Source organism: Salvelinus fontinalis, chromosome 28 (assembly GCF_029448725.1).
Source record: "Salvelinus fontinalis isolate EN_2023a chromosome 28, ASM2944872v1, whole genome shotgun sequence".
Classification (NCBI taxonomy): domain Eukaryota; kingdom Metazoa; phylum Chordata; class Actinopteri; order Salmoniformes; family Salmonidae; genus Salvelinus; species Salvelinus fontinalis.
Window position 1 is genome coordinate 37,381,479 of NC_074692.1, and position 144,179 is coordinate 37,525,657.

A 144,179-nucleotide genomic window follows, 5' to 3' on the forward strand; every position below is an offset into this window, starting at 1 on the left:
AACAATAATAACCATGATAACAATAATGACCATAATGATCACATTGACCATAATAACCATAATAACCATAATGACCACAATAACCATAATGACCACAATGACCATAATGATCACATTGACCATAATAACCATAATGACCACAATGACCTTGATAACCATAAAAACAAGAATGACCACAATGACCATGATAACCATAATGACCATAATAACTATAATGACCATAAAAACAATATTAACCATACTGACCATAATAACTATAATGACCATACTGACCATAATAACTATAATGACCATAATAACCATAATGCAACAGGTTCACAAAAGACACAGAGGAGTTATTAACATCACATTCTCTTGAACTGTTTCAGACTACACTGTTATGCTCTTGTTTTTTCCTTGTGTAATGTGTTCTTAAAATTGTTATTTATCCCTCCCTAATCTTGTCAGGCTTGAGTCAAGCTCAGGAAAATAGATGTTATTTCCCCAAGCATTTTGCTGATAATCTTTGTCTGACACGTACAGTAGATGACATGTAACACCTTGAATGGGAATCCATATCTAACCTGAACAACCTCATCCTTATCATCATAGAAGATCAGACGTGGATTCTTCTCCTCTCCTGAATCATATTCCAGGTTGTGACTTCATTAGAAAGGAGGATCAAGGAAAGAACATGTACAGTAGGGCCGATACCCCGAAGACAGATTAAACCCAGTCCTGGACTAAACATCTATTTCAATGAAGATTCTCCATAACGCATTCTCTGATGTTCATTCTATGATTCTCCAGTTTAAGTCCAGGACTAGGCTCAATCTCTGTCTGTAGAATACAAGAACAATCAACTTCTGGATATATTTCCAGTGAGATCAAACATCATTAAACATACTTAAACAATGACACGTGATGGTTTCAAATAACTATGTTTCCCGAAGGCCTGGTTAGACACACTTGTGGTTTGGGGCCAATTCATGCTGGTATAAAACTGGGCTGTCGCTAACAAAAATGGTTTTGTTTATCTGGGAGGTTGTGAGAAAATACAAAAAGGCTTTGTAACCATATGAGGTAATGACAACTCAGTACAGTTCAATGCAGACTTGATCTGACAAGAAGCGATCAGCCTGTTACAAATCTACATAGTAACCACAATAAAATGCTACTGCAATGCCCATAACTCTATTTGAAATCTCCACAGAAACCACAATAGAAGGATACTACAATGCCCATCGCTCCATAAGGAATGTATAGAGCTCAGGCATCTTCTTGATGGCTCATCCAACCACACTTGGAGCCTGAGGGAAAGAGGAACAGACAATGAGCATTCGTCATTTACCACGACCACCATGTCAAATCTGCTTCTCTGCAGTTAGATTAAAGATAGTGTAGCCTTCATGTGTTAACAATAAATACGTGTCCTGCTCCGAAGTATGACGTTTAACCAAGGTAAGTACAGTAATTTCACTAATTGAATCACCACATCGGTTCACATGTAAGACCTACCTTTAGTATGCCCTTGGCTATTACAGGTCTCTCTTCAATAGCTGGGTCTATGACATTGTCTTCCGTCATTCCTGTGGCAGAAAAGGCCAGCGTGAGCAACAAAAAGGTCCACATGTTCAAGCCTAAACCTTGCCTCTTGAGTATTCAGTGGAGTTCTTTCGACAAATGACACAGAAAATTACCTTGGGGTGACACTAGACCCCTATGCTCAGGTTGGACTGAACCAGGATGCAGGGCTGAGGGGGGAGAGGGACGCTTGAATTTTTTCCCCCTATTTTTTGGGGGGGGGATTATACTCAATGACAGACATTATGAGGAATTGTCACAAGATGGGAATAGTACTTGTTCCAATTGCAATGGTTTGGATATAAATAAAGATGTTAATGAACACCATAATCAGGATTGAAACCCCCTGACTAACTCCGCAAAAGGTCCTCTGTCTCTGTAGTGGTCCACGTAACCCTCCAGCACACCTGTGTCCTTATCACCTTTTCCCAGAGCAGGAAAGTGGTGTAAACGCACCTCATGGCACACTGCAGTGCATTTACTACAACTTGTTATACCTATATGTACGACGGTAAAATACATGCTAAACCGTGTACTACAGAGAATAGGGAAGCATAGTTAAACAAAATAGATCGAGAGAACTTTCTCCATTTCCCCACAAATAAATAACATATTAAATGGAATAACAGTAGAACAACAGTATAGCGACACTATGTCAGGTTAAAGTAAATGGTTACATTAAATCAGCATGCCTTTAATCCTAGAAGTTTTCTTAAGATGCAGTCAAATCCCATGACACAACAAAAAAAGACAAGTGTCTTTTCATAGTAAAACCTTTGCTTTGACTCTGTCTAGTATTCAGCAGAATGTACACTAGGTCACCCCTAGGGGGCACTAACAACTGCTTCTTATTTCCTGGCAGAATTTGCGGGTAAAATGTACTTCCAATTCCTAGCCACAGACAATTATGTTTCCAACAAAAATAAACCATGCCGGATTGGAATGCTGAAGCAAAACCATGTATCTTCCTATATTTTCCAGGCTTGGTCCTTAGAACTTGAGGTTCAGTCCCTACACTTGAACCTCAACGTGTGAAAGCGATGATGTGTCAGATGACAGAGCAGTCCCCAATTTAGAAGAGTTTAACAGAGTTTCATCCCCTTGGCTGTGGTTGTATATCCACAGCCCAAACCAAACAGAACAGAACAGGCCCCTTCCAGCACGGCCTCCATTTGGAAAAGAGTTTACAGCTTTGTCTTATAAACCCAGACGTTTCTCCCCATGTACATTTTCCAGACAAAATTGAGCAGCAGAACAATCAAATTACAATTCATTTCATAAAAGAGAAAGAAGGGGAGAGAAAGAGAGAGAGAGAAAGAGAGAGAGAGGAGAAGAAAACAGAGAGAGTAAGGGAATAAGAGAGAGAGAATGAGAGAGCGAAAGAGAGAGCGAAAGAAAGAGAGAGAGAAAGAGAGAAAAAGAGAGAGAGAAAGAGAGAGAGCAAAAGAGAGAGAGAGAGAGGAAAGGTGAGAGAAAAAAAGAGAGAAGATGGGGTGGGGTATCCTTGGCATGCCTCTGTGAGACTAGTACTGTTTATGTGTAGATGCATACCATATGTACTCTCCCTGTGTGTGTGTGTGTGTGTGTGTGTGTGTGTGTGTGTGTGTGTGTGTGTGTGTGTGTGTGTGTGTGTGTGTGTGTGTGTGTGTGTGTGTGTGTGTGTGTGTGTGTGTGTGTGTGTGTGTGTGTGTGTGTGTGTGTGTGTGTGTGTGGTGTGTGTGGTGTGTGTGTAGTGTAAGGCTGCAGTGAGATACAGTAGGTCACATGGTGATTATTAATTCATGTGAAAAGACAGGGAAAGAAATGCAGTTAAGAGTCATACCCAACATACACACACCTCCATTCATATCCTATCATACACAAACCTTTCATATCATGTCATATCCTGTTCCCCATTCAACATACACACACCTCCATTCATATCCTATCATACACAAACCTTTCATATCATGTCATATCCTGTTCCCCGTTCAACATACACACACCTCCATTCATATGATATCATACACAAACATTTCATATCATGTCATATCCTGTTCCCCATTCAACATACACACACCTCCATTCATATCATATCATACACACACCTCCATTCATATCATATCATTCATATCATACCTTATCACCTTTTCCCAGAGCAGGATGCTGGTGAAAATGCAAAACACACACAACGTATGCACACACACACATACCTCCATCTAATATTATATCCTGTTCCCGATTCAACATACACACACCTACAATCATGTCATATAATACACACATCTCCATTTATATCATATCATACACACACCTCCATTCATCTCATATCCTGTTCTCCATTCAACATACACACACCTATATATAATCATGTCATATCCTGTTCCCCATAAAACATACACACACCTCCATTCATATCATATCCTGTTCTCCATTCAACATAACATTTTGCCCAGTGTCAAGCCTAAACAACTTCAGACTAGAGGTCGACCGATTATGATTTTTCAACGCTGATACCGATAGATTATTGGAGGACCAAAAAAAGCCGTTACCGATTAATCCGGCGATTTTTTAAATGTATTTGTAATAATGACAATTACAACAATACTGAATGAACACTTATTTTAACTTAATATAATACATCAATAAAATCTATTTAGCCTCAAATAAAAAATGAAACATGTTCAATTTGGTTTAAATAATGCAAAAACAAAGTGTTGGTGTCACGCCCTGACCGTAGATTGCTTTGTATGTTTCTATTTTTAGTTTGGTCAGGGTGTGATGTGGGTGGGTGTTCTATGTTGTAGGTCTAGGTTTTCTATTTATATGTGTTTGGCCTGGTATGGTTCTCAATCAGAGGCAGCTGTCTATCGTTGTCTCTGATTGAGAGCCATACTTGGGTAGCCTGTTTTCCCACTTTTGTTTGTGGGTGGTTATTTTCTGGTTAGTGTTTGTTGCACCTGTCAGAACTGTTTGTTTCGTTGGTCGTTTTGTTGTTTTTGTTCAAGTATTCATATTGATTAAAATTATTATGGATACGTACCACGCTGCACTTTGGTCCTCCTCTCCTTCAGCCCGCGACGATCGTTACAGAACCACCACTCAACAAAGGACCAAGCAGCGTGGGAACATGGACTCCTGGACATGGGAGGAAATTTTGGACGGCAAAGGACCATGGGCACAGCCGGGAGAGTATCGCCGTCCGAAAAAGGAGCTGGAGGCAGCTAAGGCGGAGCGGCGACGCTATGAGGAGTTGGCTCGAGGAGAAGTGCACGAGAGGCAGCCCCAGAATTTTTTTGGGGGTGGCACACGGGGAGATTGGCAGAGTCAGGTAGGACACCTGAGCTAACTCCCCGTGGAGTTTACCGTGGCGAGCGTCGTACTGATCAGGCACCGTGTTATGCGGTGGAGCGCACGGTGTCTCCAGTACGTGTGCTTAGCCCGGTACGTTACATCGCAGCTCCTCGCATCTGCCGGGCTAGAGCGGGCATCGAGCCAGGAGGGATGATGCCGGCTCAGCGCATCTGGTCTCCAGTGCGTCTCTTCAGTCCGGGTTATCCTTCGCCAGCTTTGCGCACTGTGTTTCCAGTGCGTCTGCACAGCCCAGTGCGTCCTGTGCCTGCGCCCCGCAGGTGCAGGGCCAAAGTCACCATACAGCCAGGACGGGTTGTGCAGGCTTTTTTCTCGAGACCACCAGTGCGCCTCCATGGCCCAGTGTATCCGGTGCCTGTGCTAAGCTCTAACCCTCCTGCATGTCTCCCCAGCCTGGTGAGTCCTGTGCCTTCTCCCAGAGCCAAGCCTCCAGTGATTATCCATGGCAAGAAGCTTCCAGTGATGATCCATGGCACGAAGCCTCCAGTGATGATCCATGGCACGAAGCCTCCAGTGATGATCCATGGCAAGAAGCCTCCAGTGATGATCCATGGCACGAAGCCTCCAGTGATGATCCATGGCAAGAAGCTTCCAGTGATGATCCATGGCAAGAAGCCTCCAGTGGTGATCCATGGCACGAAGCCTCCAGTGGTGATCCATGGCACGAAGCCTCCAGTGATGATCCATGGCACGAGGCCTCCAGTGATGATCCATGGCAAGAAACCTCCAGTGATGATACATGGCAAGAAGCCTCCAGTGATGATCCATGGCAAGAAGCCTCCAGTGATGATCCATGACAAGAAGCCTCCAGTGATGATACATGGCAAGAAGCCTCCAGTGATGATCCATGGCACGAAGCCTCCTGAAATGATCCATGGCACGAAGCTTCCAGTGAGGATCCATGGCACGAAGCCGCCAGTGAGGATCCATGGCACGAAACCTCCAGTGAGGAGTTATGGCACGAGGCCTCCAATGAAGGACGCTAGTCCGGAGCCTCCAGCGTCACCCTCTAGTCCGGAGCCTCCAGCGTCGCCCTCTAGTCCAGAGCCTCCAGCATCGCCCTCTAGTCCGGAGCCTCCAGCGACACCCTCTAGTCCGGAGCCTCCAGCGACGCCCTCTAGTCCGGAGCCTCCAGCGAAGGGCTTCAGTCAGGAGCAGCCAGAGTCTCCTCCTGTCTGGAGCAGCCAGAGTCTCCCTCCTGTCCGGAGCAACCAGAGTCTCCCTCCTGTCCGGGGCCCGCTGCGAGGGTCCCCGGTCCGGGGTCGGCGGTAAGGGTCCGCGCTCCAGAGGCGCCACCTAAGTGGGCCAAGACTAAGGTGGGGCGGGGTCCACGTCCCGCACCAGAGCCGTTGATTTTGTTCGTGTATTCATATTGATTAAAAGTATTATGGATACGTACCACGCTGCACTTTGGTCCTCCTCTCCTTCAGCCCGCGACAATCGTTACAGTTGGAGAAGAAAGTAAAAGTGCAATATGTGCCATGTAAGAAAGCTAACGTTTAAGTTCCTTGCTCAGAACATGAGAACATATAAAAGCTGGTGGTTCCTTCCTCTTGAAGCTAGGGGCAGACTTTTTATGTTTGGAAAAACGTTCCCATTGTAAGCTGCCTATTTCTCAGGTCCAGATGCTAGAATATGCATATAATTGACAGAGTGGGATAGAAAACACTCTAACGTTTCCAAAACTGTCAAAATATTGTCTGTGAGTATAACAGAAGTGATTTTGCAGGCCAAAACCTGAGAAACTCCAACCTGGAAGTGACTTCTATTTTGAAAAATCCCTGTTCCATTGCCTGCCTATCCTCCATTTTTAAAGGGATATCAACCAGATTCCTTTTCCTGTTGCTTCCTCAGGGTGTTGACAGAATTTTTAAGACATAGTTTCAAGCTTTTATTTTGAAAAATCAGCGAGATTTATTAAAACAATATCCCTACATTAGTTGATGCGTTCGACACTGTTTGCTCGATATTTTGTTTCTCTCCAGTATTGAATAGTTTACAGTCCGGTTGAAATATTATCGTTTATTGATGTTAAAAACAACCTGAGGATTGATTATTAAAAACATTTGACATGTTTCTAAGAACTTTACGGATACTCTTTGGAATTTTCGTCAAGCCTTGATGACCTGTCTAAGGCTGCGGAATACTGAACATATCGCGCCAAACAAATGGAGGTTTTTGAATATAAAAATAATCTTTATCGAACAAAAGGAACATTTATTGTGTAACTGGGATTCTCATGAGTGCAAACATCCAAAGATCATCAAAGGTAAGCGATTAATTTTATTGCTTTTCTGGCTTTCGTGACCAATCTACACTGCTGCTAGGTGTTCTTAATGTTTTGCCAAGTGATCGATAATCTCACAAATGCTTGGATTGCTTTCGCTGTAAAGCATATTTTCAAAATCTGACACGAAAGGTGGATTAACAACAAGCTAAAAATGTGTTTTGTTATATTGCACTTGTGATTTCATGAATATATATATTTTTTGCAATTTTCTTTTTCATTTGGCGCTCTGCAATTTAGCAGTTGTTGATGAAAATGATCCCGCTAAAGGGATACGTGCGTCAAGAAGTTTTAACATGAGTCTTCCATATTCCCAGGTAAGAAGTTGTAGTTTGTAGTTATTATAGGAATTATAGGACTATTTCTCTCTATACGATTTGTATTTCATATACCTTTGACTATTGGATGTTCTTATAGGCACTTTAGTATTGCCAGTGTAACAGTATAGCTTCCATTCCTCTCCTCGCCGCTACCTGGCCTCGAACCAGGAACACATCAACAACAGCCACCCTCGAAGCAGCGTTACCCATGCAGAGCAAGGGGAACAACTACTCCAAGTCTCAGAGCGAGTGATGTTTGAAACGCTATTAGCGCTCACCCCGCTAACTAGCTAGCCATTTCACATCGGTTACACCAGCCTAATCTCGGGAGTTGATAGGCTTGAAGTCATAAACAGAGCAATGCTTGAAGCATTGCGAAGAGTTGCTGTCAAAATGCACGAAAGTGCTGTTTGAATGAATGCTTACGAGCCTGCTGGTGTCTACCATCGCTCAGTCAGACTGCTCTATCAAATCATAGACTTAATTACAACATAATAACACACAGAAATACGAGCCTTAGGTCATTAATATGGTCGAATCCGGAAACTATCATCTCGAAAACAAAACGTTTATTCTTTCAGTGAAATACGGAACCGTTCCGTATTTTATCTAACGGGTGGCATCCATAAGTCTAAATATTCCTGTTACATTGCACAATCTTCAATGTTATGTCATATGTTATGTTCGCAATGAGCCAGGTGTCCCAAACTGTTGCATATACTCTGACTCTGTGTGCAATGAACGCAAGAGAAGTGACACAATTTCACCTGGTTAATATTGCCTGCTAACCTGGATTTCTTTTCGCTAAATATGAAGGTTTAAAAATATATACTTCTGTGTATTGATATTAAGAAAGGCATTGATGTTTAAATAAAGGTGTAAAAAATAAAGAACTAAAAATATTTAAAAAATCGGCAGAATCTGCGTTCAAAATTACCGATTTCCGATTGTTACAAAAACTTGAAATCGGCCCTAATTAATCGGCCATTCCGATTAATCGGTCGACCTCTACTTCAGACTGTATGCCCCTATATGCGGCAAATCACCATCAGTTTTGTCAAATCATCTCAGAGTATCGCACCGTAAACAAATATAGTATACTTATTTAGGACCACAGGTATGTCCTTAGTACCAGGGACAACCCATGGGCCCTAGTGCTGGATTTAACAAGTATATTAAAGCAAAAGAACATAAAGCAGAATCAAACATCCACCTCAATAAGACTCTTCCCTACCTCCTTCCTATGATGTCAGTGTGAGTATAATAACCTCCCAGCACGCCGTCCTGTACACCGTGCATAATGTTGGAAACCAAACTGAAGGCCCTGTCTCTCTCTCTGTGTGTGTGTGTACTGTATATGTTTGTGTGGGTCCATCCTGTCTCCTGCCTTAGATTCCTCACACTCAGCAGTCATCGGGGCTTGTTATGCAGACACTAATGTGGCACTGTGGCGGTTGGGAAGCTTTCCCTACAGTAACAGGGGTTGTGTGTTTGATCCTGTCTGGACCCTCAGGGCTGCAGGGGGAACTAAGGCATCCCGCCCTCCATGTCTCTGTCTGTCTGGACCCTCAGGGCTGCAGGGGGAACTAAGGCATCCATCCCTCCCTCCATGTCTCTGTCTGTCTGGACCCTCAGGGCTGCAGGGGGAACTAAGGCCTCCCTCCCTCCATGTCTCTGTCTGTCTGGACCCTCAGGGCTGCAGGGGGAACTGAGGCATCCCTCCCTCCATGTCTCTGTATGTCTGAACCCTCAGGGCTGCAGGGGGAACTAAGGCCTCCCTCCCTCCGTGTCTCTGTCTGTCTGGACCCTCAGGGCTGCAGGGGGAACTAAGGCATCCCGCCCTCCATGTCTCTGTCTGTCTGGACCCTCAGGGCTGAAGGGGGAACTAAGGCCTCCCTCCCTCCATGTCTCTGTCTGTCTGGACCCTCAGGGCTGAAGGGGGAACTAAGGCCTCCCTCCCTCCATGTCTCTGTCTGTCTGGACCCTCAGGGCTGCAGGGGGAACTAAGGCCTCCCTCCCTCCATGTCTCTGTCTGTCTGGACCCTCAGGGCTGCAGGGGGAACTAAGGCCTCCCTCCCTCCATGTCTCTGTCTGTCTGGACCCTCAGGGCTGCAGGGGGAACTGAGGCATCCCTCCCTCCATGTCTCTGTATGTCTGAACCCTCAGGGCTGCAGGGGGAACTAAGGCCTCCCTCCCTCCGTGTCTCTGTCTGTCTGGACCCTCAGGGCTGCAGGGGGAACTAAGGCATCCCGCCCTCCATGTCTCTGTCTGTCTGGACCCTCAGGGCTGAAGGGGGAACTAAGGCCTCCCTCCCTCCATGTCTCTGTCTGTCTGGACCCTCAGGGCTGAAGGGGGAACTAAGGCCTCCCTCCCTCCATGTCTCTGTCTGTCTGGACCCTCAGGGCTGCAGGGGGAACTAAGGCCTCCCTCCCTCCATGTCTCTGTCTGTCTGGACCCTCAGGGCTGCAGGGGGAACTAAGACATCCCGCCCTCCATGTCTCTGTCTGTCTGGACCCTCAGGGCTGCAGGGGGAACTAAGGCCTCCCTCCCTCCATGTCTCTGTCTGTCTGGACCCTCAGGGCTGCAGGGGGAACTAAGACATCCCGCCCTCCATGTCTCTGTCTGTCTGGACCCTCAGGGCTGCAGGGGGAACTAAGGCATCCCTCCCTCCATGTCTCTGTCTGTCTGCCTGTAAACCGGTAAAACATTGTAGTGGTAGGCTGGTAAGGGTAGGTCATGAAACAGGGTTTCACACCGGGGGGGGGGGAGGAACTAGTTATTAGTCTCCACAGCTACACAAAAGGTCGCGAGTACACTGGGGAGACTATGGGGGGATTGACATCATGGCGGATGCGGAAGCTTTGTGATGATCGATGTCCTGTCCAGCCACTGACCATGTCAGAGAGGCTATGGGACAGATTTCCACTGCCCCTCTCTGATATCAGGCTGCTAACGGAAAACATGTGGCTGTGTGTGTGTGCTAAATACATGGTTGGGACACACACACACACACGCACCAGCCAGGTCGCTCAAGATCCACAACGACATTCAATGTCGGTCCAGGAAAGCAGCACATTGGGAGATGACTTCCACCAGGTACAACAGTGAGTGCTATTTACTACCAAGTAGTCTTGGGTTTAGCCGCAAACTCATGATCAATCCTAATGCTAGGGACACATTTTTTATGTTTTGGTTTTAACCCTATCCTAAACCTTAACCCTTAACTTAACCATTCGGAATTAATGCCTAAACACACACACACATATACAAAGCAGTGACTCACGGTGTTCCAGCCATGAGAGTCAGACTGCCATTATGAAACCCTGGAGTCTCCAAAGCAGTGACTCACCCTCCTTGTGTTCCAATCAGAGAGTCAGACGGCCATTATTAAACCCTGGAGTCTCAGGCAGAACACTGGGAGGGCAGACAGAGAGCTGTTTCGTCTCAGGCAGAACACTGGGAGGGCAGACAGAGAGCTGTTTCGTCTCAGGCAGAACACTGGGAGGGCAGACAGAGAGCTGTTTCGTCTCAGGCAGAACACTGGGAGGGCAGACAGAGAGCTGTTTCGTCTCAGGCAGAACACTGGGAGGGCAGACAGAGAGCTGTTTCGTCTCAGGCAGAACACTGGGAGGGCAGACAGAGAGCTGTTTCGTCTCAGGCAGAACACTGGGAGGGCAGACAGAGAGCTGTTTCGTCTCAGGCAGAACACTGGGAGGGCAGATGGAGAGCTGTATCGCCTCAGCAAATTAAGCCTGGATATAGAGGGTATGAATAACCATGACTTGGCTGGAAAGGGAGAGAGGGAGAGAATGATAAGGCAAGATGGATCTAGTTAGAGAAGGGGACAGCTTGAGAGGGGAAACCCTGACATACGTTTTAGTAACAATTCCTAGCACAGAAAAGAGTTCAAAGAATGGTTGCATCTCGTACATGTACAATGTACACAAGGTGTTCAACCGCTTCAGGCTTAAGTGTAAGTATTAGAATGCTTTGATTAGATTTACTCTAGGACCATTGTTTCAGTGAATAAAAATATACACTGATGCTCTGAATCGTTTCCCTTCTCCCGGTTTTGGACAGAAGAGAGCTGAATCTTGTGATCCTTTTGGAGCATAGTGAGGCTTTTTACTCAAAAGCTCTAGGCCTAACTCTGGAATATGTGAAAACTGAAACATGGCTAGAGACACACTGTTCAGCCTCCTCTACATACAGTAGATAGTGGATGAGGGTGTGGGAAGAGATGGAATGAGGGAAAGAGAGGGAAAGAGGGTGTGAGGATAAAGAGAGAGAGATAAAGAAAGAGAGAGAGAGAAAGGTAAGGAAGGAACAGAGTAAGAAAGAGGGAAGGGGGAGAGAGAAAGGGAGGGAGAGAGAGAGATGGAAAAAGGAAGAAACTGACGTGTTTTCTACTAGACCCAGATCTCCTTAATACTCTCAGCAGAAGTATGCTGACAAAGGGGGAAAAAAACATTTAAGCAATTTAATGTCCCAGACAACTGTTTTCACACCCCTCTCTTTCCACCAGAAAACATTCTGGATGGAGAGGGACTGTAGATAGAATTATTTTATCCTCAATTATTCACATTCATCTGTAATGCCATGTTTACTTCAAGATGAGATGATAAACTAACGAATCATACAAGCATAATTGCCAGCTAAGTGTCTGTGTTACAGAAGCGGTGTCGTTGAATGTTAATAGTGTGCTGAGTTTACTGTCTCTTTGCATGTCACAACTTTGTTCGCCTACGCTACAAATGCCTTGTAGTTTCAGAAGAGCTAGCCTACACTACAAATGCCTTGTAGTTTCAGAAGAGCTAGCCTACGCTACAAATGCCTTGTAGTTTCAGAAGAGCTAGCCTACGCTACAAATGCCTTGTAGTTTCAGAAGAGCTAGCCTACGCTACAAATGCCTTGTAGTTTCAGAAGAGCTAGCCTACGCTACAAATGCCTTGTAGTTTCAGAAGAGCTAGCCTACGCTATAAATGCCTTGTAGTTTCAGAAGAGCTAGCCTACGCTACAAATGCCTTGTAGTTTCAGAAGAGCTAGCCTACGCTATAAATGCCTTGTAGTTTCAGAAGAGCTAGCCTACGCTATAAATGCCTTGTAGTTTAAGTAGAGCTTGCCTACGCTATAAATGCCTTGTAGTTTAAGTAGAGCAGATCTAATTTAGTTATCATTTGCAGAAAAGGAACAATACTGATGATTCAGAAAAAGAGGTATTCCTCATCAGTTGTCCAACTGAATGTATTCAACTGAAATGTGTCTTCCGCATTTAACCCGACTCCTCTGATTCAGAGAGGTACTGCCTTTTTTGACATCCACAGCACCCAGGGAACAGTGGGTTAACTGCCTTTCTCAGGAGTAGAATGACAGATTCTTACTTCGTCAGCTCGTGGATTCGATCCAGCAACCTTCCGGTTACTGGCCCAACGCTCTAACCACTAAGCTACCTGCCACACCTTTCAACATCTGCTGACACTTCAAACCCCACATGTAGCCTAATTACGTTATTGCAGACTTATTTTAAACACTAATTATTCACTCCTAATCCCTTTATGTCTTTATATGATGCATAGCTACGTCATAATGCACATAAGTGATTTAGAAAACGAAAGTAAAGTGTTGCCGAATGTCTATCTGGGAGGTAATGCCATCTGGTTGTAGTCAACAAACAGGGGCTACAGAATGTCAGAATGTTCTATTTAGGTGTGGTGCCATTGTATGGGAGTTTTGGGCTATATTATACTATTATACGTCACGAAGCGAGTAGATGGCACTGGAAATATATAAACACACATGGGATCCCAGTGCTACTTCCTTATGGTGATACACTGACCTCAGCATCGGGTGGTTAGTGTGTGAGTGTGTTTGTGTCTGTGTTTATGTGTTTGTGTGTGGTTTAGAGTGAGGGAAAACGTCAGTTCCATTTCCAGTAAAAGTAATCTCATAAACTCTACAAAAAAAGAAACACCCTCTCACTGTCAACTGCGTTTATTTTCAGAAAACTTAACATGTGTAAATATTTCTATGAACATAACAAGATTCAACAACTGAGACATAAAATGAACAAGTTCCACAGAAATAAAAAAATGTGTCCCTGAACAAAAGGGGAGGGGGGGTCAAAATCAAAAGTAACAGTCACAATCTTGTGTGGCCACCAGCTGCATTAAGTACTGCAATGCATCTCTTCCTCATGGACTGCACCAGATTTGCCAGTTATTGCTGTGAGATGTTACCCCACTCTTCCACCAACGCACCTGCAAGTTCCCAGGCATTTCTGCGGGGAATGGCCCTAGCCCTCACCCTCCGATCCAACAGGTCCCAGACGTGCTCAATGGGATTGAGATCCGGGCTCTTCGCTGGCCATGGCAGAACACTGACATTCCTGTCTTGCAGGAAATCACGCACAGAACGAGCAGTATGGCTGATGGCATTGTCATGCTGGAGGGTCATGTCAGGATGAGCCTGCAGGAAGGGTACCACGAGGGAGGAGGATGTCTTCCCTGTAACGCACAGCGTTGAGATTGCCTGCAATGACAACAAGCTCAGTCCGATGATGCTGTGACACACCGCCCCAGACCATGACGGACCCTCCACCTCCAAATTGATTCCTGCTCCAAAGTACAATCCTCGGTATAACGCTCATTCCTTCGACAATAAATGTGAATCCAGGCATCACCCCTGGTGAGACTAAACCGCAACTCGTCAGTGAAGAGCCCTTTTTGCCAGTCCTGTCTGATCCAGCGACGGTGGGTTTGTACCCATAGGCAACGTTGTTGCCGGTGATGTCTGGTGAGGACCTGCCTTACAACAGGCCTACAAGTCCTCAGTCCAGCCTCTCTCAGCCTATTGCGGACAGTCTGAGCACTGATGGAGGGATTGTGCGTACCTGGTGTAACTCGGGCAGTTGTTGTTGCCATCCTGTACCTGTCCCTCAAGTGCGATTTTAGGATTTACCGATCCTGTGCAGTTGTTGTTACACGTGGTCTGCCACTGCAAGGATGATCAGCTGTCCATCCTGTCTCTCTGTAGCACTGTTTTAGGCGTCTCAGAGTACGGACATTGCAATTTATTGCCCTGGCCACATCTGCAGTCCTCTTGCCTCCTGTTCACGCAGATAATCAGGGACCCTGGGCACCTGATCAGTAGAAAGGCCTCTTTAGTGTCCTAAGTTTTCATAACTGTGACCTTAATTGCCTATCGTCTGTAAGCTGTTAGTGTCTTAATGACCGTTCCACAGGTGCATGTTCATTAATTGTTTATGGTTCATTGAACAAGTATGGGAAACAGTGTTTAAACCCTTTACAATGAAGATCTGTGAAGTTATTTGGATTTGTACGAATTATCTTTGAAAGACAGGGTCCTGAAAAAGGGACGTTTCTTTTTTTGCTGAGTTTAGTTACTGCAGCTCCACATGTTGAAATGTATAATAATTGACATTGCAGGTGTATAAAGCACTGTATTGGTCATGTTCGAGAGCATCAAGAATGGGATGTATCATGTGACTGACTGAATTATCTATAAATGATATTGAGTAGTTATTCATGATGCAAGGTGATTTGTAGATTAGTCAGTCTCGCCTCGCCTTTAAAGTCAGCTGCAATGTTGAAAACGCCCAATGTCTCTCGCTGTAAGACATGTTGACATGAACATCAGACAGTAACAACCTTTTCAAAGCAGTGCTTAATAATGTTGAAGTAAATTATACTGAAACAACTTACCAGACAATTACTTGGGACAATACAGTATCTGATCATAAACGAACAAAAAGGACCACATGTGGAGCAGTCTAACATCCATCATACTGCATATGAAGTATGATTCAGCATCAAAGACTGTTTCCATTGCTTCCAACAAATGCTTCTTATGATTTAGCTGTTCTTAAGATACACTATTACAAAAGAAGGTTCCACCTGGACCCGGAAAGAGTTCTTCAATTGTCCCCATAGCAGAAACCTCTGAAAATAAAGAGAACCCTTTCACTAATACAATGTTCTGAGTAGAACCTTTTTCAACACCAAAGGTTTCTACCGGGAACCAAAAAGGGTTCTCCTATGGGGACAAACCCTTTTTTTCTAGAAGTGTGACTTTCTTTGTATCCCCTTAGGTGAGAGGCCTTGTGTATATCTTAACCTGTACTGTAGGTTGGGTTGGCGCCCCCCTTTGGGTTGTGCCGTGGCGGAGATCTTTGTGGGCTATACTCGGCCTTGTCTCAGGATGGTAAGTTGGTGGTTGAAGATATCCCTCTAGTGCTGTGGGGGCTGTGCTTTGGCAAAGTGGGTGGGGTTATATCCTGCCTGTTTGGCCCTGTCCAGGGGTATTATCGGATGGGGCCACAGCCATTTTTATTTGACCATGCTGGTCATTTATGAACATTTGAACATCTTGGCCATGTTCTGTTATAATCTCCACCCGGCACAGCCAGAAGAGGACTGGTCACCCCTCATAGCCTGGTTTCTCTCTAGGTTTCTTCCTAGGTTTTGGCCTTTCTAGGGAGTTTTTCCTAGACATCGTGCTTCTACACCTGCATTGCTTGCTGTCTGGGGTTTTAGGCTGGGTTTCTGTACAGCACTTTGATATATCAGCTGATGTAAGAAGGGCTCTATAAATACATTTGATTTGATTTTGATTTACTGCCCCCTCAATGTTGAAATACTCTGCTTCGTCCAATATGTCAGCCTACAAGTAGTACATGTCAAACAGTGGAGTTCACTCTAATACCGATAACTTATGGGGAGATATAAAACATGTTCTACATGCATTCTAACCGCCAGAAACATTTATATTTTCAACTCCTTTCAAGTGTAACCTTACCCCAGTTTCATTTTTCCTTTGCATTGCAGAAAATATTTGTATTTTTTTCCCTCACCCATAAATGTATTTCTTCCACTTATTTTGCACCAAAGGCTGAAATGGCTACCAGATGTGGATGCAATCTGTTCCTGTTACCATGGTAATGCAGGCTTCTGAATAAGACATCCAGGTTCTAGGGCTGTTAGCTTGGCTGACTCACTGCAGCTCTAGTTTTTAAGGCCTAGTTGCTGTTTCTATAGACCTGGTACAATAAACACCACAGGGTGCTATCTAGAACCTAAAACAGTTATTCGGCTGTCCCCATAGGATAACCCTTTTTGGTTCCAGGTAGAAATCTTTTGGTTCCATGTTTAACCCTTTTGGGTCCAGTTAGAACCATTTCCACAGAATATTCTACACGGAATCAAAAAGGGCTCTAACCGGAACCAAAAAGTGTCATCCTATGAGGACAGCTGAAGAACCCTTTTGGAATTCTTTTTTCTAAGAGTAATATGGGCCAAGGTCCAAGTTCTGTTTAGACGGGCAGTCAACGTGTCGTTGTAGTTCCCACGTATTTTATTCGCCCCCAAGCGTTAAACTGCCATACCTAGAAGATTTTCTGCATGATTCTTTTGTTTTTCTTAATGCTGTAGCTTACAATTTGCACAAGAAGCTTTGATCATCTGAATAAAGAGAGGACAAATATTTTCATATTTCTCTAAACGATGTTTCACTTTGGATGGAATCACAACTAAGTCCAAAACCACAACAATTTAAACAGGAATGTTTCAGTACGTAGAAAAAAAGGCATTGTCTAATTTTTACTAAAGAATGGTATTTTAACTGGCTGAGTTACAAGAAAAGACTTAAAACACTATACGCACACTTACTAGTACAAAAACAATGTGGTTGAAAGTTTGATTGCGCATGTCATTCTCAAAGCCACTGACAACATGCCAATATGCCTTCTCATTCCTTTCTGTCTCATAGGGCATGTTGAGGGGGAGCAACTGCGCGACAGATGTTGCAATGCTAGGCTGAGAACCTCCACCATCTGCAAGATACACGACAGTAAGTTCTACTCAGGGCCATGTATTTACATGTAACTACATAATAGTAAGATAGTTACATAGTAACTTACATAGTAAGTTTTATAACATTCTAACATTCAGTACGTTCTATAACATTCTAACATTCAGTAAGTTTTATAACATTCTAACATTCAGTAAGTTTTATAACATTCTAACATTCAGTAAGTTCTATAACATTCTAACATTCAGTAAGTTCTATAACAGTTTAACGTTCATTAAGTTCTATAACATTCTAACATTCAGTAAGTTCTATAACATTCTAACATTCAGTAAGTTCTATAACAGTTTAACATTCATTAAGTTCTATAACAATCTAACATTCATTAAGTTCTATAACATTCTAATATTCAGTACGTTTTATAACATTCTAACATTCAGTAAGTTCTATAACATTTTAACATTCAGTAAGTACTATAACATTTTAACATTCAGTAAGTTCTATAACATTTTAACATTCAGTAAGTTCTATAACATTTTAACATTCAGTAAGTTCTATAACATTTTAACATTCAGTACATTCTATAACATTTTAACATTCATTAGGTTCTGTAACATTCTAACATTCAGTAAATTCTATAACATTTTAACATTCATTAAGTTCTATAACATTCTAACATTCAGTAAGTTCTATAACATTTTAACATTCAGTAAGTTCTATAACATTTTAACATTCATTAAGTTCTATAACATTCTGACATTCAGTAAGTTCTATAACATTTTAACGTTCAGTAAGTTCTAGATAACATTTTATTCTGTCAATTCTATAAACATTCCAACGTTCTGTACGTTCTATAACATTCTAACATTCAGTAAGTTCTATAACATTCTAATATTCAGTAAGTTTTATAACATTCTAACATTCAGTAAGTTTTATAACATTCTAACATTCAATAAGTTCTATAACATTCTAATATTCAGTAAGTTCTATAACATTCTAACATTCAGTAAGTTCTATAACATTCTAACATTCAGTAAGTTCTATAACATTCTAATATTCAGTAAGTTCTATAACATTCTAACATTCAGTAAGTTCTATAACTTTCTAATATTCAGTAAATTCTATAACATTCTAACATTCAGTACGTTTTATAACATTTTAACATTCAGTAAGTTCTATAACATTCTAACATTCAGTAAGTTCTATAACATTCTAACATTCAGTAAGTTCTATAACATTCTCACATTCAGTAAGTTTTATAACATTCTAACATTCAGTAAGTTCTATAACATTCTAACATTCAGTAAGTTTTATAACATTCAGTAATTTTTATAACATTCTAACATTCAGTAAGTTTTATAACATTCTAACATTCAGTACGTTCTATAACTTTCTAACATTCAGTAAGTTTTATAACATTCTAACATTCAGTAAGTTCTATAACATTCTAACATTCAGTAAGTTTTATAACATTCTAACATTCAGTAAGTTTTATAACATTCTAACATTCAGTAAGTTTTATAACATTCTAACATTCAGTACGTTCTATAACATTCTAACATTCAGTAAGTTTTATAACATTCTAACATTCAGTAAGTTCTATAACATTCTAACATTCAGTAAGTTTTATAACATTCAGTAATTTTTATAACATTCTAACATTCAGTAAGTTTTATAACGTTCTAACATTCAGTAAGTTCTATAACATTCTAACATTCAGTAAGTTTTATAACATTCTAACATTCAGTAAGTTTTATAACATTCTAACATTCAGTAAGTTTTATAACATTCTAACATTCAGTAAGTTTTATAACATTCTAATATTCAATAAGTTTTATAACATTCTAACATTCAGTAAGTTCTATAACGTTCTAACATGCTGACCAGACCGGACACGTCGCGTGTGCGAGCGTCGCAAAATAAATGAAGAAATCTATGTTATTCAATTATTACACCCACACTGCTCGCGCACGCCAACGAGCGTCTGCGATGCCAAGGGCTAAAATAGAACTCCTTTCTATTTCTGACGCAGATCGCGCTGAAAGTCCTGCCTCTCCCATCTCCTCATTGGTTTATAAAAGCCATCTCCTCATTGGTTAAACCCATGTGGGTGATTGAAAGATGAACTGTTTTGCCGGTCGTTGTGGTAATACTATGAAAGTTTAGATGCCGATTACCGTATAAGTTCAAAGATGAAAAAGCCTGGAAGGAGGAGTGATGACTAGAAACGATTCGGTTGGCCGTTTTATGTGTGGATTAATTGTCGGAGTAGATGACCTTGTGCATTTCAGGTAAAATAACAACTCAATGTTTATATCCCAGGACAAATTAGCTAGCAACAGCAAGCTAGCTAAATAGTACAAATTAGCTAGCAAGTGCAAGCTAACTAGCTAAATTGCCATACATGTTTAATGCTTTTCGACCTGTCCCCAAATTAATGTAATTGGTTCAGAGTTTTTGTGATATTTTAACATGCGTGTTCTGATCCCTTTTGGTGTAGGGGAACAAACTTAATTTATGCACGATAGCGCATGATGGCGCACACACGCAGCCGGTTTGGGTTTCGTGTTACTGTCACACCCTGATCTGTTTCACCTGTCTTGTGCTTGTCTCCACCCCCCACCCGGTGTCTCCCAATTGTTCCCATTATCCCCTGTGTATTTATACCGGTGGTTTCTGTTTGTCTGTTGCCAGTTCGTCTTGTCAGGCTTACGAGCATGTTTTTCCATAGTCCTGTTTGTCTAGTCCTCCGACCTTTTCTGCCTGCCCAGACCCTGAGCCCGCCTGCCATACCATTCTGCCTGCCCTGACCTCGAGCCTGCCTGCTGTCCTGCACCCATCTGACTCTGACCTGGTTTACGAACTTCTGCCTGTCCTCGACTTGCCTTTACCTGCCCCTTGTCTATTAATAAATATCAGAGACTCTAACCATCTGCCTCCTGTGTCTGCATTTGGGTCTCGTCCTGTGTTGTTCTACTAATGTTCAGTAAGTTCTATAACATTCTAACACTAAGTAAGTTCTAGATAACATTCTACTCGGTCAGTTCTGTAACCTTCTAACATTCAGTAAGTTATATAACCTAACATTCAGTAAATTGTATAACATTTCAACATTCAGTAAGTTTTCCAACATTCAGTAAGTTTTCCAACATTCAGTAAGTTTTCCAACATTCAGTAAGTTTTCCAACATTCAGTAAGTTTTCCAACATTCAGTAAGTTTTCCAACATTCAGTAAGTTTTCCAACATTCAGTAAGTTTTCCAACATTCAGTAAGTTTTCCAACATTCAGTAAGTTTTCCAACATTCAGTAAGTTTTCCAACGTTCAGTAAGTTTTCTAACGTTCAGTAAGTTATATAACATTCTACTCAGTCAGTTCTATAACATTCTACTCGGTCAGTTCTATAACATTCTACTCGGTCAGTTCTATAACATTCTACTCGGTCAGTTCTATAACATTCTACTCGGTCAGTTCTATAACATTCTACTCGGGCAGATCTATAACATTCTACTCGGTCAGTTCTATAACATTCTACTCGGTCAGTTCTATAACATTCTACTCGGTCAGTTCTATAACATTCTACTCGGTCAGTTCTATAACATTCTACTCGGGCAGATCTATAACATTCTACTCAGTAAGTTCTATGACAGTTTAGTCTCAGTTCTATATAATTCTACTCAGTAAGTTCTATAACATTCTACTCAGTAAGTTCTACAACAGTTTAGTCTCAGTTCTATAACATTCTACTTTGCCCGTTCTATAACGTTCTACTCCTTCAGTTCCATGGCCAGACAGTAAAAACTGTAGTTTAGAGTTTTCTTGCCACATGGACAGGTACAGTGAAATGCCTTTCTTATAAGCTCTTTTCCCAACAATGCAGTAATCAATGTCAACATGTAGTACTCTAAAATAAAGTAGAACAAAAACACACATCGAAATAAGAAAAACATGCCAAAGTATGGCATCAATATACAGGGTCAATTCCAATAACATATTTACAATGTGCAGGGATACTGGAGTTGTAGGGGTAGATATGTATAGAGTTAACGTGACTAGGCATCAGGAGTAGCAGCGGGAGTAGTAGTATATACACTACAAGTATGTGGACACATGCTCGATCATTCCAAAATCATGGGCATTAACATAGAGTTGGTCCCCCCTTTGCTGCTTTAACAGCCTCCAATCTTCTGCGAAGGCATTCAACTAGATGTTGGAACATTGCTGCAGGGACATGCTTCCATTCAGCTATAAGATAATTAGTGAGGTCGGGCACTGATTTTGGGCAATTAGGCCTGGCTCGCAGTCAGTGTTCCAATTCATCCCAAAGGTGTTCGATGGGGTTAAAGTCAGGGCTCTGTGCAGGTCAGTCAAGTTCTTCCACACTGATCTCGACAAACCATTTCTGTGTGGACCTCGCTTTGTGTGTGAGCCATTGTTATGCTGAAAAAGGAAAGGGCTTCCCCAAACTGTTGCAACAAAGTTGGAAGCACAGAATTGTCTAGAATGTCCTTGTATGCTGTAGTGTTAAGATGTTCCTTCACTGGATCTAAGGAGGTAAGCCCGATCCATGAACAACAGCCCCAGACCATTATTCCTCCTCCACCAAACTTTACAGTTGGCACTTTGCATTTGCGCAGGTAGCATTCTCCTAGCATCCGCCAAACTCAGATTTGTCCGTCGGACTGCCAGATGGTGAAACGTGAATCATCCCTCCAGAAAACGCTTTTCCACTGCTCCAGAGTCCAATGGTGGTGAGCTTTACACCATTCTAGCCAACGCTTGGCATTGCACATGGTGATCTTAGGCTTGAGTGTGGCTGCTCAGCCATGGAAACGTGGCATCCTATGAGAGTGCCACGTTGAAAGTCACTCCGCTCTTCAGTAAGGCCATTTTACCGCCAATGTTTGTGTATGGAGATTGCATGGCTGTGTGCTCAATTTTATATAGCTGTCAGCAACGGGTGTGGCTGAAATAGCCGAATCCACTAAGTTCAAGGGGTGTTCAAATACTGCTGTATACAGTGGCTTGTGAAAGTATTCACCCCCCTTGGCATTTTTCCTATTTTGTTACAACCTGGAATTTACATAGATTTTTTGGGGGATTGTATCCTTTGATTTACACAACATGCCTACCACTTTGAAGATGCAAATTTTTTTAAATTGTGAAACAAACAAGAAATAAGACAGAAAAACAGAAAACTTGAGCGTGCATAACTATTCCACCCCCCCAAAGTCAATACTTCGTAGAGCCACCTTTTTTTCAGCAATTACAGCTGCAAGTCTCTTGGGGTATGTCTCTATAAGCTTGGCACATCTAGCCACTGGAATTTTTGCCAGTTCTTCAAGGCAAAACTGCTCCAGCTCCTTCAAGTTGGTTGGGTTCCGCTGCTGTACAGCAATCTTTAAGTCATACCACAGATTCTCAATTGAATTGAGGTCTGAGCTTTGACTAGACCTTTCCAAGACATTTAAATGTTTCCCCTTAAACCACGTGAGTGTTGCTTTAGTAGTATGCTTAGGGTCCTTGTCCTGCTGGAAGGTGAAGCTCCATCCAGTCTCAAATCTCTGGAAGACTGAAACAGGTTTCCCTCAAGAATTTCCCTGTATTTAGTGCTATCCATCATTCCTTCAATTCTGACCAGTTTCCCAAACATCCCCACAGCGTGATGCTGCCACCACCGTGCTTCACTGTGGGGATGGTGTACTCGGGGTAATGGGAGGTGTTGGGTTTGTGCCAGACATAGAGTTTTCCTTGATGGCCAAAAAGCTCAATTTTAGTCTCATCTGACCAGAGTACCTTCTTCCATATGTTTGGGGAGTCTCCCACATGCCTTTTGGCGAACGTGTTTGCTTATTTTTTTCTTTAAGCAATGGCTTTTTTTCTGGCCACTCTTCCGTAAAGCCCAGCTCTGTGGAGTGTAGGGCTTAAAGTAGTCCTATGGAAAGATACTCCAATCTCCGCTGTGGAGCTTTGCAGCTCCTTCAGGGTTATCTTTGGTCTCTTTGTTGCTTCTCTGATTAATGCCCTTTATGCCCTCCTTGCTTGGTCCGTGAGTTTTGGTGGGCGGCCCTCTATTGGCAGGTTTGTTGTGGTGCCATATTCTTTCCATTTTTTAATAATGGATTTAATGGTGCTCCGTGGGATGTTCAGAGTTCCTGATATTGTTTTATAACTTAACCCTGATCGTTACTTCTCCACAACTTTGTCCCTGACCTTGGTCTTCATGGTGCCGCTTGCTTGGTGGTGCCCCTTGCTTAGAGGTGTTGCAGACTCTGGGGCCTTTCAGAACAGGTGTATATATACTGAGATCATGTGACACTTAGATTGCACACAAGTGGACTTTATTTAATTGACTTCTGAAGGTAATTGGTTGCACCAGATCTTATTTATGGGGTTCATAGCAAATGGGGTGAAAACATACGCACACACCACTTTTCAGTTTTGATTTTTTTTTTTTAAACAAGTCATTTTTTTCATTTCACTTCACCAATTTGGAACATTTTGTGTATGTCCATTACATGAAATCCAAATAAAAATCATTTTAAATTAAAGGTTGTAATGCAACAAAAATATTTAAAATGCAAAGGTTGATGAATACTTTTGTAAGGCACTACACCAAAATCCTTAATATACAGTTGAAGTCGGAAGTTAACATACACTTAGTCATTAAAACTCGTTTTTCAACCACTCCACAACTTTCTTGTTAACAAACTATCGTTTTGAAAAGTTGGTTAGAACATCAACAAAATAGGAAAAACACCAAGGGGGATGAATACTTTAGCAAGGCACTGTACATAACGTATATGATGATTATATGTGAGTGTGTGTGTGTAGTCAGTATGACTGTGTGTGGCGTCTATGTGTGTGTGTGAGCAAATTAAGTGTTTGTGTGTGTGTGTGTTTGAGATTCTTTGTGAGTGACTGAGTGTGCATAAAGTAAGTTCCAAAAATATGGGTGGCTGGGCCTTCCTTTCACACCACCTGACATACTGTAGAGGTCTTGGATGGCAGGGAGCTCGGCCCTGATGTACTGGACTGTCCGCATCACCCTCTGTAGCACCATTCGATTGAGGGCGATGAAGTTGCCATACCAAGCAGTAATGCAGCCAGTCAAGATGCTGTCAATGGTGAAGCTGTAGAACTATTTGAGGAAAATCTTTTCAACTCCTGAGAGGGAAGATACACTGTCGTGCCTTCTTCATGACTGTGTGCTTGTGAGTGGAGGGACAGTTAACTCTTTGGGATGTGGTGAGTTAGTATGACAGACTTTAGCCCTGTTTATACCTGGTTCTAACATGCAGCGTTTGTCCTGATCTTGTCCACATTCTTATTGTGCCACATATTTAGAGGATTAAAAGACACATTGTGATCAGATCTTATAAGGGTAAACAGACAAGATCAGATTAGGTTAAGATTAGGATAAGATCAGGATGAAGGACGCATGTTAGTGGCAGTTATAAACAGGGTTTGTATGTGGTAGGTAGTGGAGGGAGGGCCTATTCTAGAAAGGTCCTTACATTAAAAAAACAGTGTAGAAAATCCATGTGTCAGTCAAGACAAATTAAACTGCTGTTTTTTCGGTTCTGTCTGGATATGATTGGCTCAGACTCTCTCTATGTAGTCACAGTGTGGTCTGAAGCTGCGGTTGACCTCTGTGTCATGTCTTGACCGTGCCCTAGTTCGCAGTCTAGCTTAGCTTGGGGGGGGGGGGGGGGGGGCTTTGTTTAGTCTGTTACTCTCACACACACACACAAGTTAAAAAACAGGTAAGTGGAGCAACATGTCAGGCCCAAGCAAACGACCCGGTCTTCTGGATTCAATTACACGACCGCATGATCCATCCATACACTCCTCTCCACAGCCTTCAGCCTCGCTCCTAGCAAAATCCCTCTCGCCTCCAAAAGAATACAAATATGCAATGTGTGATTCATTAACACTAGGCCCTAAACACAGTTCCCACTGTTATCCCCATGAAAGAGGCTCTTGTCCCCCCCTCAGAAGGAGCGCAGCAGTGGGTCCCCTGGCTATTTTGGCTCTTTAATGATCCAGTGTGAAAAAGCCTCTGGATCCTCTTCGTCTCCAGGAGAGAGGTGGCCAGGAGTCACCGGAAACGGTAAACGATCCTTTATTGCTGCAGGGATGGATGGTTTCTAGGCTACAGATGGGGGAAGGGAGCTATATGGCTGGTTCTGAAATCAATACATCAAGGCCGCTGTGAGATGTTTGTGTCATGGGAATGAAAAGTGATACTCTTTTCACACACAAAAGGTTGACTGAGGTATATTTTCACAGATTGTGAGAGAGGTGAGAACTTCCACATAGCCACTACATGTATCGCTTTTATTTCAAAGTAAAAAAAAAAAAAAAAAAAAAAAAAAGATTTCACAGACAAACACCTGAAAATCTAATCAGACAAACAGAATGACGAGTTACAACCGTATTGGTGATGTTTCTGCAGCGTTTTGAGGCCCTGCTTACAAATATGTACTGTAGCCTGTGAAAGCAGGCAGAGGCCAGTCAGTCAGATATAAAAATATGTGTTTTCTGCTTGCTGAAATTGGCACTTTATAATCACACAACTTGTATGGTTTCAGTTGCATGTACTTAATAACAGCGGTGACACAATAATACATGTCCTGTACAATACTTTGAAGTTTTGATATTTTATATTTCCTATGGACAAAAGGATTAAGAAAAGTTGATAAGATAAAGAGAGAAGGCTATAGGTTTCCATATAATTTAACTCTGCTTCATTAAGTTATGTGTTAAACTAACAACATCCACAGAGAAAAGGGAAATAACAAGCCAAGTAAGTACTCATACCGTGGCTGCAGAGAACACGACACAAAGAAATCAAACGTAACATGAAAGCCAGTTCATTGACACATCCAGAGTAGAGTAGCAAAACAATTTATATAAGCACAGCTTACAAACTTATACAATTATACTTTCACATGTAGAAAAAAATAACTGGTAAAGAGGAGACTGGCTGTATCGTTGAAATCCAAATGTAAAAAAAATGAAAAACAGCAATAACAAATGTGTAGGAATCATAAGCTCTCAAATAGCTTTTCAAACTGTGAAAGTGAAATGTAAGTTTGATTCCACAGCATAAACCACTGTCACTTATGTACTATAATATGCACATTTTATATGAATATGTTGTATTCATATCCCATACGCTCTAGTTCTGTGAGCTTCCTCTTGCAATGTAGTTACTATCATATGCATAAAAACACACAACTATATTACTGTTGCTATGCCCCTAGAGTCTATTGACGCACCAGTGCATCAATCAAATTAACATAAATCCCCATCAAAATCCATCAGTTTAAGCTAGAGATATCTGTTCTTGCATGGGCTGCGTCTCAGCCCACCACATCCGCCTATGATAGCCTTCCTCATCTGTGGTGGAAGGTGGCTGAGCTACAGTGCTGTTTGTCAGACCGTGAAACATCCCGGAAATCGGACTTATCATACACTGCTGTAGAGTCCACTCTATGGATAGATGCGACTCCCACGAACACGATGGGGGTCTCCGTTTTGCTCTACGACCCACACAAGCCCCACGGGACTCATCTGAATGTAACCGGTACCATTTTCCTTTTTTTAGGAATGGAAGTGTGGAGGTAGTTGTGTGCCTACCCAAAAAAAGGGGTTAAATATGTGTAAAAAATATATATTTTGTATATTTCCTGAGCTTTCTTATATCTCAAAGATATAGGACAGACACTATAAAACCTTATTCCCTTTATGAATATGTTATTCTATGCGGTTCTATGGGATTTGGTACTAAATGCCAAATTCTATATTTTATCAAATACAAATACCTAAAATTCTAAATCAAATAGCTAAATGAGCCATGGTATGACCATTAAAACAATTCCATGTCAACTCATCCTATTGCAGATGGTTGCCTTACAATTGTACATTCTACTCGTGAGCTGAATTTGAACAAGCTTGTTGAGTAAATTTACAAATATACGTTTGCTCAAAACCACACCCATCATCATATTCCCCATGTCTTAGACTGATTACAGTAATAGACACAATACATTCCTTTGGGTCTAGGATAGGGTGATAATTAGATAATTAGCTTCAATTAAATATTTTTTTAACCTTTATTTAACTAGGCAAGTCAGTAGGTTAACTGCCTTGTTCAGGGGCAGAACAGATTTTTCCCTTGTCAGCTCTGGGATATGATCCAGCAACCTTTCGGTTACTGGCCCCATGCTCTAACTACTAGGCTACCTGCCACCACAATTAGCTGGCTTTGATAAACTAATTTACCACACTTCGTAATTCAAGTTGGGACAAAGTAAACTTGGCATCAAACCAATCTAACATGTCTAGACTAAGTCATGCAATAATGAATTAAACCACAGGAAGTTAATTACTGAAGTATCAAACAGTTTGTGTTGTATTTCTTCTGCTACGTAATATTTCCCAGTAACAATGAATGGTACCATCAGACATTAGTGGTGTAATCTCTTGGCAAAACAGCAGAAAAGTCATGCACAGCAACCTTGCATGTGAAATTATAAAAATGGTAATTTTTCTGAAAGTATTAAATTATCTTGAGGTGTAAGACAAGGATGTCCTTTATTGCTTTTCTATTTATTATCGCAATTGAAATACTTGCTATAGCGAGTGTTACACTATACCATGCCTTTATAAATCAGAGAAGATGTAGCTACTTAGGGCCTTCCACAGAATAATAATGCACTAATGTATCTGAGCAGCAGAAAGGGGAGGTATCAGTTCACAACCAAAAGTTGTTTGTCTGACCAGACTGACTCCATCCATTAGGACAATGATCAATGCCTTTTTATAGGGCAACTTCCACAATGCCTTCAGCCTTAATAGACAACATTGTGATAACACCAGATGACTAATCCATCATGACATTTTTTAAATGTTTTATTTAACTAGGCAAGTCAGTTAAGAACAAATTGTTATTTACAATGACGGCCTACACCGGACAAACCCGGACGAAGCTGGGCCAATTGTGCACCGCCCTATGGGACTCCCAATCCCGGCCGGTGGTGATCCAGCCTGTAGTCACGCCTCTAGCACTGTAGCCATTGTTTCATGCCCTTTATGAAACATTATGCAAGGATGTTCTTTATTACTTCTTGATACGGGGCGTTGCTTACCCGTACGTGGGTGAGATTGAAGGAAGGATTTGGAAAGAACCTAAAAGTATGGCATTTACACAAGCTAGCTATTCGATAAGCACAAGGAAAAGATAGCTTAGCATTTTGTTTGCTGCTATTACTTGTAAAAAGAGAGCATATCCAAAAGTTACTCATATTTTATGTGGAAAATGTATTACACTGCTCTGAAAACTTACCAAACTATTCCTGAGATATTTACTTATTAGAAACGATTTGAATATCAAACTCACAAAAATGATTATAACACAATAAAATGTGTTAATTATGATGGAAATTGTAATAGAGCCATTTTGAACCAGATTTGTTTTTTTATGAAGATGACACCCCCACACATGTGATATCATTGAAAATCCCAGAATGTCCTCTAAAAAGGGACAACAGGACCTAACACAGTGTATGGCCTTAGAGATACGGACCAAAAACGATTAACAATTAGAGAGGACAAAAATGAATTGCCGAGTCTCATGAGGCCATAGCTCTGTTAGGAGCAGAATGACAACGTAATGCTTCCTTAACAGTTTGCTTGAGTTCAACAAGTGAATTTGTTTGCCAACAAACCATGACTGACAAAATTGTGAAAGAATGTACTCTCTAAAGACAATAAAATGCCAAAGGAGAGAATCTTTTTGAAGAACAGGGCAATTCAGGACGAGCTAGATACTGTACTTTCTGTATTACGCAACATATTAACAACAAAAAAGGACAAAAAAAAAAGAGGTCAACAATCTCCTTTATGGAGTGTAACTGGCTAATTTAAATCAAACTGAAAAATATTGAACTTGTATTCTCAGTACCATGGTTCAACTTAGCCTTACTTCACCTCACTTACATTGCATAGATTTGATTGCATCACACAGAATATTGAGGGAAAAAGTTTTTAAATTATAATGATACAACGATGAGATTCTTACATGAATACTTAGTTGTGAGCATTGGAGAAATATGGAGGAAATTAAATACGATTGCTTGCCACTGTCAGCACTCTCCCCCAGTTATGTTTAGCGTTGTAGTGGAAAACGGATACATCGCAGGTTTATGAAAAGAGTCCATGAAATTACTTTCAATTTCAGTCCATGTAATACTAGTATGGTATACAGTTCAATATATTACAAACCCACTCCCACACCAATGAGAAGAACCACAGTTTAAAAACAAGTTCCACTTACTTTCCACTGGTTCTGGACACACAGCACACACATGCGCAAAAATAATAAATTCCTTTGATGAACAACCACCAAGTAAGTCCTTTTGCATGTCTCCTTTGGAAGAAAAGTAATTAATTCACCATTGTCCTGTCAGTGAGAAACAATTTTTAAAAACTGTCTATTTGACTATCTGCGGTGGCATAATCGCTGTCTTTGTCGGTGTTTCCAGAGTAGTATCCAAAGTCCCGTCCTTGCCTTTCTTTCGGGGAGGCTTTTTGATGGGGGTCTTCCTTAGCATGGGGTCCCCCGCACCACCACAACCCTTTCCCACTCTAGAGCCGTTCAAGTCCTGCTTCTCCGGGCTCTTGGGGGCGACCTCGGGGGTAGCTGGGTCCGTTTTGGGGACCCCCACACCCACCATCTTCTGGAGGCTTGTGGTGGTAGGCAGCAGAGGCTTGTTGGAGCCCTGGTGGCCTGGTGTGGGAGCGGTGGTCCGTTTGACCTTCTGCGGAGGGGTGGGCTTTTCCCGGTCTCCTCGGCCCCGGAGGATCGGGGTGGACAGGCCGTTGGTCTTTACCAGGCCTGTGCCCTCGTTCCGGGTGATGCTCTGCGTCTTCTCCTTGAGCTGGGCGGCCAGGAGTGTGGCGGCCTCTGAGTTCATGTGTGGGTGGATCACTTTGGGGCTCTTGGGTGCTTCCTTGGGGATCTCCACAGCGGCTGCCTTCTTATCGGAGTTGTGGAAGTTGCCAATCTTCTTGAGAGCGTTTTGCACCACCCCGTTGATGTGCTCCATGTGGTTCATGTTCTCTCCGGACCTCCCCACCCAGTGGGCCTTGTGTTTGCTAGGGGAGCCGTTGACCACCGTCCCCTTTTCCTCTTGGTTGCTCTTCTCCTTGGAATTCTCCTTCAGCCTCTGCCTCTCTTCGCTCTTGGCTGAGCTGTTGCTAGAGCTCCTGGCTGTCTTCACCTTGGGAAATGTTAGCCCCTTGCCCCCCTGGTTTGGCTTCTCCACTTGGAGAGTGGTACCACCGTTATTCCCATGGATCCACGACACCTTGGGTTTGGTGGAGGGGTCCGGCGGGCGTGGTTTGGTCCTGGTCTTTCCCCCCGGGGACGGTGGTTTCCTGTTACCCTTGACCTCGATGGAGACCATGCTGTCGCCCCCATCCTCTTCCTCCTTGGAATTCTTTGAGAGGTGTGCAATGCGGGCATAAAGGGCCCCAATGGCTGACTCAGAACTGCTGGTGGAGCCCTCGCTGTCTAAGGACTTGAGGGGCGCTTCACTCCCATCCTGGGGTTTGTAGGTGGTGGCACTGGTGTCTTTTAGGGAGGTATACCCACCTGTATCATCCTCACTGTGGAAGGCTGCTGCTGGCATCTCAGCCACAGGGGAACTGCACTTCACCTTATTCTCATTCAGCGATTCTATAGGACAGGAAGAGAGAACATGGATGAGAGTCAGGTTTAGATTGGATTGTAATCATACATAGGTGGTCAGGAAATACAGTATGACTGCATCATCAGGGATAAAGGATGTAGATGTGAGGCATGTTTACAGTATTTAGAATGTGTGTTCATTATAAATACAGAATTAGAACATACTGTATCATACAGTATCTCTACTTACTGTCATTTGAAAATAATATCAAGCAATATTGAGACCTCCAAGAATTATTAAAGATATTCTAAGGTACTTTGGTGCTCCCGAAAACATCACATATGTGCAGATATGTGCACCACGCCAATGCTCTCTCTCTCTCTCTCTCGCTGCTGTGTCCACTGAGCCATTGGGCCCAACCTGCAACCTCATTGGAAAACGCTGAGCAGGTTTCTTGCTGGCTGTTACTCAAATGGCAAGGGGATGGAACCTCATTGGCTGGAACTCAAATTGCTACGGGTCAAAGCTTGCAGTACTCAAAATGGCAAGCACAGCTTCCAGAAAACAGTCACTTTCAAACTAGGGTTTCGTGGCTAATTGAGGTAAGACAGTAATTCTGCTCATAGATTATGCATGTATGAATTACACGTTGACACATCCAGCCCAAAACGGGAGGTTTAAAAAGTACTTATTTGAATGCCAAAGTACCGGAGCATGTCTTTAACTACAATTGTTTCTGGGAAATCTAACTTCCCAAACAATAGAAAAAAACTGGTGGGCATGGATATTTTCCAACAAACTGCAAGGAGTGAGTCATGAATTGGACATGTGTCATTTTCTAAATTTACCATTACATTTCCTGTTCATGCTTTTGCAGCCACACTGTAAAAAGCAAATGTAACTAATTGCTTAATGCGCATTATTCTGCCAGGAAAAGAAATTGAGCTAATGTATGAACGTTTGTTCAGTCAACAAATTTGCTCACATGTATAAATGTATAAGAACTATAAGAATAAAAAATAAAAGTATGTTTCCCTTTGGAAGGTTACACTGTACTTTGGTTCAGCTATGCTCAAATGTTGAGCAAACTCACAATCCTATTGCAGCTGGTTGCCTTACAATTGTACATTAAACCAACACATACTACTCGAGGTGAGCTGAATTTGAACAAGCTTGTTGTGTAAATTTACAAATGTATGTTTGCTCAAAACCACTCAAAACCACGGCCATCATATTTTCCAGCATTCTCTATTGCCGTTAATAATTTGAACTTTATGTTTTATTATAAAAAATTACACATGGGGGAAGGAACTGGGCTCAATGGCACACGATAAGGAGAACTTACAATCCTATTCATCTAATTAGCTTTCCAGAGGTGTGTGACTCACAGTGCCCTTGTGACAAACAAATCCCAGTCCAAGAGTGTGAGTACGTGTGAGTGTGCATGCATCCGTGCGTGCCTACATCTGTTTATTTGTGAAGTTGCTGTGTCAAATCAAATCACAGTGTTTGTTTTTCTTTCCTGACGACTTCATGGGGTTTCACATAGTTTAGACGGGGCCACCTTCATTGTGTGTGTGTGCATGTGTCCGTGCTTGTGAGAGTGTGTTTGCTTGTGCGTGCGTAATTACTCACCTTCATGGGGAACACAGTACACAGGGCCATCATCACTGGGTTCCTCTTCGAAGGAATCGAAGGACTCCTGGGAGGACCAGGAGGAGGGGCTGGGCAGCTCGGCTACAGAGGGGGGCTCGATGAAGCTGCAGTTGAATGTGTTCTCCGGGTGGTGGGCTACTGGAGGGGTTAGGACACAGAGAAGCAGGGTCAGAGAATGAGGGGGAAGGGAATGGGACTACCTAACAATAACAACAGATGGAGATGTTGTGGGGTGTGTTGGGATTGTAATGAAAGATAAAGGGTGGCTTGAGACAAAGTTATGTTTGAAAAGATATAAAACTGTTCTGTGATGACGTGTATGATCAAGTCCTTGATTTGTGGGTGTGCATTGGACATTTTAATATCTGGTCTATCTATTCTTTGAACAAAAGTATTTACTGAGAAATTAGCTAGCAAATGCTATTTTTCCTAAAATTAGGTCCTCCCGTCCGTCCGTCCGTCCGTCCGTCCCTCCCTCCCTCCCTCCCTCCCTCCCTCCCTCCCTCCCTCCCTCCCTCCCTCCCTCAATGTTGGTGTATTCTGCTGACCCTTCAGTCTGAGGACAGCTGTGTTCTGTTTGGGACGCCTGTGTTTGCTCTTCTCCTTTCCCCACCTGGCAGTGGACTAACTGACTGTGTGTGACTGGGCGTTAACTGGACACTGACCACATCAGATTCGTCTACATACATCCCCCCTCCACCCGATGACACGAGCCCATCCGTTTGTTCTCCGCTGACGCCAAGCTAACCCTAAACCGTGTTTCGGCTGAAAGATCCTCTCTAACTACCCTGAGTCTCTATGCATTGAATTTGATTTATTTGACAGTTTGGAACACACTTCCGCCACACAAGCAGATTTACTGCATGTAAAATCATCGAGGAAGAACCAATAAAGCTTTACAACATATTTCCATTTTGGTCCTTATTGTGGTATAAGATATGGTTGTGGCATGGACGTCATCTTCCAAACTGTAAAACAACTGACTTCTAGTAACAACAACATCGCCAGGTGTAGTACAGCTACAACTAAATGACTACCAGGAGATGTGTCAACACAAGGGCAGCAGAATTCTACTACTCTCACAACGCTAGTGAAATCAGGGGACTTTGTTGGTGGGAATTTCCACTGACAGCTGAGCTTATTGTAAGGATATCCAGCAGACTGCACAGTCTCAGAATAAACACTTCAGATATTGTTCCTGGAAAAATTGCAATACTACTGTACAATGGTGACTGGATGATTATATTAATGGAACTTGACTTGATGTAGATTACATTTGTTGGATTGTAGCAATGGCAGTAGGTTAGAAACAATATACTGTAAACAATACCCACCCAGATATTTATCCAGGGAAATAACTTCATAGCTGCTTTTCTTCAACACAAAAAAATATTTTGCTCAAATTCAATGAAGGTGATAAATACATACATACATGTATATGTCTGACTGTCTTTATGAGTGGTTTGCACTTTCTCTATTGTAGCAGCCCTTATGTGATAGACTAAAGAGAACAGACAATACCCATGCAATGTGGGTAGCAGAGTGGCCCTAAGCTCATTGACTAACTAACCACATGCTGTACTAGACTATAGCAGACAGACCATACTGGTGCAGTGGCCAATTGGTATAGCATAGGGCGGGGGTAGGCAACTAGGTGGTCGGGGGCCGGGACATAATTAGAATAATTCATACACTGCAAATTGACCACAACTAAGCCCAAAAATGTCCTACCCTGGTTACATTGAGACACGATCACATGTCTCTTTTTTATTTTTTATTATCAGGAATACTTTTCTAAATTAAACACATTTCTATCTGAGTTCCTGGTGATTTTACAGTCTTCTTCTTTTTTTTTTAACCAAAAACTAAAATCATAGTTTTACTAAAAACTTTGGGGGGCCCGCGGGCCGCCTGTTGCCGACCCCTGGTATACACTCAGAAAAAAGGGTTCCAAAAGGGTTTTTCGGCTGTCCCCATAGGATAACCTATGAACCGATAAGTAGGACCCTTTTTGGTTCCGAGTAGAACCCTCTGTAGAAATAATACAAGGTTCTTCAAAGAGTTCTCCTATGGGGACACCAGAAGAACCGTTTTAGGCTATATTTAACTTTTTCCGCCGTACGAGTCTAGGGTCTATTGTAAAGTAACTAAGCCTCCGTTATCTTAACGCAACAGTAAACTAACAACTGCTGTCCTTGGATGTTCACACTAGACTAAATGTCCGGAGCCATTCTTAAGAGAGAGACAGGACGCCACTGAAAGCCCAAAGCCCTGCCTACACAGAGGCCAACGTTGGACAACCGTGCCCCAGGTTCACAGTCCTATAATAGCTGCCTGTGAGGCCAACAACACTGGAGCAGGTGGTCCCACTCTACATCACTTTTCAAAGGGAAGCATTCGGACATGTAATTGCATCCCAAATGGCACCCTATCCCCTATATAGTACACTACTTTTGACCAGAGCCCACGCAGACACACAGAGTGCCACGGAATGGGAATGGGGGAAGCCAGCCAGCCGAGCGTCAGATAGCTAACTATAGTATAGGGCATGGAATGACAAAGTCTAAGCAGTTTGGAGGTTTAATAGGTAGAGGAGGGGGATGGGGCAACGTTTACGTATTGAGAAGCAGAGGAGCGGAGAAGCTATGAGCTATGCAAAAGACAGAGCAAACGTTTTCTTCCTCGTCCTCCTCCCTCTGTTTCTCTTTCCTTTTATCTTGGGATGGGTGAGAGTTTGTGTATGAAGGAGCTAAATGACCTATGCAAAAACAGCACACATGATTTCTTCCTATTTCTCCCCTATTCCTCTTTCATTTTGCTTTGCCACGTCTGTTGTAGTGTGTTGACCCCAGTGTGGATAAATCATAGGTCTGACACAGGTTGGGGTAAATTTGGCCACTTCCTGTTTTGAGTCCAGTGGGCCTCCTGCGGAATGTTGCAGGGACTGAAGGAGCCCCAGGAAGGGTAGAGTTTCAAAACGCTGGCAGGCAGGCCACGCTTCTGTAGGCAGGCAACGAGGAAAGCAGAACAGAGTGGCCTGGCTCTGGGGAGGGAGGGAGAGAGAGAGGCTGACCAGTTCATCCCCCTTATGAACAAGAGGAGGATCTATAAGCTTCAGTGGGAGAATGACTGTAAAATGAATTGGGTTGTCGTTTTATAGCTGTGTGTTGTCATGTATTCTTGAATGTGAGGGAGGAAAACTTAAGAGAGAATTGGTTTTGGCTTGGACCAAAAACTCTATTCTACTCTCTGAAATTCCCAAAGTGGTAGTTTGTTCTAGTTGATTGCAACCCAGGCATGGCATATGCTTTGTGTATACAAGAATGAAAGGGCTTGTTTGTTTGAAAGGAGGTCGGACGCTCTGACTTAACAAAATGCAATTTCTAAAGCCTCTGGCCGATTGTTTATAAGTTACAGTAAACTTTGAGGGTGTTTTAAAAAATGCTGTTAATGTGCCATGACACAAGACAAGTCTCTGACAAAGACAATACTGTTCCAGTGTGTGTTTCTATGCAGGCGTGATGAAGACAGCTGTTAGCTGAACTAGTCAGCTGAAGAAGAGAAGAAGCACATGCTACTCATTGTGAAAGAGAGAAGTGAAACGAGGTCACCACTGTTTAACTCCTTCATCGCCACTGGTTTTTTAACGACCGCTTTAAAAGGTGTACTATTACTCTGTAGAGTGACTACAATGATGTCCACGAATAGGGCACTTCTCCGGCCCTTCAAAATATACTATACTCAGACCATCCATGCATTCAGAAGCAGATGTCCATGATTCAATTGATCTCCTACATAGCAGAGCCAATGCATCCTGGCCAACGCCGATTCAGAACATGGCTGTGTCTGGACTGTCTAAAGATTCCAGAAGGCATCTGGGTAGAAAGGGAAAAGTTTTTCAGTATGTACGCAATGTGTAATGTCCTTAAAGCTGACCTGAGATGGGTCCCGACAGACAGACAATCCAAACCTCCCTCTCTCCACACACACAGACACACAGGAGCTACTCTCCACATTACTAATAACATAGCAGCCTTTGATAAGGTATCACTTAACACCAATCAGACGTACCTGAGCACCACACCACTACACTGACCCTTTCTGTCTCTCTTAATAACACAGCCTTCATCCCACTAGAAGAGGAGCTCAGGAGAGAGGAAGTGAGGGGTTGTAATAATATGAACACATGGTATTTAAGAGGTGCCAAGAATAATAAGGCCCGCAACCATTGCATTCCTCTCAGATGAAACCCCAAACCCATTTGGCAGCTGCAGTACACTTTTCAACCCTATTCATTGCCTGAAAACCACTCAACATAGTCACAACATAGTCACAGAGACAGGTCACAGAGCAAAGGGAAAATGAAAATGCTCTCTCTCTTTTGCTGAAGAGTTAGAGGTTTGTAATGACTAGAAACACAGAAACTATTAGGTCATCAAGCGACATGAACAAAGGAGGTTTGAGGACAGCAACAGTGGCTCTGTTAGTGTCCAAAATGGCACTTCTTTTCATCAGAGCCCTTAAGAAATAGGGTGCCATTTGGGACACAAAAGCAGTCTCTGTCTTGGCATGGTGAAGGCAGTAGCCTATCAGGGAGGAGGGATTAGGGCTTACCGACTACTTTAGGCAGCTTCTGCCGTCTCAGTGGGATCCGGGGGAGTTTGGTGCTGATTCGGCTGAATCGTCCACACAGGATCCGCTTGGCTTTTTTACTGTTGGTAGAGTTGTCTTGGTCAGGACTGAGGGAAAGAGGGAGGGGTGACGCCATGGAAAACATACTAAATTACTAAACCATACAAAACGATTCAAATGTGGGTGAGGTTCATCTACATTGACACGCTTGCAGTACGAGCTACATGCCATGGACCACTTGAAGAAAAAGACCACACACACTATCATACTGACTCCATTTGTGCCTATTTATTTTTTTCCGACACTGACGATACAAGATAAAAGGGTAAAAACTCTTTAAAGGATGTAGCCCTCTGCTATTTTAACAAGGAATGGCATAATCTTCTCTAACCCTCCATCCCATCACGCGGCCTCTCCCTACACCAGGCCTGTGTCTGTCACTCACTTGTGGTGGTGTTTATTTCTGCAGAGGCAGCAGCAGCAGAGGAGTGAGAGGAGGACAATGAGCAGAAAGAAGACCAGGGTTCCCGCCGCGATCACACCCATCCGCTGGTTAGGCTCTGAAACAGCAGACAGACAGACACAAGCAGGGGTTTATGAGTGTGCCACACTGGTACAGATTGCCACTACCAACCAGAGCCATCTGTATATATCTGGTGCCAACTGACATTCTCTGTGAGAACTCCCTGAACCAAGACTCTGGAGCTGAAACTCAAGACTTTCTGCACTATGTAAATACTGTCGACATATCGTCTGTACCGTGAAGGGGGCATTGAAGAGATATCCAATAGAGATAAGTAATAGCCCTCCGCTCTAAAAATCACCCGTCTCTTTATCTATCTCCTGTTGTGGATCCACTTAACTGATTTCTAGAAGCATCCACTGAACCCTATCCTTCACTCACTCTATTACCCCTCTGCTACGATTCCCTTTACCCCCATAATTCCTTCATGATTTAGAAGCACCCTGCCTTTCTACCCTGGTTACACATAAAACTCAGTGTCTCCCCACCCCTCCAGTCTCAGCCTCCAGTATTTATGCTGCAGTAGTTTATGTGTCAGGGGGCTAGGGTCAGTCTGTTATGTCTGGAGTATTTCTCCTGTCTTATCAGGTGTCCTGTGTGAATTTAAGTATGCTCTCTCTAATTCTTTCTTTCTTTCTTTCTTTCTTTCTTTCTTTCTTTCTTTCTTTCTTTCTTTCTTTCTTTCTTTCTTTCTTTCTTTCTTGGAGGACCTGAGCCCTAGGACCATGCCTCAGGACTACCTGGCCTGATGACTCCTTGCTGTCCTCAGTCCACCTGGCCGTGCTGCTGCTCCAGTTTCAACTTTCTGCCTGCGACTATGGAACCCTGACCTGTTCACCGGACGTGCTACCTGTCCCAGACCTGCTGTTTTCAACTCTCTAGAGAGAGTAGGAGCGGTAGAGATACTCTGAATGATCGGCTATGAAAAGCCAACTGACATCTACTCCTGAGGTGCTGACCTGTTGCACCCTCGACAACCACAGTGATTATTATTATTTGACTCTGCTGGTCATCTATGAACATTTGAACATCTTGGCCATGTTCTGTTATAATCTCCACCCGGCACAGCCAGAAGAGGACTGGCCACCCCTCATAGCCTGGTTCCTCTATAGGTTTCTTCCTAGGTTCTGGCCTTTCAAGGGAGTTTTTCCTAGCCACCATGCTTCTACACCTGCATTGCTTGTTGTTTGGGGTTTTGTGCTGGGTTTCTGTACGGCACTTTGTGACATCAGCTGATGTAAGAAGAGCTTTATAAATACATTTGATTGATAAGCATTTCTAGGCCTATGAGTCCTGATCAAAAGTGGTGCACTGTAAAAGGAGAGCAATTTCAGATGCAGCCTTAATCACCACAGACACACTGCAGCCAGATGGCACTGTCACTAACCTAGCAGTTAGATAAATACTGGTGGCCCCTGGCCCTCTATGTCCCTCTGCTGTCATAGAGGCTGTGGGAGAATAGTTGTGTGTCCTTGGTGTTGCGTGTAGGGCCTCTATGTTCACAGCTGGATAAAGGAAGGGACTGGCCTGGCACAGCTGAATGGCCTGACCCAGTGACATCATCGCCGCTTCCCAACATGCCCATTTGCCGAAACCTCTGGTGACCTCGTTTCCTCTACTCCCGCTATCCCATCTCTTTTCCTCCTCCAGTTCTCTCTCTCTCTCTTACTCTATTCATTCTTTATCACTCTCTACCATCCTCCCTCACTCTCTCTCCATTTTTCTCTCCCTCTAACATCCTCCCAATCTCTACCATCCTCCCTCACCCGCTCTACCATCATCCCTCACGCTCTCTCGCTCTTTCTCTCCCTCACTCTACCATCCTCTCTCCCTCTTTCTCTCTCCACCATCCTCCCTCACTCTCCCTCTTTCTCTCTCTCTCTGTACCATCCTCCCTAACATCCTCCCTCTTTCTCTCTCCACCATCCTCTCTCACTCTCCCTCTTTCTCTCTTCACCATCCTCCCTCACTCTCCCTCTCTTCACCATCTTCCCTCACTCTACCATCCTCCCTCACTCTCTCTACCATCCTCCCTCACTCTCCCTCTTTCTCTCTCCACCATCCTTCCTCACTCTCCCTCTTTCTCTCTTCACCATCCTCCCTCACTCTCCCTCTTTCTCTCTTCACCATGCTCCCTCACTCTATGTATCTTTTTTATCTCTCTCTCTCTCTCTCTCCCTCTTTCTTTTCCTCTTACTTTCCTTCTCTCTCTCAACTTCCTTCCTCCGTCTCTCCCTCTCTCCCTCCTACCACCCCCCCACCCCCTGTGTCTCTCTCTCCGGCTGGATAGGAACAAGGCCAACAAACACAGTCGTAAAATAGGACACCAGGCATTCTGGAAAGGCCATCAGGCCTCCTTCATGTTAACTCTGCTACAGTAACCTGAATAAACGTGTGTTAGTACTTGCTGTCTCCGTCCAACTCACAGACAGACATGCCATACATGTGCTGCGTCATTGTTAGCAACTGCCTATTTAGACATTTGGCACCTTCATGTAGAGACACACATTTGATATGATCTCTATGGTCACGTGTAGGCAGGGGTGAGTTTTCTTTACATCCCGCATTCCTTAAAATGGAATATACGTTTTTTAACACTAGAAGCACCAGGGTTTTTTAACACTAGAAGCACCAGGGTTTTTTAACACTAGAAGCACTAGGGTTTTTTAACACTAGAAGCACCAGGGTTTTTTAACACTAGAAGCACCAGGGTTTTTTAACACGAGAAGCACCAGGGTTTTTTAACACTAGAAGCACCAGGGTTTTTTAACACTAGAAGCACCAGGGTTTTTTAACACTAAAAGCACCAGGGTTTTTTAACACTAAAAGCACCAGGGTTTTTTAACACTAGAAGCACCAGGGTTTTTTAACACTAGAAGCACCAGGGTTTTTTAACACTAGAAGCACCAGGGTTTTTTAACACTAGAAGCACCAGGGTTTGACGCCCTTAGTACTCCGCTAAGAACACATTTTTACATCTTAATATTCAGTCTTGCGGCATGGCTGCCTTCAAAAACAACGACCTAACGTTCTCCCAGATCTGGAAAAGTGAATGAGGAAATACAGAGAGCGGTTTCCTTACGTAGGTTGCAGGCCCCAGACACTGGGTTACAGTTGTTGTCGTGACAGGTGCAGGTCTGGGCACAGTTCACTCCATACTGACCCATCTGACACGTCATGTTGCAGCTAGAAGACAGACACATACAACATCTTAGTGACTGAGACAGGTGCATTGAAATAAACAGAGAATAAACTAGTAATGTACTACAATGACTATATGAAGCTCCCTCTGCACTGACTGACCTCTTCTACTGGCGCTGATTGAATAATACTTTCATGTATAGGATCTTAATTTGATCACTCTTTTGATTTTCTTTTACTTTTTGCCAAATAATAGCCTAACCACCGATCAAGCAACATTATGGACAAAACGTTCAAATCCTGTGCTGCAGGATTATTTTGCTGTGACAAAAGGGGTCAAATTAAGATCCTACATCTGTACGTACAACCAGGAGTTTTTCCAACCACTAGTGACCCGAGCACTAGAAATATGCTAGGGTCTAAAGGGTTTCCTGGTTTGGCCATGTAATCAGGAAACTCTAGGCGTGAAGCATGAGTGCGTACAAAAAAAATAAAAAATTGAACATTCTGTCTGAGTATTGTAGACATGAGGGGAGGCGTAACCAGGATGCTTTGATGCGAGTTTCATTCTCGTGACTTACTATGTCCCGTAAAATCCTGGGTCACACAGGCACTCTCCGGTGGCAACGTGACAGACGCCGTTAGAACAGTGTCTGCAGTCATTCTCACAGTTATCCCCATAAGTCCCGTTGGGACAACGCACCTCACACCTAGAGGACAGGACAGGAGGGGACACAACATGAAGCAATATTAATTATAGTCATTGTAATGATAAAAAATAACAAGGAAAATACTGAGTCATGTCTCAGAGCCATTAGCAATCCATGCAAGCACAAGTTAAATCCTCTGATGTAGTGACTATAAGACAGAATCTACGTAAATCACATACTGAAAAGTACTGTAAAAATGTGTACACACTCAGAACATTAGCACAGCACGGGCGCATTGGTTAGTACAAGTTCAAATCTTTGAAATTATTCTTTCAAGTGCTTGAAATGGAAATACAAAAAGTCTGAATTATATGTTGTCATGAGAACAAGTGGACAACATGACTGCACTAAACAATAAAGATAATGTGTTTTTCCACATCATCTGTCGACATGGAATGTTATGTTGAAATTCTACAAAGTTAAATACCCATTAGGGCAATAAATATTTACTCTCCTACTAAACAACTACAATGAACCCTAATGGAATGTGAACATGTGTGTGTGTGTGTGTGTGTGTGTGTGTGTGTCTGTGTGTCTGTGTGTCTGTGTGTCTGTCTGTCTGTCTGTCTGTCTGTCTCTCTGTCTGTCTGTCTGTGGTTCCAGGTGTATGCGTGAGGCCTCTCTCACCTGTCCCCGATCCAGCCGGGGTTGCAGTGGGAGCACTTTCCGTCGATGCGGTTGCAGAAGTGGCCGTCTTTGCACGGAGGACACACATCCAGGCAGTTCTCTCCGAAGAAGCCTGACAGGCACATCTGATCACACTTGGTCCCGTTCCAGCCCCTCTCACAGGTTATACACCTGCCCTCGGTTATCTTACAGGGCTGCTGCCCCTTACAATGCCCACACCTGGGGGGGGGGAGAGGGAGACATTAGAACACCTGGGGGAAGAGAGGCCGAAAGAGGGGGAGACATGCCAACACCTGGGGGGAGAGAGGCTGAAAGAGGGGGAGATATGCCAACACCTGGGGGGAGAGAGGCTGAAAGAGGGGGAGATATGCCAACACCTGGGGGGAGAGAGGCTGAAAGAGGGGGAGACATGCCAACACCTGGGGGGAGAGAGGCTGAAAGAGGGGGAGACATGCCAACACCTGGGGGGAGAGAGGCTGAAAGAGGGGGAGATATGCCAACACCTGGGGGGAGAGAGGCTGAAAGAGGGGGAGACATTTGAATGGAAGTGGAAACATTGGTTGTGTGAAAAATGGCACCATATTCCTTATGTAGTGCAGAGAGAAAGTATTGCACTATATGGAAATAGGGAGCTGTTTGGACGAAGCCGAGTCTGTCATCACAATTTGGGAGCAGCATGACTATTTGATGACATTTTGGTCAGTTTTGGTAATATCTCATAGTTTTAGTGCTGTCAAAACAATGCCTTATGTGTAAGATAACACTTGATGATTTGCTACATTTGGGACCTGTATACATTTTCAATGTGTGTAGTACAGATGTAGGATCTTAATTTGATCACCCTGTTGCAGAACTTATAATGTATTTGAGGTTTTAAAAAGGCTTCTGAAGTTTGTAATTTCCACTTTAACATTTTAGACTTGATTTTCCCTTAAGAAAAATGTATCAACTCCTCCAAAATTGTCCATTTATTAAAATCCACATAATAATTCACATGTCCTGTTGCAGCAAACTGGCTCAAATTAAGATTATACACCTGTACCTATCCTTAGAATATCTATAACACTGAGGTTAGAGAAGTGTGGGAAAGTTGCTACATTGCAGTTGTACAGTCGTGGCCAAAAATATTGGCACCTTTGTACTTTAGTAAAATAATGCACCATTTCTTCCAGAAAACCGTTGATATTAAAACATATTTTGGTATCCACATACTGTATGTATGTGTTTGGTGTGCAGTTGAACAAAACAAAAAAAATTGAATAATTTAGTAAGCTTGTTCCACAAAGAAATCCTAAAACATCCCAGACAATATTATTTGAACCTTCTAGAAGTAGTTAGAAATAATTATATTTCAAGCATGTGATTCTCCTTTACTTTGGAAATGAGCTCACCTGTGGTGAGTTGCACGTGCCTGCAATATAAAAATCATTAAAAGAGGAGGTCAGACACAAGATTGTAGTCAAGCATGAACAATCTAAAGGCCACAAGTCCACCTCCAGAGACCTTGAAGCACTTTTCCACTGTATGTAATGTTATCTAGAAGTTTAAGGCTCATGCCACTGTAGCCAACCTCCCTGGACGTGGCCGCAAGAGAAAACTTGATGGATTGTTCGAATGGTGGAGAAAGCACCTCGGTGAACTGTCCCACAGATTCAAGCTGACGCTCAGACACAAGGTAGGACAGTTTCAACGCACACCATCGTTGCCAACTCAATGAAAGGGGGTTATATGGTAGGAGACCCAGGAGGACCCCGCTGCTGTGAGAAAGACATAAGAAAGCCTGAATTCACTTTTCCAAAACACACCTGAACATGCCAAAATCATTCTGGAAGAATGTCCTGTGGACAGATGAGACCAAATTAGAGCGTTTTGGTAAAGTACATCTTCTCTATGTTTACAGAAAACAAAACGAAGCATTACAAAAAAAGAACACCTTCCCTACAGTCAAACATGGAGGAGGTTCAGTGATGATATGGAGTTGCTTTGCTGACTCTGGCACTGGGTGTCGTGAACATGTTCATGGCATCATGAAATCAGGAAAATACCAAGGCATTTTGGAGCGCAATGTCGGACCCTGTGTCAGATAGCTGGGTCTCCGTTGAAGGTCATGGTCCTTAAAGCAGGACAAGACCCCAAAGACACTTAAAAAAAGCACTCAGGACTGTTTCAAGACAAGCGCTGGACTGTTCTGAAGTGACCAGCAATGAGCCCAGATCTAAATCCCATTGAAAACTTGTGGAGGGATCTGAAAACAGCAGTTGGGAGAAGGCACCCTTCAAGTTTGCACAAGAATAGAGGGCCAAACTGCCAGTACAGAGGTGCAGGAAGCTCATCAATGGCTGTAGGAAGCACTTGATTGCAGTTATTTTTACCAAAGGCTGTGCTACCAGATATTAAGTCTAGGGGGTCAGAAATGTGCCATTGACACAATACCCACTAAACCCGGAAGCCAGCTGCACCAATGTGTCGGAGGAATACCGGTCGCGGCCGGGTGCAACAGAGCCTGGACTCGAACCCAGAATCTCCAGTGGCACAGCTAGCACTGCAATGCAGTGCAATTTCAACTTATTTTTAGGGAAAATTGTGAGTTACTTGAAAAAAGTGCAAGGGTGCCAATATTTTTGGCCACGACTGTTTAACACCAGTTCTGCAGACCCTGAACAAGGTTATCAACTGAATGGCTTCAGCATATTGGATGATTATTATGATATAATGTGAACACCAATTCCCCAGTATCTCCCTATTAAACTGTTGCTCCATGACCTAACATGTTGAAGATATGTTAGGAGTTATCAGCTGGAGCTTATGTCAATTCATATTTTCAAAAAACACTGTATAATATAGATAGAATATAATATGGATTTGAACGTTAAGATCCTTAGCAAAAATAAAGAGAAAAACTTGTGCTTTAGGATTATTGGCTTTTTATGTTTCACATCTCTTACATTTTCATGAAAAATGTATGTTTCCTATTCTGTTAGAATAATACTCCCTCTGCAGTGAACTAAAATGTTTCCCTCCAGTGTTTTGGTTCCTCACCTGTTCCTGCAGTTCTGTCCATAGAATCCAGCGGGACATGGTTCCCTGCAGAACTTCCCTCGGTACCCCGGCGTACAGGTACATGAGCCGTCCACCTGGTTGCACTTCCCATGGATACACTGACAATACCTCTCGCACCGCGGGCCCCAATGTCTCTCCTGGCACTGGCACCGACCCGTAAACTGCTCGCATGGTGAGTTATTGCAGTTACACTGGATGGCACAGTTCCTCCCCGACCAACCTAGACTACAGTTACACCTTCCTGTGTTCTGGTCACAAACAGAGTTGAGACTGCAGTAGCAGTTGTTAGCACACTGAGGGCCCCAGAAGCCATGGTGGCATGTGCACGAGCCCGTGTCCTGGTCACACTTGCCCTTCTGGCAGAGGCAGGGCTTCTCGCAGTTGGGCCCCCAGCGGTTGGGGTTGCACGTGCACTTGCCCGTCATGTCGTCACAGTGGCCGTTGGGGAAGCACTGGCACTTGCCCTTGCAGTCGGGGCCCCAGAATTGGGTTGGGCACTCTGGGGAAGAAGGATAGAGACCTTTTCAGATGATCACTGGAACTTCACAAGTCAAGGAATATAATGTAGAATAGCTTCAACATTTCCCTTCTGTTGGTTTAGGACAGCATATTCAACACCATTCATTCAGAGCTGACAGCTCAGTTTAATTTCAACTATTAACTGTAACATAATGGTTCCCTTGACAATGAAAGTACAAGTCATGGCCATGAAAGTGATTTGAATATATACGTTTGAAACATAGTATCACAAAAGCAAGTCGCTTACTTGTATCACAACTGGCTCCGAAATATCCATGGCGACAGCGACATTCATTGGGCCTGACGCACACCTCATTCTCCTTACAGGTAAAGTTCCCTACACAAAGAGCTGGTGGGAGGAGGTGAATTTTGAATTATTATTAGCAATATCCACAACATGAAAACCTACCATGTTGTAATACTTTGTTGTGATGTTACTAATACATCACAAATGTGAATATGAAGAGGTATGGAAATACTGTGTTTTGATGTTGATATGTATACATACGTGTCAAACATTCATTGCCTAGCTGCCCCCACCCGCTGCAGCATACCAAGCCTGGTGATCTGAAACAGAGGGGAAGAAAAAGGAGCGTGTCAGAGAGGAAGAAGAAAAGACAGGAAACACTCAGTGTAGCACAACAACACGCCACAGCCCTGAACCACCACCATCACCACTACCAAAACCATCTCCAACACCATCACCACCAGCACCACAACTACTACTACCACCACAACCATCACTACCACCACTGATCCCACCACCGATACCAACACCACCACTAAAATCTCCACCACCACCCCCACCACAATTACCCACACCAGCGTCAACTACCATCACTACCACCACCACCCCCCCTACCAATACTACCACCACTGATACCATCACCAACACTATCACTACCACCACCGTCACTACCACCACCAACACTATCACCACCACCTCAAAATAGTATTTGTTTTCTTTTAAACTTTCAGTGTTTCATTGAGCCTGGAGTGTCAGATGGACAGGGTTTTGCACTTTTGGGACTCATCTATTGGTTCCATTGCGCCAGGCAAGCTACAGCTAAAATATCTTAACGAAAACAAATACTGTTTTATGATGACCCCACGCCTAGCCAGAAAGTAGTGGGGAGTGTGCGATTAGAGAGGCATGGCGGTCTAGTTGCTGGCACTGATCTGATCTCTCCTTTTGCTTCCACACCACTGACCTCCCAGAGGACCCATCCACACTTTTCCTTCCTCTGAAGCGTTGGGGATGGCATTCTGCCTTTAGTCAGACACAGGGAGTGCACGCATACACACACTCACCGATAGAGACACACACACTTTTTTACTCTAAAACTACACTAGCTTATGTCCTCTGTTATGTCTCAAAGCTACTCCTGTGACATGGAGGTAACCTGAGTTTACATTTACATTTAAGTCATTTAGCAGACGCTCTTATCCAGAGCGACGTACAAGTACATACATTCATACTTTTTTTTTGTACTGGCCCCCCGTGGGAATCGAACCCACAATCCTGGCGTTGCAAGCGCCATACTCTACCAACTGAGCTACACGGGACCCACGAGTTTGATTGATTGATTCTTTACAATTCTGGATTAAAGGTATGCAAACATGGATCAAAAGCTGTACAGTTTACTTACTAATGCCATGAACCTTTGTAAACTATGAACCAGATCCACACTCAGTGAGGTGTTTCCAAGGTGGTCAATGGTATCTGTGTAATGTAGATAAATCACATTGTTCATGTACAAGGTTGAACCCATCTGACCTTTGACACACAGTTCAATTCATCACAGCTCTGGAGAAGACCGTTTTTCTTAGTGTGAAAGATGTGGTTTTGAAATAAAGCAGGACCCACATTTGTATTTCGTAACTCCTATATTTGTGATTTGCCACTTCGAAGGGCGTCTAGTACTGAACTCCTCATTCAACATTATATTTGTTTCTTGAGACTGACAAAATCTGATAGCAGCTTTCCCACTTTTTGTATGGGTTTGTTTTGCATTTCTCACTTTCCCATGGTACTTTATGATGCACTGAATACTGACAAACAATATTGTGTGAACCGGCATTGTTGATGTTGTCAATGGCCCATTTACAGTCAGCGAGCTGATTTAGTAACATCCAGCTACAGTAGAGCTCATTTAAAAAAAAACACTTAGCTACAGTAGAGTTGATTTAGTAACACCCAGCTACAGTAGATCTGATTTAGTCACACCCAGCTACAGTAGAGCTGATTTAGTCACACCCATCTACAGTAGAGTTGATTTAGTAACACCCAGCTACAGTAGATCTGATTTAGTCACACCCAGCTACAGTAGAGTTGATTTAGTCACACCCAGCTACAGTAGATCTGATTTAGTCACACCCAGCTACAGTAGAGTTGATTTAGTAACACCCAGCTACAGTAGATCTGATTTAGTCACACCCAGCTACAGTAGAGTTGATTTAGTCACACCCATCTACAGTAGAGTTGATTTAGTAACACCCAGCTACAGTAGAGCTCATTTAAAAAAACACTTAGCTACAGTAGAGTTGATTTAGTAACATCCAGCTACAGTAGAGTTGATTTAGTAACACCCAGCTACAGTAGATCTGATTTAGTCACACCCATCTACAGTAGATCTGATTTAGTCACACCCAGCTACAGTAGAGTTGATTTAGTAACACCCAGCTACAGTAGAGTTGATTTAGTAAAATCCAGCTACAGTAGAGTTGATTTAGTAACACCCAGCTACAGTAGATCTGATTTAGTCACACCCATCTACAGTAGATCTGATTTAGTAACACCCAGCTACAGTAGATCTGATTTAGTCACACCCATCTACAGTAGATCTGATTTAGTCACACCCAGCTACAGTAGAGTTGATTTAGTCACACCCAGCTACAGTAGAGTTGATTTAGTAACATCCAGCTACAGTAGAGCTCATTTAAAAAACACTTAGCTACAGTAGAGTTGATTTAGTCACACCCATCTACAGTAGAGCTGATTTAGTCACATCCAGCTACAGTAGAGCTCATTTAAAAAAACATTTAGCTACAGTAGAGTTGATTTAGTATCATCCAGCTACAGTAGAGCTCATTTAAAAAAACACTTAGCTACAGTACAGTTGATTTAGTAACACCCAGCTACAGTAGAGCTCATTTAAAAAAACACTTAGCTACAGTAGAGTTGATTTAGTAACATCCAGCTACAGTAGAGTTGATTTAGTCACACCCATCTACAGTAGAGTTGATTTAGTCAAATCCAGCTACAGTAGAGTTGATTTAGTCACATCCAGGTACAGTAGAGCTCATTTAAAAAAACATTTAGCTACAGTAGAGTTGATTTAGTAACATCCAGCTACAGTAGAGTTGATTTAGTCACACCCAGCTACAGTAGAGCTGATTTAGTCACACCCATCTACAGTACAGTTGATTTAGTAACACCCAGCTACAGTAGAGCTCATTTAAAAAAACACTTAGCTACAGTAGAGTTGATTTAGTAACATCCAGCTACAGTAGAGTTGATTTAGTCACACCCATCTACAGTAGAGTTGATTTAGTCACATCCAGCTACAGTAGAGTTGATTTAGTCACATCCAGGTACAGTAGAGCTCATTTAAAAAAACACTTAGCTACAGTAGAGTTGATTTAGTCACACCCAGCTACAGTAGAGCTGATTTAGTCACACCCAGCTACAGTAGAGCTGATTTAGTCACACCCATCTACAGTAGAGTTGATTTAGTAACATCCAGCTACAGTAGAGCTCATTTAAAAAACACTTAGCTACAGTAGAGTTGATTTAGTCACATCCAGCTACAGTAGAGCTCATTTAAAAAAACACCCAGCTACAGTAGAGTTGATTTAGTCACACCCAGCTACAGTAGAGCTGATTTAGTCACACCCATCTACAGTAGAGTTGGTTTAGAAACACCCAGCTACAGTAGAGCTCATTTAGTAACACAACAGCTACAGTAGAGCTAATTTAGTAACACAACAGCTACAGTAGAGCTCATTTAGTAACACAACAGCTACAGTAGAGCTCATTTAGTAACATGAGGACACATAAGAAATGCTGGGCAGCAATGATAAATTAAAAACAACTTCCCTCAATTCATCCTGTGACTGAACCCAGTAAAAATATAAAACGCACACACACACACACACACACACACACACACACACACACACACACACACACACACACACACACACACACACACACACACACACACACTTCATGGTGTTCAGAATCGACTGAAAACATTGGGACTCTGAGCTGTTTACGTTCAGTCTATAAGGTTCCTATGTGTCTGGCAGCTGAAGCCATAACATTTTGTGTGGTTATTTTCAGTCATTTAGCGCAATGTTTTCCAGCTCCAGTGCTTCAGTACCTCCAACAAGATAATATTTTTGTTGTAGCCACGGACAAACTCCCCTGATTCAACTCATTCAGGGCTTGATGATCAGTTGACAAGTTGAATCAGATGTGCTTGTCCGGGCTACAACAACCAAAATCTGTGCTTTTGGGGTACCCAAGGACTGGAGATGGGAAACACCGAACTATCTATCTGATGCCACGACTTCAGGCCAGTGTCACTCAATATATAGCGCCCCCTATAAGAAAATATGGAACATTATCGACGGTTCCAGATGCATATCGCATCTGGATGGGATGGCTGTTCAGATGGACTCCTTGTGTAAGGAGATGTTGTACATATGAAAAGAAATACGACCAACTAGTACGCAATATCAAAGATGTAAAATGTTAGTGGAGGGAAAGACAACGTCAAAAAAAGTTTTTTGCAATGTGAGCAATCAATAAATAAAAGCACAACGCATCAAGAAGTAAGTTAGCTGCACGATATGGAGAGCGATAGCGGCAGGCAACTCCTTTTTTAATCGACAGAACCGTTATTCTACTTACCCTGGTAGTTTGCATACATTTCTGCCTTTGGGATTGAGTTCTTGGCTGAAACTCGAAAAAAATGAACAAACCACCACAATAACTGCAAAAAAAATATTCAATTCCATTTTACAAGAAACAGCATCCTTCTAGACGCCTCTTACACTCCGCTTTCCTCCTCTCCAGAAAACCACACTTTATCCTACTATTGTGTTATCCAGGATTTCTTTATGTTTAATCCACGGCGGTAAAATGTGTTTATTTGTTATTGTGGGAACTTCAGAAACTTTATCCAAGTATGGTATAATACAGGTTCCAGTTGAGGAGAAAAGGTTTACCACTGCGCTATCTACGCCACCGACGTACCCAAGAGTTGAAAGAAAGTGTAGCGACACCAAACCACACAGAGTACTGTTCCAAATAAGTTATAAAACCCAAAGATGAGCACGCAATTCGATCTCCTCGAATGATGACTTTCGTTCATTGCAGATTTGTAACAGAACTATTCGTTATTCCAAACATTTTCAAAAGAATAAACAAGCAGGAAAGAGGCATCAAGAAAGTAGCGGAAGCCAACAACAGGCATCCTCCTTCGACAATATAAACAGGCGTTTATTGCCACCAACCATAATTTGGCCACAAATCTTGTTTTCTGCACAGCGGAATAACTAAAGTAACAGCAAACGAGTATAAAACGAAATATTTCAACAGGCCGAGTCAAAATTTCAAATTTTCTTTAAATCAAAGATTAATAAAGTTGTATTCCGTTATTGTCTTCTCTTTCTTGGGCTCTCACGTGTGTCAGAGGAAAATTCCCGATTTAGCCTAGTCTATCCTTCTCTGTCGTTACACAGAGTCAAGTGGATTTACTTTTCCTGCGCCACAGTTGATTTCTTGTTCTGAGAAAAGAAGCCATAAGCAACTAAAAAAAGTGAGTGTGCCACAAGCGAACAAATAGACAATATTATGATATAGGCCTATGTCTGGTTCTTCAATGTCCACATTTCCTCAAAATATAAGAGAATACTTTAATAATAATAATACATTTGTTAAAAAAAAGTGGTTTTATTTGTAGTAAAATAATAGGAGCAATACAATTTAGACAATGAAGTACCCAAACTTCATTTATTTATTCAAATGTTTGTAACATTAATGTTAGTCCCAATCAATCATTATTCAAGGCCAACTTCATTGGATCAAAATTTAAAAGAAAGAAAAAGCTCTTGGCAGCACCCTTCCTACAGTGAACTTTCGCAAGGCAATGGCTCCCCCGTCTGTTTCATTGAATGAACTGACAAAATAACCGCATGATATGACCATGGATTATTACCATTTCACCATAGTTTTCAATACTTTACTGTGCGATTAATACAATAGTTATTTTCATCAACTTGTTACATTAATTTGGAAAATAAAAACGACGATTTCCTGTTTGATGGGATATTTATTGGGACAGGTGTTTTCGGTTTTCGAGCTGGAATCCACCTGAAAGTCTTTACAAAGGAGGAATACACACGTGTTTTACGTCAAAACTGTATCAGCCCTTGCACGGGCAGGCGCGGATATAAACTTCAGAAAACAATGTCCTTTTTAAGCGGAGTAGGACGCGGGCACACAGTTGGACTCCACCGAAAAGCAGAAATGTCTTCCCCCTCTCCAAAGATCTCTATTGACTTTGAGCATACACAGGAAGCATACAAGAGTAAAGACAATTTCGAACTGCTCAGAAGTTTGGTGGTTTTCACACTATGCTCTTATGACCTTTTGATTGATAAGGAGGTTTGGTAGGCCTATACTAATCAAGCTCTTTTTTTATTTTTTTCCGTTCCTTCCTCCCCCTGTTGTAAAGCTCTAGCTGGCAAGTACATATCAAGCAAAATTAGAGGGGCGACAGGTAGCCTAGTGGTTAGAGTGTTAGTAACCGAAAAGTTGCCAGATCGAATCCCTGAGCCGACAAGGTAAAAATATGTAGTTCTGCCCCTGAACAAGGCAGCTACCCCACTGTTCCTAGGTTGTCATTGAAAATAAGAATTTGTGCTTAACTGACTTGCCTAGTTCAATAAAGGTTAAATAATATAAAGAAGAGGCACATCATGCTATCTTCTCTGTTTACATCAAAGGTTTCCTTCTGTGGTTTCACTTTCTGATCTGTCTGTCCTGTGATGCTGACTTTAATTATACTGAACAAAAATATAAACTAAACATGCAACACTTTTAAAGATTTTACTAAGTTACCGTTCATGTAAGGAAATCAGTCAGTTGAAATAAATTCATTAGGCCCTAATCTATGGATTTCACATGACTGGGCAGAGGTGCAGCCATGGGTGCGACTCGAAGGGCATAGGCCCACCCACTTGGCAGCGACGCCTACCCACTGGGGAGCCAGGCTCACCACAAAAGGGCTTTATTACAGACAGAAATACTCCTCACATGGTCTGCGGTTGTGAGGCCGGTTGGACGTATTGCCAAATTCTCTAAAACAACGTTGGATGCAGCTTATGGTAGAGAAATAAACATTCAATGATATGGCAACAGCTCTGGTGAACATTCCTGCAGTCAGCATGCCAATTGCATGCTCCCTCAAAACTTGAGACATCTGTGACATTGTGTTGTGTGACAAAACTGCACATTTTAAAGTGGCCTTTTATTGTTCCCAGCATAAGGTGCACCTGTGTAATGATCGTGCCGTTTAATCTGTTTCTTGACATGCCACACCTGTCAGGTGGATGGATTATCTTGGGAAATGAGAAATGCTCACTAACAGGGATGTAAACAACTCTTTTCACAAAATTTGAGAGAAATACGTTTTTGTGTGTATGGACAATTTCTGGTATTTTTTTATTTCAGCTCATGAAACATGGGACCAACACTTATATATATGTTGCATTTATATATATTTTTTCTTCATTGAGGGAACTTCTTGTTTGGAGTGGTTAAAAAAAACCTAACCACAGCTTTCAACATTCAGTTAACCAAAAGATGCAGCAGAGCAGGGAATCTATTATGTCCCACTTCCAGTTATCCTGTCCAATTTTTTACAGCTACATGGTGTTCATGGCTAATGCTATAACAGTGTTATGTAATGATTTATAATCTCACTTAGAAATTTCACTCCATGACAAGAGTCACTAGAGACTCAAAGCCACAAGAGGGTAAAACACAATGTTACGTAGTAATACTTGAAATGTAAATGCATTTACCTCATTTTCCTAGTTGATGGATATCAGTAAGGCTGCTGGGGAAGAAGGCCTCTGAGCAGTTTATGAAGATGACATTCTATGGTCAGTCTGGTGGGAGAGGATCAAAAGTCCATCAAGACTCTGATTCAGAAGAACAGGGATTTTGGAGTGGGCTCCATCCTGGACTACAGTGTAAAGGAGGATCTCAAACAGGAGGCAGTGACTAGAGATTTGCTTATTACTCTAAATACTCTTCCTAACCTATTTCATAGACCAAAAAACAGAATGTTGCTAGAACTTCAGGTTTTACTGTATGTTCTGGTGGGGTCCCAGCAGCAGGACAACAACATCACATGTTAATGTTGGCTTATATGAAAACAGAGGTGTGTGTGCGTGTCCCTTTATCAGAATGAAAATAGGTGATTGTTTTGTGTATGACTTCGAGGTACTATATACTTCTGAGAGCACACAGACATCTTGTTAAGCAAACCAGTTTTTATTTTTCACACATCAAAAATGTTTCCGCAAACAAATGTTATTTCCTTATTCTGAATGAAAGGCATCCAGATCTAACCAGGGTGAACGACCACAGTATGATTTTCCCCTCGTTTGAAGCCAGGGACAGGCTATAATTTGATATCCCTCTCAGGATGTAAACACTAGTCTGTCCAGACCCTATTGGTCGGTTGGGTCAAGGCCCTCCTCGTCTGATTGGCTGTACTCTCGGAACTCTCACTCTTCAGGAATTCTGTCACATGAGGCAAGCTGCAGCAGCACAAGACAGAAAGTCAGTAGAGACAGTCTTATCCCTGCTCTGATATAAACCTGTATGACAGGCCAGGAAAAACTTACACAACCGTTCTCTCTGAGGAGAGCTAGGCTACATATGGGTTAGATCATGCCGCTATGTAGTCACACTGTGAGTTATGCTAAGATTTTCTTCTGAACTCACCTTCATTAGCCCCTCTTTGGAGGACTACTTTAACTTTGAGATTACACGCCTAAAAAATAAGTAAATTGGTCTGAATTGCATCCAGTGCGAGAGAGAGAGTGAGAAAGAGAGAAAGAGAGAGAGAAAGAAATAAAGAGAGGGAGAGTGTGTGTGTGAGAGAGAGAGAGATAGGTACATAATGCCAAAGGACTGAGTGTTTCTCTGTGTCTGTCTCTCTCTGAAAGAGGTCACTCTGGTCAGGCCTTTTCAGAATCAGCAGGCGATCAGCTCTGTTGACTCAGATCAATGGCTGCCTGAGATCTTGTTTAATATGCAAAAACAGATGTAAGACAGTGTGGCCTTTACTCACTCACCCTTCCCTGTTTGAAAAATCTCCTAACTCTACCATGAAAATAATGTTAGGACAGGAAACCCAGTCACTTCTGCTATGTTTAGTTTTCAGCTTAGTCTGGACTTTGTCTGCCATCAGAAGACAGTCAGACCTTTGTGTTGGTAAAAAACAGACTTGCAAGGCATAGGCCAGGAAGAGTTAGCTAGTCCACTTTGATGCAAGACCACTTTCTGATACAATTGTGCTTGACCTGTACTCATGCAACTTATCAAAGACACTTGCACCAGGCAGCATCTCAGCAGCATGTGAGTGAGACACAGTATGAACAAGAGGGGATGCTTGTTCTTCCATAGAATGGAATATAAAATAATAGAATAGAATCGTTCCTGAGAAAAAAAGAAAAAAAAATCACAACAAGCTCGTACATTTACACACAAATGACCAACCAACAACCCACCACCTAGATATTTACATTTCAATCTCATGTATGATGAATGTATTCCACTTACAGTCCCGACATGCCATCATACCATCTACCCCGTTACCAAACTTTCTTACATCCAAATACCCCAACAAGGTCTCACGGACTGACACAGTCTAACACGGTATTCGACCATGGTCCAAATGGGAGATAAACTTAAGAGTTTGACGGTTACGTTTAGACATTGATTCCGATTGGTTAAGGGTTAAGGTTTGGGAATAAAAGAAAAGAAGAAAAGAGTGCCTAGCACTGGGATTGAACCCGCAATCCTCGGAGCCGGACCTCATGGCTTACGTCCATCGCCATCCACAACGCCCACTTGATGGTAATAGTGCTCAATGTTGCCCCCGGTGGCCCGGTAATGAAGGCATCTCCCGACATTCTGTGGACCTGGATGGATGTCGAATACTGCATTGAATCTGGGGTGACCAGGCTGAATAGCCATCAAGCTTACCGGGCCCCTGAGTGCACATGTGATATGAGTCAGACTGTGATCTGTGATCTGTAATGGTATGGACATAGGTCCAGCTGTATAGTGTGTCTGAGTGCCCTTCGTGAAGGTCCAATTTAAACATGGGCAGGGACAGCTCAATCAGTCTATCTGGGGCCACCTGTGGGGAGATGTGTCCTATATCCACCGGCTGGTGCCTCAAGGGCAATACAGTTCATGGAATTGTGTTTATTTAAACAAATGGAATGGGATTTGATGTGCCAGGCTCATGTTCACCAAGGAATTTAATGTCAATGTTTGTGTGTGTGGACTGTGGCGAGCTCCAACATAATGAACACTATAATACTGTTCACATCCATAACGAGTGAATCATTCAGCTTTCTTTTTCTCTGCTTTTTTGTTGACAGATCACGCGTGTCCGCTGCAGAGAAAGAAAACTTAGGCAAGTCCGTCTGTTGGGGTGCTAGGCTTACATTTGAGCCACTAACTACAGTGCCTTGCAAAAGTATTCATCCCCCTTGACGTTTTTCCTATTTTGTTGCATTACAACGTGTAATTAAAACAGATTTTTATTTCCATTTCATGTAATGGACATGAAAAAAATTGCTTGTTTCAATAAATGTACAAATTTTTCAAACAAAAGTGGTGCGTGCATATGTATTCACCCCCTTTGCTATAAAGCCCCTAAATAAGATCTGGTGCAACCAATAACCTCCAGAAGTCACAGAATTAATGAAATAAAGTCCACCTGAGTGCAATCTAAGTGTCACATGATCTGGCACATGATCTCAGTATATATACACCGGTTCTAAAAGGCCCCAGAGTCTGCCACACCACTAGGCAAGGGGCACCACCAAGCAAACGGCACCATAAGACCGATGAGCTCTCCAAACAGGTTAGGGACAAAGTTGTGGAGAAGTACAGATCAGGGTTAGATTATAAAAAATATCAGAAACTTTGAACATCCCACGGAGCACCATTAAATCCATCATTAAAAAATGGAAAGAATATGGCACCACAACAAACCTGCCAAGGAAGGGCTGCCCTCCAAATCACATGGACGAGGCAAGGAGGGCATTAATCAGAGAGGCAACAAAGAGACCAAAGATCAAATCAAATTTATATATATAGCCCTTCATACATCAGCTGATGTCTCAAAGTGCTGTACAGAAACCCAGCCTAAAACCACAAACAGCAAGCAATGCAGGTGTGGAAGCACGGTGGCTAGGAAAAACTCCATAGAAAGGCCAAAACCTAGGAAGAAACCTAGAGAGGAACCAGGCTATGAGGGGTGGCCAGTCCTCTTCTGGCTGTGCCGGGTGGAGATTATAACAGAACATGGCCAAGATGTCCAAATGTTCATAAATGACCAGCATGGTCAAATAATAATAATCACAGTAGTTGTCGAGGGTGCAGCACCTCAGGAGTAAATGTCAGTTGGCTTTTCATAGCCGATCATTAAGAGTATCTCTACAGCTCCTGCGGTCTCTAGAGAGTTGAAAACAGCAGGTCTGGGACAGGTAGCACGTCCGGTGAACAGGTCAGGGTTCCATAGCCGCAGGCAGAACATTTGAAACTGGAGCAGCAGCACGGCCAGGTGGACTGGGGACAGCAAGGAGTTATCATGTCAGGTTGTCCTGAGGCATGGTCCTAGGGCTCAGGTCCTCCGAGAGAGAGAAATAAAGAGAGAAAGAGAGAATTAGAGAGAGCATACTTAAATTCACACAGGACACCGGATAAGACAGGACAAGTACTCCAGATATAACAAACTGAACCTAGCCCCCCGACACAAACTAATGCAGCATAAATAATGGAGGCTGAGACAGGAGGGGTCAGGAGACACTGTGGCCCTATTCGATGATACCCCTGGTCAGGGCCAAACAGGAAGGATATAACCCCACCCACTTTGCCAAGGCACAGCCCCCACACCACTAGAGGGATATCATCAAACACCAACTTACCATCCTGAGACAAGGCCGAGTATAGCCCACAAAGATCTCCGCCACGGCACAACCCAAGGGGGGGCGCCAACCCAGACAGGAAGATCACGTCAGTGACGCACCCCTCCTAGGGACGGCATGAAAGAGCACCAGTAAGCCAGTGACTCAGCCCCTGTAATAGGGTTAGAGGCAGAGAATCCCAGTGGAGAGAGGGGAACCGGCCAGGCAGAGACAGCAAGGGCGATTCGTTGCTCCAGAGCCTTTCCGTTCACCTTCACACTTCTGGGCCAGACTACACTCAATCATAGGACCTACTGAAGGGATGTGTCTTCAATAAAGACTTAAAGGTTGAGACCGAGTCTGCGTCTCTCACATGGGTAGGCAGACCATTCCATAAAAATGGAGATCTATAGGAGAAAGCCCTACCTCCAGCTTTTTGCTTAGAAATTCTAGGGACAATTAGGAAGCCTGCGTCTTGTGACCATAGCGTACATGTAGGTATGTACGGCAGGACCAACTCGGAAAGATAGGTAGGAGCAAGCCCATGTAACGCTTTGTAGGTTAACAGTAAAACCTTGAAATCAGCCCTTGCCTTAATAACCCATACCGCTTCTCTCTCCCAGATCCAGCAAATGAAAGATAAACATCTTGTGAATCCAGCCATCATTTCCAATTTTTAAAATGTTTTACAGCGAAAACACAATATGTATTTCTATTAGCTAACCACAATAGCCAAACACACAACCGCATATTTTCACCATGTTTCCACTGCATAGGTAGCTTTCACAAAAACGACAAAATAGAGATAAAATTAGTCACTAACCAAGAAACAACTTCATCAGATGACAGTCTTATAACATGTTATACAATACATTTATGTTTTGTTCGAAAATGTGTATATTTGAGGTATAAATCATAGTTTTAAATTGCAGCTACCATCAAAAATAGTACCAAAGCAGCCAGAATAATTACAGAGAGCAACGTGAAAAACATAAATACTCATCATAAAACATTTATGAAAAATACATGGTGTACAGCAAATGAAAGATAAACATCTTGTGAATCCAGCCAATATTTCCGATTTTATAAGTGTTTTACAGCGAAAACACAATATATATATTCTATTAGCTCACTACAGTAGCCAAACACACAACGCAATTTACTCCCCGCAAAACATAGCTTGCACAAAACCGACAAAATAGAGATAAAATGAATCACTAACCTTGAACAAATTCATCAGATGACAGTCTTATAACATCATGTTATACAATACAATTATGTTTTGTTCGAAAATGTGCATATTTAGAGCTACAAATCCTGATTATACATTGTGAATACGTAGCATCGATTCACCAGAATCTCCGGAGATATTTTGGACACTCACCTAATCTGACCAAAGAACTCATCATAAACTTTACATAAAAATACTTGTTGTATGGCAAATGAAAGATACACTGGTTCTTAATGCAACCGCTGTGTTAGATTTAAAAAAATAACTTTACCATTACGTTATTGCGAGACAGCGCTCACCAAAACGGCGGAGAATAGGAGTCAACATTTTACACAGAAATACGAAATAACATCATACATTTTTTCTTACTTTTGCTGAGCTTCCATCAGAATGTTGTACAAGGAGTCCTTGGTCCAGAATAAATCATTGTTTGGTTTTAGAATGTCCATTTCTTCTGTCGAATTCGCGCCACAATGCTAGCCAAGGTAGCTAACATTCCCATCCTCTCTTGTCGCAAAGAACGGAAAACTCCAAAAGTCACAATAAACATTGAATAAACTGATAAAACTCGGTTGAAAAAACCTACTTTATGATGTAATTATCACATGTATCAAATAAAATCAGAGCCGGAGATATTCGCCGTGTAAACCGAACGCTTTTCAGAAGACAGTGTCGAGCTCCGCCGCGCGCCTTAGAAGACAAAGAAATTCTGGTCCTGTCACTCCAAAAGCTCTCATTCGACCTCAGATCAAGCTAGACACCCCATTCCACCTTCCACTGCCTGTTGACATCTAGTGGAAGACGTATGAAGTGCATGCATATCGATAAATAAAAGCCAGTTGAATAGGCAGGCCCTGAAACAGAGCCTCGTTTTCAGATTTTTCACTTCCTGCATGGTAGTTTGCTGCAAAATGAGTTCTGTTTTACTTACAGATATAATTCAAACAGTTTTAGAAACTTGAGTGTTTTCTATCCAATAGTAATAATAATCTGCATATTGTATGATCTAGAAAAGAGTACGAGGCCGTTTCATTTGGGCACGATATTTTTCAAAGTGAAAACAGCGCCCCCGTATTGACAAGAAGTGTATGTAGGCTAGCACTGGAGTAATATTTTTATTTTATTTTATTTTTATTTCATCTTTATTTAACCAGGTAGGCAAATTGAGAACACGTTCTCATTTACAATTGCGACCTGGCCAAGATAAAGCAAAGCAGTTCGACACATACAACAACACATAGTTACACATGGAGTAAAACAAACATACAGTCAATAATACAGTGAAAAATAAGTCTATATACAATATGAGCAAGTGAGATGAGATAAGGGAGGTGAAGGCAAACAAAATATATATATAAATAAATAAAAATATAAAAAGGCCATGGTGGCGAAGTAAATACAATATAGCAAGTAAAAAAAAACACTGGAATGGTTGGTTTGCAGTGGAAGAAGGTGCAAAGTAGAGATAGAAATAATGGGGTGCAAAGGAGCAAAATAAATAAATACAGTAGGTAAAGAGGTAGTTGTTTGGGCTAAATTATAGATGGGCTATGTACAGGTGCAGTAATCTATGAGCTGCTCTGACAGCTGGTGCTTAAAGCTAGTGAGGGAGATAAGTGTTTCCAGTTTCAGAGATTTTTGTAGTTCGTTCCAGTCATTGGCAGCAGAGAACTGGAAGGAGAGGCGGCCAAAGGAAGAATTGGTTTTGGGGGTGACCAGAGAGATATACCTGCTGGAGCGCGTGCTACGGGTGGGCGTTGCTATGGTGACCAGCGAGCTGAGATAAGGGGGGACTTTACCTAGCAGGGTCTTGTAGATGACCTGGAGCCAGTGGGTTTGGCGACGAGTGTGAAGCGAGGGCCAGCCAACGAGAGCGTACAGGTCGCAGTGGTGGGTAGTATATGGGGCTTTGGTGACAAAACGGATGGCACTGTGATAGACTGCATCCAATTTATTGAGTAGGGTTTTGGAGGCTATTTTGTAAATGACATCACCGAAGTCGAGGATTGGTAGGATGGTCAGTTTTACAAGGGTATGTTTGGCAGCATGAGTGAAGGATGCTTTGTTGCGGAATAGGAAGCCGATTCTAGATTTAACTTTGGATTGGAGATGCTTGATGTGAGTCTGGAAGGAGAGTTTACAGTCTAACCAGACACCTAGGTATTTGTAGTTGTCCACATATTCTAAGTCAGAGCCGTCCAGAGTAGTGATGCTGGACAGGCGGGCAGGTGCAGGCAGCGATCGGTTGAAGAGCATGCATTTAGTTTTACTTGTATTTAAGAGCAATTGGAGGCCACGGAAGGAGAGTTGTATGGCATTGAAGCTCGCCTGGAGGGTTGTTAACACAGTGTCAAGAGAAGGGCCAGAAGTATACAGAATAGTGTCGTCTGCGTAGAGGTGGATCAGAGACTCACCAGCAGCAAGAGCGACATCATTGATGTATACAGAGAAGAGAGTCGGTCCAAGAATTGAACCCTGTGGCACCCCCATAGAGACTGCCAGAGGTCCGGACAACAGACCCTCCGATTTGACACACTGAACTCGATCAGAGAAGTAGTTGGTGAACCAGGCGAGGCAATCATTAGAGAAACCAAGGCTGTCGAGTCTGCCGATGAGGATGTGGTGATTGACAGAGTCAAAAGCCTTGGCCAGGTCAATGAATATGGCTGCACAGTACTGTTTCCTATCGATAGCAGTTAAGATATCGTTTATGACCTTGAGCGTGGCTGAGGTGCACCCATGACCAGCTCTGAAACCAGATTGCATAGCGGAGAAGGTATGGTGGGATTCGAGATGGTCGGTAATCTGTTTGTTGACTTGGCTTTCGAAGACCTTAGAAAGGCAGGGTAGGATAGATATAGGTCTGTAGCAGTTTGGGTCTAGAGTGTCTCCCCCTTTGAAGAGGGGGATAACCGCAGCTGCTTTCCAATCTTTGGGAATCTCAGACGACACGAAAGAGAGGTTGAAAAGGCTGGTAATAGGGGTGGCAACAATTTCAGCAGATAGTTTTAGAATGAAAGGGTCCAGATTATCTAGCCCGGCTGATTTGTAAGGGTCCAGATTTTGCAGCTCTTTCAGAACATCAGCTGACTGTATTTGGGAGAAAGAGAAATGGGGAAGGCTTGGGCGAGTAGCAGAGGGGAGGGCAGTGCTGTTGACCGGGGTAGGGGTAGCCAGGTGGAAAGCATGGCCAGCCGTAGAAAAATGCTTATTGAAATTCTCAATTATAATGGATTTGTCGGTGGTGACAGTATTTCCTATCTTCAGTGCAGTTGGAAGCTGGGAGGAGGTGTTCTTATTCTCCATGGACTTTACAGTGTCCCAGAACTTTTTTGAGTTTGTGTTGCAGGAAGCAAATTTCTGCTTGAAAAAGCTAGCCTTGGCTTTTCTAACTGCCTGTGTATACTGGTTTCTAGCTTCCCTGAAAAGTTGCATATCAAGGGGGCTGTTCGATGCTAATGCTGAACGCCATAGGATGTTTTTCTGTTGGTTAAGGGCAGTCAGGTCAGGAGAGAACCAAGGGCTATATCTGTTCCTGGTTCTAAATTTCTTGAATGGGGCATGCTTATTCAAGATGGTGAGGAAGGCATTTAAAAAAAATATCCAGCCATCCTCTACTGACGGGATGAGATCAATATCCTTCCAGGATACCTCGGCCAGGTCGATTAGAAAGGCCTGCTCGCTGAAGTGTTTCAGGGAGCGTTTGACAGTGATGAGTGGAGGTCGTTTGATCGCTGACCCATTACGGATACAGGCAATGAGGCAGTGATCGCTGAGATCTTGGTTGAAAACAGCAGAGGTGTATTTGGAGGGCAAGTTGGTTAGGATGATGTCTATGAGGGTACCCGTGTTTACGGAATTGGGGTGATACCTGGTAGGTTCATTGATAATTTGTGTCAGATTGAGGGCATCAAGCTTAGATTGTAGGATGGCTGGGGTGTTAAGCATGTTCCAATTTAGGTCGCCTAGCAGCACAAGCTCTGAAGATAGATGGGGGGCAATCAGTTCACATATGGTGTCCAGAGCACAGCTGGGGGCAGAGGGTGGTCTATAGCAGGCGGCAACAGTGAGAGACTTGTTTTTAGAGAGGTGGATTTTTAAAAGTAGGAGTTCAAATTGTTTCAGAACAGACCTGGATAGTAAAACAGAACTCTGCAGGCAATCCTTGCAGTAGATTGCAACACCGCCCCCTTTGGCCGTTCTATCTTGTCTGAAAATCTTGTAGTTAGGGATGAAAATGTCAGAATTTTTGGTGGTCTTCCTAAGCCAGGATTCAGACACGGCTAAAACATCTGGGTTGGCAGAGTGTGCTAAAGCAGTGAACAAAACAAACTTAGGGAGGAGGCTTCTAATGTTAACATGCATGAAACCAAGGCTATTACGGTTACAGAAGTCATCAAAAGAGAGCGCCTGGGGAATAGGAGTGGAGCTAGGTACTGCAGGGCCTGGATTCACCTCTACATCACCAGAGGAACAGAGGAGGAGTAGGATAAGGGTACGGCTAAAAGCTATGAGAATTGGTCGTTTAGAACGTCTAGAACAGAGAGTAAAAGGAAGTTTCTGGGGGCGATAAAATAGCTTCAAGGAATAATGTACAGACAAAGGTATGGTAGGATGTGAATACAGTGGAGGTAAACCTAGGTAATGGGTGATGATGAGAGAGATATAGTCTCTAGAAACATCATTGAAACCAGGTGATGTCATCGCATATGTGGGTGGTGGAACTGAGAGGTTGGATATATAGTGAGCAGGGCTAGAGGCTCTACAGTGAAATAAGCCAATAAACACTAACCAGAACAGCAATGGACAAGGCATATTTACATTAAGGAGAGGCATGCTTAATCGAGTGATCATAAGGGTCCAGTGAGTAGAGGTTGGTTGGGGTCACGGCGATCCAGACAGCTGGCCGGGTAGCTGGCTATCGGTAGCAAGATAACATAGGATGGAGGTCTGTTTTTTTTTTTTTTTTTTTTTTGTCACCTCGTTCGTTTCCGTCGGTAGATTAGTGGGGTTCCGTGTGGTAGAGGGGATCGATCCAATTGGCAAAATAGATATAGTGACCCAGGAAAAAAATAAAATAAATAAATAAATTGTCCGGTATATTTATCTTAGATAGCAGCCGATAAGACAGCTAATAATTAGCAAATGGGTATTCAGAAACGTCGCAATGGAAAAGCCTGTTGAAACCACCTCGGACAATTACGTCGGCAGACCAGTCGTGATGGATCGGCGGGGCTCCGTGTCGGCAATAAAGGGGTCCAGTCTAATTGGCAAAAGAGGTATTGTAGCCCAAGAATTCGCTGGTAGGCCTCTTCGGCTAGCCGGCAGATGGGCCTAGCTCGAGGCTAGCTCAAGGCTAACTGGTGCTTGTTTCGGGACAGAGGTATTAGCCAGTAGTAGCCACTTGGTTGCAGCTAGCTAGCGACGATGATCTGGTGTAATTGTCCAGAGCTTGCGTCAGGAATCCGGTGATGTGGTAGAGAAAAAGCAGTCCTATATTCTCTGGGTTGATATCGCGCCTGCAGACTGCCAGGTATTGGCCCGAGCTGAAGCTGGCTGGTGTCCGAGTTAAGGGTGAAGACCGCAGCAGTGGCTAACTGACTACTAGCTAGTAGCTAGTTATCTGGCTAGCTTCTGATTGGGGTTACGGTTCTAAAGTATAAAAAATAGCAGATCCGTACCACATTGGGTGAGGCGGGTTGCGGGAATGTATATTCAGTTCCAAGATGGAAAGTGAAATTAAAATATATACGAAATGTATACAAAAAATACGAGGACTATTTACGCGGGACAAGACGGGACAAGACAAGACAAACACACGTCCGACTGCTACGCCATCTTGGAATTTTTAGCCGTACCCTTATCCTACTCCTCCTCTGTTCCTCTGGTGATGTAGAGGTGAATCCAGGCCCTGCAGTACCTAGCTCCACTCCTATTCCCCAGGCGCTCTCTTTTGAATATGATCAAATGTTTTGGTTCTAGTCAGGATTCTAGCAGCCGTATTTAGCACTAACTGAAGTTTATTTAGTGCTTTATCCGGGTAGCTGGAAAGTAGAGCATTGCAGTAGTCTAACCTAGAAGGAACAAAAGCATGGATGCATTTTTCTGCATCATTTTTGGACAGAAAATGTCTGATTTTTGCAATGTTACGTAGATGGAAAAAAGCTGTCCTTGAAAAAGTCTTGATATGTTCATCAAAAGAGAGATCAGGGTCCAAAGGAACGCCGAGGTCCTTCACAGTTTTATTTGAGACGACTTTACAACCATCAAGATTAATTGTCAGATTTAACAGAAGATCTCTTCGTTTCTTGGGACCTAGAACAAGCATCTCTGTTTTGTCCGAGTTTAAAAGAAGAACGTTTTCAGCCATCCACTTCCTTATGTCTGAAACACAGACTTCTAGCGAGGGCAATTTTGGGGCTTCACCATGTTTCATTGAAAAGATAACCCTGAAAAATCTGCAAAGCTCCACAGCGGAGATTAGAGTATCTGTCCATAGGACCACTTTAAGCCGTACACTCACAGAGCTGGGCTTTACGGAAGAGTGGCCAGAAAAAAGCCATTGCTTATTATGGCTGCAATCCCGGTAACGGGATGATATGACAACAGCCAGTGAAAGTGCAGGGCGCCAAATTCAAAACAACAGAAATCTCATAATTAAAATTCCTCAGACATGCATGTGTCTTATACCATTTTAAAGGTAATCTTGTTGTTAATCCCACCAACGTGTCTGATTTCAAATGTGCTTTTCAGCGAAAGCACTACAAACGATTATGTTAGGTCACACCAAACCACAATAAGCACAGCCATTTTTCCAGCGAAAGATAGCAGTCACAAAAAGCAGAAATATAGCTCAAATTAATCACTAACCTTCGATGATCTTCATCAGATGATACTCATACGACTTCATGTTACACAATACATGCATGTTTTGTTTGATAAAGTTAATATTTCTATAAAAAAATCTGAGTTTACATTGGCGCGTTACATTCACTAGTTCCAAAAACATCCAGTGATAGTGCATAGCCACATCGTTTCAACAGAAATACTCATCATAAATGTAGATGATAATACAAGTTATACACATGGAATTATAGATATACCTCTCCTTAATGCAACCGCTGTGTCAGATTTCAAAAAAACTTTGCGGAAAAAGCAAACCATGCAATAATCTGAGACGGAGCTCAGAACAAGAGTCAAATTAGCCGCCATGTTGGAGTCAACAGAAACCAAAAATGACATGATAAATATTCCCTTACCTTTGATGATCTTCATCAGAATGCACTCCCAGGAATCCCAGGTCCACAATAAATGCTTGATTTGTTCAATAATGTCCGTTATTTATGTCCAATTAGCTACTTTGGTTAGCGCATTTGGTAAACAATTCCAAAGTCACAAAATGTCCAAAAGTTCCGTAACAGTCAGTAGAAACATGTCAAACGATGTATTGAATCAATCTTTAGAATGTTGTTAACATACATCTTGAATAACGTTCCAAACGGAGAATTACATTGACTTCAGATGAGCGACGGAACGGAGCTGCCTCTCACGTGAACGTGCATGGTCAAAAGCATGGTCACCTCATGGCAGTGGTTACTCATTCCTGTCTCCTTCGTCCCCCCTTCACAGTAGAGTCATCTGACAAAGTTCTATTGACTGTTGACATCTAGTGGAAGCCGTAGGAAGTGAAAACTCATCCATATCTCGCTGTAATTTCAATGGGAGCTTGGTTGAAAATCTACCAGCCTTAGAAAAAATCCAAACAGGAAGTGGAACTTCTCACGTTTTTGCCTGCCATATGAGTTCTGTTATACTCATAGACATAATTCAAACAGTTTTAGAAACTTCAGAGTGTTTTCTATCCAATAGTAATAATAATATGCATATATTATCATCTGGGACAGAGTAGGAGGGAGTTCACTATGGGCACCAATTCATCCAAAAGTGAAACTGCTGCCCCCTATCCCAAAGATGGGAAAACCCCAGGGCTTGATTGCATTCCAGTGGAAGTATACCATTTTTAAAAATATATACTCAGAGGACCATTAGCATATTTTAACCACTCCAATATAAATGGTTGATTATCAGACACGCAACAAGAAGGTCTGATATCATTATTCCTGAAAACAGGAAAACAGGAAATGGTATACATAAAGATCCAGTCCATTAAAAAAATTGGAGACCTCTTACACTTCTGTGTTGTGATGCAAAAATCCTAGCAAAATCCTTTGCGCATAGAATTAAAAAAGTATTGTCAGATATTATTCATCCAAATCAGACAGGTTTTTTACATGGACGATAGATTGGATATAATATAAGAAACAAGTACTGGAAACAATAGAATACTAAGAAATATCGGGGACACCAGGCCTGGTTTTCATGGCTGATTTTGAAAAGTATGACTAGAGTTTATATATAAATGCCTAGAATATTTCAATTTTGGGGAATGTCTTAAAAAATGGGTTAAAAGTATGTATAGGAACCCTAGGTGTAAAATAGTAAATAATAGCTACATCTCAGAAAGTTTTAAACTATCTAGAGGAGTAAAACAAGGTTGTCCCCTTTTGGCATATCTATTTATTATTGCCATCAAAATATTAGCTATTAAAATTAGATCAAATAATAATATTAAGGGATTAGAAATCCATGGCTTAAAATCTAAGTATGCTGATGATTCATGTTTTCTTTTAAAATTACAATCTCTTCATGGCCTCATAGAGGATCTAGATGCTTTTGCTATCCTCTCTGGATTAAAACCAAATTATGATAAGTGCACTATATTACGTATTGGATCACTAAAAAATGCAAATTTTGCATTACCATGTAGTTTACCAGTTAAATGGTCTGACGGAGATGTGGACCTACTCGGTATACAAATCCCAAAAGAAATAAATCTCATTCCAATAAATTTTTATATAAAGTTAGCAAAAATAGATAAGATCTTGCTACCATGGAAAGGAAAATACCTGTCTATTTGTGGGAAAATCGCCCTGATTAACTCTTTAGTCATATCCCAGTTTACCTATTTGCTTATGGTTTTGCCTGCACCTAGTGACCTGCTTTTTAAATTATATGAACAAAAATATTCAATTTTATTTGGAACGGCAAGCCAGACAAAATTAAGAGGGCCTATTTATATAACGAATATGAATTCGAAGGGCAGAAATTATTAAATATTAAAGCCTCCCACTAAAGGCATCAGTCATACAAAAGTTATACTTAAATCCAAACTGGTTCTCTAGTAAATTGGTACGAATGTCTCATCCTATGTTCAAGAAGGGCCGTTTTCCCTTTATTCAGATTACACTTGCGGTTGTTTGAAAAGGAAAAATTATCCAAAATATATTTATTTTTTAAACAAGCCTTAAAAAGTTGGTTGCAATTTCAGTTTAATCCACCTGAAAAAACAGAACAAATAATATAACAAATATTGTGGTTAAACTCAAATATATAATTGATAAAAAAAATGTCTTTTTCTAAGATTAAAAAAAAAGGTAACATTTTTGTGAATGATATCATAAATAGGACTGGTGGAGTTATGTCACACATACAGCTAACACAGACATATGGAAATGTCTGCTCTACCCAAAATTACAACCAATTAATTGCAGCATTACCACAAAAATGGAAGAGGCAAGTAGAAGGGGAAAAAAGTAAGGAACTTGTATGTCGGCCCTATATTAAAGAGCATAAATTGTTAAATAAAAGTGTGATGAATAAAAACATATACCAGTTTCATTTAAGGACCAGAAAATTGACAGTTGTGCCATATATATTTCAAAATAGTTGGGAAGAGATTTTCAATGTACCTATTCCATGGCAGATGGTTTATGAATTGACACGCATAACACTGGATTCAAAACTTAGCATTTTTTCAATTTAAATTACTATACAAAATTCTTGCAACCAATAACATGTTAAATATATGGGGAATACAATCTTCGCAGCTTTGCAGATTCTGCTGTGCGGAGGCAGAGTCATTAGATCATTTATTTTGGTATTGTCCGTATGTAGCTCGTTTTTGGTCACAGGTCCAGGAATGGCTGAAGAATTGCAACATTTGCCTAGAACTAACGCTGTAGATAGCAATACTGGGTGATTTGAAAAGCCATAGTCAATCAATCAATAATAAAATAATTATTTTAGCAAAAACAATTTTTTTTAAATTTACAATCTGTTGAAGCTATGAGAATAGAAAGGTTCAGTACTTTTGTGAAGCCTCACAACACAGTTGAAAAATATATGGCAAATAGAAATCCAAAATGGATGGTGTTAAGAGATAGATGGGAGGGGTTGAATGGAGTTGAAGGGTGGGACTAATAACAAGATAACCAATTTTTATTTATTTATTTTTATTTCACCTTTATTTAACCAGGTAGGCAAATTGAGAACACGTTCTCATTTACAATTGCGACCTGGCCAAGATAAAGCAAAGCAGTTCGACACATACAACAACACATAGTTACACATGGAGTAAAACAAACATACAGTCAATAATACAGTGAAAATAAGTCTATATACAATATGAGCAAGTGAGGTGAGATAAGGGAGGTGAAGGCAAACAAAATATATATATAAATAAATAAAAAAATATATAAAAGGCCATGGTGGCGAAGTAAATACAATATAGCAAGTAAAAAAATAACACTGGAATGGTTGGTTTGCAGTGGAAGAAGGTGCAAAGTAGAGATAGAAATAATGGGGTGCAAAGGAGCAAAATAAATAAATACAGTAGGTAAAGAGGTAGTTGTTTGGGCTAAATTATAGATGGGCTATGTACAGGTGCAGTAATCTATGAGCTGCTCTGACAGCTGGTGCTTAAAGCTAGTGAGGGAGATAAGTGTTTCCAGTTTCAGAGATTTTTGTAGTTCGTTCCAGTCATTGGCAGCTGTTACGGCTGTCAATGTCGTTCTCCTCCTCAGACGAGGAGGAGCATGGATCGGACCAAGATGCGGATTGGTAATTGTACATGTTTAATGTAAATAACAAGAAAACACTACAAAATACAAAACAACAAACGTGACTAACCTCAAACAGTCCTGTGTGGCCCAAACACTGACACAGGAAACAAACACCCACAAAACACCAGTGAAACCCTGGCTGCCTTAGTATGACTCTCAATCAGAGACAAACGATACACACCTGTCTCTAATTGAGAATCATACCAGGCCGAACACAAAACCCCACATAGATATAGAAAACCTAGACTAACCCACCCAACTCACGCCCTGACCAACTAAAACAAATACATAACAAAGGAAAACAGGTCAGGAACGTGACAGAACCCCCCCCCTTAAGGTGCGAACTCCGGGCGCACCAGCACAAAGTCTAGGGGAGGGTCTGGGTGGGCGTCTGTCCACGGTGGCGGCTCTGGCACTGGGCGAGGTCCCCACCCCACCATAGTCACTCCCCGCTTCCGTATCCCCCGCCCAATGACCACCCTCCAACTAAACCCACCTAAATGAAGGGGCAGCATCGGGATAAGGGGCAGCACCGGGATAAGGGGCAGCAGCTCCGGGATAAGGGGCAGCAGCTCAGTGATAAGGGGCAGCAGCTCCGGGATAAAGGGCAGCAGCTCCGGGAGAAGGGGCAGCAGCTCCGGACTGAGTGGCAGCTCCGGACTGAGTGGCAGCTCCGGACTGAGTGGCAGCTCCGGACTGAGTGGCAGCTCATGACTGTAGGGCAGCTCATGACTGTAGGGCAGCTCATGACTGTAGGGCAGCTCATGACCGTAGGGCAGCTCATGACCGTAGGGCAGCTCCTGACTGGCTGGCGTCTCTGGCAGCTCCTGACTGGCTGGCGTCTCTGGCAGCTCCTGACTGGCTGGCGTCTCTGGCAGCTCCTGACTGGCTGACGGCTCTAGCGGCTCCTGACTGACGGACGGCTCTAACGGCTCGGGACAGACGGGCGGCTCTAATGGCTCGTGGCAGACAGATGGCTCAGACGGCGTTGGGCAGACAGATGGCTCAGACGGCGTTGGGCAGACAGATGGCTCAGACGGCGTTGGGCAGACCGATGGCTCAGACGGCGTTGGGCAGACCGATGGCTCGGACGGCGTTGGGCAGCCGGGCAGTTCAGGCACCGCTGGGCAGACGGCAGTCTCTGGCCGGCTGAGACGCACAATCGGCCTGATGCGTGGTGCCGGAACTGGAGGTACCGGGCTGAGGGCACGCACCTCAGGGCGAGTGCGGGGAGGAGGAACAGGGCTCTGGAGATGCACTGGAAGCCTGGTGCGTGGTGTAGGCACTGGTGGTACTGGGCTGGGGCGGGAAGGTGGCGCCGGATATACCGGACCGTGAAGGAGGACACGTGCTCTTGAGCACCGAGCCTCCCCAACCCTACCAGGTTGAATGGTCCCCGTAGCCCTGCCAGTGCGGCGAGGTGGAATAGCCCGCACTGGGCTATGCAGGCGAACTGGGGACACCACCTGTAAGGCTGGTGCCATGTACACCGGCCCGAGAAGACGTACTGGAGGCCAGATACGTTGAGCCGGCTTCATGGCATCCGGCTCGATACTCAACCTAGCCCTCCCAGTGCGGCAAGGTGGAATAGCCCGCAGTGGGCTAAGCACGCGTACTGGGGACAACGTGCGCTTTACCGCATAACACGGTGTCTGACCAGTACGACGCCCTCTCACTCCACGGCAAGCCCGGGGAGTTGGCTCAGGTATCCAACCCGGCTTCGCCACACTCCCCTTTAGCCCCCCCCCAAGAAATTTTTGGGTGAGCCTCTCGGGCTTCCAGCCACTCTGCCTTGCCTTTGCCTCATAAAACCGCCTCTCCGCTTTCGCTGCCTCCAGCTCCGCTTTGGGACGGCGATATTCCTCTGGCTGAGTCCAGGGTCCTTTGCCGTCCAGGATCTCCTCCCAAGTCCATTCCTCTTCTCTCCATTGCTTTAGTTCCTTCCTTCCTTCCTCAATCCGCTTGGTCCTGTTGTGGTGGGTGTTTCTGTTACGGCTGTCAATGTCGTTCTCCTCCTCAGACGAGGAGGAGCATGGATCGGACCAAGATGCGGATTGGTAATTGTACATGTTTAATGTAAATAACAAGAAAACACTACAAAATACAAAACAACAAACGTGACTAACCTCAAACAGTCCTGTGTGGCCCAAACACTGACACAGGAAACAAACACCCACAAAACACCAGTGAAACCCTGGCTGCCTTAGTATGACTCTCAATCAGAGACAAACGATACACACCTGTCTCTAATTGAGAATCATACCAGGCCGAACACAAAACCCCACATAGAAATAGAAAACCTAGACTAACTCACCCAACTCACGCCCTGACCAACTAAAACAAATACATAACAAAGGAAAACAGGTCAGGAACGTGACAGCAGCAGAGAACTGGAAGGAGAGGCGGCCAAAGGAAGAATTGGTTTTGGGGGTGACCAGAGAGATATACCTGCTGGAGCGCGTGCTACGGGTGGGCGTTGCTATGGTGACCAGCGAGCTGAGATAAGGGGGGACTTTACCTAGCAGGGTCTTGTAGATGACCTGGAGCCAGTGGGTTTGGCGACGAGTGTGAAGCGAGGGCCAGCCAACGAGAGCGTACAGGTCGCAATGGTGGGTAGTATATGGGGCTTTGGTGACAAAACGGATGGCACTGTGATAGACTGCATCCAATTTATTGAGTAGGGTTTTGGAGGCTATTTTGTAAATGACATCACCGAAGTCGAGGATTGGTAGGATGGTCAGTTTTACAAGGGTATGTTTGGCAGCATGAGTGAAGGATGCTTTGTTGCAGAATAGGAAGCCGATTCTAGATTTAACTTTGGATTGGAGATGCTTGATGTGAGTCTGGAAGGAGAGTTTACAGTCTAACCAGACACCTAGGTATTTGTAGTTGTCCACATATTCTAAGTCAGAGCCGTCCAGAGTAGTGATGCTGGACAGGCGGGCAGGTGCAGGCAGCGATCGGTTGAAGAGCATGCATTTAGTTTTACTTGTATTTAAGAGCAATTGGAGGCCACGGAAGGAGAGTTGTATGGCATTGAAGCTCGCCTGGAGGGTTGTTAACACAGTGTCAAGAGAAGGGCCAGAAGTATACAGAATAGTGTCGTCTGCGTAGAGGTGGATCAGAGACTCACCAGCAGCAAGAGCGACATCATTGATGTATACAGAGAAGAGAGTCGGTCCAAGAATTGAACCCTGTGGCACCCCCATAGAGACTGCCAGAGGTCCGGACAACAGACCCTCCGATTTGACACACTGAACTCGATCAGAGAAGTAGTTGGTGAACCAGGCGAGGCAATCATTAGAGAAACCAAGGCTGTCGCGTCTGCCGATGAGGATGTGGTGATTGACAGAGTCAAAAGCCTTGGCCAAGTCAATGAATATGGCTGCACAGTACTGTTTCCTATCGATAGCGGTTAAGATATCGTTTATGACCTTGAGCGTGGCTGAGGTGCACCCATGACCAGCTCTGAAACCAGATTGCATAGCGGAGAAGGTATGGTGGGATTCGAGATGGTCGGTAATCTGTTTGTTGACTTGGCTTTCGAAGACCTTAGAAAGGCAGGGTAGGATAGATATAGGTCTGTAGCAGGATAGCAATGTAAAACATACGGGGTCTGTAAAATGTATATAGGTTCAGAAATTTTGTGAAATAGCACAGTTACAAATAGAAAACAAACTGGATGGACATCAGAAATAGAGGAAGGACTAAAAACAAACAAAATATAACTATTGTAAAATAGATTGTGTCTGTAAAATGTGTATAAGATGTATAAACTGAAGGTAGAAGCCTAAGTGTTTATTAGTTTACTCCAATTGGGGGGAAGGGTTTGCGGGGAATAATAAAGGTATATTCTTAAAGTATGTATGCCTATATAGGAATGTGTATGTATGCATACGTGTATGTATATGGATATATATATATATATATATATATATATATATATATATATTTACTCCCATGGAAATGATGCAGACAATTACATTGATGGAAGCAACCATCTTTCCGCAATATTAAGCTGATCCACCTCTTAAAAAAAGATTGCTGTACACCAGCAAAACACATCCAACTTGAAGGAGCTGGAGAAGTTTTGCCTTGAAGGTTGGGCAAAAGTCACAGTGGCTAGATGTGCCAAGTTTATAGACATACCCCAAGAGACTTGCAGCTGTAATTGCTGCAAAAGGTGGCTCTACAAAGTATTGACTTTGGGTGGTGAATAGTTATGCATGCTCAAGTTTCGTATTTTTTTGGTCTTATTTCTTGTTTGTTTCATTAGAACAAATATTTTGCATCTTCTAAGTGGTAGGCATGTTGTGTAAATCAAATGATACAAACCCCCCAAAAATCTATTTATATCCAGGTTGTAAGGCAACAAAATAGGAAAAATGCCAAGGGTGGTGAATACTTTCGCAAGCCACTGTATACACTACCGGTCAAAAGTTTTAGAACACCTACTCATTCAAGGGTTTTTCTTTACTTATTTACTATATTGTAGAATAATGTAGGGAAGAGATTCCAATGAAGAAGAACCCTTCAATGAGTCGGTGTTCTAAAACCTTTGACCGGTAGTGTATGATGCAACTGGTTGCAATAGGGAGGGTGTCACGGCTGTCTAAGGGTGAGAGAGTGGACCAAGGCGCAGCCTGTGAAAAATACATCTTCTCTTTATTATTAAGAAGAAAAACGAAACAACAAAATAGACGACCGTGAAGCTATATAAAATGAACTAAGTGCACACATGCAACATAGAACATAGACACAGACAATACCCACAAAACCCCAATGCCTATGACTGCCTTAAATATGGCTCTTAATCAGAGACAATGAACCACAGCTGCCTCTAATTGAGAACCAATCTAGGCAGCCATAGACAAAACTAGACAACTACACTCGACACTACAAAAACACATACATTCCCCATGTCACACCCTGACATAACTAAAAAACATAAAGAAAACAAAGAATACTAAGGCCAGGGCGTGACAGAGGGATGCTGGTGTGTTCCCCCCCCCCCCCCACAGGCGATGACCGCAGAGAAAATAAGTACAAGGCTCACCGACAGTTTGCGGACCGCCAAGGGGGAGTGACCGGAGCCAAGACATATTTCTACGCAGATGAGGCTAAATGTGATCAAAACATGGAGACCTTCCTCAAGTGTATCAAAGCATCTGGTATGCCTGCAGAAAGACACAATACAGAGAGGAAGACTGGGTGGTTGTGCGGTTAAGACTGGGTGGTTGTGGGGTTAAGACTGGGTGGTTGTGGGGTTAAGACTGGGTGGTTGTGGGGTTAGAGAGTCTTTTATATTCAGTTACAGTTCAGTTACAGTACTTTCTCTGTGCAGTATAATAGTAATTATCATGTACTTTTTTGTAGTTTCTTGGGATTATGATAGTCTCACTCACAACTTCAAGACCATACTTATTACAATACTTAGCTAAATACCCTTTTACGTAACCTTATGGAACATACTGTTTATTTAATATAACCTGGAGGTGTTTCTTCAGCTTCCTGGTGGCACAGCAGGGGAAGGAGGGCATGGAGGCATCAGAGAGAAGGCTAGAGCTGGATCTTCTACAGGTATATACAACATACACTGTAGCATAATATAATCATGCTCACTTGGATGCTCCAATCATGTTCACTTGATGCTCCAGTTAATCAACTAGTCTAAAGAAGGCCATTTTGTTGCTTCTTTAATTAGCACAACAGTTGTCAGCTGTGCCAACATAATTGCAAAAGAGTTTTCTAATGATCAATTAGCCTTTTAAAATGATAAACTTGGATTAGCTAACACAACGTGCCATTGGAACACAGGAGCGATGGTTGCTGATAATGGGCCTCTGTACGTCTATGTAGATATTCCATAACAAATCAGCCGTTTCCAGCTACAATAGTCATTTACAACATTAACAATGTCTACACTGTATTTCTGATGAATTTGATGCTATTTTAATGGACAACAAAATTTGCTTTTCTTTCAAGAACAAGGACATTTCTAAGTGACCCCAAACTTTTGAACATGCATTAGACAGACAAGTGTAGTGTAGGTTGTGAGATGCTACTGAAATTATGCGGGTGAGGAGAGCACTGGGCCTCTTGTTGCTATGACATGTGATATGTGATTGAAATTTTTTTTTTAACTAGGCAAGTCAGTTAAGAAAAAATTCTAATTTACAATGTTGGCCTAGGAACAGTGTGCTTGTTCAGAGGCAGAATGACAGATTTTTACATTGTCAGCTCGGGGATTCGATCTAGCATTCTTTTGGTTACTGGGCCAACACTCTACCCACTGGGCTACCTGCCGCCCCATTAAATAAGTCTGACAGAATTAAACATACGGAGGAGTGGCTTCTATGAAGGAACTTTGAATGATTTTGAACTTCAGAGTTGGCTTAACTAATGTTGGACCAGAGCTAGCCCCTTGATCATGACTCTCAGTTCCATTACATCACACATAATGCCACCAAGCGTTTGAGAGCTAAACCAGAGCTAGCTTCCTGGCTAACAAGCTTGTGTGTGCAGAGCGGCACCAGAATTAATATAAAATAACACCTATTTTGTAGTTAATAAATCCAATGTGAAATGTGATATCTATAGTATCATTTACTAGCTTTGAAAAAGTGAATCCATTCTCTTCCTAATTTCTGAATCATGCTTGTTACATCAGTAGCTGCAGTAGACTATGCTTCAAAGGGGGAGGAGAGTTTACACTCACACACTGGCAGGCAGACACTGGAATATGTGACACTGGAATAAGCTTCTGAGTGACAGTCAGGGATTTGCATAGACTGATTTGTAGTATTCAATAATGTAATAAATATCACTTCATACTTTATATTTTCCTGGCTAAAGGCCGTCTCTCTCTCTCTCTCTCTCTCTGCCCATCCAGAACCATTGATATGCTGGATTCAAACAGCCGTTGTCCCAAACTTAGAGGTAAGCAATGCAAGCCAATGGAAATACTGTAGGAGATAAGCCTAGACAGACACAATATGGATTTGTATCATACTCAAGTCATTCTGTAAACACTGCCAAACCCTGCGGTATGTTTCAATTGACTTTTTCAATTGTTTGCACTATTAAATTGGTAAGATTGACACTTTCGAGTTGATCCCAGAATTTAGAAAATAATGGGTGATTGAAAGGAGTTGCATCAGTTGGAAAGTGTCTCAGTGGGCCTCAGATAAAGTCTGTCCTGTCCTCTCTGGCTGTGTGACACACTATCTCCAGTGCCAGACTTAGCAAGATTTAATGGTTGAGAAGGGCCTGTCTCCTGTGTTTGCTGAGACAGCGTGATTCATTGTGCCAGAGACAGGTAAACATATTGTGTTTGCTAAGACAGGTCAGCTGGAACAGCTGCTCAGTCAGTTCACTGAGGAGGGGGGGAGAAACAGATCAACAGAATGCTGCAGAGGTTGACCTGGCCAAGATAAACACGTTAAAGGGCTATGTCAAGTTATTGGCCGAAATCAGTCTTGCCTGCTACTTACTAAAACTACATACTGTGTACTAATCATACTACATACTGTATTATTAAGAATGCACTGTTTGGTAAAAACAAATGCAGTAAACAACTAATATCAACATACTAGGCTCATCCTACTGAGAATGCGCCATTCAATGCAGAATTGCATTGATTCCCGCCATTGTTAATTTTGGTACAGTGCGTTACCTTCTTTGATTACCTTCTGTTGTCAAACAAATTATTCCCTTCCTCAATAGTGTGCAGCGAATTTTAGTACATGAAAAGTCAAAATGAGTATGACATGCTGCCATTTAAAGCATACTACATTTTCTAAATGTAATATACTAAAAAAACGTTCTATTTGCGCATATCCAAAATGCCTGCTATGGACACAGCCATTATCTATGCTATGCTATGTAATGTAATTTTATCACACTACTGCTTCCTAAAAGGTATGTTTCCTTAGATTCTTGAGAAAAGCATGTAGCTTATGTGTCTGTATTGAAGTAGAACTCATCGTTGTTGACTACAAGCTGGTTCCTCTGTGTTGCAGCATGCAGAGGAGCACAGTGTTCGTCTGACTACAAGCTGGTTCCTCTGTGTTGCAGCATGCAGAGGAGCACAGTGTTCGTCTGACTACAAGCTGGTTCCTCTGTGTTGCAGCATGCAGAGGAGCACAGTGTTCGTCTGACTACAAGCTGGTTCCTCTGTGTTGCAGCATGCAGAGGATCACAGTGTTCGTTTGACTACAAGCTGGTTCCTCTGTGTTGCAGCATGCAGAGGATCACAGTGTTCGTTTGACTACAAGCTGGTTCCTCTGTGTTGCAGCAATAGTTATATTTTAAGGTTAGTGACCCCGTAGTCACACGTTGCCTTCCTTCCAGTGTTACCTCAAGGTTAGTGACCCCGTAGTCACACGTTGCCTTCCTTCCAGTGTTACCTCAAGGTTAGTGACCCCGTAGTCACACGTTGCCTTCCTTCCAGTGTTACCTCAAGGTTAGTGACCCCGTAGTCACACGTTGCCATAGGAGGCCTATAGTAACGTGGCCATGGATGTTGAGTTGTCGAGACGGGAGGGCTTGTGCATGGAGCCTACATATAGCAGGGAGAAGGGATTGGATACGAGGACCCTGTAGTCACACGTTGCCATAGGAGGCCTATAATAACGTGGCCATGGGTGTTGAGTTGTCGAGACGGGAGGGCTTGTGCATGGAGCCTACATATAGCAGGGAGAAGGGATTGGATACGAGGACCCTGTTGACCCTGACTGAGATCCCAAAATGTATGTACCACAGGTAAAGGATGAATCTATTCATACTAACGGACACTGAATACTTAAACATACTTAACACATAGTTATAGTTAAAAAAAAGTTTTATTAGTGTTGAATAACTAAACTGTATCTCTGATCTGACCACCAGTACTGCACTTATAGCTCTGATCTGACCACCAGTACTGCACTTATAACTCTGATCTGACCACCAGTACTGCACTTATAGCTCTGATCTGACCACCAGTACTGCACTTATAACTCTGATCTGACCACCAGTACTGCACTTATAACTCTGATCTGACCACCAGTACTGCACTTATAACTCTGATCTGACCACCAGTACTGCACTTATAGCTCTGATCTGACCACCAGTACTGCACTTATAACTCTGATCTGACCACCAGTACTGCACTTATAGCTCTGATCTGACCACCAGTACTGCACTTATAACTCTGATCTGACCACCAGTACTGCACTTATAGCTCTGATCTGACCAAAGGTACTGCACTTATAGCTCTGATCTGACCACCAGTACTGCTCTTCTAGCTCTGATCTGACCACCAGTACTGCACTTATAGCTCTGATCTGACCACCAGTACTGCACTTATAGCTCTGATCTGACCAAAGGTACTGCACTTATAGCTCTGATCTGACCACCAGTACTGCACTTATAGCTCCGATCTGACCAAAACTGCACTTATAGGATAAAGGGTGACATTTCAGACACAGCTTGGTCACAGCTGTGTAACAACGTGTCAGGGACAGTACTATCGTTTAATTGTCTGTCATCTCTGTGTACTACAAGGTGTCTAGACTACGTCCTGGATGATATTGGACTGACAGAAACACCAATGTCAAGTTGGCTTCACACAATGAGGACACGGTGAAGCACACCATCAGGCGGCAAATCTCCATAATCTAGTCTACTGCCAAGGCCTTGGCATAGATCACAGACACACTGAGGAGGATGGCTCCCTACACTGACTGCTCTGAGGAGGATGGCTCCCTACACTGACTGCTCTGAGGAGGATGGCTCCCTACACTGACTGCTCTGAGGAGGATGGCTCCCTACCCTGACTGCTCTGAGGAGGATGGCTCCCTACACTGACTGCTCTGAGGAGGATGGCTCCCTACCCTGACTGCTCTGAGGAGGATGGCTCCCTACACTGACTGCTCTGAGGAGGATGGCTCCCTACCCTGACTGCTCTGAGGAGGATGGCTCCCTACCCTGACTGCTCTGAGGAGGATGGCTCCCTACACTGACTGCTCTGAGGAGGATGGCTCCCTACCCTGACTGCTCTGAGGAGGATGGCTCCCTACACTGACTGCTCTGAGGAGGATGGCTCCCTATCCTGACTGCTCTGAGGAGGATGGCTTCCTACCCTGACTGCTCTGAGGAGGATGGCTCCCTACCCTGACTGCACTGAGGAGGATGGCTCCCTACACTGACTGCTATGAGGAGGATGGCTCCCTACACTGACTGCTCTGAGGAGGATGGCTTCCTACCCTGACTGCTCTGAGGAGGATGGCTCCCTACCCTGACTGCTCTGAGGAGGATGGCTCCCTACCCTGACTGCTATGAGGAGGATGGCTCCCTACACTGACTGCTCTGAGGAGGATGGCTCCCTATCCTGACTGCTCTGAGGAGGATGGCTCCCTACACTGACTGCTCTGAGGAGGATGGCTCCCTACACTGACTGCTCTGAGGAGGATGGCTCCCTACACTGACTGCTCTGAGGAGGATGGCTCCCTACCCTGACTGCTCTGAGGAGGATGGCTCCCTACCCTGACTGCTCTGAGGAGGATGGCTCCCTACCCTGACTGCTATGAGGAGGATGACTCCCTACCCTGACTGCTCTGAGGAGGATGGCTCCCTACACTGACTGCTCTGAGGAGGATGGCTCCCTACCCTGACTGCTCTGAGGAGGATGGCTCCCTACACTGACTGCTCTGAGGAGGATGGCTCCCTACACTGACTCCTCTGAGGAGGATGGCTCCCTACACTGACTGCTCTGAGGAGGATGGCTCCCTACACTGACTGCTCTGAGGAGGATGGCTCCCTACACTGACTGCTCTGAGGAGGATGGCTCCCTACACTGACTCCTCTGAGGAGGATGGCTTCCTACCCTGACTGCTCTGAGGAGGATGGCTCCCTACACTGACTGCTCTACACTGACTGCTCACATGTACCTGCACATGGACATTACATTTCTATAAAAATATTGATTTTCTCAAACTATAAGTGTTTTTTACCTATTTTTACTTTTCTTGTTTGTGTACATTGACACGCATGAGGATTAAGTTGGGCCTGACTCTATATTGCCAAGACTTGCATTATTCATTGCTATAATAAAGGGTTAAACATATTTCTGTGTGGTGTTTTCATTCTGAACAATAACACATCACAAAATGACAAACAGGGTATTTTTATTATTATTTTGAATTGCATTTTTGGAATTCTTCTCACAGACACAAGTTTGTCGATCAAACACATCAGGGGTGATCAACTCCACGTGTTATGCAGGCTTTTGTTCCAACGCATCACAGAAACAGCACATTTTGGCCATAACTTTCCACTTCTTAATTCATCAGTATTTCTTTGATTGTCCCCCACGATGAAATCGGAGAGGGGACTGGCACTGTCTCCGTCCGTACGTTCGTTCTGTCATGCGTTAGTCACACACAATATCTCAGACAGCACTGTGACGATTTTGACGAAACCTGGGTGAATGATGCGTCTTGCCATAGAGATCTGGCATCTACAAAATTACTCTGATTTGCCCAAGGCGGGAGCTATAGTACTGAACTGAAATGTGTAAGTTACATGCAATATCTCAATTGGCCCAAAGGGGGCACTGCATCATTTAGGGGGCACGACATGTTTATTGTTGCCTTCTTCTTTTTATTCTAGCTAGTGAAATCCCTATTACTACTGTATCGTATAGCTTTGTGTTACTCTACAACCTGTCCCTGTGACCTTTGTGTCTGTTCTCTATTATCCTACCCGTCTCCTCCCTCTAGGCCAGGCATGTTTCTCTGTGTATAAGTGTGCTCGCTATGGGCCTGTGAACGAAGTGATCCCATACCTGTTCCGTCGTGCCGAGGACAACAGGCTTCATGAATCGTTCCCAGAGGGAGAGAGAGCTGCTGTGGAAGGAGCTGAAACGCAGGCTGGCCTTTGGACAGGTCTTCTACAGTCCTCAACCTGAGCCTGCACTATGAAATCACAGCTAGCTAACTGTCTCTCGCTCCGTCTCGGGCTGAGCCTCTTCCACTGTTTATCTCACCCTCTTCCCCTTAGCTATCTTTCTCCCTCCCTCTGTCTCTCTCTTCGTCTCTCTCCCACTCCTTTTAATTTTCTCTCTGTAAGCGTTCCTCTTTGTGTCCTCTCAGCAACCTCAGAGCCCTGCATACATCATACAGGCATCTTTACTATTCCAAAAGGACTCCCTAAAATGTTGGGCTGGCACAGTCCACCCGCCGCTCGCTGCTTTTTTATCTCTCTATTTATCCTGGAGAAGGACAGCAATAATAAAAACATAACAGGCTTGATTTAAATGGCAGTAAAGTATCCATCAATGTTTATTTTTCTCTATAATGATTCTTGATTCAAGGCTCCATAAAACTCCTTAGGAGCATTTCTGTAGATTTCCTACATGATTCACAGGTATTGTAATATTGTAAAGTGTTCATACATCTAGAGTAAGAATGTATACTTGTCTACACCCTTGTGCCTCTATAGTACTGTATTAAATATCAAAGTTGGAGCTGGTTTAGAAGATAATAAACTGTCTTGTAGTTTAGTTGAAATCGATAGTAGAATACATTGTACATTTCTGAAGGCTCTGGAAGGTTTGTTCTGCAGTAGCCTAGTTTGCTTGTGTTGATGTCCAGGAATGGCATTACTTTAAACTATTCTGCACTTCAAATCATTGTAACTCAGTGTGCTATTAATTTGTCCAATTGGCATGTAAATAATATGATATTTAGAATATGTTCGATTTAGCACTGCAACCTTGTAAATATGAAAGCAGTTTATTTTATTTATTCAGCATGTTTCATCGAGTAAGTTATTGAGAATTCACAAGTCATCATTCTCTTTTGTTGGCTGAGCTTTTGAGATAGACTCCCAGTATGGGTCACTGTGAATGGTACTTGTATGTTAGAGATGGTTTCATTACGGACAGTCCATTAATATCTCATTCAGAAACTAATCAGGCTTCCCAATAATGACCAACCTGCGACTCTGTGACAGCAACCATCCTTCTGCAGATGATGATTAAATTGCCCATGATATTGTGCTCTCACACTGAATAGGGGAGGGAGAGGACACGTTAATCATTATAAGCAAATTGTTCAGAAGAACAGAAACGAGAGGAACACACTGTGTCTAATGTAAGTTCCTGCTGTGCTTTGTTCGTAGAGTTCAACTCACATTTGTCAACCATTTTATCATCCAATGAACTATTTGAATCAAGTGTTCTTTTTTAAACTTTCAGGACGTTATTTTTCTTCTTCTAATTAGAAAACAATACAACTCCAGATCCACTGTCAGAACATTCTAAACTCAGCTGTTCCTAATTTACTTTATGAACGTCAACGTTTCTTATGCAAGAGGTTGACTGTGCAGCGTCGTCTCACGAGAGCCCCTGTGGCGGTGGAGCGGCTCAGCCCTCAGACGGTTTGTTTGTTTTGCTTGCCTTATGTTTGTGGTTAGGATTTAATGGATTATCAGACAGCAATGTGTGCCTTTTCTCTTGTCTCAGCAACATTACATGAACTCTCCAGTGACATGGCAATGTCAGTGCTGATATGCAAGCACACACACAAGCACACACACACACACGCACACGCACACGCACACGCACGCACAAGCGCACAAGCGCACACACTCACACACGCACACACAGCATAGAATGATTGGTAACAGAAAAATTTATTTGGGAAAAGGTTCATAGACTATGGGGATTATATGTTTATGATGTATTCTGCTGTGTTTCTATTTCAGTAATAGTTTACAGAGAGGCTTATTATAAATTCAATGCTTGTAGCTTACCGTACAAACCAAGGGTTGGAACCAAAATGATTTTACCATCGTTCCTTTCTAAACAGAATGTGTTTTTTCCGTTACACTGTTCCGACCAAAGTTATGAACCAGTTCAAACCCCCCAAAAAGTAACGCTTTATATTGTTCCTTTCAGTTATTTTTTTAAACTTGTGAAATCAATCAGTTTTTTTACATTTAGCTCATTCAATGACTTCACCAATCAGTGCGGATAGAGCAGACAAGCCAGTTGTTTACATGCGTGATGGACAGACATGTGTAGTCTATAGAGTAAGATGCAACTGACATTTTGTGGTTGTGGAGAGAGCGAGAGAGGGTTGAGGAGGAGACTTGAAGCACTGAGAATCTTGTTATGACATGCATTATCTGAATTAGGACCACAGAATTATACCTAGGAGGAGCGGCTTTCTATGGAAGAACTTTGAATGTCCTTTGAGCTAGATAGCTACATGCAACAAGGTAGCGTAAACACACACAGGCAAAGATTTTCAGTTTGCAGTACAGCAGAAAAACATCACAGTGCTTCTGTTGCTCTCAGCAATTTTACTGTGAAAGATGAGTCATTCTGACCGTCATAGACTCCAGATCTCCTGTGTGTGTGTGTGTGTGTGTGTGTGTGTGTGTGTGTGTGTGTGTGTGTGTGTGTGTGTGTGTGTGTGTGTGTTAAACCCTCTCTCAGGCCCTGGGACCTGGGACGCTCTTAGAAAAAGGGTTATTTGTCTGTCCCCATAGGAGAACCCTTTTTGGTTCCAGGTAAAAACCCTTTTTGGTTCCAGGTAGAACCACCCTCTGTGGAAAGGGTTCTTCATGGAACCCAAAATGGTTCTAATTTGAACCAAATGGGTTCTACCTGGAACCAACAAGGGTTCTTCAAAGAGTTCTCCTATAGGGACAGCCGAATAACCCTTATAGGTTTTAGATAGCACCTTATTTTTAGAGGCACACTTTGTGACTTCTTACAGCTAAGGTAGGCTACCAACCTCTGGCCTCAGCCTATGTGCGGCAGGTAGCCTAGTGGTTAGAGCGTTGGACTTGTAACCGAAAGGTTGCAAGGTTGAATCCCCAAGCTGTCGAGGAAAAACTCTGTCGTTCTGCCCCTGAACAAGGTAGTTAACCCACTGTTCCTAGGTCGTCATTGAAAATAAGAATTTGTTCTTAACTAACTTGCCTAGTTAAATAAAGGAAAAATAAAAACATGTCTATTGTCCTGCTGCAGAAGGCCACTTCCCCAGGCAGATTGCTAAAGAGTGACATCTATTGAAATTGGACATCTATCCACGTCCAGTAAAATGCCTTCAAAACCGGGCAATAGTGAGCACTATTACCATCAAGTAGGCTTGGGTTTTGCTAGGACATTGTGGACGGGGGTGGTAGATGGGCATAATCCCATGTTTGTTTATCAGAAGGTTGCATAATCCCATGATTCTGCATAGCAAGGTTGCATAATCCCATGATTATGCATAGCAAGGTTGCATAATCCCATGATTATGCATAGCAAGGTTGTAATAATCCCATGATTATGCATAGCAAGGTTGTATAATCCCATGATTATGCATAGCAAGGTTGCATAATCCCATGATTATGCATAGCAAGGTTGTAATAATCCCATGATTATGCATAGCAAGGTTGCATAATCCCATGATTATGCATAGCAAGGTTGTATAATCCCATGATTATGCATAGCAAGGTTGCATAATCCCATGATTATGCATAGCAAGGTTGTATAATCCCATGATTCTGAATCAGAAGGTTGAGTGTTTGATCCCAGTGGTGGACACTCGTTATTTTACTTATTTTTTTTACCCTATCCCAAACCATAACACTTACCTTAACCATTTGGAGTGAGTGCCTAAACTTCATGTTTTAACCCTATCTAAAGCCTTAATTAACTCTTAACCTTCTAAATTTGACGTTTGGAGCAACTTCGAAATTTGAAGTTTGGAGAAATGGATCTATACTAAGCAGGAAGAGTCAATGCAAGATGTGAAAAACACTTCAAAATTTGACGTTCAGAGCAACTTTGAAATTTGATGTTTTGATAGATGTGGATACACGTCTAATTCTGCAGTGAGTGTGAGAGCTTGTTGACTTAACACCTATTGGTTAGTGACCAGATTGCCAGACAACAGAGTCAGCTGACCTGGTCAGCCAATCTGTGGCCTAGCCTGGGGTTGGAGACCCCCACCCAGTTTCCAGGAACCCAGGTTGACCACAGCTCTATAAACTCCTGGCTTCCACACCAACTAACCAACCGGACTCCTCCCCACATGGGCAAGCCGCTCTTTGGGCTTCCTGATGGTGCTTAGTGAGTCTTTGACCACGTAAATGGATTTACTGCCGGTTAGGGTTCATTTGGTGTTATTTAATCTGTTACATGTTATCATCCTTGCCCCCATAGCCCCTGCTATCTATTAGCCTTGCTATCTGCTAACTGTTACCTTTTACAATGTTAATTAGGACAGCCCATAACCTGAGGCTTGCTAGCCTAGCATGTTAGCTTGTCCTGTATATATTGTGTGCAATGCTAGTTGCTAATTGTATACTGTTACATTCTATGCTATGCTAGCCCCCTTTTACGGTATATCATAACTACTGCTAGGTACTGTAGCCTGTTAGCATACACTACTTTTTTTGTAGTATGCTAACTTATTAGCCTTTGTATTACGTTATGCCTATTCACAGCCAATACCATTAGCATGCAAGCATAGCAAATTCTACTATAGCCATTTCTATTGGGTGCTAGCCCATTGCTATTACATTGCAGCTGCTGCATGTAGCTAGCTATTGCCATTCCTATTGTACAGCCTTGCATTGCTATTACTCTGGTGCGATATATATTCACTGTTTCTTTTGTGCTAGAGAAAACCACTATCACTATTACTTTCACCGATTCAATTCATCTTCCTGTTTCCTGTGTGTGTGTCTCTTTCCTGTGTGTGTCTGTTTTCTGTGTGTGTCTGTCTGTTTGCTGTGTGGCAATAAAGTGTGGATTGTATTTCTGTCTCCTATTGGTATTTTCTGTCCTCTAACAGGGACCCCGGGACAATTGTACCTCTCATTTAAACCGAAGCCTCTTTCGGAGACCACCACAAGGTGGCACTCTTTTTCAGTGTGTTTGTGAGCATGTACTTGTGGTGCGTGGGTATGTGTGTGTGTGTATGTTTGTGTGTCAGATATCAGGGTGTCAGATATCAGTACCTGGGATAGACAGGAGGGTCTAGAAGAGAAGGGAACACGATGTTCACATCACACATCTCAGGAATAATTCATTGAATTTTCTTCCATGGCAGCTCGTTGTCTGGCTGACTATTTCTCTAATTTGGTTTCCATTCGGTTTTCCGAGAAGATGAGAGGCAGAGCTGTCCTGATAGAAATAACAAACTCAACAGCTGTGTCTCAAATAGCACCATTCCCTATACAGTGCACTGCATTTGACCATGGCTCGTAGAATAGGGTTCCATTTGGGACTCATGATGAAATCCCGAGCTCCTCTCCCTTCTCTAAAGTCACAAAAAAGCGAAGAAGAATCAATCTTGACCAGATTCCTTTCGATCTCTCCCTTTTTCCATCTTTCAAACCACCACCTCCTTTTGTTGTAGCCAATGAATGGTGGCCATGTATTATACATCATTAAGCTGCTTTCATCTCGGTACTCTGAGATGTGTCCCGTTTTCCCTTTGATAGTGATCGGCATGTTGAGGAGGAACAAGCTGTCTACCGGATGAAAGACAGAGGAGGGATAGAGTGTGAGGTTGTGTGTGTATGAGGGGATGTAAGGTGTGTTTTTGTGTGTGTGCTTGTGTGTGTACTTGTACAAGCATAAAAGCATGCAAACATACACACCTTACAGCTAGCCTGTGTGTGTGTGAGAGTTGTAATGGAGGATGATACCCTCTGTTCGGTGATACAGTACGCAGCAGATTAGCAGGCCAACGGGTGGTCCATGGTGGTGTGGCCCTTAGGAAATCAACCAGCCAGGAGTTATTTCAGGGCCTTGATTTCTCCCCACCACCGATCCATCAGTCAGGGGCTGAGGAATGAATGAGACAGAGCGAATGTTTGGATTATTAGTTTGGCATCCTACAGCTCAAAAAGCACGGGGCTGGTGAAAAATGAGACCGTTATGTTACGCATATTCAACGTGTTCTTAAATAATATATTTTTTTTAATATAAAAAAAACATACTGTATGCAGGGGAGAACTTAAACAGTATGTAGGCGTCCTATACTGCAGCTTATTATCTATATAGTGCACTTCTTTTGACGACAGTCCATAGGGCTCTCGTTAAAAGTAGTGCACTATATAGGGAAAATGGGCTCATTTGGGACACATCCCAGGTGTAGTCTACCTAGGAATATTGCCTAGTCAATAGGAGGAGAGATAAAAAGAAAGAAGAGAAAGCTAGCTAATTTATTTTTTTCTTCTTGCACCAGCACCTCCAGCTAGGGACTACTGTATAGTGTTTGGTGATTACTTCAAATAGAATATAATTGTTTATTTTCTTCCTGCCTGATGACTTCAGAAGGACTGTGGACTTAAAACTTCATAAGATGGAAGGAAGAAAAGAAGGACAGATGTATTGTGGGAGGAAGCGCAGCGAAAGAACCACACCATCATCATCATCATCATCACGTCCTACTTACACCTCTCCAGTGCTTCCTCCCTCTGAGGTATGGAACACCGCCTGGGTCTTTGCATGTCAAAAAAGATACATGCAAATTTAACACACACAACATACTATAATAGAACTTTGTTATTTAAAGTGTATTTTTTTGACATGCAAAGTCCCAAACAGTGTTCCATATTGAGCAGCCTGGTCTCATAGACTAGACATAACATAGTCAATTAAATCTGGGAACCTCAAAAAATGTTTGATATGTGACGTTTGGTATGATTACATAAAACAGAAGGTTACTTAACTTTGGGAAAGGCGTGCCGCTAGCGGGACACCTCGACAACATCCGGTGAAATTGCAGAGCGCGAAATTCAAACTACAGTATTATAAATATTTAGCTTTCATAAAATCACAAGTGTAATACATTCAAATTAAGCTTAACTTCTTGTTAATCCAGACGCTGTGTCAGATTTCAAAAAGGCTTTACGGCGAAATCAAACCATGCGATTATCTGAGGACAACGCCCCGCTTACAAAACCATTGAAAACATATTTCAACCAGGCAGGTGTGACACGAAAGTCAGAAATAGCGATATAATAAAAGCCTTACCTTTGATGATATTCTTCTGTTGGCATTCTAAAAGGTCCCAGTTACATCACAAATGGTCCTTTTGTTCGATAAAGTCCTTCTTTATATCCATAAAAACTCAGTTTAGCTGGTGCGGTTCAGTCAATAATCCACCCAGTTTCCCTCCATCAAAATGCATACAAAATGAATCCCAAACGTTACCAATAAACTTTTACAAACAAGTCAAACAACGTTTAAAATCAAACCTTAGGTCTCTAATACGTAAATAAACGATCAAATTTAAGACGGAGAATCGTTATTGTCTTTCTCGGATAAAAATACCAAAGAACACGCTCTCTTCCACGCGCTTACAGCCAAAATGGGAGCCACCTAGAAAAACTATAATTTCTGGCTCATTTTTCCAAAAACGAGCCAATAGTGGTAAGCTGAATTTTTTGGGTGGGGGGGATGGTTTGTCCTCGGGGTTTTGCCTGCCAAATCAGTTCTGTTATTCTCACAGACATTATTTTAACAGTTTTAGAAACTTTAGAGTGTTTTCTATCCAAATCTACCACATATATATATATATATATATATATATATATATATGCATATCCCAGCTTCTGGGCCTAAGTAACAGGCAGTTTACTTTGGGCACACTTTTCATCCGGACGTCAAAATACTGCCCCCTATCCCAAACAAGTTTTAAGGCCAAAACTAAAGTAGGGGGGATGGATGGGTTGGTGCAACCCAAAGGTTGTGAGTTCGAATCTCATCATGTACTCTAGCATTTTTTCAAATTAGCAACTTTTCAACTACTTAGCATGTTAGCTAACCCTTACCACCTAGCTAAAATCCTTCACATGTCATACCTTTTGAAAATGTGTTACATATAGTACGTTATGCAAATTCATAACATACAATATGAATTGTAATTGGTAACATATCATTTGAAATGGGAGATGGACACTCGTGAATACAATACGAAACATAACATATCATACTAAATAGAGTGTCTCGGAATTACATACGGAATAATACGAAATTTTGTGAGACCCGGTTGCACTGAGGGACTGTGGATTTATAACTTCATAAGATGCGTTGTGGGGGAAGCGAGCAGAGAGAAAGAAAGAGAACAGTTCTACATCATCATCATCATCATTGCATTCTTATTATACCTCTCCATCTCTAAACAGGAAATTAATAATTACTAGTTTTATTTCAGGATGATGAGTCAGTGTAGAGATAGATACGGCACAGTGCCTCCGCTCCTTTCCACTCCTTCTTCCTAACCCCAGGCACAATGGTAGAACGCAGCATATAAAAGCCAGCTGAACAGCAGACACACACACACTAAAACATCTTCATTGATTTCTCCTTGTGTGTATGTGTGGGCTTTGAGAGATGCAGCGGGCGGGCAGTGTGTGATCCACAAGAAAAGGATGTCCTCTCGCTTCTCTGTTGCGTTCCGTCCACCCACGCCCATGGCCGAGCTGAAACCATGATTCATACCGCTAAGCCCACACACTTCAAACATAGCAAATATAGATAGAGGTGAACATCGCCCTGGATAGAATCGATTCTGGTTGAGTAAAGGGGGTAGTACCCCAGCTCGACAGCAGAGGGCAGTAGTGACCTTTACTCTCTGATGTTCAAACCTTGTGGAAGTGGCTCACAAATACCATCCCATTCCATCCGCTAGTCACCAAGCGAGAAGCTGTTTTAGTCTATGAAAATTCATGGTTACATGCTGACCTATTTTGGTTTGCGTTTTTTCTTAAGGGTCGGACCTGCCTCTCAGGGCTGCTGAACAGCATGGTTGGAAACATAGAGCCTTGATAGCATAATCATGGAAGAACACCACAGGCTCATTTGTATATCTTATTTCCTCCTGTCTTAATCAAGGAATAATACCACAGGTCATATGTATATCTTATTTCCTCCTGTCTTGCATCACATAGAAATTCCACTTTGCACCACTGGGTCTCTGTCCAGCCAAGAGTTCCATTCCTATAAACCCTCTTGAAGTAACAACACGATATTGTCGCTTGATAACAGCACGCAGCAGCCATAAACTGCATAATCCCTACCTTGATATTTAATGGATTATCATAATCTTTTTTCATAAGCACATGCACATACACACACAAACACACACACACACACGTGAGCGACAAGGTCGTCACATGAACATGTTTAACTGGTGGCATGTCTACACACGTTTATATCCTGTCAGAGAGAGAGGTATCATCAGAAAGAGCGAGAGAGAGACAGAAAGAGAGAGAGACAGAAATTGAGTGAGAGAGAGGGGTATCGTCAGAAAGAGAGAGAGAGAGAGAGGGGGAAAGAAGAGGAGTACAGGATCCTTGTCCTCATATCTCTTCACCCGTCCTCTCTCTCTCTCGCTCTCTCTGAGCTGATGGATTTAAGTAATATTCAAAGGGAAGTCTTTTGACACATGGGACCATGCTTTTCCTTCCTTTTATCGGAGGAAATAAAACTACAGTCCCTCTTATAAATACACATGGCAGAGATGGGTACACACACACACGCCAAAACTCTCATATTTCACCCCCCCCCCCCCTCTCTCTCACACACACTTTTCTGGAGGGGGCTCAACCCCAGGGTTTCCATTATTCAACAGAAAGAAAGCCCGTCATCCTCCTCTCTCCTCCCCTGAAACTATTTTGGTCCCAAACTGATTGACTGTCTGATAAGCAGCGGGTGAGAACTATCATAACACCTCTGCAGGGTGAGGCTCGCGGTAGGACTGTGTAGACGCCATTTCCTGCTGATTTGGGGCTGTGGAGATAAGCCAGCGGGGACTGGGAGAAGTGTGTGTGTGTAGGTGTCTGTGTGTATATGCGTGAGATCGTGCATGTGTGACGTATGTGTGTGTGTGTTTGTATGGCAGGCTGAGACTTCTTCCTGGCTAGGATTACTGTACTGAATCACCGAGAGTGGAGATCATCTGTTCTCTACCCTTGCTGTTCCCGTGCCCTCTACGCCACTCTGTTACCCAATTCTATTATCCTGCTACTCAGACCTACGGTAGGATATAGGCTGCTGCAGATACTGGTACATATACTGGTACAAATACTGGTACAAATACTGGTGCAGATAATGCTGCAGATACTGGTAGAGATACTGGTACAAATACAAATACACACAGACACAAACACAATACAGACAGACACAAACACAATACACACAGACACAAACACAATACAGACAGACACAAACACAATACACACGGACACGGACACAATACACACGGACACGGACACAGACACAGACACAGACACAGACACAGACACAGACACAGACACAGACACAGACACACACACACACACACACACACACACACACACACACACACACACACACACACACACACACACACACACACACACACACACACACACACACACAATACACACAGACACACACACAATACACACAGACACACACACAATACACACAGACACAACCACAATACACACAGACACAATACACACAGACACAAACACAATAAACATAGACAAACACACAAGCACACAGACACAAACACAATACACACAGATACAAACACAATACACACAGACACAAACACAATACACACAGACACAAACACAATACACACAGACACAAACACAATACACACAGACACAAACACAATACACACAGACACAGACACAACACACACAGACACAGACACAACACACACAGACACAAGCACAACACACACACACACACAGACACACACACAATACACACAGACACAACCACAATACACACAGACACAATACACACACACACACACACACACACACACACACACACACACACACACACACACACACACACACACAGACAGACACAGACACAGACACAGACACACACACACACACACACACACACACACACACACACACACACAGACACAGACACAGACACACACACACACACACACACACAATACACACAGACACACACACAATACACACAGACACAACCACAATACACACAGACACAATACACACACACAGACACAATAAACATAGACAAACACACAGGCACACAGACACAAACACAATACACACAGATACAAACACAATACACACAGACACAAACACAATACACACAGACACAAACACAATACACACAGACACAAGCACAATACACACAGACACAAACACAATACACACAGACACAAACACAATACACACAAATACAATACACACAGACACAAGCACAAACACACAGACACAAACACAAAACACAAAACACACACACACACAATACACACAGACACACACACAATACACACAGACACAACCACAATACACACAGACACAATACACACAGACACAAACACAATAAACATAGACAAACACACAGGCACACAGACACAAACATAATACACACAGAAACAAATACAATACACACAGACAGAATCACAATACACACAAACACACACACAATACACACAGACACAAACACAATACACACAGACACAAACACAATACACAAACACAATACACACAGACACAAACACAATACACACAGACACAAGCACAATACACACAGACACAAACACAATACACACAGACACAAACACAATACACACAGACACAAGCACAAACACACAGACACAAACACAAAACACAAAACACACACACACACACAATACACATAGACACACACACACAATACACACAGACAAAACCACAATACACACAGACACAATACACACAGACACAAACACAATAAACATAGACAAACACACAGGCACACAGACACAAACACAATACACACAGAAACAAATACAATACACACAGACAGAATCACAATAAACACAGACACACACACAATACACACAGACACAAACACAATACACACAGACACAAACACAATACACAAACACAATACACACAGACACAAACACAATACACACAGACACAAACACAATACACAAACACAATACACACAGACATAAACACAATACACACAGACACAAACACAATACACACAGACACAAACACAATAGACACACACACAAATACAATACACACAGATACAATACACATAAACACAATACACACAAACACAATACACAAACACAATGCTCACAGACACAAACACAATACACACCGACACAAACACAATACACACAAACACAATACACACAGAAACAAACACAATACACACAGACACAATACACACAGACTAAAAAACAATACACACAGAAACAAACACAACAGACACAGACACAAACACAACACACACAGACACAAACACAATACACACAGACACAATACATAAACACAATACACACAAACACAATACACAAACACAATACACACAGACACAAACACAATACACACAGACACAAACACAATACACAAACACAATACACACAGCCACAAACACAATACACACAGACACAAACACAATAGACACAGACACAAATACAATACACACAGATACAATACACATAAACACAATACACACAAACACAATACACAAACACAATGCTCACAGACACAATACACACAGAAACAAACACAATACAAACAGACACAATACACACAGACTAAAAAACAATACACACAGAAACAAACACAACACACACAGACACAAACACAACACACACGGACACAATACATAAACACAATACACACAGACACAAACACAATACACACCAACACAAACACAATACACACAAACACAATACACACAGAAACAAACACAATACACATAGACAGAAACACAATAAACATAGACAAACACACAGGCACACAGACACAAACACAATACACACAGATACAAACACAATGCACACAGACACAAACACAATACACACAGACACAAACACAATACACACAGACACAAACACAATACACACAGACACAAACACAATACACACAGACACAAACACAATACACACAGACAGAAGCACAACACACACACACACGCATACACACACACACAAACACAATACACACAGACACAAACACAATACACACAGACACAAGCACAATACACACAGACACAAACACAATACACACAGACACAAACACAATAGACACAGACACAAATACAATACACACAGATACAATACACACACAGACACACACACACAATACACACAGACACAAACACAATACACACAGACACAATACACAAAGACACAAACACAATAAACATAGAAACAAACACAATACACACAGACACACACACAATACACATAGACACAAACACAATAAAAAAAAACACAATACACACAGACACTAACACAATACACACAGACACAAACACAATACACACAGACACAAACACAATACACACAGACACAAACACAATACACACAGACACAATACACACAGACACAAACACAATACACACAGACACAATACACACAGACACAAGCACAAACACACAGACACAAACACAAAACACACACACACAATACACACAGACACACACACAATACACACAGACACAACCACAATACACACAGACACAATACACACAGACACAAACACAATAAACATACACAAACACACAGGCACACAGACACAAACACAATACACACAGAAACAAATACAATACACACAGACAGAATCCCAATACACACAGACACACACACAATACACACAGACACAAACACAATACACAAAGACACAAACACAATACACAAACACAATACACACAGACACAAACACAATACACACAGACACAAACACAATACACACAGACACAAGCACAATACACACAGACACAAACACAATACACACAGACACAAACACAATACACACAAACACAATACACACAGACACAAGCACAAACACACAGACACAAACACAAAACACAAAACACACACACACACAATACACACAGACACACACACAATACACACAGACACAACCACAATACACACAGACACAATACACACAGACACAAACACAATAAACATAGACAAACACACAGGCACACAGACACAAACACAATACACACAGAAACAAATACAATACACACAGACATAATCACAATACACACAGACACAATACACACAGACACAAACACAATACACACAGACACAAACACAATACACAAACACAATACACACAGACACAAACACAATACACAAACACAATACACACAGACACAAACACAATACACACAGACACAAACACAATACACACAGACACAAACACAATAGACACAAACACAAATACAATACACACAGATACAATACACATAAACACAATACACACAAACACAATACACAAACACAATGCTCACAGACACAAACACAATACACACCGACACAAACACAATGAACACAAACACAATACACACAGAAACAAACAAAAAACACACAGACACAATACACACAGACACAAAAACAATACACACAGAAACAAACACAACACACACAGACACAAACACAACACAACACACACAGACACAAACACAATACACACAGACACAATACATAAACACAATACACACAGACACAAACACAATACTCACCAACACAAACACAATACACACAAACACAATACACACAGAAACAAACACAATACACATAGACAGAAACACAATACACATAGCCACAAAAACACAGGCAAAAACACACAGACACAAACACAATACACATAGACACAACCACAATACACACATACACAAACACAATACACACAGACACAAACACAATACACACAGACACAATACACATAGACACAACCACAATACACACATACACAAACACAATACACACAGACACAAACACAATACACACAGACACAACAACGATACACACAGACACAAACACAATACACACAGACACAAACACAAACACAATACACAGACACAAACACAGTATACACAGACACAACCACAATACACACAGACACAAACACACAGACACAAACACAATCCACATAGACACACACAATACACAGACACAAACATAATACCCAAACACAATACACACAGACACAAACACAATACACACAGAAACAATACACACAGACACAACAACAATACACACAGACACAAACACAATACACAATACACACAGACACAAACACAAACACAATACACAGACACAAACACAATATACATAGACACAACCACAATACACATAGACACAGCCACAAACACAGAGACACAAACACAATACACACAGACACAATACACACAGACACAATACACACAGACACAAACACAAACACACTACACACACACAGACACACACACAATACACACAGACACAAATACAATACACACAGATACAATACACACACACAGACACACACACAATACATACATACACAAACACAATAGACACAGACACAAATACAATACACACAGATACAATACACACACAGACACACACACACACACAATACACACAGACACAAACACAATACACACAGACACAATACACAAAGACACAAACACAATAAACATAGAAACAAACACAATACACACAGACACAAACACAATACACACAGACACACACACAATACACAAAGACACAAACACAATACAAAAACACAATACACACAGACACTAACACAATACACACAGACACAAACACAATACACACAGACACAAACACAATACACACAGACACAAACACAATACACACAGACACAATACACACAGACACAAACACAATACACACAGACACAATACACACAGACACAAACACACAGACACAAACACACAGACACAAACACACAGACACAAACACAATACACAGACACAAACACAATACACATAGACACAATACACACAGACACAAACACACAGACACAAACACACAGACACAAACACACAGACACAAACACAATACACAGACACAAACACAATACACATAGACACAATACACAAAGACACAAACACAATACACATAGACACAATACAGATAGACACACACACAATACACACAGACACAAACACAATACACATAGACACAATACACATAGACACAAACACAATACACATAGACTCAAACACAATACACATTTACATTACATTTACATTTAAGTCATTTAGCAGATGCTCTTATCCAGAGCGACTTACAAATTGGTGCATTCACCTTATGACATCCAGTGGAACAACCACTTTACAATAGTGCATCTAAATCAGCTTACAATACACACATACACAAACACAATACACACATACACAAACACAATAGACACAAACACAATACACATATACACAAACACAATACACATAGACACAAACACAATACACACAGACCCAAACATAATACACACAGACACAAACACACAGCCACACAGACACAAACACAATACACACAGACACAAATGGATACAAATATATCAAATCAAATTGTATTGGTCACATACACATATTTAGCAGATGTTATTGCGGGTGTAGCAAAATGCTTGTAGGAGCTAGAAGCAGAGCTGCCGTATCTGTCGGCGACATCTTCACGTTTTTTAAGATGACGCAGACACGCAAACCTAGAAATTGGACTGAAAGGAAACAGAACTAGATTCCATTCCTGGAAATAGAATTACACTCCAATTCTGTGATTAACTGTCACAGTGCTCTAATCTAAAGCATTCAGAACAGCTGACACAACCATCACCAATAGAAGACAGAACAGATGGTGACACACTGTATGACAGTAGACTGAGATCCCTGCTCCAGCTGTTGCTATCCCAGTCGACACTGATGGTTTTATGGTCTACCAAATGGCACCCTAGTCCCTATATAGTGGCACCCTGTCCCCTATGGGCCCTGGTCAAAAGTAGTGCACTACATAGGGAATAAGGTGCCATTTCGGACACAACCCTCTGTCTGTCTGAGGAAACCTCTCTGTCTCTCTTGCTCTCTCTCGCTCTCTCTTTATCTCTCTCAGTGTCTATCTCTCTTGCTCTCTCTCTCTTGCTCTCTCTCTCTGTCTTTGTCTCTCTCTCTCCTCTTTCTCTCTCTTGCTCTCTCTTGCTCGCTCTCTCTCTCTCTGTCTTTCTCACTCTCCCTGTATTTCCCTCTCTCTGTGTCTTGCTCATTCTCTCTCTGTCTCTCTCTCTCTCTCTTTCTCTCTCTCTCTCTCTCTCTCTTGCTGTCTCTCTCTGTCTCTCTCGCTGTCTCTCTCTATCTCTCTTGCTCTCTCTATTCAATCTCTCTCTCCTACACCACTAATCTCACCAGTACTAACAACACCACCCGCATTTCTTTTCTCCTGACCTGCCATTATGGAGCGACACATTTTGGACCAATGGCATGACAAAGAGGAGAGAGGGCACAAAATGGCTACCTAAGCTGAGCCCCATGCCTTGTCAAAAGGTCACCCTGATTAACGATCCGGCTACGGTCTGGTGAATGAAAGGTGGACGGGTAGTTCTGCTTTAATGGAAGGATAGCTAGAGGGATTAACCCTCGCCTCTGGGAGAGGACACCGACTGTGTGTGTGGTGGGGGGAGGGGGGCATATGCCTGATTGTGATAGTGAGTGTGTGTCGGTCATGACTGTTGTGTGTGTGTGTGTGTGTGTGTGTGTGTGTGTGTGTGTGTTCGCACATACTATTGTCTGTGTACAGCAACCGGGATGTAGGAGATGGAGTCTAAAACTCGTCAGTATTAAGTCATAGCAGATGGTGCAGATGTGATAGGGAGTTCCCAACCCTACACGGTCAGGTTGATTCAGGCCATGCTTGTGTAAGTGCACAATACATCCCTGGTAAGGATTCCTAAACAACAACAATATATGATGGCACAATTTCCCTTCAGGGATAATGAAGTGAATCTTATCTCATCTTACCTATCTATGCAAATGTGTGCTCAAGAGTATTAACTGTAACTTTAGGCAAAAGTTCATGCAGTATTGATGCCACTTAAACCGAACACCAACGAAATGAGCAAGGATAAATACAGCCATGAACCAATCAGCCAATAGATGTATCAGTTGATCATGAATAAACCAGCGAACCAATCAATCACATTTCATATCTGTCAAAGATGACCTTGATTATGGTCCTTCGGAGGCTCTTCTTCTCCCTATGCAATGAGAGCTGGGTGATGGAAATATTACTACAATGGACATTCCTATTCAAGTCAATGATCTGTGATGGGTGGCCCGGCAGCCATATTGAACGTATCCATGGGAGTAATTCTAATTCCATGAGCAGGCATGCTCCTGTCATCGAGGGCCATAGCAATAAACTGACTAGAACGGACGGTCCCATTCATGTTCCATGTCCCATGATGGGTGGCCCCCGGCAGCCATTTTGTTCTAGTCAGTGTATTTCCATGGGCCACACAGAGAGCTCATCCAGCTGTCATCCAGGGCCAAGCAAAGCACTCTCACAGAGTCATGTGTCTGATTGACAAAGCCGCCCCCAGCCAGCCGCTGTCTGTCACAAGCCAATGATTGATAATGAGAATATTTGACCGACAAATTGAAAGCCACACTTGATGGTTGTCACGGCGGTAGGTCTCCTCCACATTAGTCCATACTTTCTGACTGAAAGACAGTCAGCTGTTGGGTGGCTAAATGACATAGCGCAAAGCTATCTATCAGATCCCAATGCGATACCAATGCTCCATTACTTGAATAACTATGGAAATATAATTCAAATACCTATATGAAAATAGATGTAGTAGGTTATAGTATGGGTATAAAAATTCAATCTCAGCATGGAACATGAAGGTGCAGGCTTGTTTCTTGTACACACATTTACCTTATGTATCACTGTCATGACACAATTATAAGCTACATTACTTTTAAATGATATATCGTTTTTTAGTACAAGTATTTACAGTACATAGGTTCTGTTGCAATATCCACACTTCCATTCCACTTAGTTTAAAAGCAATGCAATGTAGGCATTCTAGTATTGTTATTGGAATGTAGCCTAGAAACTTTTCACACATATTTCATGAAATATGTGTGAAAAGGAAATGCAATTCTGTTAAATTGAATCTTGTCATCACATCCTGAACAGCATATGCAGTACATCATATTTCAAAGCACCTACAGTGGTGTTGCGGGGACAGGATCGCCTCGTAAGAACAACGGCACATTTTAAATCCACTATCTGTATGAGAGGCTGCTGATGTAACCAATAAGAAGTGCTATACAGCAGTAGAGAGGTGATATAGGTGATAAACTATTCAGAACCTCTGGAGGGATGGCTCTCCATAACCGCTATAAAAACGGAACATGCATAATATGCCTATATATAACACAATCATACTGTATGTGTGAGAGGGTGGAGAGGATAGTTGGGGGGAGGGGTGTATGGAGGGGATAGATGGGGGGTGGAGGGGATAGAGGGGTTAGAGGGTGATGAGGAGATAGAGGGGGGGGAGGGGATGGGGGGGGGGTGGAAGAGTGGTTAGAGGAGGGATAGAGGGGGGGGTGGAGGGGACACAGGGGGATAGAGGGGTTAGAGGGTGATGAGGAGATAGAGGGGGGGGGGGTGGAGGAGATGGAGGATATAGAGGGGGGGGGGGGTAGAGGGGTTAGAGTCAGGGATGGAGGATAAAGAGGGGGGGTAGAGGGGATGGATGGGGGATGGAGGATAGAGAGGGGGGGGGGGTAGAGGGGTTAGAGTCAGGGATGGAGGATATAGAGGGGGGGTAGAGGGGATGGATGGGGGATGGAGGATAGAGAGGGGGGGGGGTAGAGGGGTTAGAGTCAGGGATGGAGGATATAGAGGGGGGGTAGAGGGGATGGATGGGGGATGGAGGATAGAGAGGGGGGGGTAGAGGGGTTAGAGTCAGGGATGGAGGATATAGAGGGGGGGTAGAGGGGATGGATGGGGGATGGAGGATAGAGAGGGTTGTCATGACATCGCCCTCTTTGGACACAGCGAGCACCATCCCCCTACCTCAATTACGAGAGGGCTAAGAGTTGAGACCAGACCAGTACCTCACAGAGGGAAATAAGGTTTGAGTAGATTGCTGAATCTTTTAACCATCTCACGTGGTTAAACTCTTAGACTATCGATACCGACAGAATAAGAACAAGTCTTTGATATTAATTACTAGTCTGCAGCTAGGAATTCGGTATCTTTGAACGTAAAGACCGACAACTGCCGAAACACCTATCTAATACAACATTTCTGAATGGGACTCTGAAGTATCCCCTCTAAACATGAAAGACAGGTGGATGAACTTCCAACAGAAAGAACGATTCCAACAGCGATCAAGACGACACACTGGGCATAAATATATATATTGATTGCAATTATTCCCGAATGAGTGAGCGTTCATGTGCAAAGGATTAACATTTCAATCGTTATAATTATCAACTTTGTAGTGTCTTTTATCTTTCGCGCCCCTCAGTCTTTTGTCCACCAAGCCGCCATGCCCTGTTTAGCCCACTAGGGCACATTCTCCTATCATTTCCTTGTAACCATATCTACTGTTTGTTATGCATTTCTGTGAATTACTTAGTTAGTAAATAAAGGATTTAAGACAATTGATGTATGGATGACGCATAGTGAAGACTGGGTTCGTGCAGATAACCAACAATTTACAACGTTTGGAATGAGACTAACGTGAGGTAAATAATAATTCATTAATTCGAAGACCAATTGATCAGATATAAAAATATCTGAAAGTTATATTAGGAAAATTATAACTTTGTAATCTGAATATTTTCCTTGGTCCCCCGACTTCCTAGTTAATTACAGTTACACGATTAATCAGTTTAATCGCGTAATAATATTACAGAGAATCTTTGATAAAGACTCATCTTCAGTTTAATGATGCCAAAGACACGACAGGGGGGATAGAGGGGTTAGAGGCAGGGATGGAGGGATAGAGAGGATAGAGGGGGGATGGGGGGAATGGATGGGGGGGATGCAGGGGATGGATGGGGGGATGGAGGGGTTAGAGGGGGGATGGAGAGGATAGAGGGGGTATGGATGGGGAGATGGAGGATATAGAGGGGGGATGGAGGGGATATGGGGGATGGAGGAGATAGAGGGGGATGCAGGGAATGGATAGGGGGATGGAGGGGTTAGAGGGGGGATGGAGGGGATAGAGGGGGGATGGAGGGAATGGATGGGGGGATGGAGGATATAGAGGGGGATGGAGGGGTTAGAGGGGGGATGGAGTGGGATAGAGGGGGGACAGTGGGGTTAGAGGGGGGTAGAGGGGATAGGGGGGGTGGAGAGGATAGAGAGATGGGATAGAGGGGTTAGCTGGGGGGATAGAGGGGATAGATGGGGGATGCAGGGGATGGATGGGGGGATGGAGGGGTTAGAGGGGTGATGGAGGGGATAGAGAGGGGATAGGGGGGGTGGAGAGGATAGAGAGGGGATAGAGGGGTTAGCTGCGGGGGTATAGGGGATAGAGGGGGGATGCAGGGGATGGATGGGGGGATGGAGGAGTTAGCTGCGGGGATGGAGGGATAGAGGGGGGATAGAGGGGATAGAGGGGAGATGGAGGGGGGATAGATGGGAAAACTTAGGCACCGAGCAAGCTAACACAAAAGCACAGATCCTCAAAAGGTTCTACAGCTGCACCATCGAGAGCATCCTGACTGGTTGCATCAAATCATATCAAACTTTATTTGTCACATGTACCGAATACAACAGGTGTAGACCTTACCGTGAAATGCTTACTTATAAGGCCTTGACCAACAGTGCAGTTCAAGAATAAACTAAAGTAAAAAATAATAAAAATAACACAATAACATAACAATAATGAGGTTGTTTACAGGGGGTACCGGTACCGAGTCAGTGTGCCGGGGTACAGGTTAGAGGTAATTTGTACATGTAGGTAGGAGTGAAGTGACTATGCAAAGATAATAAACAGCGAGTAGCAGCAGTGTACAAAACAAATGGAGGGGGTCAATGTTATAGTCCGGAGACCATTTGATTAATTGTTCAGCAGTCTTATGGCTTGGGAGTAGAAGCTGTTAAGGAGCCTTTTGGTCCTAGACTTGGCGCTCCGGTACCGGTTGCCATGCGGTAGCAGAGAAAACAGTCTATGACTTGGGTGACTGGAGTCTCTGACAAGTTTGTGGGTTTTCCTCTGACACCGCCTATTATATAGGTCCTGGATTGCAGGAGCTTGGCCCCAGTGATGTACTGGGCTGTATGCTCTAACCTCTGTAGCGCCTTACGGTCAGATGCCGAGCAGTTGCCATACCAGGCGGTGATGCAACCGGTCAGGATGCTCTCGATGGTGCAGCTGTAGAACTTTTTGAGGATCTGGGAACCCATGCCAAATCTATTCCGTTTCCTGAGGGGGAAGAGGTCTTGTTGTGCCCTCTTCACGACTGTCTTGGTGTGTTTGGACCATGATAGATCGTTGGTGATGTGGACACCAAGGAACTTGAACCTCTCAACCCGCTCCACTACAGACCTGTCGATGTTTGGCCCGCCTTTTCCTGTAGTCCACAATCAGCTCCTTTGTCTTGCTAACATTGAAGGAGAGGTTGTTGTCCTGGCACCTCACTGCCAGTTCTCTGACCTCCTCCCTATAGGCTTGCCAAGCTTCCTGCCATCCAGAACCTCTATACCAGGTGGTGTCAGAGGAAGGCCCAAAAAATTGTCAAAAACTCCAGCCACCCTAGTCATAAATTGTTCTCTCTGCTACCGCAGTGGCAAGCGGTACCGGAGCGCCATGTTTAGTTCCAAGAGGCTTCTAAACAGCTTCTACCCCAAAGCCATAAGACTACTAAACATCTAATCAAATGGCTACCCAGACTATTTGCATTGCACTCTTATACGCTGCTGCTACTCGCAGTTATTACAAGAATGTTTGTTTGCACCACATGTTCTCACTACTGGTGTCCCCCAGGGCTCGGGTCTAGGCCTTCTCATCTTTTCACATTACATGAGGTACTGTGTTAGTGTCTCAGTGAGCCCAGGGTGGGAGAGGAGAGAGATTGGAGCTGCAGATGATGCTTTGGCAGGAACAGATAGAGGGGGTAGCAGCAGTGTTCCAGACCCAGCAGGCTCAGGGTGGATGGAGTGGTGGAGAGAGGGAGATGGAAAGGGAGAGGAGGTACTGTAGTATCTCAGGGTGGATGGAGTGATGGAGAGAGGGAGAGAAGGTACTGTAGTAGATCAGAGTGGATGGAGTGATGGAGAGAGGGAGAGGGAGAGGAGGTACTGTAGTAGATCAGGGTGGATGGGATGGTGAAGAGAGGGAGAGGAGGTACTGTAGTATCTCAGGGTGGATGGGATGGTGAAGAGAGGGAGAGGAGGTACTGTAGTATCTCAGGGTGGATGGGATGGTGAAGAGAGGGAGAGGAGGTACTGTAGTATCTCAGGGTGGATGGGATGGTGAAGAGAGGGAGAGGAGGTACTGTAGTATCTCAGGGTGGATGGAGTGGTAGAGATAGATTGATTAATGACATTTAGATTATTTGGCGCTGCCATAGCGTTCCCTGCATTTCCTAAAGAGACAGAGGTTAGCACAATTTAACCCCTGCTCATTTGCTACCCCAAGACGGTTCCAGGGCAAGGCAAGACTGATTACGGACGGAGAGATGCATAAATCGTACTTTATCAATTTCTTGGAGCGATTTTTTCCCCCCAGCCCTAGGCTACATGCCTTAACAATTATATAGATTCACAAGACTCGTCTGAAGGTTCCCAGTTGAACCAGTTGAAAAAACATTTTGGAAGTACAGTATATATGGAGACTGTTAAGTGAGAAAAGTAAGGGGTTAAATACATGATAAAATAATAACACGTTTCCTGATCTTTATTATATTTCTCAGACATAGGATAGACACTTATTTTAGATGTTATTCCTTGGAGTGGAACTGTCACTCAATGCATTTGTATGGGCTAATAGCAGTAAGGCCAAATAAAATGTTGAATAAAATATATACACTACTGTTCAAAAGTTTGGGGTCACTTACAAATGTCCTTGTTTTGTCTATTTGTTGTCTATTAAAATAACATCAAATTGATCAGAAATACAGTATAGACATTGTTAATGTTGTAAATGACTATTGTAGCTGTATATGGCTGATATTTAATGGAATATCTACATAGGTGTACAGAGGCCCATTATCATCAACCATCACTCGTGTTCCAATGGCACATTGTGTTAGCTAATCCAAGTTTATCATTTTAAAAGGCTAATTGATCATTAGAAAACCCTTTTGCAATTTTGTTAGCACAGCTGAAAACTGTTGTCCTGATTAAAGAAGCAGTAAAACTGGCCTTCTTTAGACTTGTTGAGGATCTGGATCATCAGCATTTGAGGGTTCGATTACAGGCTCAAAATGGCCAGAAACAAAGAACTTTCTTCTGAGATGCCTCACAAGTCCTCAACTGGCAGCTTCATTAAATAGTCCCCCTGCAAAACACCAGTCTCAATGTCAACAGTGAAGAGGCGACTCCTGGATGCTGGCCTTCTAGGCAGAGTTCCTCTGTCCAGTGTCTGTGTTCCTTTTCCCATCTTAATCTTTCCTTTTTATTGGCCAGTCTGAGATATGGCTTTTTCTTTGCAACTCTGCCTAGAAGGCCAGCATCCCGGAGTTGCCTCTTCACTGTTGACGTTGAGACTGGTGTTTTTCGGGTACTATTTAATGAAGCTGCCAGTTGAAGACCTGTGAGGCACCTGTTTCTCAAACTAGACACTCTAATGTACTTGTCCTCTTGCTCAGTTGTGCACCGGAGCCTCCCACCCCTCCTTCTATTCTGTTAAGAGCAAGTTTGCTAAATAATCAATTAATGGTACCCAAACTATCTGCACTGACACTTTCTTGCACTGATCCGACGCATACTCACTAGACTATATATACACACACCGTATGCACACTCATTCACATACACTACACACACACACACACACACACACACACACACACACACACACACACACACACACACACACACACACACACACACACACACACACACACACACACACATGCATAACGACACAACACAAACATACACAATACACAGACACACATATTCTCACACACTTTTATATTCATAATTTGCTGCTGCTACCCTGTAATTTATTTTATTCTAATTATTATCTATCCTGATGCCTAGTCACTTTACCCTGCCTACATGTACATATCTACCTCAAATACCTTATTATTATCTATCCTAATGCCTAGTCACTTTACCCTGCCTTCATGTACATATCTTCCTCAAATACCTTATTATTTTCTAGCCTGATGCCTAGTCACTTTACCCTGCCTACATGTACATATCTACCTCAAATACCTTATTATTATCTAGCCTGATGCCTCGTTACTTTACCCTGCCTTCATGTACATATATAACTCAAATAAAGTATTATTAACCAGCCTGATGCCTAGTCACTTTACCCTGCCTTCATGAACATACTGTATCTACCTCTAATACATCACACATCTGCACATTGATCTGGTACTGGTACTTCCTGTATATAGCTGCACATTCATCTGGTACTGGTACTCTCTGTATACAGTTCCACATTGATCTGGTACCTGTACTTCCTGTATATAGCTGCACATTCATCTGGTACTGGTACTCCCTGTATATAGTTCCACATTGATCTGGTACTGGTACTCCCTGTATATAGCTCCACATTGATCTGCTACTGGTACTCCCTGTATATAGCTCCACATTGATCTGGTACTGGTACTCCGTGTATATAGCTTCACATTGATCTGGTACTGGTACTTCCTGTACATAGCTCCACATTGATCTGGAACTGGTACTCCCTGTATATAGTTCCACATTGATCTGGTACTGGTACTCCCTGTATATAGCTCCACATTGATCTGCTACTGGTACTCCCTGTATATAGCTCCACATTGATCTGGTACTGGTACTCCCTGTATATAGTTCCACATTGATCTGGTACTGGTACTCCCTGTATATAGCTCCACATTGATCTGCTACTGATACTCCCTGTATATAGCTCCACATTGATCTGGTACTGGTACTCCCTGTATATAGCTCCACATTGATCTGGTACTGGTACTCCGTGTATATAGCTTCAAATTGATCTGGTACTGGTACTTCCTGTATAAAGCTCCATTATTGTGTTACTATTTAAAAAAGCAAGCATTTCACGGTAAAGTCTACAGTTGTATTCGGCGCATGTGACAAATCAAATTTGATTTGATTCCAGCCAATTAAAGCTGGGATGCTCGTACTCCGCTGCTGCACTGGCACTACTGTGTGTTTATGATATCATTATAAAACAGTATTTTCCTTCCCCCCCTCTCTGCCTTTCTATCTCAATGAAGAAGCCTAATCATTATTCCAACACATCATTCCAGTTTCATTCATTTAGGAGACACTGAATATAGAATATAGCAGCCCGGAAAGACCGTAAATGTAAATGAGATTTGTGGTACAGTGTATAGACTAGTGACTCATGTATCAGCACGACACACAGCCAGACACAGACAAACACACACACACAGACACACACAAGATTATGTTGACCCACATAGGCTAATTAAGAGACTAGCTGTGCCATGAGTCTATTTCCTCCATGTGGTGACACAGTTGTTTATAGGGACACAACCCACCCGGGTGTATATAGGGACACAACCCACCCGGGTGTTTATAGGGTCACAACCCACCCGGGTGTATATAGGGACACAACCCACCTGGGTGTTTATAGGGACACAACCCACCTGGTCGTTTATAGGGACACAACCCACCCGGGTGTTTATAGGGACACAAACAACCCGGTTGTTTATATGGACACAACCCACCCGGGTGTTTATAGGGTCACAACCCACCTGGTCGTTTATAGGGACACAACCCACCTGGTCGTTTATAGGGACACAACCCACCTGGGTGTTTATAGGGACACAAACCACCCGGTTGTTTATATGGACACAACCCACCCGGGTGTTTATAGGGTCACAACCCACCTGGTCGTTTATAGGGACACAACCCACCTGGGTGTTTATAGGGACACAACCCACCCGGGTGTTTATAGGGACACAAACCACCCGGGTGTATATAGGGACACAACCGTGTTTATAGGGACACAACCCACCCGGGTGTTTATAGGGACACAACCCACCCAGTTGTTTATAGGGACACAACCGTGTTTATAGGGACACAACCCACCCGGGTGTTTATAAGGACACAAACCACCCGGGTGTATATAAGGACACAACCCACCCGGGTGTTTATAGGGACACAACCCACCCGGGTGTTTATAAGGACACAACCCACCCGGTTGTTTATAGGGACACAAACCACCCGGGTGTTTATAAGGACACAACCCACCCGGTTGTTTATAGGGACACAACCCACCCGGGTGTTTATAGGGACACAACCCACCCGGGTGTTTATAGGAACACAACCCACCCGGGTGTTTATAGGGACACAAACCACCCGGGTGTTTATAAGGACACAACCCACCCGGTTGTTTATAGGGACACAACCCACCCGGGTGTTTACAGGGACACAACCCACCCGGGTGTTTATAGGGACACAACCCACCCGGGTGTTTATAGGGACACAACCCACCTGGGTGAGTATTTAAAATACTTTTAGTGTTTGCTTTACTCTGCCTGGACTGTCAGATATTATAGACTATTTCATTGGTTTCATTCCACCAGGCAAGCTCAATCAAGCCTAAATAGAGTTTTTGAATTGAGTTCAAATAGTATTTCAACCCATGTCTGGAACACGTCTTCACTTAATATGCATGTCTTCTCTCAGTTGGCACTTTTTAAGGGACTGTGTCTACTCTCACTGTTGAGGATGCCAGAGAGCCCCAGAGTGCAATTACCTGAGAGATGCAGCAGACAGGCTCACATGACAGTTAATAGGAGGAGGATGGTAGAATGGGACAGGTTATGATAGTAATGTATTTCTGTTTTTGTTGACCAAAAAAGGTTGAGTCACACACATGAACCAAGGTTTTGCAATGCAAAATATGAGCTTGGTTTTAGATTAAGGTTATGACTTGAAGATGAAATCAAAATAGTCCATATACTTGGGTTGATAAATAGTAAGAGGATACACTACCGGTCAAAAGTTTGGACACACCTACTCATTCAAGGGTTTTTCTTTTATTTTTCTAATTTCTACATTTTAATAATAATAGTGAGAATAATAGAATAATTATAATAACTATTATATTACTATAAAAATCAAACTTTCATAAAATCACACATGAAAGATACCAAATTAAAGCTACACTTGTTGTGAATCCAGCCAACATGTCAGAATTAAAATAGGCTTTATGACGAAAGCACACCAAACGATTATGTTAGGTCAGTACATAGCCACAGAAAAACAGCCATTTTTCCAGCCAAAGAGAGGAGTAACAAAAAGAAGAAATAGAGATAAAATGAATCACTAACCTTTGATGATCTTCATCAGATGACACTCATAGGACTTCATGTTACACAATACATGTATGTTTTGTTCGGTAATGTTCATATTTATATCCAAAAATCTGAGTTTAGGCGGGATGCTACTGTCTCACTTGGCCAAAAGGCAGAGAAAATGCAGAGCGCCAAATTCAAATAAATTACTATAAAAATCAAACTTTCATGAAATCACACACGAAAGATACCAAATTAAAGCTACACTTGTTGTGAATCCAGCCAACAGGTCAGAATTCAAATAGGCTTTTCGGCGAAAGCAAACGATGCTATTATCTGAGGATAGCAACAGAGTAAACAAAGAGAGAGAAGCATATTTCAACCCTGCAGGCGCGACACAAAACGTAGAAATAAAAATAAAATTCATGCCTTACCTTTGACGAGCTTCTGTTGTTGGCACTCCAATATGTCCCATAAACATCAAAAATGATCCTTTTGTTCGATTAATTCCGTTGATATATATCCAAAATGTGCATTTATTTGGCGTGTTTGATCCAGAAAAACACTGGTTCCAACTTGTGCAACGTGACTAGAAAATATCTCAAAGTTACCTGAAAACTTTGCCAAAACATTTCAAACTTCTTTTGTAATACAACTTTAGGTATTTTTTTAACGTAAATAATCGATAAAATTTAAGAGGGATGATCTGTGTTCAATACAGGATTAAAACAAACTGTAGCTAGCTTTCTGGTCACGCGCCTCTACCTAACAGTACACTTCAAGTGACCCTCGTTCAAGAAGGCCGTACTTCTTCATTACACAAAGGAAAAAACCTCAAACAATTTTAAAGACTGTTGACATCCAGTGGGAGCGGTAGGAACTGCAAGAAGGTCAATTAGAAATCTGGATTCCCAATGAAATCTCATTGAAAAGAGAGTGACCTCAAAAAAAAAAAAATCTGAATGGTTTGTCTTCGGGGTTTCGCCTGCTAAATAAGTTATTTTATACTCACAGACATGATTCAAATAGTTTTAGAAACTTCAGAGTGTTTTCTATCAAAATCTACTAATATTATGCCTATTTTATCTTCTGGGGATGAGTAGCTGGCAGTTGAATTTGGGTATGCTTTTCATCCAAATGTGAAAATGCTGCCCCCTATCCTAGAGAAGTTAACAGGTGTGCCTTCTTAAAAGTTAATTTGTGGAATTTCTTCCTTCTTAATGTTTGAGCCAATCAGTTGTGTTGTGACAAGTTAGGGGGGTATACAGAAGATAGCCCTATTTGGTAAAATACCAAGTCCGTAATATGGCAAGAATAGCTCAAATAAGCAAAGAGAAACGACAGTCTATATTGACTAAGACATGAAGGTCAGTCAATACGGAATATATTTGAAGAACTTTGAAAGTTTCTTCAAATGCAGTCGCAAAAATCATCAAACTGAAACTGAGGACCGCCACAGGAATGGAAGACCCAGAGTTACCTCTGCAGCAGAGGATATGTTCATTATTCCACATGTGTCATTTCATAGTTTTAATGTCTTCACTATTATCCTACAATGTAGAAAGAAGTAAAAATATGAGTAGGTGATCTAAAACTTTTGACCGGTATATACAGTTGAAGTCGGAAGTTTATAAACACCTTAGCCAAATACATTTAAACTCAGCTGTTCACAATTCCTGACATTTAATCCTAGTTAAAATTCCCTGTTTTAGGTCAGTTAGGATCACCACTAAATCTTAAGAACGTGTAATGTCAGAATAATAATAGAGAGAATGATTTATTTCAGCTTTTATATCTTTCATCACATTCCCAGTGGGTCAGAAGTTTACATACACTCAATTAGTATTTGGTAGCATTGCCTTTAAATTATTTAACTTGGGTCAAACGTTTCGGGTATCCTTCCACAAGCTTCCCACAATAAGTTGGGTGAATTTTGGCCCATTCCTCCTGACAGATTTGGTGTAACTGAGTCAGGTCTGTAGGCCTCCTTGCTCGCACACCATTTTTCAGTTCTGCCCACACATTTTCTATGGGATTGAGGTCAGGGCTTTGTGATGGCCACTCCAATACCTTGACTTTGTTGTCCTTAAGCCATTTTGCCACAACTTTGGAAGGATGTTTGGGGTCATTGTCCATTTGGAAGACCCATTTGCGACAAAGCTTTAAATTTCTGACTGATGTCTTGAGATGTTGCTTCAATATATCCACATACTTTTCCATCCTCATGATGCCATCTATTTTGTTAAGTGCAGCAGACCCTCCTGCAGCAAAGCACCCCCACAACATGAGCCTGCCACCCCCGTGCTTCACGTTTGGGATGGTGTTCTTCGGCTTGCAAGCGTCCCCCTTTTTCCTCCAAACATAACAATGGTCATTATGCTCAAACAGTTCTATTTTTGTTTTATCAAACCAGAAGACATTTCTCCAAAATGTACAATCTTTGTCCTTATATGCAGTTGCAAACCGTAGTCTGGCTTTTTTATGGCGGTTTTGGAGCAGTGGCTTCTTCCTTGCTGAGCGGCCTTTATGATGATATAGGACTCTTTTTACTGTGGATATAGATATTTTTGTACCTGTTTCCTCCAGCATCTTCACAAGGTCCTTTGCTGTTGTTCTGGGATTGATTTGCACTTTCGCACCAAAGTACATTCTTCTCTAGGAGACAGAATGCGTCTCCTTCCCGAGCGGTATGACGGTGGTGTGGTCCCATGGTGTTTATACTTGCGTACTATTGTTTGCACAGATGAACGTGGTACCTTCAGGCATTTGGAAATTGCTCTCAAGGATGAACCAGACTTGTGGAGGTCTACAATTTGTTTTCTGAAGTGTTGGCTGATTTCTTTTGATTTTCCTATGATGTCAAGCAGAGGCATTGAGTTTGAAGGTAGGCCTTGAAATACATCCACAGGTACACCTCCAATTGACTCAAATTATGTCAATTAGCCTATCAGAAGCTTCTAAGGCAATGACATAATTTTCTGGAATTTTCCAAACTGTTTAAAGGTACAGTCAACATAGTGTATGTAAACTTCTGACCCACTAGAATTGTGAATTATAAGTTAAAATTGTTGGAAAAATACTTGTGTCATGCACAAAGTAGATGTCCTAACTGACTTGCCAAAACTATAGTTTGTTAACAAGAAATATGTGGAGTGGTTGAAAAAAGGGTTTTAATGACTCCAACCTAAGTTTATGTAAACTTACGACTTCAACTGTATGTGCTGAAGCTTGAAACAGTGATGTTCAAGGTTTAGGGTAAGAGGCTAATGTTAGCCAATGTACGCATGAATATCACCTGTTTTCCATCACTCAATGGGGACTTTTCAATTAATTTAATAAAGGATGACATGCTACAGGTGTCAGCTCGCAGTCACACACACACACACACACACACACACACACACACACACACACTCACACACACACACACACACACACACACACACACACACACACACACACACACACACACACACACACACACACACACACACACACACACACACACACACACACACACACACACACACACACACACACACACACAGAGACAGGGAGACATGCATGGAGATGCACGTATGCTATACTGCTGACAGGAAAACTCAAAGGCACGAGTAAGCAGATGAAAAACACTGAGAACCTGCTCCTATCGTTTTATGCAAATATTCCATAGAACATACATGGGGAAGCAGCAGAGTGTCTTTTGAAGCACTCTGTAACGCTCACAGGCTTAAAACACATCCAATATAGAATAGAATCATGAATATGCATGAATCTATACAGCGGAGATAGAACACAAACAACACCACGAGGAAAATGCATCTAGCCAAATGATTTATGTACAGGATTGATCAGTTCATCTGGGCTGGCCTCAGAGCACTCAATAAGAGGATGAATAATAAGGAAAGTGACAACGCCTTTTCCTTGTGATGAACTGAAAAGCTTGTTTGTTCGGCTGTAACTGGCTGTAACCTGCTGTAACCTTCTTCTGATCTGTGCCTACCTCCGTAAATATGTGAACAAAACATTAGGAACACCTTCCTAATATTGACTTGTACCTCCTTTTGCAGTCAGAACAGCCTCATTTTGTCAGGGCATGGACTCCACAAGGTGTCGAAAGCGTTCCACAGGGATGCTGGCCCATGTTGCCTCCAATTCTTCCCACAATTGTGTCAAGTTGGCTGGATGTCCATTGGGTGGTGGACCATTCTTGATACAAACGGAAAACTGTTGAGTGTGAAAACTCAAACCGGTGCGCCTGGCAACTACTACCATACCACGTTCAAAAGCACTTAAATATTTTGTCTTGCCCATTCACCCTCTGAATGGGACGCATACAAAATCCATTTCACAATTGTCTCAAGGCTTAAAAAATCTTTCTTTAACATGTCTCCTCCTCTTCTTCTTCACTGTGGATTTAACAAGTGACATCAATATAGATCGTAGCTTTCACCTGCATTCACCTGGTCAGTCTATGTCATGGAAAGAGCAGGTGTTGGTAATGTTTTGTTCACTCAGTGTATAGTTCACCTGTTGCTGAGACTCTAGCCCCTCACCTGTCTAAGTTATATCTCTGCAGTATACAGGCTTTCTTGTTTGTAATTTTGTTTGAACTTTGAGGGCGAAAATCTACTATTTTATAATGCTTCCATTGAAGGCTATTTTTATACCTCAAGTTGGCTATACCTCTCTGTGAGAAGCTGTCCCAGCCTGCTCCAAGGTCTGGGTGGCGCCCAACGGTGGCCATCTTACTGTAATTAACTTTAATTGGCTCAATGGACTGTGAGAACCAGTCAATAGCAATCTATCTGCCCTTGCCTATGAGCATCATTGGTCAACCAGCCATCCAGTTGCTAAGTGAGATTGAATAACCATCAACAATGATTAGATGGTGCCAAACAACCCGTCTCACTCTCTCCCAACCCATTATATGGATATAGATTGCTGTTGTATTCCAATAAGCTTCCTAATTAGTGTTTGACAAGTTCTGTGGTGGTCTGGAGAAGAAAGTAAAGCAGCCTAGCTAGCTCAGTCGGACCAGCCAGGGACGTCAGTTCAGGCAAGGAACTAAATCACATGCACTGAGTGTACAACACAATAACAACACCTTCCTAATATTGCGTTGCACCCCCCACTTCTCCCCTTTCTGTCCATTTCGTTGGGGCATGGGCTGTAAGGTGTCGAAAGCGTTCGACAGGGATGCTGGCCCAAGTTGACTTCGAAGCACCCCACAGGTTTGTCAAGATGGCTGGATGTCCTTTGGGTGCTGGACCATTCTTGAAACACAAGGGAAACTGTTGAGCGTGAAAACCCCAGCAGCATTGCAGTTCTTGACACAAACCAGTGCGTCTGGCACCTACTACCATACCCTGATTAAAGGCACTTAAATATTTTGTCTTGCCCATTCACCCTCTGAATGGGATGCATACACAATCCATGTCTCTGTTGTCTCAAGGCTTAAAAATCCTTCTTTAACCCGTGTACACTCTATATAGTCCATATCCCAAATGGCACCCTTCACCCTACATAGTGCACACAGAGTGACCAGAGCCCCATGGGATCTGTATAGGGTACATGGTACCATTTAGGACACGGTCCTGGTTAGTGCAATGCAAAAGTGCAAGTCGGAAGTTTACATACACCTTAGCAAAATACATCAAAATTCCGTTTTTCACAATTCCCTGTTTTAGGTCAGTTAGGATCACCACTTTATTTTAAGAATGTGAAATGTCGGAATAATAGTAGAGAGAATAATTTATTTTGGCTTTTATATCTTTCATCACATTCCCAGTGGGTCAGAAGTGTACATACACTCAATTAGTATTTGGTAGCATTGCCTTTAAATTGTTTTACTTGGGTCAACGTTTCGGGTAGCCTTCCACAAGCTTCCCACAATAAGTTGGGTGAATTTTGGCCCATTCCTCCTGACAGAGCTGGTGTAACCGAGTCAGGTTTGTAGGCCTCCTTGCTCGCACACACTTTTTCAGTTCTGTGTTCAAATGTTCTATAGTAATGAGGTCTGGGCTTTGTGAAGGTCACTCCAATACCTTGACTTTGTTGTCTTAGGTCATTTTGCCACAACTTTGGAAGTATGCTTGGGGGTCATTGTCCATTTGGAAGACCCATTTGCGACCAATCTTTACATTTCTGATGTCTTGAGACGTTGCTTCAATATATCCACATAATTTTCCATCCTCATGACACCATCTATTTTGTTAAGTGCACCAGTCCCTCCTGCAGCAAAGCACCACCACAACATGATGCTGCCACCCCCGTGCTTTACGGTTGGGATGATGTTCTTCGGCTTGCAAGCTCCACCTTTTTCCTCCAAACATAACGATGATCATTATGGCCAAACAGTTCTATTTTTTTCATCAAACAAGTGGACATTTCTTCAAAAAGTATGATCTTTGTCCCCATGTGTCATTCCCTGACCATAGAGAGCCTTTTTTATTCTCTATTTTGGTTAGGTCGGGTGTGACTAGGGGTGTGGGGGGGGGGTGAGGTGGGGGGGGGGGGGGTGTTCCTATCTAGGTGTTTTGTTTCTATGTTGGCCTGGTATGGTTCCCAATCAGAGGCAGCTGTTTATCGTTGTCTCTGATTGGGGATCATATTTAGGCAGCCATTTCCCCACTGTGTTTTGCGGGATCTTGTTATTGTGTTGTTGTCTGTGAGCACTGCATTTACGTCAAGTTTCGTTCCTTCTTTATTGTTTTTGTGCGTTTCACTCAATAAACATGTGGAACCCAGATCACGCTGCGTTTTGGTCCGAGTAGGCTTCCAACAACGATCGTGACAGAAGATCCCACCACAACAGGACCAAGCAGCGTGCCCAGGAGGAGAGAGTATCCTGGACTTGGGAGGTGATTTTAGAGGGGAAGAGATCCTGGACTTGGGAGGAAATCCTGGCAGGACAGGATCGCCTTCCTTGGCGGCAGACGCAAGGAGAGAAGGGAGGACAGAGACGATGCCGGGGTTCGCGGCCACATAGAAAGACCAAAAGACAGCCCCAATTTTTTGGGGGGGGTGCACACGGGGTGGTCGGCGGTGCCGAGGAGTGAGCCAGAGCCAGTCTGGGAGAAGAGGGAGAAACTGGAGGAGAATGAACGTAGAGTCAGAGACCGTCAGTGAGCTGATGGAGAAACTGGAGGAGAGAGAAATGAGAGAGTTGTTGGGTTGGTGTATGATGCACGACATTCGCCCTAAGGAGCGTGTCATCAGTTTACTGCCACCTGAGTCAGCTCTCCATACTCGTCCTCAGGAGTGTGCTAACAGTCTGGTTAAAACTGTGCCGGCTCCACACACCAGGTCTCCAGTACGCCTCCACAGCCCTGTACGTCCTGTGCCAGCTCTCCGCACTCGCCGTATGAAGTGTGTCATCTTTCCGGTACAATTAGTGCCGGCTCCGCGCACCAGGTTTCCAGTGCGCCTCCACAGCCCAGTACGTCCTGTGCCAGCTCCTCGCACTCGCTCTGAAGTGTGTGTCACCAGTCCAGTGCCACCTGTACCGGCTCCACACACTAGGCCTCCAGTGCGCCTTCCCAGTTCGGGACGTCCTGTGCCTGCTCCTAGCATTTGCCCTGAAGTGCGTGTCACCAGTCCGGTGCCACCTGTGTCGGCTCCACGCACCAGGCTTCCGGCGACGGTCCCCAGTCCAGAGCTTCAGGCGATGGTCCCCAGTCCAGAGCTTCCGGCGACGTTCCACAGTCCAGAGCTTCCGGCGATGTTCCACAGTCCAGAGCTTCCGGCGACGGTCCACCGTCCAGAGCTTCCGGCGACGGTTCACAGTCCGGAACATCCTACGACGGTCCACAGTCCAGAACCTCCTATGACGGTCCACAGTTCGGAACCTCCTGCGATGGTCCACGGTCCCGAACGTCCAGCTCCAGACCATCAAACCATAGTCGGACTTTTTTATGGCGGTTTTGGAGCAGTGGCTTCTTCCTCGTTTTACTGTGGATATAGATACTTTTGTACCTGTTTCCTCCAGCATCTTCACAAGGTCCTTTGCTGTTGTTCTAGGATTCTAGCACTTTTCGGCACCAAAGTACGTTCATCTCTACGAGACAGAATGCGTCTCCTTCCTGAGCGGTATGACGGCTGCGTGCTCCCATGGTGTTTATACTCGCGTACTATTGTTTGTACAGATGAACGTGGTACCTTCAGGCATTTGGAAATTGCTCCCAAGGATGAACCAGACTTGTGGAGGTCTACAATGTTTTTTCTGAGGTCTTGGCTGTTTTCTTTTCATTTTCCTATGATGTCAAGCAGAGGCACTGAGATTGAAGGTAGGCCTTGAAATACATCCACAGGTACATCTCCAATTGACTTAAATTATGTCAATTAGTGTATCAGAAGCTTCTAAAGCCATGACATCATTTTCTGGAATTTTCCAAGCTGTTTAAAAGGCACAGACAACATAGTGTGTGTAAACTTCTGACCCACTGGAATTGTGATACATTGAATTATAAGTGAAATAATCTGTCTGTAAACAATTGTTGGAAAAATTACTTGTGTCACGCACAAAGTAGATATCCTAACTGACTTGCCAAAACCATAGTTTGTCAGCAATACATTTGTGGAGTGGTTGAAAAAAAAGTTTTAATGACTCCAACCTTAGTGTATGTAAACTTCCGACTTCAACTGTATGTGTATACAATCCATGTCTAAGACCAATTTCCTTAAAAACTATGGGAAATACTACGTTTTTTTTTTAAACCTCCCATTTTGTGCTGGTTGTGTCAATGTGTAGTTCATGATCTATGAGCAGAATGACTGTTTTAACTCAATTAGTTTGAAAGCCAATGTTTTAACTCTGGAAGCTGTGCTGCGCTATTTTCCCTACATTTCCCCCCACGTGGGTCAGCCCCACTTAGCGATTCGAGTTCTTGTAAATGAGCTTCAGCTCCTCACCATTTGAGTGACAGCTAGCAAGATGCACACATAGCAGAGCAAGAGAACGAGAGAGCACATACAGTATGTGATGTACAATAGTACACAATTTTCGGGGGGTGGGGGGGCTGGGGGGGAACTTTTGGCTCGTGAATGCTACTTTCAGAACTATCAGCTTAAAAGTATACAAAAGTACCGGAGAATCTCTTTAAGCCTAGGCTAGCACACTAACACCACATTCTGTCATTCATTCCAAATTAAAATCATTCCCTCATTACTGGAGATGACATTCATATGAGGTATCAGAACTGATACACTCCTCATGTACACCACTATTATGTAGGACAGTTGCTGCTTATTTCCCCGCTCCTTTTTTCCAGAACTGCATGGCTAGCCTCCAACAGTTCTCACAAGGGGACCTGGCCGTAACCCAACCGTATGGCTCATTTATTTTGCCTATGGTTAAGCCTGCCATGCATATATGGCTCTCAGCGCGAGAGTTTGAGCAGTATATAACATGGCTGTGTGTTCTTATGGTAGAGGTGCACACACACATACACACAGTGTTCAAAGGATAGAGGGCTTTGATCGTCAAGGTGACTGAACAAGGGAGGAAATTCTCCATCCAGTCTGTAATATTCCTCCCACAAGCACAACACTGCCGTTATTTCGGATTCTCCATACATCTGGAAACCCAATCCCCCTCTGCTGCTCCAAAAGAGCTGTCGAAGTTCAACTGGGAAATGGAGGAGCAATTTTCAAGCAAAAACCTGGTCGAGGCATATTAGGCAGCTGATTGTACGTTTCATATTTTTTTCCCTTTTCCATTCAGCTTGTTTGGCGAAAGGACTTGGGAATTTCCTCGGCACATAAACATTTAAGCAAATCATATTTTACGTCACGCCATGTTATGCATACATGTGCATGATCTATCCCGGGAGATGAAACCAATTTTCATACCCCACGATAACTAAAAGCGTTTGAAATGCATTTGGATGATTCCATAAAGGAAGAGAAAGATGCAGTGAGTACAGCAGCATAACGGAAAGGCCATGGAACCAGTGCCTTGTTTTTCCCATGAGACCAAAAACATGAAAGCACTCTGTGTTTAATGACACCCGGGAGGACTGGGGATGCTGAGAGTGCCATCACGTATGTGCCTTAAATCAACATTCAGTCTTGTTTCAGGTGTGCTGCTGTGCCTGCAACCCTGAATGCAAGGGAAGATCATATAGGACTCAGTGGTCGACTCATCATGCCTCAGAAATGTAATGGTTTATCAGCTTTTCTCATGTGGTGTGCTGCAGCTTCTGCTGCTTCTCTAGGCCGTCTTGGCTGTTCTAGGTCCACATCTCAGAGAGAAACAAGGTCAGTGCCCCTAGAGAGCCGGGTGGTAATCCCCCTAAACAGACAGACAGACAGAGGGAAGAGCCAAGCTAACGCCGCTGTCTCTCTGTTCTGTGGAAGAACTGAGAGAGCAGAGACAAAAAACACACATCTGTCTGCTGTCTGTTCTGTCACAAATCCCCCTCAAACACACGGGAGAACAGAGGGATCAGAGGAGAGATGGAGAGAGAGGGAGAGGAGATGGAGAGAGGGGGTGGAGAGGGAGAAAGAATATGGACAGAGGTAGAGGGAGAGGGAAAGAGAGAGAGGGGATGAAGAGAGCAGCGAGAACGATAGAGGAACGGAGAGAGAGCGAGAGAGAGTGAGAGGAATGGAAAGAGAGAGAGAACGATAGAGCAACATAAAGAAAGAAAGAGGGGGAGAAGGACAAGGAGAGAAAGCTTTGGCTTGATTCCTCCTCAGATTTTTGTGGGTGTCAGATGACACATTTGTCTGACAGGTCTCATGCTGACGATACACTTTTGGATTCCATCCCGTGTGTGCCGTGGCTTGTATTACCATTTTCCCCCATTCCATTGAACCTACTTTAACACATTTCACAAAATGTACATGACATCCACATCTAATAAGTCAAATGTTTTGGACTATCATAGGGTTTTTTCTTATAACATAGTTACCAAACAGACATCACCTGGCAAGACTTTATAAAAACATTCAGTCATAAACCATGTATAAGGCATTTACTAACAGTTTGCTCACCATTTAGTTATTATTACTCCCACATTTGTGAATATTAGCAAGCTAGTTATTCACACATTTCTAAGCAACTTTTGAAGTATGAAACAATGATTTATAAGATCATTCATAAAATGTTTCATATTCACTACATGACCAAAAGTATGTGGACACTGCTCATCAAACATCTCATTCCAAAATCATGGGCATTAAAATGGAGTTGGACCCCCCCCCCCACCCTTTACTTCTATGACAGCCTCCATCTTCTGGGAAGACTTTCCACTAGCTGTTGCAACATTGCTGCAGGGACTTGCTTCCATTCAGCCACAAGAGCATTTGTAAGGTCGGTCACTGATGTTGGGCGACTAGGCCTGGCTCGCAGTCTGCGTTTTAATTCATCCCAAAGGTGTTCAATGGGGTTGAGGTCAGGGCTCTGTGCAGGCCAGTCAAGTTCTTCCGCACCGATCTCAACAAACCATTTCTGCATGGACCTTTCCTTGTGGACGGGGGCATTGTCAAGCTGGAACACACAGAATTGTCTACAATGTAATTGTATGCTGTAGCGTTAATATTTCCCTTCCCTGGAACTAAGGGGCCTAGCCGGAACCATGAGAAACAGCCACAGACCATTACTCCTCTTCCAATAAACGTTACAGTTGGCATTATGCATTGGGGCAGGTAGCGTTCTCTTGGCATCCGCCAAACCCAGATTTGTATGTCGGACTACCAGATGGTGAAGCATGATTCATCATTCCAGAGAATACGTTTCCACTGCTCAGAGTTCAATGGCAGCGAGGTTTACACCACTACATCTGACACTTGGCATTACTTATGGTGATCTTAGGCTTGTGTGCGACCGCTAGGCAATAGAAATCCATTTAATGACGCTCCCGATGAATAGTTATTGTGCTGACGTTGCTTCCAGAGGCAGTTTGGAACTCAGTAGTAAGTGCAAACAAGGACAGACCATTTTTATGCGCTACGTGCTTTAGCACTCGGTGGTCGCTTGTTGCACCTAGACGTTTCCACTTCACAAAACAGCACTTACACGTGACCGGGGCAAGTGTAGCTGGGCAGAAATTTGACGAACTGACTTGTTGGAAAGGTGGCATCCTATGACATTGCCACATTGAAAGTCACTGAGCTCTTCAGTAAGGCCATTCTACTGCCAATGTTTGTCTATGGAGATTGTATGAACGTGTGCTCGATTTTATGCACCTGTCAGCAACGGGTGTGGCTGAAATAGCCAAATCAACTAATTTGAAGGTGTGTCCAAACACTTTTATATACAGTTGAAGTCGGAAGTTTACATACAATGAGGTTGGAGTCATTAAAACTCATTTTTCAACCACTCCACAAATTCCTTGTTAACAAACTATAGGTTTGGCAAGTCGGTTAGGACATCTACTTTGTGGATGACACAAGTAATTTTCCAAAAATTGTTTACAGACAGATTATTTCACTTATATTTCATTGTATCACAATTCCAGTGGGTCAGAAGTTTACATACACTAAGTTGACTGTGCCTTCAAACAGCTTGGAAAATTCCAGAAAATGATGTAATGGCTTTAGAAGCTTGTGATAGGCTAATTGACATCATTTGAGTCAATTGGAGGTGTACCTGTGGATGTATTTCAAGGCCTACCTTCAAACGCAGTGCCTCTTTGCTTGACATTATGGGAAAATCAAAAGAAAATATTGAAAAAATATTGTAGGCCTCCACAAGCCTGGATCATCCTTGGGAGCAATTTACAAACACCTGAAGGTACCACGTTCATCTGTTCAAACAACAGTACACAAGTATAAACACCATGGGACCATGCAAACGTCATACCGCTCAGGAAGGAAACGGGTACTGTCTCCTAGAGATGAACATACTTTGGTGCAAAAAGTGCAAATCAATCCCAGAACAACAGCAAAGGACCTTTTGAAGATGCTGGAGGAAACAGGTACAAAAATATCTATATCCACAGTTAAACGAATCCTATAATGACTTAACCTTAACCTCCAAAACCGCCATAAAAAAGCCAGACTACGGTTTGCAACTGCACATGGGGACTTTTTGGAGAAATGTCTTCTGGTCTGATGAATCAAAAATAGAACTGTTTGGCCATAATGACCATCGTTATGTTTAGAGGAAAAAAGGGGAGGCCTGCAAGCCGAAGAACACCATCCCAACCGTGAAGCCCGGGGGTGGCAGGCTCATGTTGTGGGGGTGCTTTGCTGCAGGAGGGACTGCTGCACTTCAAACTAGATGGCATCATGAGGAGAGAAAATTATGTGGATATATTGAAGCAACATCTCAAGACATCAGTCAGGAAGTTAAAGCTTGGTCGCAAATGGGTCTTCCAAATGGACAATGACCCCAAGCATACTTCCAAAGTTGTGGTAAAATGGCTTAAGGACAACAAAGTCAAGGTATTGGAGTGGCCATCACAAAGCGCTGACCTCAGTCCTACAGAAAATTTGTAGGCAGAACTGAAAAAGCGGGTGCGAGCAAGGAGGCCTACAAACCTGACTCAGTTAAACCAGCTTTGTCAGGAGGAATGCGACAAAATTCTTATTGTGGGAAGCTTGTGGAAGGCTACCCGAAACGTTTGACCCAAGTTAAATAATTTAAAGGCAATGCTACCAAATACTAATTGAGTGTATGTAAACTTCTGACCCACTGGGAATGTGATGAAAGAAATGAAAGCTGAAATAAATTATACTTTCTACTATTATTCTGACATTTCAAATTCTTAAAATAAAGTGGTGATCCTAACTGACCTAAAACAGGGAATTTTTTACTAGGATTTAATGCCAGGAATTGTGAACAACTGAGTTTAAATGTATTTGGCTAAGGTGTATGTAAACCTTCGACTTCAACTGCATAGAGTGCCTTCGGAATGTATTCATACCCTTTGACTTTTCCACATTTTGTAACGTTACAGCCTTATTCTAAAATTGATTAAATAAAAGCAATCCTCATCAATCTACACACATTATCCCATAATGACAAATCAAAACAGTTTTTTTGAAATGTTTGCAAATATTATAAATCTAGAAAACGTAAATATCTTATTTAAGTAAGTATTCAGACCCTTCGCTGTGAGATTCAAAATATATTGAGCTCAGGTGCTTCCTGTTTCCATTGATCATCTTTGAGACGTTTCTAAAACTTGATTGGATTCAATTGATTGGACATGATTTGGAATGGCAAACACCTGTCTATATAAGGTCCAACAGTTGACAGTGTATGTCAAAGCAAAAACCAAGCCTTGACGTCGAAGGAATTATCCATAAAGCTCCGAGACAGGATTGTGTCGAGGCGCAGATCTGGGGAATGGTACCAACACTTTTCTGCAGCATCGAAGGTCCCCAAGAACACAGTAATCTCCATCCTTCTTAAATTGAAGAAGTTTGGAACCACCAAGACTCTTCCTAGAGCTGGCCAAACTGAGCAATCGGGGGAAAAGGGCCTTGGTCAGGGGGGTGACCAAGAATCCAATGGTCACTCTGACAGAGCTTCAGTGGTCCTCTATGGAGATGGGAGAACCTTCCAGAAGGACAACCATCTCTGCAGCACTCCACCAATCAGGCCTTTATGGTAGAGTCGCCAAACGGAAGCCACTCCTCAGTAAAAGGCACATGACAGCCCTCTTGGAGTTTGCCAGTAGGCACCAGAGGACCTGAGAAACAAGATTCTCTAGTCTGATGAACCAAGATTGAACTACAGTATTTAGCCTGAATGCCAAGCATCACGTCTGGAAGAAACCTGGCACCATCCCTACGGAGAAGCATGGTGGTGGCAGCGTCATGCTGTGGGGAGACCTTAAAATAGCTGTGCAGCAACACTCCCCATCCAACCTGACAGAGCTTGAGAGGATCTACAGAGAAGAATGGGAGAAACCCCCCAAATACTGGTGTGCCAAGCTTGGTGTGCCAAGCTTGGAGCGTCATACCCAAGAAGACTCTAGGCTGTATTCGCTGCCAAGGGTGCTTCAACAAAGTACTTAGTAAAGGGTCTGAATACTTATGGAAATGTGATCTTTAAATGTTTTTATTTGTAATAAATTTACACAAACGTCAAAAATCCTATTTTTGCTTTATCATTATGTTGTATTGTGTTTAGAACGATGAGGGGGGAAAACGATTTATTCAATTTTAGGATAAGGCTGTAACGTAACAAAATGTGGAAAAAGTCAAGGGTTCTGAATACTTTCCGAATGCAATTGTCACACTCGCTATCCTCAAACTCCCCGTCATAAATCAACCAAGGCGCAGCGTGCATGTAGTTCCACATCTTTTAATAGGAGTGAAACCATAACAAACAAAAACAAACAGGTAAACAGCAAATGAACGTGACGCAACCGAGGTGCACACAAACACACACACAGAAAATAATAATTACCCACACAGGTGGGAAAAAAGGCTGCCTAAGTATGATTCTCAATCAGAGACAACGATAGACAGCTGTCCCTAATTGAGGACCATACCCGGCCAAAACATAGAAATACAGAAACCTAGAAAACAAAACATAGAATGCCCACCCCACATCACACCCTGACCTAACCAAATAGAGAAATAAAATGGCTCTCTAAGGTCAGGGCGTGACAGCAATGTATAGTGTAGGTCCTTGTAGTACATGAGCCAGACTCCCAAATTTGGGTCGTCGGCTTCACTTCGGCTGAGAATGTCTCATAGTGATTTATTTGAAAGTCTATGTCCCCAGAGTTGGGAAATGTGTGACAGTAGTGCAGCGATGTCAGTTTTCTATGTGTTATCACTCTTTCTTTCATCCCCCATGCCATTCATTTTCCCATAGGGATTTTACCATTTGACAAACGATCTCCCTATACAATACGTCATTGCTCACTTATACCCTTTAAGCCTATATCATTGGAAAGCTTAGATTCACAGCTATCCATCAGACATATTTTTGGAATGTTCAGGTCAACAGAACTTTGACCTTCGACATCTAGGGTACATATCAGAAGTACCTATTTAAATTGCTTGAAAAGGGAAACTCTGATACATTTTCATCTTTGTTTGACAAGTGGTGCTGAATGGTCTTGGAATTATATTTGAAATTATATATAATATAACAAACTTTGAAAGCACCAGCTACAACTATATTGTGCCATTGACTTTATAATGTTGGGAGCTCAGCCATATAATTCTATGTAATGTGGCAGCTATGTTTTTGGATTGTAACTTGTGATAGAGGCACCAAATTGCACACACACACAGCTAGAACAAGTTTTTTAAAAGATTTGTAAATGCAGGGCCATCACAGAATTCATGCATTTACCCCACAGAAGTATTTTTCCAATATGGCCGCCAAACAACTCAATTAGGTCTCGGGAAGATCTGTTCTGTGTGTACACAAGCTTCAAACAGATAAAATACAATATTTTTGGTTATGGAAAATATATTTCACACCGGTTTAGGTGGTACAATGATTATCTACACTATACTTCCTTGTTTTATCACATGAACTAAAATTAGGCAAACTTTTAAAATTTTACCAACCAGGAAATGGAGGAGCGATTTCTGCGTAATGCACCTTTAAAATGAGATATAGCGCAATTGACATTTAAAGTAATTTTGCGTTATAGAGCGATTTAGATTTAAAGTAATTTCTGATTGAGCCAACAAAGTGTTTACCATGAATGCTGTCTTTAAAAGGTGCATACCCGAAAAGGGCGATTGCATTGAATCTAGTCCTTTGTTTGGGCAGTGTCGGAGGTGTAACTACGTTGGAGCTGTCAAATCCACAAGCGGCTCACTGCATTATACCTATAGTGGACACTGCCATTGAAAGAACAGTCTAATTAGTAGAAATCCCATGCAGCTGGGTTACAAGTTGGAACACTGGAAAGTGTGATGTTATTGAATCTTTCACTCCAGTGGGCTTAATCAGGGTCACGCAGAGTGTTTCTTGGTAGTCATAAACAAATCAACTTTGAAAGAAAATTATACACCTCACACTCATGGTTATGGGCTTAAAAAGAAGAAGACACCTGTAACATTTCAAATATAGAGTTGAAATGTATTATATTTTGAGTTTACATCCAAATATTACAATTTATATACTTCACAGAAGACTGAAATGTAACAAAAAAAACGCTTGACATAGAAATACTGGTTGTTCGCCAGGTTTTTGAAATAATGCTTATTTATTATAAAATTAGAGCTACACTTAGATTTCATACTGTAAATCCTTATTATTGGGTTAAATTATTTTAGATTTGAGTATCATTATTTCTACAGTTGAAGTCGGAAGTTTACATACACTTAGGTTGGAGTCATTAAAACTCATTTTTCAACCATTCCAAAAAACAATTGTGAACAATCTACAGATTTGGCAAGTCGGTTAGGACATCTACTGTGTATATGACACAAGTCATTTTTCCAACAAATTGTTTACAGACATATTATTTCACTTATAACTGTATCACAATTCCAGTAGGTCAGAAGTTTACATACACTAAGTTGTCTGTGCCTTTTAACAGCTTGGAAACTTAAAGAAAATGCTTTAGAAGCTTCTGATAGGCTCATTGACATCATTCGAGTCAATTGGAGGTGTACCTGTGGATGTATTTCAAGGCCTACCTTCAAACTCAGTGCCTCTTTGCTTGACATCATGGGAAAATCAAAAGAAATCAGCCAAGACCTCAGAATCTGGTTCATCCTTGGGAGCAAATTCCAAACGCCTGAAGGTACCACGCTCATCTGTACAAACAATAGTACGCACGTATAAACACCATGGGACCACGCAGCCGTGATACCGCTCAGGAAGGAGACGCATTCTGTCTCCTAGAGATGAATGTACTTTAGTGTGAAAAGTGCAAATCAATCCCAGAACAACAGCAAAGGACCTTGTGAAGATGCTGGAGAAAACAGGTACAAAAGTATCTATATCCACAGTAAAATGAGTCCTATATTGACATAACCTGAAAGGCCGTTCAGCAAGGAAGAAGCCACTGTTCCAAAACCGCCATAAAAAAGCCAGAATACAGTTTGCAACTGCACATGGGGACAAAGATCATACTTTTTGGAGAAATGTCCTCTGGTCTGATGAAACCAAAATAGAACTGTTTGGCCATGATGACCATTATTATGTTTGGAAGAAAAAGGGGGACGCTTGCAAGCCGAAGAACACCATCCCAACCGTGAAACACGGGGGTGGCAGCATCATGTTGTGGGGGTGCTTTGCTGCAGGAGGGACTGGTGCACTTCACAAAATAGATGGCATCATGAGGAGAGAAAATTATGTGGATATATTGAAGCAACATCTCAAGACATCAGTCAGGAAGTTAAAGCTTGGTCGCAAATGGGTCTTCCAAATGGACAATGACTCCAAGAATACTTCCAAAGTTGTGGTAAAATGGCTTAAGGACAACAAAGTCAAGGTATTGGAGTGGTCGTCACAAAGCCCTGACCTCAATCGTATCGAAAATGTGTTGGCATAACTGAAAAAGCGTGTGCGAGCAAGGAGGCCTGAAAAACCTGACTCAGTTACACCAGCTCTGTCAGGAGGAATGGGCCAAAATTCACCCAACTTATTGTGGGAAGGTTGTGGAAGGCTATGCGAAACATTTGAACCAAGTTAAACAATTTAAAGGCTATGCTACCAAATACTAATTGAGTGTATGAAAACTTCTGACCCACTGTTAATGTGATTAAATAAATAAAAGCTGAAATAAATCATCTCTCTACTATTATTCTGACATTTCACATTCTTAAAATTAAGTGGTGATCCTAACTGACTTAAGACAGGGGATTTTTACTCAGATTAGATGTCAGGAATTGTGAACAACTGAGTTTAAATGTATTTGGCTAAGGTGTATGTAAACTTCCGACTTCAACTGTATATAGTCTACACTTTCTCGTTCTGAACTAACCTGTAAGTGATTTAAGTATGGGTGTGGTTTGTTTACAATGACCTATGAACGCAGTTACAGCTCCGACTTCGCCCAAACAAAATAAAGGATATGCTCTGCAGTTATCGGTTATCGTATAGTCACGCATTTGTGAAAATTGTACAGCAATACGAGTGGAAAAGCGGTCATGCTTTTGGGCAATTAACATACTGTCACGTTCTGACCTTAGTTCCTTTTTTATGTCTTTATTTTAGTTGGTCAGGGCGTGAGTTGGGTGGGCATTCTAAGTTCTTTTTCTATGTTTTGTTCTAGTTGTTATATTTCTATGTGTTTGGCCTAGTATGGTTCTCAATCAGAGGCAGGTGTCGATCGTTGTCTCTGATTGAGAATCAAACGTAGGTAGCCTGTTTTTCCACTATGGGTTGTGGGTAGTTATTTTCTATTTAGTGTTTTTTGTTTGCAACTTACAGAACTGTTCGTTTGTTGTTTTGTTCAGTATTCATTCTTTATTAAATTATTATGAATACGTACCACGCTGCACTTGGGTCCTCTTTTCTTTCCACCAACGACAATCGTTACATAAACACTACAGTAAATGAAGTCTACGCAGACTGGTGCGCCATAGCCAATCAGTGCTACGGTAGGCCTATATACAAATAAGTCATTTTCCACACGGCCTGCCACCATTCACTTTGAACTGGACTGTGTGTTTAAAGGCAGTAACAACAGTCCGACTTTAGATGATTAAAACACATTTGTCAAAACCACAAAATACACCTGAATGGAGTTCTGCAAATATACACGCTACGATTCAAAAGTTTGGGGTCACTTAGAAATGTCCTAGTTTTTTTTAAAGAAAAGCACTTTTTTGTCCATAATAATAACATTAAATTGATCAGAAATACAGTGTAGACATTGTTAATGTTGTCAATGACTATTGTAGCTGGAAACGGCTGATTTTTAATGGAATATCTAAAGAGGCGTACAGAGGCCCATTATCAGCATCCATCGCTCCTGTGTTCCAATGGCACATTGTGTTAGCTAATCCAAGTTTTTTAAAAGGCTAATTGATCATTAGAAAACCCTTTTGCAATTATGTTAGCACAGCTGAAAACTGTTGTTCGGATTAAAGAAGCAATAAAACTGGCGTCCTTTAGACTAGTTGAGTATCTGGAGCATCAGCATTTGTGGGTTTGAATACAGGCTCAAATGAATGGAATTTTTGGTCATTTAGAAACTAGTTTTAAAACCTCTTATAAAGTTGGTTTTGAAACATTAACTGGAAATGTGATATTCTTTACTGATATTATGATTGTCTGTTTGTTTCATGTGTAAAGTAGTTAAAACGCTGTCAGTTCCACTTTAACACTACAGTCATGTGTATCACAGGTATAGGTTACCACTACAGTCATGTGTATCATAAGTATGGGTGAACACTAAAGTCATGTGTATCACAGGTAGGGCTGTGGGGTGACCATATTACCGCCACACCTGCAAACCGCCAACTTTGTATTCATGTTACCTGATGAAATTGCTGTACAATATGATCGTCTTGCCATCTGATGCACTTTTAAATGTCAAGCAAATATCAACACCGCAGAGCTCTCCTTGTCCTCTGCCGTGCCCTGATTGTATTACCGTTGATGATATCTGGAAAGGTGCATGTACACTCTCGCCCATCTACTTTTTCACCGATTTCTGCTCTTGTAAAAGCCTGGGTTTTCTGCACGTTAACACTAGAAGCTTATTACCTAAAACGGATAAATTGAAAGTGTGGGTCCACAGCTCCAATCCAGATGTGTTGGTCATTACTGAGACGTGGTTAAGAAAGAGAGTTTTGAACACTGATGTTAACCTTTCTGGTTATAACCTTTTTCGGCAAGACAGATCTTCCAAAGGTGGTGGAGTGGCAATCTTTACCAAGGATCACCTTCAGTGCCCAGTTGTCTCCACCAAGTCTGTCCCCAAACAATTTGATTTGCTGGTTTTAAGTATTAAACTTTCAAATAGCACTTTGTTGACTGTTGCTGGGTGTTATTGACCACCATCAGCACTGGCCTGTACCCTACCTGCCCTATGCACTCTCCTGGCCCCTTACACAAAGTCTGAATTTGTCCTTCTAGGTGACCTACACTGGGACGTGCTTAAACCACCTGACCAAGTCCTAAAGGAATGGGAATCCCTAAATATTTCTCAGATTATTACCAATCCCACAAGGTATGACTCCCAACACCCAGAAAAGGCTACTCTCCTTGATGTTATCCTCACAAATAATCCTGATATCTAGGTATAAGTCTGGTGTTTTCTGTAACGACCTTAGTGATCACTGTTTTACAGCCTGTGTTCGTAATGATTGCTCAGTGAAACGGCCTGTCCTGATTTGTCATAGACGCTTGCTAAAAAGCTTTCATAAGCAAGCCTTCCTTCATGACCTGGCCTCTGTAAATTGATATAGAATCAGCTTGATCCCCTCCGTCTAAGATGTTTGGACCTTTAAAAAAATATATTTTCAGTGGAATTGTTAACAAACACCACCATTAAGGAAATTATCATAACAAACAAGCTCAGCCCCTGGTCCGACGGTGATCTTGCAGAGTTACTCCACCTAAAGAATTGTATTTGGCGAAAGGCTCGGCACACGCATACTCAGGCTGACGGGCTCTCGTTCAGGCAAATGAGAAATAAGTGCACTCAGGCTATCCGGAAAGCCAAAGTTTAAGGAGCAGTTTCTCTCTGTGGGTCTAACCAGTATACGTTCTGGAAAACTGTTAAAGACCTGGAGAATATACACTCCTCCTCACAGCTGACCATGTCCCTTAATGTTGATGTGGTTGTTACTACCAAGGAACACATGGCTGAGCTCTTTAATCACCACTTCATTAAGTCAAGATTCCTTTTTGACTCAGCCATGCCTCATTGCCCGTCCAACATGTCCACATCTCCCACCCCTTCTAATTAATGCGACTCGCCCGATGCTCCCCCCTCTTTGCCCCCCCTACAAAGCTTCTCCCTGCAGGCAGTCACTGAGTCTGAGGTGCTAAAGGACCTCCTTATACTGTATCCCCAAAAAACATCTGAGTCAGATCCTTTCTGCTTTTAAGTTGCATCCCCTATCATCACCAAGCCCATCTCTGACCTTTTTAACCTCCTCTCTGTGGAGGTTCCCATTGCTTGGAAGGCAACCACGGTGTGTCCTTCGTTGAAAGGGGGAGATCAAGCTGATCCTAACTGTTATAGGCCAATTTCTATTTTGCCCTGTTAATCAAAGGTGTTGGAAATTCTTGTCAATAATCAACTGATTGGCTTTCTTGATGTCTATAGTATTCTCTCTGGTATGCAATCTGGTTTCCACTCAGGTTATGGATGTGTCACTGCAACCTTAAAGGTCCTAAATGATGTCACTGTTGCCCTTGATTCTAAGCAATGTGCTGCTATTTTTATTGACTTGGCCAAAGCTTTTGATACAGTAGACCATACCCATTCTTGTCGGCCGGCTAAGGAGTATTAGTGTCTCTGATGGGTCTTTGGCCTGGTTTGCTAACTACCTCTCTCAAAGAGTGCAGTGTATAAAGTCAGAACATCTGCTGTCTCAGCCACTGCCTGTCCCCAAGGGAGTACCCCAAGGCTCGATCCTAGGCCCCACACACTTCTTAATTTACACCAACAACAAAGCTCAAGCAGCTGAGGGGCCGGTGAGGGGCCAGCTGAGTATAAGACTGTATCATCTGCATACAGTCTTATACTCAGCTGGCCCCTCCGCGGAGTTTTTGTTAGACACTCTACAACAAAGCTATCTTCGTGTCCAACAAGCTTTCTCTGCCCTTAACCTTGTTATGAACACCTCCAACACAAAGGTCACGTGGTTTGGTAAGAAGAATGCCCCTATCCCCACTGGTGTGATTACTACTTCTGAGGGTTTAGAGCTTGAGGTAGTCACCTCATACAAGTACTTGGGAGTATGGCTGCTAGACGGTTCATTGTCCTCTCAGCACATATCAAAGCTGTAGGCTAAGGTTAAATATAGACTTGGTTTCCTCTATCGTAATCGCTCTTCATTCACCACAACTGCCAAACTGACCTTGATTCAGATGACCAACCTACCCATGCTAGATTACAGAGATGTAAGTTATAGATCGGCAGGTAAGGGTACTCTCGATCGGTTAGATGTGCTTTACCATTCGGCGATCAGATTTGCCACCAATGCTCCATATAGGACACATCACTGCACTCTATACTCCTCTGTAAACTAGTCATCTGTATACCGGTCGCAAGACCCACTGGTTGATGCTTATTTATAAAACCCTCTTAGGCCTCACTCCCCCCATCTGAGATACCTACGGCAGCCCTCATCCTCCACATACATCCCCCATTCTGCCAGTCACATTCTGTTAAAGGTCCCCAAAGCACACACATCCCTGGGTCGCTCGTCTTTTCAGTTCGCTGCAGCTAGTGACTGGAACGGGCTGCAAAAAACATATTTAAAAAACATCTCCTCATTCAAAGACGTGGACACTCTTACTGACAGTTGTGGCTGCTTCATGTGATGGATTGTTTTCTCTATCTTCTTGCCTGTGTGCTGTTGTCTGTACCCAATAATGTTTATACCGTGTTTTGTGCTGATACCATGTTGTGCTGCTGTCATGTTGTGTTGCTGCCATGCTATGTTGTTGTCTTAAGTCTCTCTTTATGTAGTGTTGTGGTGTCTCTTGTCGTGATGTGTGTTTTGGCCTATATATATATATTTGTTTGCCTTTTGATAGGCCTTCATTGAAAATAAGAATTTGTTCTTAAATGACTTGCCTAGTTAAATAAAGGTTACATAAAAATAAATAAATCAAATGAAGGCAGTTTTATTCCATGTGACTCTTTAGTCATGGTAATTAGGCTTCTCCAAGCTCTGACGCTGCTGATGGTCATTAGTGGTACCTGGCTTGCATGAAAAGGAACCACGCTATTTAAATTCCATGTATTTCTCCCCCTACCCCTGTTTCGAGACAGGTGAATGATAATGGTCCATTCTAAATCAAAACAAATTTCAGACATATATTATTTAGTATTTCTAAAGACAAGATTAAATCAAGAATAGTCTGATGGGTGACTATATATATATATATATATATATATATATATATATATATATATATATATAGTATAGTATAAAAATGCACCTTTATAATAAAAGCATTACATGCATAATCACATTTGTGGTCACTTTTGATAATGGTGTTTTCCCGCTAGTAGAACATTTGCACTTATAGCCTCCTGCAGTGTGTGCATTGCTGCGCTTATAATGTGAAGAAATAGCCTAGTAGTTTATCTCATTTTAAGTTAAATGTTCTGATCATTGCGTAAAAAAGTTTTTGGGATGCTAGTGGTTGTGTTAATTTGGGATCTATTGCATCACACAACTGTCCCAGACTATGTTTGGAATATTTATTTATCTCACAGAATAGAATAGGTCAACTTTTGTACTATGGGGATTATAGATTGACATAGGCTAGTGCTTTTGCTGTACTTTAGGCCTTCTCATCTCGTTGGCTGACAAAAGTAAATGTGGACAGTTCTTCCAATATCTTCAATATGCACCTTGGAATTGGATAAGGACTCAAGCAGTTGCGTCTTCACTTATAGCCTGTGAGAAAGACCCGATCATGTGATGGAGAGCCATGTGGGTGAGGGGTGCTTAGGAGCATGCAGCACTTAGGGAGATGTGGGTGGCGCAGCGGTCTAAGGCACTTCTTCTCAGTGCTAGAGGCATCACTACAGACCCTGGTTTGATCCTGGGCTGTATCACAACCGGCCTTGATTGGGAGTCCATGAGGGCGGCGCACAACTGGCCCAGCGTCGTCCGGGTTAAGGTTTGGCCGGGGTAGGCCGTCATTGTCAATAAGAATTTGTTCTTAACTGACTTGCCTAGTTAAATAAAAGGTTAAATAAAAAGAATAAGAAGGAAACAACGGCCATTGGCCGCAAAAGGCATGGATTTCTTTAGAGTGCATTACGACCACACAAAGGGGATGCTGCCGGGAAACCCAGGCATTATCAAGTGATTGTCAAATTGTGAACAAAAGACTGATTACCTGTGTACAGGCTCCACAAAAAAAGAAAGCAGAGCTCATGCCTTTCAAGCAACTTTTTTCAAATCATGATTGGAGTCACATTATGCAGCCTTACAATGTATTAAACATTAAACATCAAAACTTATCGACCAACGTTTGTAGAACAACTAAAGTTACATTAATAACTCTAAGTTTAGCGTATAGGAGTACCTATTTCTTTGTTAACAGCGCAACACAGAATAGATGTGCGCACTCCCTCATATTGTTTGAAGAAAATATCCTGTCTATTTTATTCAGCTTTGTTCAATTGTATTCTTCATACTATAAAATAATATAAAATAATGCCACGGAATTCTAACCAAATCTTGTCTGCTAAATGATCTAGTGTAGCCCACAGCCATATGGCATAGCCAGATCAGGACTTAACATAAGGACAACTCAGCGTATGCTGTTCTGTCCTTCTGAAATAGACAGCATTTGCTTCATATAATTTTTTTTAGACCTGTCTAAAATAAATAATGGGTTTATTGTGATGGTGTAGGCCATACTACATGGATTTATTATACTTTTGAAATGTTCATGTTCCAAAGGTCTGCATCAGTGTGGAAGCCAGGAGATGTTAAATGTGATTATGTTAATTAACGGTCAATTACTGTGAGACCGACAGTACTACCCTCATGTACTCCCTGTTCACTCATGACTGCACGGCCAGGCACGACTCCAACAGCATCGTTAACTTTTCTGATGACACAACAGTGGTAGACCTAATCCCCGACAACGATGAGACAGCCTATAGGGAGGAGGTCAGAGATCTGACCGTGTGGTGCAAGAACAACAACCTTTACCTCAACGTGACCAAGACAAAGGAGATGATTGTGGACTAAAGGAAAAGGAGGACAGAGCACGCCCCATTCTCTACGATGGGGTTGTATTGGAGCAGGTTGAGAGCTATAAGTTCCTTGGCATACACATCACAAACAAACTAACATGGTCCAAGCAGAAAAAGACAGTCGTTCAGAGGGCACGACAAAACCTATTCCCCCTCAGGAGACTAAAAAGATTTGGCATGAGTCCTCAGATCCTCAAAAAGGTTTTCAGCTGCACCATCGAGAGCATCCTGACGGGTTGGCCTCCGACAGCAAATGACTACAGAGGGTAGTGCGTACGGCCCATTACATCACTGGGGCCAAGCTTCCTGCCATCCAGGACCTCTGTACCAGGCGGTGTCAGAGGAAGGCCCTAAAAGTTGTCAAAGACTCCAGCCACCCTAGTCATAGACTGTTCTCTCTGCTTCCGCATGGCAAGCGGTACCGGAGCGCCAAGTCTAGCTCCAAGAGCCTTCTAAAAAGCTTCTACCTCCAAGCCATAAGACTCCTGAACAGAAAATGAAATGGCTACCCAGAATATTTGCATTGCCTCCCCCCCTTCCACGCTGCTGCTACTCTGTTATTATCTATGCATAGTCACTTTAATAACTCTACCTACATGTGCATATTACCTCAATTACCTCGACACCAGTGACCCCACACATTGACTCTGTACCGGTACCCCCTGTATATAGCCCCACTATTGTTATTTACTGCTTTTTTTAGGTATTTTCTTGAAATTGCATTGTTGGTTAAGGGCTTGTAAGTAAGCATGTCACTGTAAGGTCTACCTACACCTGTTGTATTCGGCGCATGTGACAAATAACATTTGATTTGATTTATTTGCTTGACAATCACCGGCTGATTAAATTTCGTAACCGCCACAGGCCTAACAACCGGTACAGGTTAACACTACAGTCATGTGTATCACAGGTACAGGTTAACACTACAGTCATGTGTATCACAGGTATAGGTTGACACCACAGTCATGTGTATCACAGGTACAGGTTAACACTACAGTCATGTGTATCACAGGTATAGGTTAACACTACAGTCATGTGTATCACAGGTACAGGTTAACACTACAGTCATGTGTATCATAGGTACAGGTTAACACCACAGTCATGTGTATCACAGGTATAGGTTAACACTACAGTCATGTGTATCACAGGTATAGGTTAACACCACAGTCATGTGTATCACAGGTACAGGTTAACACCACAGTCATGTGTATCATAGGTACAGGTTAACACCACAGTCATGTGTATCACAGGTATAGGTTGACACTACAGTCATGTGTATCACAGGTATAGGTTAACACCACAGTCATGTGTATCACAGGTATAGGTTAACACCACAGTCATGTGTATCACAGGTACAGGTTAACACCACAGTCATGTGTATCACAGGTACAGGTTAACACCACAGTCATGTGTTTCTACATGTGTTTCTTCCACCTCCCAAAAATCTAAGTAGAAGGTGACAGAGCTCCAGTGGTTTTTGTCAGACATCCCAAAAATCGGTCTTGTCACGAAAACGTCTGTAGCATCCAAACGATTTAGTGTACAAACTAATATGATCCTCTTATGGAAAGAAGAGACTCTCGCGAACACAATGGACTTCTCTGTTTTGCTCTACATCCCCCACAAGCGTCACGGGACTGTTGTCGTCAGTACGGCCGATCTGCCAACTTCTGTCTGTACCGTCCAAACTGTTTGGGCTACACACTAATATGACCCAACCAGCCTCACAAGCCTGTTCTGAAGGTAGCACGGTATCAGTTTAAAACATTTATGGACGTATACGTGGTACTTCAGAAAAGATAATGCTCTTTCTTACGGTGCCTATAGAAAGTCTACACCCCCCTTCACATTTTATTTTGTTACAAGGTGGGATAAAAAAAATACTTTGTCAATAAAATACACAAAATACTCAGTAATGTCGAAGTGTAAGAAAATTGATATTTTTTTCAAAAGGTGTATCTTGATTTGATAAGTATTCACCCCCTGAGTCAATACATGTTAGAAACACCTTTGGCAGTGATTACAGCTGTATTTTCTTGTGTAAGTCTAAGATATATGCACACCTGTATTGTGCAATATTTTCCCATGATTATTTTCAAAATACTACAAGCTTTGTCAAGGTGTTGGGATCATGACTAGACAATACGTTTTAAGTCTTGCCATACACTGAGTGTACAAACATTAGGAACACCTTCCTAATATTGAGTTGAACCCCTTTTGCCTTCAGAACAGACTAATTTCAATTGGGTATGGACTCTACAGATAGTCAAAAGTGTTCCACAGGGATGCTGACCCATGTTGACTCCAATGCTTCTCACAGTTGTGTCATCAATCAATCAATCAAGTTTATTTTATATAGCCCTTTGTACTTCAGCTAATATCTCGAAGTGCTGTACAGAAACCCAGCCTAAAACCCCAAACAGCTAGTAATGCAGGTGTAGAAGCACGGTGGCTAGGAAAAACTCCCTAGAAAGGCCAAAACCTAGGAAGAAACCTAGAGAGGAACCAGGCTATGAGGGGTGGCCAGTCCTCTTCTGGTTGTGCCGGGTGGAGATTATAAAAGAACTATGCCAAGATGTTCAAAAATGTTCATAAGTGACAAGCATGGTCAAATAATAATCATGAATAATTTTCAGTTGGCTTTTCATAGCCGATCATTAAGAGTTGAAAAACAACAGGTCTGGGACAGGTGGCGGTTCCATAACCGCAGGCAGAATAGTTGAAACTGGAATAGCAGCAAGGCCAGGCGGACTGGGGACAGCAAGGAGTCACCACGGCCGGTAGTCCCGACGTATGGTCCTAGGGCTCAGGTCCTCCGAGAGAAAGAAAGAGAGAAGGAGAAAATTAGAGAGAGCCAAGATTTTCAAAATGTTCATAAATGACAAGCATGGTAAAATAATAATCAGGAATAATTCTCAGTTGGCTTTTCATAGCCGATCATTAAGAGTTGAAAACAGCAGGTCTGGGACAGGTAGGGGTTCCATAACCGCAGGCTATGTCATGTTGGCTGAGTGTCCTTTTTTGTGGTGGACCATTTTTGATACACAGGATACTTGACACACTCAAACCGGTGCGCCTGGCAACTACTACCATAGGCACTCAAATATGTTATCTTGCCCATGCACCATCTGAATGGCACACACACACAATCCATGTCTCAAATGTCTCAAGGCTTAAGATTCCTTCTTGAACCTGTCGCCTCCCCTTCATCTACACTGATTGAAGGGGATTTAACAAGCAACATAAAAAAGTGATCATAGCTTTCACCTGGTGTGTCTATGTCATGGAAAGAGCAGATGTTTCTTATGTTTTGTACACTCGGTGTTTATTTCAAAACTGTAATTTTGCCACCCAGGAACATTCACTGTGGTCTTGGTAAGCAACTCTAGTATAGATTTTGCTTTGTGTTGTAGGTACCGACTTCAGCGGTACAGACTTCAGACGAGTCCCATGATGCTTGTGGGGGTCGTAAGCCAAATCGTTCGGAAGGTACAGACATTTTTGTCAGAAGACCGATTTTCGGGATCTCTCATGGTCTGACAAACATCGCTGTAGCTCTGCCAACTTTCACCGCAGATCTGGATGGCCAAAATTGGCAGATGTAGTGGATTGAGACGCAGCTCATGCAACATCTCTCTAGCATAAACTGACAGATTTTTATTTTAATTTCTATTATGCTTTAAAATAAAATATGTCAAATGATTACACTGTGACAATGCCCTAGCATACATGTACCCTCTACTGGCACTATTTCCGCTCACCTACTGTACTGCAGCTAACGTCATGTTGGTTAAAGACAATCAGACCTGGGTTCACGTAGTATTTTACATCTTTTAGCTTTTGCTTTCGCCTGCCTGAAGTGACAGATGGGCAAGGTTTGCAGTTGTGTGACTATTTTATTGTTTCTATTGGACCAGCAAGCTCAATCAACTCCCAATAAATTATTTCAAATAGTATTTGAAACCAGGTCTGTTAGATGTGCCAAAACAGAGGATATCCTATCCACCCACAGAACAGTCCATCACCTTTACAAACCCAAACCTACTCCTTATTATTTTAAAATCCTAATGACATCCAGTTTGAGGCCCTCCTCACCTGTCAGTGCCACAACAAAAAAAAAATCTCTCTCTCTCTCTCTCTCTCTCTCTCTCTCTCTCTCTCTCTCTCTCTCTCTCTCTCTCTCTCTCTCTCTCATTAGGATGATTAAAAGCAAAAATCACCCATTAAATAAACACCTCATTCTGGTAATTTTTTTCTTATCTTTGTATATCTGAAACACCATGGACTAAGCTACATATTGATCAAACTACACGTGCCATTTTATTGTGGCTATAGAGGCTTTGATATTTATCCACTATTTAGATTTTGTGTGTTGCTTTCCATGAGCTAAATTGGTCTCAAACTACTAAACTGTGTTCTTTGACTCTGTCAATATTCCCATTTAAATTATTTGGCTGAAGTGATATGATTTACCTAATATGAGCCTTTGCAGTGCATTTGATAATTACGCTGGCATTTAAGTTGTCTTACTGAAACATGGCTCTCTCCTTCTCTGACCATACAGCCTTTTCACTTCTCTGTACATCGCGAGGACAGGATAAAAGAACTCTCCAGGAAAAGTAGAGGTGGAAGGGTATGTTTCATGATTAATAACTCATGGTGAGATTGTTGGAACGTAAAAAACCTGAAGAGCTTTTGTTCTCCCGTTCTGGAATACCTCACCATCAAATGCCGACCTCACTACCTCCTAAAATAATTTTAATTGGTTATTGTCATGGCCGTTTAGATTACCACTCAGGCCGACATGACGGTGGCACTCAAGGAACTATAAGGAGCTTAGAGCAAACTGGAAACTGCTTATCCTGAGGCCGCATTTGTTGTAGCTGGGCACTTTAACAAAGGAAATCTGAGGATAATTCAACCAACACTACACGTGGAGAGAAGACAATTCAACGTTGTACCCGTCCAGGAAGGGAGAATAACGAGGTCGTCCCCCTCCCGCCTTTGGCAAATCAGATCACTTCGTCATTCTGCTGATCCACCGAAATTAAAGCAGGTCAGGTCTGTTCAATGTTGATCTGAACTGGGATATGTTCCTGGCCTCTGGGACAGTGGAGACTCTTCAGAGGAGGAAGGGGAGGACCACCCCCCTCAGTGAATTTCATAAAAATGTTAAAACATTAAAAAAGTTTTCCTTTTTAGAAAAAACTATGCTAAATATATTCCCCTGTCACCAAATAATTGATTAAAACACACTGTTATGCAAAGGACTGCCTCGCCTGGTTCACCAACTACTTCTGAGACAGAGTTCAGTGTGTCAAATCGGAGGGCCTGTTGTCCAGATCTCTGGCAGTCTCTATGGGGGTGCCACAGGGTTCAATCCTCAGGCCGACTCTTTTCTCTGTATACATCAATGATGTCGTTCTTGCTGCTGTTGATTCTCTGATCCACCTCTACGCAGACGACACAATTCTGTATACTTCTGGCCCTTCTATGGACACTGTGTTCTGCTCTTAAATGCAAGTAAAACTAAATGCATGCTCTTCAACTGATCGCCGCCCACACCTGCCCGCCCATCCTGCATCACTACTCTGGACGGTTCTGACGTAGAATATGTGGACAACTACAAATACCTAGGTGTCTGGTTAGACTGTAAACTCTCCTTCCAGACTCACATTAAGCATTCTCCAATCCAAAATTAAATCTAGAATCGGCTTCTTTTTTGCAACAAAGCATCTTTCACTCATGCTGCCAAACATATCATCGTAAAACTGACTATCCTACCGATCCTTGACTTCGGCGATGTCATTTACAAAATAGCCTCCAACACTCTACTCAGCAAATTGGATGCAGTCTATCACTGTGCCATCCGTTTTGTCACCAAAGCCCCATATACTACCCACCACTGCGACCTGTATGCTCTCGTTGGCTGGCCCTCGCTTTATATTCGTCGCCAAACCCACTGGCTCTAGGTCACCTATAAGTCTTTGCTAGGTAAAGCCCCGCCTTTCCTCATTGGTCACCATAGCAGCACCCACCCGTAGCACGCGCTCCAGCAGGTATATATCAATGGTCACCCCCAAAGCCAATTCCTGCTTTGGCCGCCTTTCCTTGCAGTTCTCTGCTGCCAATGACTGGAACGAACTGCAAAAATCACTGAAGCTGGAGACTCATATCTTCCTCACTAACTTTAAGCACCAGCTGTCATATCAGCTCACAGATCGCTGCCGCTGTACATAGCCCATCCAACTACCTCATCCCCATACTGTTATTTATTTTATTTATTTTGCTCCTTTGCAGCCCATTCTCTCTACTTGCACTCTTATCTTCTGCACATCTATCACTCCAGTGTTTAATTGCTATATTGTAAATATTTCACCACTATGGCCTATTTATTACCTTACCTCCCTTGTCCTACCTCATTTGCACACACTGTATATAGACTTTTTCTATTTTATTATTCACTGTATGTTTGTTTATTCCATGTGTAACTCTGTGTTGTTGTTTGTGTTGCACTGCTTTGCTTTATCTTGGCCAGGTCGCAATTGTAAATGAGAACCTGTTCTCAACTAGCCTACCTGGTTAAATAAAGGTGAAATCAAAAATAGGTCTGCAGTAGCCTCAACTGTACTCTGCTGGGTAGCACCATGGTGTAGCCGGAGGACAGCTAGCTTCCGTCCTCCTCTGGGTAGGTTGACTTCAATACAAAACCTAGGAGGCTCATGGTTCACACCAACTTCTATAGACATAGAATTATGACAATTTTTGGAGGGTGTCCTCCAACCTATCAGAGCTCTAGCAGCATGAACTGGCGTGTTGTTCACCCAATCAAGGGATCAGAGAATGAATCTAGCACTGAAAGCATAAGCTACAGCTAGCTAGCACTGCAGTGCATAAAATGTGGTGATAATTTCTCTCAAAGAAAGAGAAAGTCAATAGTTGAACAGTTTGTAACAAATTAATTTCTTCAAAAATGAAGGAGAAGCAAGAGAGAGAAAGATTTTGCTCAGTTTCACTTACTTAGCTAGTAGTTTAGCCTACTCAAACACCTTGCTCAAACAGGGTGTTAGATAGCTGGCTATGACCATCCAACACAACGGTGGAACTCTTCCAAGTCAAGGTAATCTTTTGGTTTTACTAATTTATTGCCACCGGGGCCCGCCGGTGTAACTGCTAAACTGTATGCTGACTATACACTGTAAAGTTACTGCATGATTGTAACGGGTTACTAATTCATTAGGTCTATTATCTATGCCTACTATGACGTTACTTTAGCTAATATGGGGACAATGATGTAGGCTGTGTGTACTAAGAAAAGATATGGTTTGGCTTGGAAAGGTTAATTTTTGCCTGGTAACATACAGGTGATGTGTTGTACATTGAAGTCTACAAATTAAGGGAAAAGGTTAGGGGGAGAGCACATAGATGTGAGAAGGAATACTACGCGGCTGCTTTGAAAGTGAAATGTGTTTACGCATGATCAGGGTTGTATTCATTCCGCCGTTCTGTTGAAAAACGTTTCTTAAACGGAAGCAAACGGAACAAAAAGGGGATGAACATACCTGAATTTGTCCAATAGAATTGATCTTAACAACTGTTGGACTAATGATTACACCCGACAGTAGATCAGCTAGATGCAGGCAAGAGTGTGCAAGGTGGTATTGAATGTGTCAGTGTCTGTCATCTCAACTTTCCCTCTAGACCCCTTTGCACCTACGTTGTACACTGTCATTCATAAGCTAGGTTGTAGCAACCTCATGATAGGTATAGGGAAAATGTTAGTATGATGAAGTAG

The 144,179-nt window shown here is 42.7% G+C and overlaps 2 protein-coding genes and 1 pseudogene across 3 annotated transcripts in view; 1 reads left to right on the forward strand and 2 right to left on the reverse strand.

Annotated features, from left to right (window-relative positions):
- The window catches only part of selenoe (selenoprotein e), a 2,645-nt gene extending 954 nt beyond the window's left edge, over positions 1 to 1,691 (reverse strand). Inside the window, exons 1-3 of the mRNA XM_055885979.1 lie at positions 1,498 to 1,691; positions 1,213 to 1,289; positions 564 to 642 (exon numbers count right to left, since the gene is read on the reverse strand). Of these exons, the coding sequence (XP_055741954.1) occupies positions 564 to 642; positions 1,213 to 1,289; positions 1,498 to 1,611 (270 nt within the window). The 5' untranslated portion in view covers positions 1,612 to 1,691. The remainder of the gene's footprint in view (positions 1 to 563; positions 643 to 1,212; positions 1,290 to 1,497) is intronic.
- Positions 1,692 to 25,665: 23,974 nt separating this feature from the next.
- LOC129826674 (scavenger receptor class F member 2-like) lies at positions 25,666 to 51,697 on the reverse strand. 2 transcript variants are annotated; one of them, XM_055887654.1, is made up of 11 exons: positions 50,829 to 51,697; positions 46,419 to 46,477; positions 46,158 to 46,259; positions 45,371 to 45,890; positions 42,332 to 42,550; positions 41,576 to 41,704; positions 40,936 to 41,039; positions 37,776 to 37,890; positions 37,313 to 37,410; positions 32,678 to 32,836; positions 25,666 to 31,089 (listed from the first exon to the last, which is right to left on the reverse strand). In XM_055887654.1, exons 1-11 carry the CDS (start codon positions 50,933 to 50,935, stop codon positions 29,843 to 29,845), a joined length of 2,859 nt encoding a protein of 952 aa, XP_055743629.1. In that variant the 5' UTR covers positions 50,936 to 51,697; the 3' UTR covers positions 25,666 to 29,842. The 2 variants fall into 2 exon arrangements, with proteins under 2 accessions (XP_055743629.1, XP_055743628.1); XM_055887653.1 differs by having other exon boundaries at positions 37,313 to 37,437.
- A 751-nt stretch (positions 51,698 to 52,448) lies between these two features.
- Positions 52,449 to 82,283, forward strand: LOC129825782 (proline dehydrogenase 1, mitochondrial-like; annotated as a pseudogene).
- The last annotated feature ends 61,896 nt before the right edge of the window (positions 82,284 to 144,179 follow it).

Coding starts and splice junctions, on each gene's coding strand:
- LOC129826674 (XM_055887653.1), bottom strand. CDS start 50,935: ATGGAATTGAATATTTTTTTTGCAGTTATTGTGGTGGTTTGTTCATTT. Junction 46,260..46,418: donor AGGCAATGAATGTTTGACAC/GTATGTATACAT, acceptor TCCTCCCACCAG/CTCTTTGTGTAGGGAACTTT. Junction 41,040..41,575: donor CCAGGATTTTACGGGACATA/GTAAGTCACGAG, acceptor TCTGTCTTCTAG/CTGCAACATGACGTGTCAGA.